The following is a 144,179-nucleotide window of genomic DNA, read 5'->3' on the forward strand; positions in this document are numbered from 1 at the left end:
TCTGTGGTTGATACACAAATAATGAGACCGCAATACAATGGTGTATTTTTCCTATTTTCAGGTAGGCTAAATATCCCCAGTTGTAGACTACTTGTAGTATTGTCTCGGTGTGGGAGGTATTAGATGGGATGGACACTTTTAAAAAATATGTATAATTTTTTTATTTCACCTTTATTTAACCAGGTAGGCTAGTTGAGAGCAAGTTCTCATTTACAACTGCGACCTGGACAAGATAAAGCAAAGCAGTGCGACACAAACAACAACACAGAGTTACACATGGAATAAACAAACGTACAGTCAATAACACAATAGAAAAAATGTATAATAATAAAAAATGATAAAAAGAATGTCTCTGCCCTAACAATGGGATGTGTTGTACACAGTTGGGATAATGTATACTGTGCTAATGGAGATAAGGTAACGAAGAGCAATGTACGATACAGTGAACTTAGCAAACAAGGGATTTGTTTTATGCGCATGGAGGACGCCCTTTTTATGTACCTTCGCTAATTCAAAAAACCTCCAGGGGACCATGACAAATCTTCCTATGTTTTAAACGTCATTCGACACATTAATGTTCTTGCAACTCCACATGAAATGTGTCTAGAACAATAATATGGGATATTCTGAGAACATGGTAACCACGTTCTGGGTTCGTTCTGTTCTCCTAACTCGAACGCCAAAACATGCTAAATAGGTTCTCGGGAGGTTTTTGCTAACGTACATATCATGTTCCTATAACTATAGGAAAACTTGACACTCAAACATCAGGGGAACATCACGGGTAAAATTACAAAAACGTTTTCTCTCCCAAGAATTGTTAACTGGGAAGGTGCATTTTGGATTATTCCAGTGTTAGGGGTTGGGCATTTAACCTGTTCATGTTATTCATTTCAGGAAAGCTTAGGCAGGAGTGACATATTGTCCCAGGGCTCTCTTAACCTCAGCTCGGTGAGGAATTATTGACCCTGTCAAAGTTATTGGCGCTCTGCCTAGTTTGAAGGCAATCTGCCTTAGAAGCAGCTAGGTTCATTGAATTGGCCACTTAGATTACTGTTTATTATTTTGAAAGTTCATGTCAGTGTTCGTCCACTTCTTATATTTAATAGTTCCAATAGTTCCATATTCCAAAGTTTCAGCTTACCTTCTGCACCTGTAAGTAAATACCACATTTATCACCTGATTCCATATTACTTTTGATGCTTTACACCCCTTGATAAGACCACGTAGGGTCCACTATCCTGTATGTGCTGATAAATCAACGTGATAGTAATCATGTTGATTATCTCCCTTATTCTGATTTCACTGTCCATAGCCTGTAAATCCCAGTTTTATTCTGATTTCACTGTCCATAGCCTGTAAATCCCAGTTTTATTATAAGCAAGATGGTCAATTAGATATTCAGATATTGTCAGGTTGGATGATTTAGAAGCTCAGTGGCCTGGAGGTGGTTTAACAGTCATGTCATATGTTACATTGATTAGGATCCACAGATGACACAATCTCATTCGCAATACACACTGCCCTTTCAAACCTGGACAAAAGGAACACCTATGTGAGAATGCTGTTCATTGACTACAGCTCAGCGTTCAACACCATAGTGCCCACGAAGCTCATCACTAAGCTAAGGACTCCGGGACTAAACACCTCCCTCTGCAACTGGATCCTGGACTTCCTGATGGGCCACGCCCAGGTGGTAAGAGTAGGCAACAACACATCTGCCACGCTGCTCCTTAACACTGGGGCCCCTCAGGGGTGTGTACTTAGTCCCCTCCTTTATTCCCTGTTCACCCACAACTGCGTGGCCAAACACGACTCCAACACCATCATTAAGTTTGCTGACGACATGACAGTGGTAGGCCTGATCACCGACAAAGATGAGATGGCCTATAGGGCTCAGAGAACTGGCAGTATGGTGCCAGGACAACAACCTCTCCCTCAATGTGAGCAAGACAAAGGAGCTGATCGTGGACTACAGGAAAAGGCGGGCCGAACAGGCCCCCATTAACATTGACGGGGCTGTAGAGGAGCTGGTTGAGAGCTTCAAGATCCTTGGTGTCCACATCACCAATGAACTATCATGGTCCAAACATATCAAGACAGTCGTGAAGAGGGCACAACAAAACCTTTTCCCCCTTTTCCCCCTGAAAAGATTTGGCATGGGTCCCCAGATCCTCAAAAGGTTCTACAGCTGCACCATCGAGAGCATCCTGACCAGTTGCATCACCGCCTGGTATGGCAACTGCTCGGCATCTGACCATAAGGCACTACAGAGGGTAGTGCGAACGGCCCAGTACATCACTGGGGTCAAGTTTCCTGCCACCCAGGACCTATACAATAGGCGGTGTCAGAGCAAAGCCAATAAAATTGTCAAAGACTCCGGTCACCCAAGTTATAGACTGTTTTCTCTGCTACCGCACAGCAAGCGGTACCGGAGCGCCAAGTCTGGGATCAAAAGGCTCCTCAACAGCTTCTACCCCCAAGCCTTAAGACTGCTGAACAATTAATAAAATCGCCACCGGACAATTTACATTCGATGTTTATTATCTATGCATAGTCATTTCACCCCCACCCACACATACAAATTACCTCAACTAACCTGTACCCCTGCACACTGACTCGGTACTGGTGCTTCCTGTATATAGCCTCATTATTGTTATTCTTGCTGTGTTACTTTTTATTACTACTTTTTATTTTAGTCTACTTGGTAAATATGTTCTTAACTCTTCTTGAACTGCACTGTTGGTTAAGGGCTTGTAAGTAAGCATTTCACATTTAAAGTCTACACTTGTTGTATTTGGAGCATGTGACAAATAAAGTTTGATTTGATTTGATTAGATCCTATAGCCTCTTACAGGAGGTTGGTGTGCACTCAACATGGTAATTGCCAGGCTAACCTAACCATCAGTGTCCCCAAGACAAGAAGCAGGACAAAAGGTTGGTAGGGCTGTCATTAGGTGGGAACCGCCAAACCAAACAACCCCTGAAACAGCCTCATTGGATCCCTTGGAGCCTTTTGAGGTGTTCTGTGGGGAGTTGGGTGTTTGGGTTGGAAGGTTTTGCACTTTGTGTGGTGTAACCGAGGTGATAGAGTGGCCCTCCCTGCCCCCACAGCCTAAATGTTTCCTCTTGGTGTGACAGGGCAGCTCAGAGACAAACAGGTGAGAGAAGTTGACACAACAGCGCCCATGGTCACAAGAGGAAATTGATCAGCTGATCGTTCAAAGGATTAGATAGATCAGTTAGAGTCATTTTACTGTCAATGGAAAATGTGACACATTAAATCAAATCAAATTGTATTGGTTGTATAAACATATTTAGAAGATGTTATTGCGGGTGTATCGAAATGCTTGTGTTCCTTGCACAAGCATTTTGATTTCAAGGTTTTACTGCTAACCTACAAAGCATTACATGGGCTTGCTCCTACCTATCTTTCCGATTTGGTCCTGCCGTACATACCTACACGTACGCTACGGTCACAAGACGCAGGCCTCCTAATTGTCCCTAGAATTTCTAAGCAAACGGCTGGAGGTAGGGCTTTCTCCTATAGAGCTCCATTTTTATGGAATGGTCTGCCTACCCATGTGAGAGACGCAGACTCAGTCTCAACCTTTAAGTCTTTACTGAAGACTTATCTCTTCAGTAGGTCCTATGATTAAGTATAGTCTGGCCCAGGAGTGTGAAGGTGAACGGAAAGGCTGGAGCAACGAATCGCCCTTGCTGTCTCTGCCTTGTCGGTTCCCCTCTTCCCACTGGGATTCTCTGCCTCTAACCCTTTTACAGGGGCTGAGTCACTGACTTACTGGTGTTCTTCCATGCCGTCCATGGGAGGGGTGCGTCACTTGAGTAGGTTGAGCCACTGACGTGGTCTTCCTGTCTGGGTTGGCGCCCCCCCCTTGGGTTGTGCCGTGGCGGACATCTTTGTGGGCTATACTCGGCCTTGTCTTCGGACGGTAAGTTGGTGGTTGTAGATATCCCTCTAGTGGTGTGGGGGCTGTGCTTTGGCAAAGTGGGTGGGGTTATATCCTGCCTGTTTTGGCCCTGTCCGGGGGTATCATCGGATGGGGCCACAGTGTCTTCTGATCCCTCCTGTCTCAGCCTCCAGTATTTATGCTGCAGTAGTTTATGTGTCGGGGGGGCTAGGGTCAGTCTGTTACATCTGGAGTATTCTCTTGTCTTATCCGGTGTCCTGTGTGAATGTAAATATGCTCTCTCTAATTCTCTCTTTCTCTCTTTCTTTCTTTCTCTCGGAGGACCTGAGCCCTAGGACCATGCCTCAGGACTACCTGGCATGATGACTCCTTGCTGTCCCCAGTCCACCTGGCCATGCTGCTGCTCCAGTTTCAACTGTTCTGCCTGCGGCTACGGAACCCTGACCTGTTCACCGGACGTGCTTGTTGCACCCTCGACAATTACTATGATTATTATTATTTGACCATGCTGGTCATTTACGAACATTTTAACATCTTGACCATGTTCTGTTATAATATCCACCCGGCACAGCCAGAAGAGGACTGGCCACCCCTCATAGCCTGGTTCCTCTCTAGGTTTCTTCCTAGGTTTTTGGCCTTTCTCAGGAGTTTTTCCTAGGGAGTTTTTCCCAGCCACCGTGCTTCTTTCACATGCATTGCTTGCTGTTTGGGGTTTTAGGCTGGGTTTCTGTACAGCACTTTGAGATTTCAGCTGATGTACGAAGGGCTATATAAATAAATTTGATTTGATTTGATTTGTTCACACTTCACTACATTGCTATATAATCCAGTGGAGTGCCATGAGTCAACACTGGAACCAATTACATGTACAGTAAATCATACAGGTAAATGCATTTGATTTCAATCACTTTTTAAAAGCAACCTTTTTGATTTGAACAAAACCTTTGTTAATTGTAGAAATGCTCAGAAAGCTACTTTTTGGACCTGCATGCCAAAACATTCAAGGGATACAGGTGCTCAAAGTTGACCCATATTGCATACCCCACTATACAATAATATTTTGGGGGTTTTGTTTATTGGTCATGTATACAGTTATGCAGATGTTATCACAGGTACAGCGAAATGCTTATGTTTCTAGCTCCAACGGTGCAGCAATATCTAGCAATACAACAAAAATATACACATTATCTAAAATTTAAAAAATAGCAAGAAATTAAGACATGAGACATCCATATCTTCATCACTGGAAAATATAAAGGGTTGAGATTGATATCATTTAAAAGCTTACAAACAGGGTTGTCAAACTATTTGATAATTTATGGGGATCATTTTTTTTTTGTTTTACCTTTTATCGTCAATTATCTAAAAACTCCAATTTGTTTCATATTCGAATATGCTATAGCATAGATTCTATTTTACGTCATCTAAGGTTTTAGTATTGTGCCCACCGTCGGAATACAGGGTGGGTGTCATGTTGTGGCTGACAAATGTTCTAAAATGGGAATTACATTTAAATAAGCTAGAAGTGTTATTAAAAATCTTATTGAAACTTTCAGTGAAAGTTTTAGGGGAGTTAATAAAAAACCTCCAAATAACCTACATTTTCTGTTCTCAGAACGTCAATAAAACCTCCCAGGAGAGCTTTCAGGGAACCATAGTAAAACGTTTTGTTGTGTTGGTTTTAGGAAAAGACGCATTCATCTTAGTAACAAGTAATGAGAGAGAGAGAAAGACTTGAAGCTTTTATAATGGAGAAATTCAAATTATAAAAAATACAAACATTTATTTTATCTTTTATAAAAAGAAAGCATGGATTATTGAGTCATTATTAGTTTTACACTTAAGACAAGACTGTAATTGTGCTGTAGACTTTGGGAATTTTGTCTCTTGTATAATAAATTCTATACATTAGTTTACAGTATACTGGATTAAGTGTACATTTTCGTTCTTTTAAGTCTTGGTTCCAACAGTTTATTTTTTCTAAGAGATTCCAGTTGGATATGTTCTATGCAAGGTTTTGTATATCTTCCCTATCATATGAACAACTTTTTCTGACTCAAATAATATTCCCTCAATATTGCTCTGATGTCCAAAAAATTTCATGTTGAAATGTTGTTATACAGTTGAAGTCGGAAGTTTACATACACCTTAGCTAAATACATTTAAACTCAGTTTTTCACAATTCCTGACGTTTAATCCAAGTAAAAATTCCCTGTCTTAGGTCAGTTAGGATCAGCACTTTATTTTAAGAATGTGAAATGTCAGAATAATAGTAGAGAGAATGATTTATTTGAGCTTTTATTTCTTTCATCACATTCCCAGTGGGTCAGAAGTTTACATACACTCAATTAGTATTTGGTAGCATTAAATTGTTTAACTTGGGTCAACCGTTTCGTGGTAGCCTTCCACAAGCTTCCCACAATAAGTTGGGTGAATTTTGTCCCATTCCTCCTGACAGAGCTGGTGTAACTGAGTCAGGTTTGTAGGCCTCCTTGCTCGCACACGCTTTTTGAGTTCTGCCCACAAATGTTCCATAGGATTGAGGTCAGGACTTTGTGATGGTCACTCCAATACTTTTACTTTGTTGTCCTTAAGCCATTTTGCCACAACTTTGGATGTATGCTTGGGGTCATTGTCCATTTGGGAGACCCATACCAGGCCAACATAGAAATACAACAACTAGAGTACCCACCCTAGTCACACCCTGACCTAACCTAAATAGAGAATAAAAAGGCTCTCTAATGTCAGGGCGTGACACCCCCACAACATGATGCTGCCACCCTGTCACGTCCTGGCCAGTATATAAGGTTAATTGTTTTGTAGTTTGGTCAGGGCGTGACAGAGGGTATTTGTTTTATGTGGTTCAGGGTGGTGTGTTTGGTTAAAGGGTGTTTGATTTAGTATTTCTGGGGTTTTGGTTTATAGTCTGTTTATGTATTTCTATGTCTAATCTGGTGAGTGTGTTTCTATGTTGGTTAATTGGGGTTGGGACTCTCAGTTGAAGGCAGGTGTTGTCTATCTGCCTTTGATTGAGAGTCCCATATATAAGGGTGTGTTTGTGTTTGTGATTTGTGGGTGATTGTTCTGTGTTCAGCCCTAGGCTTTGCCAGACTGTTTGTTGGTTGTTCGTTCATTCTCGTGGTTTGTTATTTTGTATTCATTTTGGAAAGTTAATAAATCTCAAAATGAGCATACACGTACCTGCTGCATTTTGGTCCTCATTCACCGACGACAACCGTGACAGAATCACCCACCACTCAAGGACCAAGCAGCAGAGGAAGGAGCAGACGGCGTTCGAGTTGGACTGGCGGGAGAAGTGGACTTGGGAGGAAATTCTGGACGGGGCCGGACCTTGGCATCAGGCTGGGGAGTATCGCCGCCCGCAGTGGGAAATAGAGGCAGCCAAGGCGGAGAGGCGATGGTACGAGGCCAGAGACGCGCTGAGGGAGAAGCACGAGAGGCACCCCCAATAATTTTTTTTTGGGGGGCACACGGGTAGTTTGGCTAGGCGAAGGAAGAGCCGGAAGCCAGCTACCCGTGGTTATATGGAGGAGCGTATGAGGTGGGGAGCGCCATGTTTTGCTGAGAAGCGCACTATCTCACCCATACGCACGCACAGTCCGGTGCCAGTTATTCCAGCCCCTCGCAGGTGCCGTGCTAGAGCGGGCATCCAGCCTGGTAGGAGGATGCCTGCGCAGCGCATCTGGTCGCCGGTACGCCTCCGAGGACCAGGCTACCCAACTCCCGCTCTACGCACAGCTAGCATCAGGCCCCTGCACAGCCCAGTCTGCCTTGTTCGAGCACTCCGCTCGTACAGGGCTACTAGTTCCATCCAGCCAAGGCGGGTTGTGCAGGAGGTAAGATCTAGACCGGCTGTGCGCCTCCATAGCCCTGGGTTTCCAGCTCCTGTCTCTCGTGCGGACCCGGAAGTACGTCCACCCAGTCCGACTCGTCCTGTTCCCGCTCCCCGCACTAAACTGCAAGTGCGTAAACCCAGCCTCGCCAGTCAACAGTCGTCGGAGCTGCCCGCCAGTCAACAGTCGTCGGAGCTGCCCGCCAGTCAACAGTCGTCGGAGCTGCCCGCCAGTCAACAGTCGTCGGAGCTGCCCGCCAGTCAACAGTCGTCGGAGCTGCCCGCCAGTCAACAGTCGTCGGAGCTGCCCGCCAGTCAACAGTCGTCGGAGCTGCCCGTCAGTCAACAGTCGTCGGAGGTGCCCGTCAGTCAACAGTCGTCGGAGGTGCCCGTCAGTCAACAGTCGTCGGAGGTGCCCGTCAGTCAACAGTCGTCGGAGGTGCCCGTCAGTCAACAGTCGCCGGAGTGGTCAGACTGCGCTGAACTGCCGGAGTGGCCAGACTGCGCTGAACTGCCGGAGTGGCCAGACTGCGCTGAACTGCCGGAGTGGCCAGACTGCGCTGAACTGCCGGAGTGGCCAGACTGCGCTGAACTGCCGGAGTGGCCAGACTGCGCTGAACTGCCGGAGTGGCCAGACTGCGCTGAACTGCCGGAGTGGCCAGACTGCGCTGAACTGCCGGAGTGGCCAGACTGCGCTGAACTGCCGGAGTGGCCAGACTGCCCTGAACTGCCGGAGTGGCCAGACTGCCCTGAACTGCCGGAGTGGCCAGACTGCCCTGAACTGCCGGAGTGGCCAGACTGCCCAGACGGTCCCGAGTTGCCAGACTGCCCAGACGGTCCCGAGTTGCCAGACTGCCCAGACGGTCCCGAGTTGCCAGACTGCCCAGACGGTCCCGAGTTGCCAGACTGCCCAGACGGTCCCGAGTTGCCAGACTGCCCAGACTGTCCCGAGTTGCCAGACTGCCCAGACTGTCCCGAGTTGCCAGACTGTCCCGAGTTGCCAGACTGTCCCGAGTTGCCAGACTGTCCCGAGTTGCCAGACTGCCCAGACTGTCCCGAGTTGCCAGACTACCCAGACTGTCCCGAGCTGCCAGACTGCCCAGACAGCCTGGAACGGCCTGAGCCGGAGCCACCTCCAAAAATAGGTGGGTTGGGGAGGGGGGGTGTAGCACAGTGCCGTCGTTGACGGCAGCCACCCTCCCTTCCCTCCCTTTAGTAAGGGGGTATTTTTCTTTTGGGTATTGTTTGGGGGTATATATTTTTTTTTTAAGGTGCTTCCGGGTTAGCACCTTTAAGGGGGGGGTACTGTCACGTCCTGGCCAGTATATAAGGTTAATTGTTTTGTAGTTTGGTCAGGGCGTGACAGAGGGTATTTGTTTTATGTGGTTCAGGGTGGTGTGTTTGGTTAAAGGGTGTTTGATTTAGTATTTCCGGGGTTTTGGTTTATAGTCTGTTTATGTATTTCTATGTCTAATCTGGTGAGTGTGTTTCTATGTTGGTTAATTGGGGTTGGGACTCTCAGTTGAAGGCAGGTGTTGTCTATCTGCCTTTGATTGAGAGTCCCATATATAAGGGTGTGTTTGTGTTTGTGATTTGTGGGTGATTGTTCTGTGTTCAGCCCTAGGCTTTGCCAGACTGTTTGTTGGTTGTTCGTTCATTCTCGTGGTTTGTTATTTTGTATTCATTTTGGAAAGTTAATAAATCTCAAAATGAGCATACACGTACCTGCTGCATTTTGGTCCTCATTCACCGACGACAACCGTGACACACCCCCGTGCTTCTCGGTTGGGATGGTATTCTTCGGCTTGCAAGACTCTCCCGTTTTCCTCCAAACAAAACAATGGTCATTATTTTCAAACAGTTCTATTTTTGTTTGCAGTTGCAAACCATTGTCTGGCTTTTTTGTGGCGGTTTTGGAGCAGTGGCTTCTTCCTTGCTGAGCGGCCCTTCAGGTTATGTCGATATAGGACTCGATTTACTGTGGATATAGATACTTTTGTACATGTTTCCTCCAGCATCTTCACAAGGTCCTTTGCTGTTGTTCTGGGATTGATTTGCACTTTTCACACCAAAGGACGTTCGTCTCTAGGAGACAGAACGCGTCTCCTTCCTGAGCGGAATGACGGCAGCGTGGTCCCATGGTGTTTATACTTGGGTACTATTGTTTGTACAGATGAACGTGGTACCTTCAGGTGTTTGGAAATTGCTCGCAAGGATGAACCAGACTTGTGGAGGTCTACAATTTTTTTCTGAGGTCTTGGCTGAATTATTTTGATTTTCCCATGATATCAAGCAAAGAGGCACTGAGTTTGAAGGTAGGCCTTGAAATACAGCCACAGGTACACCTCCAATTGACTCAAATGATGTAAATTAGCCTATCAGAAGCTTCTAAAGCATGACATCATTTTCTGGAATTTTACATTTACATTTAAGTCATTTAGCAGACGCTCTTATCCAGAGCGACTTACAAATTGGTGCATTCACCTTATGATATCCAGTGGAACAACCACTTTACAATAGTGCATCTAAATCTTTTAAGGGGGGGGGGTTAGAAGGATTACTTTATCCTATCCTAGGTATTCCTTAAAGAGGTGGGGTTTCAGGTGTCTCCGGAAGGTGGTGATTGACTCCGCTGTCCTGGTGTCGTGAGGGGGCTTGTTCCACCATTGGGGGGCCAGAGCAGCGAACAGTTTTGACTGGGTTGAGCGGGAACTGTGCTTCCTCAGAGGTAGGGAGGCGAGCAGGCCAGAGGTGGATGAACGCAGTGCCCTTGTTTGGGTGTAGGGCCTGATCAGAGCCTGAAGGTACGGAGGTGCCGTTCCCCTCACAGCTCCGTAGGCAAGCACCATGGTCTTGTAGCGGATGCGAGCTTCAATTGGAAGCCAGTGGAGAGAGCGGAGGAGCGGGGTGACGTGAGAGAACTTGGGAAGGTTGAACACCAGACGGGCTGCGGCGTTCTGGATGAGTTGTAGGGGTTTAATGGCACAGGCAGGGAGCCCAGCCAACAGCGAGTTGCAGTAATCCAGATGGGAGATGACAAGTGCCTGGATTAGGACCTGCGCCGCTTCCTGTGTGAGGCAGGGTCGTACTCTGCGAATGTTGTAGAGCATGAACCTACAGGATCGGGTCACCGCCTTGATGTTAGTGGAGAACGACAAGCTGTTTAAAGGTACAGTCAACTTAGTGTATGTAAACTTCTGACCACTGGAATTTTGAAACAGTGAATTATAAGTGAAATAATCTGTCTGTAAACAATTGTTGGAAAAATGTTTTAATGACTCCAACCTAAGTGTAGGTAAACTTCTGACTTCAACTGTAGATTGCGTATATTGTGTATATTGTGTATATGCTTGTCTCCCATATGAATCTTCTCATTGTGCCAAAATGCGTTCAAATGACTTCTGTTTCTTTTTTTTCTGTATTTATTTATCTGTATATGTTATGTATGTATGTATGTATGTATATATGTATGTGTATATATAAAGTGTGTATGTCTGTATGTATATTATTTTTATATTATTATGCAGAGAACACCAGAAGAATAATGATAATTTAATTATCATACTGAATTGTTGTAATATTTTTTTATGTGTCAATTAATCCCATAAGGGATGGGTTTCCAATTGGCAATTTGACACAAAATAAAATGTCATTAATTTTCATTGATTCATTTCATTCATATGGTTTATATGTCTTTAATTTTCCAAGTGGATCAGTTTATCTCTGAATTCTGAAAAGCTATCCAAGGATTCTTCCATAACGTTGTGTTTTTAGGAAGTGATGTTGGTGTCACATCCTGACCAGTAAAGAGGTTATTTGTTATTGTAGTTTGGTCAGGACGTGGCAGGGGGTGTTTGTTTTATGTGTTTCGGTTTTTTTTGGTTAATGTTCTATGTTAGTCTATTTCTATGTCTGTGTCAAGTTATTCTATTTCTATGTTTAGTTTATTGGGTTGACCTTCAATTGGAGGCAGCTGTTCCTCGTTGCCTCTAATTGAAGGTCCTATTTAGTAGGGGTGTTTTTTCATGGGTTTTTGTGGGTAGTTGTTCCGTAAGTGTAGCTGTGTGCCTCACAGGACTGTTTTCTTGTCGTTGTTTTGTTTAAATGTTTGTTTTGGTTTTTCATCTTAATAAAGAAGATGAGCATACACATTCCCGCTACGCCTTTGTCCCATCTTTACAACGAACATGACAGTTGGTCCTTGAAGAATATGTTTCATTTTCTTCCAGATGTTATAATGTTCTTAACTATGAAGTGTTCATGTTCTTTGCTTTATCCTTTGAAAATAGACACGTAAAAAGATTCTGAGGATGAGCATGCGCATCTTCAATATGTACCCGTTGTCCCTCTTTAGTGCATTTAACTATACGTCGCAAGTAAAAGCCCTGGGTAGCGAGTTGATACAATTCCAAGTCTGGAAGATTAAAACCCCCCTCAAACTTAGGAAGATGTAAGATGTTCCTTTTTATTCTAATAATTTTATTTGTTATGACCGAGTGTACTTTTTTAAAGATTGTCTTTGGTGGGGTAATTGATATTACCAAAAATAAATCCAAAAACTTGGCCGCCATGACATTCTAAAGAGGTTTATTCTACCTGTTAGAGTTATGGGAAGATTATTCATTCGGTGTCCCGTCAACGGGACAGTTGTAAATCATGCAGCGCGTTATGTCAAGATTGCAGATTTTAGAGAAACAACAAATGTCGGTACATATAAGTGTCTTATATCGGCTGAAAGCTTAAATTCTTGTTAATATAACTGCACTGTCCAATTTACAGTAGCTATTACTGCAAAAAAATGCCATGCTTTTGTTTGAGGAGAGCTCCTAACAAAACACTTTTTTCACCGCCATTGGTTTGATAAATTCATCGCTGAAGGTGAAATGTGTACTTACATTCTGAAATCTTGCTCTGATTTATCATCCAAAGGGTCCCAGAGATAAAATCCCTTTTCATATCCTGAAATGGTCCATATAGCATGCACGATCGATTTTGTATTTCCACTCGTTCAATTTGCAAAGAAAATCTCACCCTAAATGTTGTTTCAACGAGCCAAATCACGTTCGTATGTATTCCTCAGAGATCATAGAAAGTAACAAGACTTCACTATATCATTAGGGGTGTAGTATATCCTATAAGACACCCTATTTGGTCAGAGAGTGACGCCTTCATGGCATGCCGATGACGCGGGCGGTCATCTCCTGAATGACTGTATCTTTGTCAAATAAGCACCAATCGGGTTCAAACAAAGATAGCTAGATAGCAAATGAGCTGGGCTTTACGGGAATATCTGGAAACCATGTATATGTCATAAAATGTAGCTACTAACCTTGTACGACAGCATTCCTTTTCATTTTGGAAAAAAATTATGAGGATATTCAGAGTTATGAAGTTATGAAAACTGGTTGTTTTGCAAATGTTGAACTTATAACATGGCTACTAATACTTGGAATGCTAAATCAAAGTCCAAGTATACAGATTTGGTGATATTCTTGCAGAAAAATGTAATATGAAAGCGAAAGGCTCCTTCATGAATTGCCCAAATGTACCTGGTGACTTCACACTAAAAGTCTTGTAGTTCACTCATACTTCAAGTTATCCATCTGAAACTTTGCACATACATTTCCACAAACTTCAAAGCGTTTCCTTTCAAATGGTACCAAGAATATGCATATCCTTGCTTCAGGGCCTGAGCTACAGGCAGTTAAATTTGGGTATGTAATTTAGGCGACAATTTTAAAAAAGGTGGCTATCCCTAAAAAGTTTTCATTAGATCTGCTTTCAAATGGTTGAGTAATGGAATAAAGTTATCTTCATATATTTCTTGTTTGTTGTCACTTATTAAGTATCCTAAGTATTTAAAAACATTTGTGATCATGAGTTCTTTTTTGTCTTTTTCCTATTGCCATTGTTTTTCCTATTGCAACGCCTGGGTTGTGGGTTCGATTCCCACTGGGGGCCAGTACGGAAAAGAACAACAACAACAAAAATGTATGAAATGTATGCATTCACTACTGTAAGTCGCTCTGGATAAGAGCGTCTGCTAAATGACTAAAATGTAAATGTAAATTATTTTTTTTCCCATGTTAATATTATATCCTGAGATTTTTGATTATTCAAAAAATATTTTTTTGCAAAGGGGGAATAATAGAGTTTTCAATATTCGTCAGCTATATCAGGAGATCATTTGCAAATAAGTTTAGTTAATATTTATGTTTACCATAACTGATACCTGTTACGTTTGGGATCTGTCTAATTCTTTCTGCAAGCGGTTCAATTGCCAGTGCAAACAGGAGGGGGAGAGAGGAAATCCCTGTCTTGTGCCCCAATTCCTTCAGATAACGTATTGTGTGTGTATATTTGTGCTTTAGGACATTTATATACATTTTTTATAACATTTATTATTTCAGCTGGACAGTTGAAAGCTTCCAAAGTGTTTTTATAGAAAAGGCCATTTAAGATGGTCGAAAGCCTTTTTGGCATCAACAGCCATTATCGTTAAATCTCTCTGTATTTGTTTCATATTGTATTATATTAACCTGAAACATGTTCTTGTATTTCTTTGTAAGTGTCTGTTTTTAATAAACTCTGTTTGATTGATATCTATCAAGTCTGGTAAGACTTTTCTCATTCTGTTGCTTATAAGCTTTGTTATTATTTTATTGTCACAATTTCTTAAACCTATGGGGGTCTATAATCAGCAGGGACTCTCCAGATTTTCCTGGTTTTAATATAACTGAAATAACTGTTTGATACATGGAACTAGGAAGTACTGAATTTAGTGACATGCGTGTCGTGATTGGTTTAAATAGGGGGGCTACTTTGTCCCAAAAGGTTGAATAAAATTCTATTGGAAAGCCATCCATTCCTGGTACTTTTCTCCATGTGAATGTTTTAACAGTATCTAATATTTATTTTTGGGTGATCTATGTTTTTCGTGATTATTTTCTGTCTGCTGATAATGATAGAATCCGTCCAACTGTTGTTTATTCTGATTTATATACATTTTTATTTAAGTTTTTAAAATGGTTATTAATCGCATTGTTGTTTCTAATTATTGCTTTTGTATCTTTTCTTTTAAAATTATTACTGGTTCAGTATGTATTTGTTTTGTGAGAGTTGCGAGATTTTTACCAAATTTATTTGCCATTGAGTAGTATGTTTTATATGAGTTTAACCTGTAGTTGTAGCCTCTCTTCAATCACAAAATATCGTATTCTTGCTTAAGTTCCAAAATGTTATTTTTTATGGTCTTTTTCAAAGATAGTGATTTATTTTTATTTTTATTAAACATTTTCATCCCCCTAATGTACACCTTAAAAAAATCCCAAATTATATCGGGGGTCGGCTTTTCTCTGTCCTCTATGTCTACATTTGTAATGCTAAAGGTTTTAATTTTTTGGTTGACATATTTAATACATTTTGGGTGCAGAAGATATGCTCCATTCATTCTCCGAACTCTGTCACTAAGTGTATTTTATATTGGTGTAATTAAGAAAGAAACCGGAGAATGATCCGATATCACTATATCATGAATTTTTGAATCCAGTAAAATGTTGAGTGCATGTCACGACTCCCACCGAAGGTGGCGCCCCCTCCTGCTCGGGTGGCGCTCGGCGGTCGTTGTCACCGGCCTACTAGCTGCCACTGATTCCTTTTTGTTTCCCCCTTTCTGTTATTGTTTGCACCTGTCCTTAGTTGGGTTGATTAGCAGGGCTATATTAGCTACTTGGCCCGCCTGCTCTTTGTGCGGGATTGTTTATCTGTTAGTTGCTTTGTTACGCGCTGTGTTGTATTTAGCGCTAATGCGTGGGTTGTCGCTCACTGTGTTTTGTCCCCTGTGTTTGGGGCACTTTGATTTTTGTGTGCGCTGAGTTCGCTATTTGGGGTGGCAGGTGTTTTGCTGTGTCGCACATTAAAAAGCCATCCCCCGTATCGCTGCTTCCTGCGTCTGATTCCTCCTCCACTAAGCCTAAGCATTACAGAATCCCGAACCACCTATGGAGTCAGCAGGAGCAGCTCGATGGAGGTAACGCGTGCTCCATCATACATCAGTCCTCCACCGAATCGGATCCGCGATGGATCAAATGATGGAGAGGATGGACCGATGGGAGAGGAGTGGTCTCCTCTCTCCACCTCCGGCTCCTCCGATGCAGCCACCTCCGCCTCCCACTGCATCTGGCTTTGGCGCGCTTCGTCTGGCGCTCCCAAGGGAGTATGATGGAGCGGCGGCTGGGTGCCAGGGATTTCTGCTCCAGCTCGAGCTGTACCTGGCCACCGTCAGACCTGCTTCCTCGGGAGAGGAGAGCGTGAGTGCCCTCGTTTCCTGCCTGACGGGCCGAGCTCTGGAGTGGGCCAATGCAGTCTGGAATGGTCCGGACTCGGCGAGGGACCACTATCCAGAGTTCACCCGCCACTTTCGGGCCGTGTTCGACCACCCTCCGGAAGGAAGAGCAGCGGGTGAGCGGCTGTTCCACCTCAGGCAGGAGACAAGGAGCGCACAGGACTTCGCGTTGGAGTTCAGGACCTTGGCTGCTGGGGCGGGGTGGAACGACAGGGCCCTGATAGACCATTACCGGTGTAGTCTCCGGGCGGACGTCCGCGGGGAGCTAGCCTGTCGGGACACCGCTCTTTCTCTCGATGAGCTCATCGATATGTCTATCCGACTGGACAATCTGCTGGCTGCCAGCGGGCGTTCGGAAAGGGTCCTGTCCGTTCCACCTCGTTGCACCTCCGCCCCTACTCCTATGGAGTTAGGGGGGGCTGTGCCAAGGGGCACCGGAGGAGCTGGCTCCTCCTGCACCAGCTGTGGTTGGAGAGGACACACGGTGCTGGAGGAGTCGAGAGGGCAGGCAGAACACTTCTCGGTCACCCCAGGTGAGTCAGCACCAAACTCACCCAGAACCCCCTGTTGGTCACATGTTCTTATTAATTTTGTTTTCTGATTTTTCTCCCTCTTCCCAGCATAGGGCGCTAGTCGATTCAGGCGCAGCTGGGAACTTTATGGATCGCGGACTCGCCATTAAGCTGGGCATTCCGTGAGTGCCGATAGATTCCCCCTTCCCCGTGCACTCCCTAGATAGCCGGCCATGTGGGTCAGGGCTAGTCAGGGAGTCTACGGTTCCACTGGACATGGTAACGCAGGGGAATCATAAGGAACGGATTAGTTTCTTTCTTATCGATTCGCCTGCATTTCCAGTGGTGCTGGGGGTCCCCTGGCTGGCTGATCACAATCCCCGGATTTCGTGGAAACAGGGGGTTCTCCAGGGGTGGTCCGAGGAGTGTTCAGGGAGGTGTCTATGAGTTCCATAGGTGCCACGTCGGTGGAGAGTCCAGACCAGGTGTCCACCGTGCGCATTCCCCCTGAATACGCCGATTTGGCGATCGCTTTTTGTAAAAAGAGGGCGACCAAATTACCACCTCATCGACAGGGGGATTGTGCGATAGATCTCCAGGTTAACGCTGCGCTTCCCAGGAGTCACGTGTACCCCTTGTCACAGGAGGAGACGGTGGCTATGGAGACATATGTCACGGAATCTCTGGGACAGGGGTACATTCGGCCCTCCATCTCACCCGTCTCCTCGAGTTTCTTTTTTGTGAAGAAAAATGAGGGAAGTCTGCATCCGTGCATTGATTACAGAGGTCTAAATGCTATCACGGTGGGGTTTAGTTACCAGCTACCTCTCATCGCTACGGCAGTGGAATCATTTCACGGAGCTAAATTCTTCACAAAACTGGATCTCAGGAGCGCGTATAACCTGGTGCGTATTAAGGATGGAGACGAGTGGAAAACCGCATTTAGTACCACATCGGGCCATTATGAGTACCTCGTCATGCCGTATGGGTTAAAGAACGCTCCAGCCGTCTTTCAATCCTTTGTAGACGAGATTCTCAGGGACCTGCACGGGCAGGACGTGATTGTTTATATCGATGATATTCTGATATATTCCGCCACCCGCGCCGCGCATGTGTCCCTGGTACGCAAGGTGCTTGGGAGACTGCTGGAGCATGACCTATACGTCAAGGCTGAGAAGTGTGTGTTCTCCAAACGAGCCGTCTCCTTCCTGGGTTATCGCATTTCCACCACAGGAGTGGTGATGGAGTGTGACCGCGTTAAGGCCGTGCGTAATTGGCCAACTCCAACCACGGTGAAGGAGGTGCAGCGGTTCTTAGGGTTTGCCAATTACTACCGGAGATTTATCCGGGGTTTTGGCCAGGTAGCGGCTCCCATTACCTCACTGCTGAAGGGGGGGCCGGTGCGTTTACGGTGGTCGACTGAGGCGGACGGAGCCTTCAAGAGGTTGAAGGTGCTGTTCACCGAAGCACCCGTGTTGGCGCACCCGGACCCGTCTCTAGCATTCATAGTGGAGGTGGACGCATCCGAGGCTGGGGTGGGTGCCGTGCTATCACAGCGCTCGGGTACGCCACTGAAACTCCGCCCCTTCACTTTCTTTTCGAAGAAGCTCAGTTCGGCGGAGCGTAACTATGATGTGGGGGACAGGGAGTTGCTAGCAGTGGTAAAAGCCTTGAGGGTGTGGCGACACTGGCTTGAGGGGGCTAACCACCCCTTTCTCATCTGGACCGACCATCGGAATCTGGAGTATATCCGGGCAGCTAGGAGACTGAATCCGCGTCAGGCAAGGTGGGCCATGTTCTTCGTCCGGTTTAGGTTCACGATTTCCTATAGACCAGGCTCCCTGAACACGAGGGCCAACCCGCTGTCCCGTCTTTATGACACTGAGGACCGGCCCATCGATCCGACTCCCATCATTCCAGCGTCTAGGCTGGTGGCACCGGTGGTATGGGAGGTGGACTCGGACATCGAGCGGGCGTTAGTATTGGAACCTGCGCCTTCACAGTGTCCTGTGGGTCGCATGTACGTGCCGCTCGGTGTCCGTGATCAATTGATTCGGTGAGCGCACACTCTACCCTCTTCGGGTCATCCTGGTGTGGCGAGGACAGTGCGGAGTCTCAGGGGGAAGTACTGGTGGCCCACCTTGGCTAAGGACGTGAGGTTCTATGTCTCTTCCTGTTCAGTATGCGCCCAGAGTAAGGCTCCTAGGCATCTCCCGAGAGGGAAGTTACAGCCCCTCCCCGTTCCACAACGACCATGGTCGCACCTGTCTGTAGACTTCCTGACAGATCTCCTCCCGTCTCCGGGGAGCATTATGATCCTGGTGGTTGTGGATCGGTTTTCAAAGTCCTGCCGTCTCCTCCCGTTGCCCGGTCTCCCTACGGCCCTGCAGACTGCGGAGTCCCTATTTACCCACGTCTTCCGGCACTACAGGGTACCCGGAGGACATTGTCTCTGATCGAGGTTCCCAGTTCACATCCAGGATCTGGAAGGCATTTATGGAGCAGCTGGGGGTCTCGGTCAGTTTGACCTCTGGTTATCACCCCGAGAGTAATGGGCAAGCAGAGAGGGTGAAGCAGGAGGTGGGCAGGTTTCTGAGGTCGTATTGCCAGGACCAGCCCGGGGAGTGGGCGAGGTACATTCCTTGGGCGGAGTTAGCCTAGAACTCACTTCGTCACTCCTCTACTAACCTGTCACCCTTTCAGTGTGTTTTGGGTTACCAGCCGGTCCTGGCACCATGGCACCAGAGCCAGACCGAGGTCCTGCGGTGGAGGACTGGGTACAGACATTTTACATTTTACATTTTAGTCACTTAGCAGACGCTCTTATCCAGAGCGACTTACAGTAGTGAATGCATACATTTCATTTCATACATTTTTTTTCTGTGCTGGCCCCCCGTGGGAATCGAACCCACAACCCTGGCATTGCAAACACCATGCTCTACCAACTGAGCTACAGGGAAGGCCAAGGCTCTCCAAGCTCCAAGGAGACCTGGAGAGCCGTCCAGGAATCCCTGAAGGAAGCCAGTGGACGAAGAGGAGTGCTGACCGCCACCGCAGTGAGGCACTCGTGTTCGTACCGGGGGACAGGGTCTGGCTCTCGACCTGGAACCTGCCCCTCCGCTTGCCCTGCCGGAAGCTGGGGCCGCAGTGTGTGGGGCCCTTCAAAGTCCTGAGGAGGATAAACGAGGTGTGTTATCGGTTACAACTCCCTTCCTATTACCGTATTAACCCCTCGTTTCATGTGTCTCTCCTCAGGCCGGTGGTAGCTGGTCCCCTACAGGAAGGTGAGGTGCCGGAGGTCCCTCCGCCCTCATGATGGACATCGGGGGTCGCCGGCGTACAGCATACAGGCCATTCTGGACTCGAGATGCCGGGTGAGGGGCCTGCAGTACCTCGTGGACTGGGAGGGGTACGGTCCGGAGGAGAGGTGCTGGGTGCCAGTGGAGGACGTTTTGGACCCATCCATGTAGAAGGATTTCCATCGCCTCCGCCAGGATCGCCCTGCGCCTCGCCCTCCGGGTCGCCCTCGAGGCCGGTGTCGGTGTGCTGCAGGAGCCGCGCGTCGGGGGGGGGGGGGGGGGTACTGTCACGACTCCCACCGAAGGTGGCGCCCCCTACTGCTCGGGTGGCGCTCAGCGGTCGTCGTCACCCGCCTACTAGCTGCCACTGATTCCTTTTTGTTACCCCCTTTCTGTTATTGTTTGCACCTGCCCTTAGTTGGGTTGATTAGCGGGGGCTATATTAGCTAGTTGGCCCGCCTGCTCTTTGTGCGGGATTGTTTATCTGTTAGTTGCTTTGTTATGCGCTGTGTTGTATTTAGCGCTAGTGCGTGGGTTGTCGCTCACTGTGTTTTGTCCCCTGTGTTTGGGGGACTTAGATTTTTTTTTTTTTGCGCTGAGTTCGCTATTTGGGGTGGCAGGTGTTTTGCTGTGTCGCACATTAAAAAGCCATCACCCGTATCGCTGCTTCCTGCATCTGATTCCTCCTCCACTACGCCTAAGCATTACAGTGCATTATTTGGGAATAAACATTTAGTAAATTCTTGAAAAGTGTTCTTACTTTGACAAAAACTGAATAGTCTTTTGTAGTTGGGAATGATAATCTCCAGCTGTCCTTTAAATCAATTGTACATGACATTTTTCAGCCTCTTTGGAGGCTCCTTAAATGTGCCTTTTTTATTACTACGTATATTACATTTTTTTATTACACCCTGCTAAAATAATAGCTCCTGTCTGGATTTGAGCTAATAAAGCTTGAAGTCAATCTAAAAACAATCCTGGTGGGATTAAACAATGAAATCAATTACAGTACAATTCAACATTCGAAAATGGCCTTCTTGGTCCATGTGCTGAGGTAAATGGGAAAATAGTGTATTCTTATTTATCAGGATCTGCTGTTACTACAGTAGATGGCAACATAGGTCTCTCCAAACCAGTTACTCTTTAAATGTTCAATTTTAAATGTAGAATATAGTAAAAATAAAGAAAAACCCTTGAAAGGAGTAGGTGTGTCCAAACCTTTGACTGGTATTGTACATTGTACAAACACTACATGTCCGAAAGTATGTGGACACCTGCTCACCTGAGCTTTACACAACTCCAGCCATCACTTGGCACTGTGTATGGTGATATTAGGCTTGTGTGCGGCTGCTTGGCCATGGAAACCCATGCCATGAAGCTCCCGACGAAGAGTTCTTGTGCTGATGTTGCTTCAAGTGGCAGTTTGGAACTCGATAGTGAGTGTTGCAACCTCAGACAGACAATTTTTAAACATTATGCGCTTCAGCACTCGGCGGTCATGTTCTGTGAGGCAAACATTGGCAATAGAATGGCCTTACTGAAGCTCAGTGACTTTCAACGTGGCACCGGCATAGGATGCCACCTTTCCAACAAGTAAGTTCATCAAATTTCTACACTGGTAGAGCTGCCCAGGTCAACTGTAAGTGCTGTTAATGTGAAGTGGAAACGTCTAGGAGCAACAACAGCTCAACGAAGTTGTAGGCCACACAAGCTCACAGAACTGAATCGCTGAGTGCTGAAGCGCATAGTGTGTGAAATTAATCTGTCCTTGGTTGCAACACTCACTACTGCGTTCCAAACTGCCTCTGGAAGCAACGTCAGCACAAGAATTGTTCGTCGGGAGGTTTATGAAAGGGGTTTCCATGGCCGAGCAACCGCACACACTAAGACCACCATGTGTAATGCCAAGCGTCGTCTGGAGTGGTGTAACGCTTGCTGCCATTGGACTCTGGAGCAGTGGAAACACGTTCTCTGGAGTGATGAATCTTGATTCACCATCTGGCAGTCCGACGGTCAAATCTGGGTTTGGTGGATACCAGGAGAACCCTACCTGCCTGAATGTGTAGTGCCAAATGTGAAGTTTCTTGGAGGATGAATAATGGTCTGGGCTGTTTTTCATGGTTTGGGCTAGGCGCCTTAATTCCAGTGAAGGGAAATCTTAACGCTACAGCATACAATCACATTCTAAGCAATTCTGTGCTTTGTGGCAACAGTTTGGGGAATGACAATGCAACTGTGCATATTTATTTTTTATTTAACCAGCTAAGTCAGTTAAGAACAAATTCTTATTTATATTGATGGCCTACCCTGGCCGTCAAAAAACCCTCCCCTAACGACGCTGGGCCAATTGTGCGTTGCCCTATGAGACTACCGACTCTGTTGGTTGTGATACAGCCCAGGATCGAACCCGGGTCTGTAGTGACGCCTCTAACACTGCGACGCAGTGCGCCACTCAGGATCCCAAAGCACAACGCGAGGTCCATTCAGAAATGGTTTGTTGAGATCGGAGGCTGTTATAGCAGCAAAGGGGGGACCAACTCCATAATAATGCCCATGATTTTGGAATGAGATGTTCGACAAAAAGGTGTCCACATACCTTTGGTCATGTAGTGTATTTCTCAGCACCTCCAAGATGTATGATACCTACTAATGATCTAGTTACTTTTGACAGAAAGAAAGGTAAGGAGGTTGGTGGGCGTGATACGGATGGGGGGTGTAATCCGTGATTGTCTGGCAATCCAAAGGTTGCATGTTCGAGTCAGGTCTGGTGACAACTGTAGCATTTTAGCTAACCCTTCCCCTTATTCTAAACGTAACCCAATTCACCTAACCTGCTATGTAAATTCACCTACCCTTTGTCATTTTAGTTCTCCTAACGTTCTATGTAAATGATCCGCCAACGTAAATTCTCCCCATAATTCTCCTTTGTTGTTATGGTGCAGCAAACAACCTGGTCTCAGAGAAATATGTAGAATAATATATGTCCTCCAAGATGTTACCCAGCAGATCCGACACCTTAGGCTTGCTTACAGCTGTACTACTGGGTCGGAGAGGATGTTTGCTTAAAGTAAGACACCACAGAGCCGCCGTGAGATAAGGCACTGACAACATACCTCAATCCAGGGATGAGAAGTGCTGTCTCTGCCTGGCCAGTTTCCCCTCTTTCCACTGGGATGCTCTGCCTCTACCCCTATTATGGGGGCTGAGTCACTGGCTTACTGGTGTTCTTCCATGCCGTCCCTGGGAGGGGTGCGTCACTTGAGTGGGTTGAGTCACTGACGTGGTCTTCCTGTCTGGGTTGGTGCCCCCCCTTGGGCTGTGCCGTGGCGGAGATCTTTGTGGGCTATACTCGGCCTTGTCCCGGGATGGTATGTTGGTAGTTGGAGATATCCCTCCAGTGGTGTGGAGGCTGTGCTTTGGCAAAGTGGGTGGGGTTATATCCTACCTGTTTGGCCCTGTCCGGGGGTTTCATTGGATGGGGCCACAGTGTCTCCTGACCCCTCCTGTCTCAGCCTCCAGTATTTATGCTGCAGTAGTTTATGTGTCGGGGGGCTAGGGTCAGTCTGTCACATCTGGAGTATTTCTCTTGTCTTTTCCGGTGTCCTGTGTGAATTTAAATATGCTCTCCCTAATTCTCTCTTTCTCTTTCTTTCTTTCTCTCTCTCGGAGGACCTGAGCCCTAGGACCATGCCTCAGGACTACCTGGCTTGATGACTCCTTGCTGTCCCCAGTTCACCTGGCCGTGCTGCTGCTCCAGTTCCAACTGTTCTGCCTGCAGCTATGGAACCCTGACCTGTTCACCGGATGTGCTACCTGTCCCAGACCTGTTGTCCCAGACCTGCTCGAACCCTGACCTATTCACCGGACGTGCTACCTGTCCCAGACCTGCTGTTTTCAACTCTCTAGAGACAGCAGGAGCGGTAGAGATACTCTCAAAGATTGGCTATGAAAAAGCCAACTGACACTTACTCTTGTGTTACTGACTTGTTGCACCCTCGACAACTACTGTGATTATTATTATTTGACAATGCTGGTCATTTATGAACATTTGAACATCTAGGCCATGTGCTGTTATAAGCTCCACCCGGCACAGCCAGAAGAGGACTGGCCACCCCTCATAGCCTGGTTACTCTCTAGGTTTCTTCCTAGGTTTTGGCCTTTCTAGGGAGTTTTTCCTAGCCACCGTGCTTCTACACCTGCATTGCTTGCTGTTTGGGGTTTTAGGCTGGGTTTCTGTACAGCACTTTGAGATATCAGCTGATGTAAGAAGGGCTATATAAATAAATTTGATTTGATTTGATTTGTACTCCGAATTGTCCCATTATCCCAACTGTTACACTGAGAAGATTGAATGACTGCTATTGCCCTGAGACCACGTTGTTTAGATATGTTTAGATTAACCATGTCAATGTTTAGTCAAGCAGTGATTGCTATGAGATTAACTCAGAAATAGTCAATCTCAACCTAAAACAAACTGAAACTCAATTTGGAGTGCTAACAAAGCCAACTTTTATATATATATATTTTTTTTTATTTAACCTTTCTTTAACTAGGCAAGTCAAGACAGGACAGGCACAAAGAGGTAGAAAAACACAATTAATTTCATGGGAGTGATTAAAATAGTGAGATTCTACACTGTACAAGTAGCCTGTTTTCAGTGGCTTGAGTTGATAGTTGGTAAGAGTATGGCTCTAGAAAGCTCAAGGTAGTGGTTTCAATCCCCGTAGGGATCACATATACTTAAAGATGGAATCCATACTTGGTGAAACTGCCACGTCCGTTTGGGATATTATAACAACAAAGAAGTTACAACAAACACAGTTTTATTCACCTCGGACATCATTACACACGCGATAGCAAAGCAGAATATGTATTGCGATTTGTTTGTTTTTTATGCTGCCGGTCACTCCTCTCCTCCGTTTCATCAACAAAACAAACCGTGGCGCTGTTTCCCCATTTACGGATTTCAAATTTAAATAAAAATATGTGTACTCACTGCACTGTAAATTACTTTGGATAAAACCATTTTCTAAGTGAAATATTATGGTCCTGCATCTGTAATAGCTACTGGAATGGAGGCCATTGAAATGGCCCAGGTCAACACAATGAGAAGGAAGGCAACACAAATTCTGTTAACACTCAGCCTTGGAATGTGACACAATACAAATGTAAATTTGTATCACATTGGAGATAAAGCCATAGCCGATTATATAATTTGCATTGCTTTTATCTAGGTTTTTCTGTAAAAGTTATAAAAACAGGTTGTTATTTCTATTTTTTTGTCACCATCGCCACCTCCTCAACCACTTTACCTTCTCTCCATCATATTCTCCCACAACCCTTCACTCCTTTACCATTCTCTCCATTATCCATGCCACACTCCAGGTTGATGTTCTACCTGGAGGTCCTGTTGCGTATGCAGCTCCTTTAAATGTCATACAGAAATATGGATTCACCACTGAACAAATTATGCCCTGCAGGCATAAAAAAACACCCGTTGCAAATATTTTCCCTTCTTTTTGGTTATGATTAGTTCCAAATTAATTATTGCTAAATGTTGAAATTAATGAATGTTGTTTGTGAGTGGAAGTTGACATTTGTGCTGACGATCTGATTGTGATCTGACCCATTTAGGATACACGTACCAGCCTAAGAAACCAAAGTCACCATAAAACTACTAAAACATTCTCATTAAGGGCCTTCTTGATTTTTACCCATGATATTTAGGCATTGCAAAGCCCATATCCGTTACAAAGGATTTAAACATATATATATATATAAATCATTTTTATAGAGGACAACGTGCCATTGGATGGAATCAATTTGAAATCTGTGTTTTCTGATTAAGCACAACCAGAATGTATTTATCTGTTTCAGGCCTACTGTCAGCGTTTATTTACCAGCTATGGAGGATTAGATCTGTTATCATGGCTCACATGCTAGATAACATATTTAATCATGCATACTTCTGTGAAAAACAAAAACAAACACACAGAATGATTTTGTCTGTATGTTGAGTATGTGAAAATGATAGTAACCAGAGAACACCTCCACTTGGACTGCTTAAAGATAAGATCGCTTCTACATTTGTATTTTAGTGATGTGAAAGCCACACTGTAAAATGAGCATACAATCAAAGCGTGGGCCACCAACACAAATATAAACAATGTAGAAATATGTCCTTAATTTGGTTATAAATTGGTTATGACATAAGACATACATAACATAAACTATATATTCTTCCAAACTAAGGGTTAACTGTTTTAACCTGGTTTAATTGAGGATTCATTCTGTTATATTTATGTTTTTATTAATTGAAATTAGCCTAGATTTACTGGAAATTCGACATACTGTCGCTTTAAAGTATCTGTTTTGTCAGTGTTTGCTAAATCTACCAACAGGAAACGCCTGGGATATATATATATTTTTAAAGGTGCTACTTCGATAGTTTTACAGGGTGGGCGTATTTTCCCACTGCTCCTCAGAACATTTCTAGATGAAATAAAATAATGAATAGCTGTCGTGGGCGAAGTAGACCTAGTGGCGCGGAACCATAACGCCCCTAGATGTGGTCACGGGAATTGAGTCATTTACAACTCCGAAGCTGGAGTGAAAACATCGCATGTACGAAGTTCAGAGACACGCCGCAAACGTTTACTTTTTTGGATCTATGAAATGATGAATTGGAAGTTTTTTTAACTGTCGAAGAGGAAAATTAACAGGATCTATGATAACTCCAATTGGAATTATACATCAATTTTAAATCAGAAAAGAAGGAATGCATAATTTCTTTGTGAAACTAACTTTCCTGTTGTCGCTTATTGCTCTAACACGAGGTAAGTGCAACAATAATATTCAACCGTGTTTTGTTCGATACACAGTGGATAAAAAAAATCATAAAATAAGTGAAACTTTACATTTATTATGTAGATGTTTTCCATGAATTCACTCATATAAAATCGTATTAGTGCACAGTAAATGCTGATGTGCAGGGAAGAACAAATGGGAAGTGACATTGATTGTAGAACGATCTCAGAATGTTGCACTTGTTGCATTCGAACTTCAAAAGCCTTTTTTCAAAGGCAGCTTATTTTTGAGAGTATTTTCTTAAAATTGCGTTTTAAGATGTGACAGTTCAGAACTTTTTTATTCCAGCATCAGTTTTCTTTCTTTGCAATATGCTCCTTAGACCTGATTTTATATATATATATATATATATATACAGTTGAAGTTGGAAGTTTACATACACCTTAGCCAAAAACATTGAAACTCCGTTTTTCACAATTCCTGACATATAATCCTAGTGAAAATTCCCTGTCTTAGGTCAGTTAGGATCACCACTTTATTTTAATAATGTGAAATGTCAGAATGATAGAAGAGGGAATTATTTATTTCAGCTTTAATTTATTTCATCACATTCCCAGTGGGTCAGAAGTTTACATACACTCAATTAGTATTTGGTAGCATTGCCTTTAATTGTTTAACTTGGGTCAAACGTTTCGGGTAGCCTTCCACAAGCTTCCCACAATAAATTGGGTGAATTTTGTCCGATTCCTCCTGACAGAGCTGGTGCAACTGAGTCAGGTTTGTAGGCCTCCTTGCTTACACGCACTTTTTGAGTTCTGCCCACACATTTTCTATAGGATTGAGGTCAGGACTTTGTGATGGCCACTCCAATACCTTGACTTTGTTGTCCTTAAGCCATTTTGCCACAACTTTGGAAGTATGCTTGGGGTCATTGTCCATTTGGAAGACCCATTTGCGACCAAGCTTTAACTTCCTGACTGATGTCTTGAGATGTTGCTTCAATATATCCACATAATTTCCCCCCCTCATGATGCCATCTATTTTGTGAAGTGCACCAGTCCCTCCTGCAGCAAAGCACCCCCACAACATGATTCTGCCACCCTCGTGCTTTACGGTTGGGATGGTGTTCTTCGGCTTGCAAGCTTCCCCCTTTTTCCTCCAAACATAACAATGATCATTATGGCCAAACAGTTCTATTTTTGTTTCATCAGACCAGAGGACATTTCTCCAAAAAGTACGATCTTTGTCCCCATGTGCAGTTGCAAACCGTAGTCTGGCTTTTTTATGGCGGTTTTGGAGCAGTGGCTTCTTCCTTGCTGAGCGGCCTTTCAGGTTATGTCGATATAGGACTCGTTTTACTGTGGATATAGATACTTTTGTACCTGTTTCCTCCAGCATCTTCACAAGGTCCTTTGCTGTTGTTCTGGGATTGATTTGCACTTTTCACACCAAAGTACGTTAATCTCTGTTTAAAGGCACAGTCAACTTAGTGTATGTAAACTTCTGACCCACTGGAATTGTGATTAAGTGAAATAATCTGTTTGTAAACAATTGTTGGAAAAATTACTTGTCATGCACAAAGTAGATGTCCTAACCAACTTGCAATATCTATAGTTTATTAACAAGAAATTTGTGGAGTGGTTGAAAAACGAGTTTTAATGACTCCAACCTAAGTGTATGTAAACTTTCGACTTCAACTGTATGTATATATATATATCAGTACCAGTCAAAAGTTTGGACACGCCTACTCATTCAAGGGTTTTTATTAATTTGTACTATTTTCTACATTGTAGAATAATAGTGAAGACATCAAAACTAAACTATGAAATAACACATATGGAATCATGTAGTAACTAGAAAAGTGTTAAACAAATCAAAATATATTTTATATTTGAGATTCTTCTAAGTAGCCACCCTTTGCCTTGATGACAGCTTTGCACACTCTTGGCATTCTCTCAACTAGCTTCATGAGGTAGTCACCTGGAATGCATTTCAATTGACAATTGTGCCTTGTTAAAAGTTAATTTGTGGAATTTCTTTCCTTCTTAATGCGTTTGAGCTAATCAGTTGTGTTGTGACAAGGGAGGGGTGGTATACAGATGATAGCCCTATTTGGTAAAAGACCAAGGCCATATTATGGCAAGAACAGCTGAAATAAGCAAAGAGAAATTACAGTCCGTCATTACTTTAAGACATGGTCAGTCAATCCTGAAAATTTCGAGAACTTTGAAAGTTTCTTCAAGTGCATTCGCAAAAACCATCAAGTGCTATGATGAAACTGGCTCTCATGAGGACCGCCACAAGAAAGGAAGACCCAGAGTTACCTCTGCTGCAGGGAATACGTTCATTAGAGTTAACTGCACCTCAGATTGCAGCCCTGATAAATGCTTAAAGTTCAAGTAACAGACACATCTCAACATCAGCTGTTCAGAGAAGACTGCATGAATCAGACCTTTATGGTTGAATTGCTGCAAAAAAAACACTACTAAAGGACACCAATAAGAAGAAGAGACTTGCTTGGGCTAAGAAACATGAGCAATGGACATTAGACCCGTGGAAATCTGTCCTTTGGTCTGATGAGTCCAAATTTGAGATTTTTGGTTCCAACCGCCGTGTCTTGTGAACGCAGAGTAGGTGAATGATGATCTCCGCATGTGTGGTTCCCACCGTGAAGCATGGAGGAGGAGGTGTGATGGTATAGGGGTGCTTTTGCTGGTGACACTGTCAGTGATTTATTTAGAATTCAAGGCAAGGATGTCCTCTCAAGGGGACAACAGGATGCAATAAAGTGGCTTGTATGGCTTAGGTTCGGACCAAGATCTGATGTCCACTAGAGGACAAAAATGATGGATCTCAGGAGGATATGTAACTTTGTGGGTGACCCCACCAAATTGACATAGAAATGTAAGTTATAGATCTGCCATTCTCATTGAAAGCAAGTCTAAGAAGCGGTAGATCTATGTGCGCTATTTCTATGCTTACAGTTCTTAAGTTTCGTTTTTGCGTTATACTTTCGGTTTTGTACACCGGCTTCAAACAGCTGAAAATAAAATATTTTTGGTTATTGAAAATATATTTCACAGCGCTTTAGATGGTACAATGATTTTCTACACTATATATTCTTGTTTTGTCACATAAACTGAAATTAGGCAAACAATTAGAATTTTTGCAACCAGGAAATGGTGGAGCGATTTCTGCATATTGCACCTTCACATTTATTTAGTATTTACAGATAACCAGGCAGGACATTGTATTGTCATCATAGGATCCTGGATAGCACTAACCGTTGTGCTCCCGGCTCACAGATGTGGCTTGCGCCATTCGCTGTGCGTTTGCAAGAAAGTTCACTGTTCAGCCTATAACTTCACAGGAATATGAAAACTCAAGTCTTAACCATTGAGGCAGGTTTGAGTCGAGTTACACAGAACCATTTTGCAGCGCTATGTTACTCCCCAAATATTGTACATTCTTTGGGACAGCTGCAAAGGGAAGAATGCGCCTACCAGTGAGTCAAGTCCCATTCACCACAAACTGCACTTCAAGGTGGCAGTAGTCACACCTAGTCCATACAATCATCATCATGAAGGATATTTCTGTTGTTTAATACTCAAGCATTTGGATGTTATTTAGTTCACGTCTTGTTGCTTTTCCAAAACCATCCATTGATGACTGTATATCAAAATCTTCTCCTCAGTTGTGAAAAGAATCAAGAGGTTGTGTGTGTGTGTGTGTGGTGTGTGTGTTGTATTGACTCATTCTGTTTGCAGGTCTAAGATGCTCTATGTCCACCGAGTCGTGTTTGAACCTGGGGAGGTGTGAGGCCACGGCTGATGGAAATGGAGAGTGCAAGTAAGTTTCAAATCCCTTTTATTTTACATGAGGTAAATATGCACAGCAAACACCTGCATGAAACACATATTATACATTCCAGAGAGCATTTAGTAAATGACATATCCAAGAACATGAAGTTGTTTAATTTTTATCATGTTGAGTTGAGGCCTAGCTTGGGCCTCTGAAGGCATTTTCAGTTGTCTAAGAGAGTAGCACATGTCTATTCTTGGAAGACAAATACAACCTAGGCCTGGGCCAGCGAATGAATGAGCTGTGTGGGTTTTGAAGAGGACTGTACCAGGGGGGTCGCTGTGTCTGTGTGTCTCGCAGCCTGCTCAGCCCAGCCCACTGCTACTGAATGCAGGCTCCCTCTCCCCTCTCTCCAGCAGAACTCTCTGTTGGAGACACTCACTCTTAGTCCTAAATCTTGTTTCTCTTTTCTTTCACGGAGCGACAGCTGGGCTTTGCCAGAAGCTCGGCGGCCATTGTTCTCCAGTCAGATTAATTCTGTGTGACTAATCTGGGTGATGCTTCCCAGTGAGTTCTGGCTGCAGCCCCTGTCCTACCCTACTCCCCCCTGTCCTTCCCCCCGCTCCCCCTGCTCAAGGGTTTTGTCCCCCTGTTGATTGTTGAATGGGCTTTCTCTCTCTGAGAGATTTTCATCTGAAGGACAGATGGAAGTGGAGGGTAATTAGACTGGATGGTTTCAGAATTGTGAACAGATACATAAAGAGACTGTAAATTAGTAAACAAGTTGTAACGCATATCTGAGGTTGTTGTTGTTCTCCATTTTTAAAGTGAAATGAGCAGGTCAATACAAAGTGTTCAGTAGATCTTCTACATAAACGACACGTAGAACTTCTATTGTCCCCTGACCCCTCTTACCCCCTGTTGCACAAAGGCTACCTGAACATTGGCTCTGTTTCCAGCCTGTTATCGGAGTGCCAGTGTTGCCTTACTGAGCTGCAGTGGAGTGGGATGAAACTGGGCTGGCGCAGAGGCTCAATCAGGGCAGGTCGGCTCTTGGCTCCTGCAGGCCCAGGCAGCCATTTTGGCTCTGGGCCACATCTTAATTGTGTCTGGCAGTGTTTCGCCCCCCTTGTTGGGCCACAAAGCCATCATTGTGCCTGCCACTGTCCTCAGACTCTCCTAATTAAACATGGAGATTGTGATTAGTGGCCTGCTAGACTGGAGCACCACATTTTTTGGAGAGGGCTGATATTTTTTTTTACTACGCCTTCCTTCCTTTTGTGTATCTTTTACTATGCCTTCATTTTTTGTATTATCCCACGGTAACAAGAGTTGACAATCCCACGTGTCTACAATGTACAGGCAGAGGTCAGAGGTTGTGTTGTGTCTTCTCTAGTGTTCAACGCTGGAAATGTTTGTTTATGTTTGGACAAACTTTAAACACTGCTGTGATGTGAAAAATGATGTCTAAAATGGGAACATTCAGCAGAGCAAGCTAAGTGCACCCTATCAGATTAATCCAATTCTAATACCGTGGCCTAATGTCAACAACGCTGCTAGTTTCTTTCCTCAATCTTCCACTGAATCTTCAAGCGTTTCTCACCATGTAGGCTAAACTGGCTTGCTTTGTCTTTTCAAAATGAAAGAATTGTGTGGCAGGTCGTACTGAATTGTTGACAACGTAAGTTAATGCCTGGAGAACTAACCACATCCAGGTGGGTTAATTGACATGGTCCCTTCAGTCTTTTCAGGTTATAAGTTAGGCCTAATGAAGACCCATGAACCCATAAGATACAGTAGACCCAAGGCCTCATATTGGAGGTTTGATGAGAGAGAGAGAGAGAGAGAGAGAGAGAGATACAGAGTCCGTAGGCAGACCTAACTCTCAAGAGAAGACAGGCTATGTGCACACCGCCACAAAATGAGGTGGAAACTGAGCTGCACTTCCTAACCTCCTACCAAATGTATGACCATATTAGAGTCTCTATTCCTTTGGAACGTTTGTGAGTGTAATGTTTACTGTTTATTTTTGATTGATTATTTCACTTTTGTTTAATATCTATTTCACGTGCTTTGGCAATGTAAAAACATGTTTCCCTTGCCAATAAATCCCTTTGAATTGAGAGAGAGAAAGAGAGAGAACGGAAGAGAGCAGGTTGGTGAGGTCTGGTGGCATCTGTCTGTGTTGCAGCCTGTCTGAATAATATAGGCTACGTTATTTGTTTGATGGTCTCCATGAAATTCCTTCCCTGAGCATACAGGAAGTGTATTTCCACGGCCATGTTCCCATTTCTGACAGGATTTCGACCTTCCTTCACCTCAATTAAAACAATGCCGCTCTGAAGTCAAGACAAGTGGTATTCCCAGGTAATGTGCCATCCAATGTTTCCGTTTTATATACACTGAACAAAAATATAAACACAACATGTAAAGTGTTGGTCCCATGTTTCATGAGCTGAAATTAAAGATCCCAGAAATGTTCCATACGCACAAAAAGCTTATTTCTCTGAACTTTTGTGCACATATTTGTTTATAACAAATATGTGAGCATTTCTCATTTGCCAAGATCATCCATCTACCTGACAGGTGTGGCATATCAAGAAGCTGATTAAACATGATCATTACACAGGAGTGGGACAACATTCCACAGGGCACAATCAACAGCCTGCTCAACTCTATGTGAAGGACATGGTCGTCACACCAGATACTGACTGGTTTTCTGATCCATGCCCCTACCTTTTTTTTAAGGTATCTGTGACCAACAGATGCATATCTGTATTCCCAGTAATGTGAAATGCATAGATTAGTGCCTAATTCCTTTATTTCAATTGACAGATTTTCTTATATGAACTGTAACTCAGTAAAATCGTTGAAATTGTTGCATATTGCGGTTATATTTTTGTTCAGTGTAGTACTGTAGGATGCCTACTTTACATTCCATGCCATGAATACCGAGGTCTTCCCTCATATCTGAACTGGTGAATGAGAGCCACTAGGATCAGGTCAGGCCAGGGTAGTTTATCTGAAGGAGGCCTCTCATCTAGTAAGCTGACATGACAGTAACAGAAAGCAGTGCAGTGTAGGACCAATAAGAACCCAAGAGAGAGATATGATCCACACTCTAGGATGGCTAGAATCAAGGGGCTTAGCTTCAGAGCCTCAGCCAGGGAGATGAGAGATGCGCTGTCTGGAGAGGGCTGCCGTGCCCAGGGTTCACATACTGTGCCTCAGTCGGCAGGAAAACAGAAGAGACTCCTCAAAATATCTGTCTTTTTTTGGGGACCGGCAATTGATACGGTGAGTCACGTGACCTCTTCTGCTTCAGAGGAGGGCTTGGTCCCCCACTGGAGAAGGGAGATTTGGAGGTGATATGGTATGGATGAGACTGAGCCATGGTATTCTGAGCAATATTGCTCTGTCTGTCACTCATCAACCTGTCCTGTACTTAGATTGTGTCCAAAATGTGGTCCTATTCCCTATGTAGTGCATACATTTTGCCTGATGAGAAGTCTTTGACGTGATGATGCATGCTGGGTTGAGGCCTCAGTATTTGGAGAGTCACACCTTAGCATAGATGTCCCCCGTGCTGCCTGTCTGTGAGCCTGCTTGCCTGGAGAAATAAGTCTTCTGCAGTAACAGCCAGTCTCCCCTCCTTCAGAAAGACATAAATAGCCCAGTTAGCGCCTGAGGCGAAGGTTTCCATGACAGGTTCTAATCTGCAGGCACTGTATTCAAAGAGCTGGAACTGATATAACCTCGGATAATCATTCTCTCAAGTGTTTGTCCAGGCTTTAATGAATTCCCCTTTGGATAGCTAGCTAGATGGCCTAGCTACGTGTGTGTTAAAACTCTCTGACTGAAGTCAAATAAGAAGCAGGCCCATTCATTCCCTGGCATGTGTGGTGTGGTGGTGACTGACTACAGTGTAAATCAAATTTGATTTGTCACATGCGCCGGATACAATGGCAATGGGGGGGTAGTCCGGCTGGCCATTTGAATACTTGTTCAGCAGTCTTATGGCTTGGGGGTAGAAGATGTTAAGGAGCCTTCTGGTCCTAGACTTGGCGCTACGATACCGCTTGCCATGCGGTAACAGAGAAGACAGTCTGGAGTCTTTGACAGTTTTTTGGGCCTTCCTTTGACACCGCTTATTATATAGGTACTGGATGGCAGGAAGCTTGGCCCCAGTGATGTACTGAGCTGTACACGCTACCCTCCGTAGAGCCTTACGGTCAGATGCCGAGCAGTTGCCATACCAGGCGGTGATGCAACCGGTCAGAATGCTCTCGATGGTGCAGATGTAGAACTTTTTGAGGATCTGGGGATCCATGCAAAATCTTTTCAGCCTCCTGAGGGGGAAAAGGTGTTGTTGTGCCCTCTTCACAACTGTCTTGGTCTGTTTGGACCATAATAGTTCGTTGGTGATGTGGACACCAAGGAACTTGAAACTCATGAATGAAAGCCAGCCCTTGTCCTGGCCAGAGATGCTTCAATGCAACCTCTGTTTGCTACGAGGCAGATGAATCCCTGCGTTTTAGTCCACCACTCCACCCCCCACTCCCATCCTTTCATTCAGACGCAGGAAACAGCCTCGAAGGACCGGGGGAAGAAAAGGTGCTGTATTGTATGTGATCATATCATCACACAGGGCCCTGGGCTTTCATGGGCCGCCGGGCCCGGGTCGGCTTCCCTTTGGCACAAACCTCAGTGGAGAGAAGGAGGGGCTGAACTGAGCCGCTGACTGTTCTGTTCTGACTTCTGACTGATTGAAGCAACTTGACGTTGGGGAACTTCAACGCTGGATTAGAGATATTTGAGTCTGAGGGGTGACACATAACAAAGAAAAATCACATACATTTTGATCACCGGCTAATATAACTGACATCGAGGCCATCTGTGTGTGTGCACGTGTGCGTGTGTGCAGGAGGCAGGAGAGAAAACAATAATAGAGGAGTATTTCCTCATTTGATGAATTTGAGCCCGACCACCTGTCTGTCTGTGGATCATAACCGAACAACTGAAAGGGACTTGCATTACCCACAAGGCAGCACACTCCATAATACCCGTGATTACTTGTGGTTTTCCCATTCAACTCTAAACAGAAGACTGCCTCACAGCGGCAGGTGTTCTATGAACTTTCACACACACAAATTCACACAGGATACTCTTCACAAAGAAAACACAAAAGATAAGTTAATGGCTTTCTTCTGGATGGAGTGATAAGGAGGTCCTTTAAAAACATTTTTTTAAATGGTCTGAAATGATGTCTAAACTAAAGCCAATATCATCTGTTTAAATCACCTAAACTTCATAAAATGTTCTCATAGGTAGACCTCAACCAAACACGACACTGAGCTCTGTACAGTAACTCCTTCGTCAGGGTCTGCTTCCGTGTCACACACCTTGAGCCACATTTAATCACTTAGGAGGTTCCCAGTCTCTTAAAGCAGCAGGCTAGGCAGTAGCAACACCACCACCAGTCATTAGGAGAAGGCAGCATGAGTCAGAAATCCCCCAGGCAGCCTCCTTCCCTGTCCCTGTTCCTGTCTCGCCTTAACTCCCTTGCACCTCCTATCTCCCTTCTGCCTCTCCCTGCATCCCGTGCCTCTCCTCCTGCCCCTCGCTCTCTCTGTGTTGTGTCCCTGGGGGAGCAGTTCCTTTCCCATGGGCTCTGTCAGTAATAGGGCCAAATAAACAGGCCTCTAATGAACATTACCAGATGTGGTCTGGGAAGCTACGATTAGAGAGAGAGAGGGACTGAGGCACATCACCACAGCAAGCCCTGAGGGAGTGCTTTCAAACAGATCAGACAAGACTAAAGGATACTTAGCAGAGGCACAGACACCAAACAGACAGGAAATGAGAGCGGAGAAAAACAAGGCAGGGGAAAAAAGTGTTCCTAGAACAGTTTGACTCCAGGCTGGAGGCAGTTTAGAGAGAGGTGGAGAAGGCATGTAATAGAGAGACGGACTGTGAAAAACCAAAAACGTTTAATTAGCTCCAGGCCCAAAATGGTCAATTTGTCACTTTCTCGATACTGCGTTGAAGAGGTTAAATTCTCAAAATGATTCATGGTATTGTGGTGAACATTTAATTGGAACAGTCAAGTGTTCTTTTTGTCTGAAAGCGCAGACAGACCAACCTGAACATCCCCCGTCTGCAGTTAATCATCTGCTGAGTTGTGCGATTCAACATTCCCCGAATCGTCAGGAAATGAATAGAAAATGACGGCTGATGTTCAGTGGTCAGATGCGATGATAGGACGGCCACCGGGTGCTAATTCCAGTTAGTCAGCGCTGTGTGTTTGACCCTTTTAGAGAAACTACACTACAATACTGTAGGTGAATGGTGAACATAGGCTGCATGGCTCTCGTAGGCTGTATTGGAGAGTGGAGCCTGTACATCTTTGTGTGTGTGTGTGTGTCTATATATGCGTGTGTGTGTTCATGTGTACGCCTGCGTGCCTGTGTGTCTTCAAAGCACAGTGCCTTTCTGTGCATGGTGACCTCCGAGAGTGACAGATGGCAGATTGGTCCAACAGTGGAGAAACCCCCAGAGTGGTGTCTGCTCCCGAGGTCAGGTGTCATGACAACATCTGCTCTCCGCCTGGGCTGATCCTCAGCCGCCCGCTGCACACTGCAGCACAGACGCACACAAACACACACAGACCCTTTGCCATGGGCTACTGGTGGCCAGGAAGAAAAGCAATCTCAGCAGGACAATGGAGGCTACTGGGGCAGGCAGGGAGGGACGACAGTCACAGGATAACAACAACAGTATCAGCCTGATTACAGAGGTTCCCCTGTTATACAACATCACTCCGGGCCTGCCGTACACCTGATATTTGAACAGCTTCTGATTCTTCTCCTCTTTTCAGCTGTTCTTTATTTAACTTTCTAGCAGATAGTTTACCTGCTGCCAAGATTAGCATACTCTGGATGACGTGGTCAGGAGTCTGTTGTAGCAGCTGCCTTTCACTGTTTGTTTTGAACGGTTCAAATGAAAGACTGCATAAGAGTAGTTGTGTGTCTTTTGTTTTTCCCTTTTATAGTCTGTGTGAGCCATTTAAGACGGTTAGCCGTGTGTGTCCTGTAAAACGTATTTTGTGCTGGCGGCCTATTCGTCGACCTCTCGCCAAGTTAAAGAGCAAACGGTTAGCATTCTTGGCTAGCGCGTGCTGAGGTTGACTCTGTTCAAACGCCAGGGCCAGAGTGTGTTTGAGCAGCGGAGCCACGTGGACCGAGGCAGAGGAGTGGGTGCTTTATGTATTTGTCTTTGAGGCCCCAGTGTGAGACATTGGGCTGTTTGTGATGAACAGGCAGGTCTGGGCCTGGTTTAAAAAGCTGGTGTGAGTTTTTGCAGAGCCCTGTAAAGTGAGGCTGCCAAGAGCCTCCATTGAGGACTGTGGTTCAGGGAGAGGGACAGGAGACTGGGGGGGGGGGGTTAGAGTAAACACCAACATTCCTTCCAAACCAGCAACCTCCTCTGTTAACTGGCTTCCCACTAACTCTTCATCCCCACACCCTCCTCCAAAACCAGTTCAATTTCCTTTCTTTCAGACAGCTTAAGTTTGTGTCTCTCTCTGCATCGTTTAAGTGTGTTTGGGTTGACCAGTGAAAAGTAACACCCAGGCCCAGACTTTGAGGTTTTTGGAGCCAAGGCCCAGTCGAGAGAGAGTCATAAATCCTAATATGGTGGCTTACAAAAGCAGACAACCCTATGGACGCCATGAAAAGAGAGAGTGGGGGGTAAACAATTGGCGGGAACGAGAGCGAAAGAAGGTATATTGAGGAGGAGGGAGTAAAAGGATGGTTAGCCGTACGAAGGCTCCATAAGGAGGAAGTGAAAAGAAGACCGAACGAAGGACCAAAGAGAGAGAGAGAGACCAGCGATGAGCCAGATGGAGAGAGAGAGAGAGAGAGAGGCCAGGGATGAGCCCGATGGAGAGAGAGAGAGAGGAGAAGAGAGGAGAAGAGAGGAGAGGAGAGGAGAGGAGAGGAGAGGAGAGGAAAAACTTGTTTGTGGACAGAGGGAAGAAGGAACAGAGAGGAGAAGGTTTACCAGCTGAATGCACTCTCAGCTTGGAGGCTCCCGGCCTGGCCTGCCTGTGGTTAGATCTGAATGGGGAGGAGAAACAATGGAGCCACTCATCCTACCCCCTCCACTGCTCCAGGGCTACAGGGTGGGGGGTGGGGGGCATTCAGACGCCTGAAGCCCAGGCCCCAGCTATTCTCCTGGGGATGGAGGGATGAAGAGGGACATGGAGGGCACAGAAATGGGGGGATGGAGGGAGCGCTGGCCAGGCAGCAGCTGCCGTCCCCTCATTTACATGCGCACCTGCTCTGTCGCTGCAGCCTTTTGGGAACGATGGCTCAACCATGCCCCGCCTCACGACCCCAGCAACCAGGCTCCTGCTATGTCTGCACTGTGCCCCTCTCTGGGAGACCTGGGTTGGCTTATAGACCCCCACTATTTCAGAACTGCATTGCTATGAATGCTAGCTGGCAGAATGCTTCTACATCTCTGTCATAATTAAAAAAGATAGCAAATTATCTGAACAATTAAAGGGCTTGTAGTGAAACTCTGGAGAACAAGGATGAACTGAGCATGTGTTCTTCTCACCACAGGAAAATACATTTGATCATGTTTAGATTTATAATAGTCCTCAAACAGCATATGGCAATGTTAGGACTTTGGTAGATGGCTTTTTCTCCTCCTTCGCACTCTATATCTCTCTAGAAAAAACCATCCTGACAAGCATGCTCCCTGTAACCCAAGACGGATGACTCTAGTATTTCCCAGTGATTGGAAACCAGAGGTAGCCTAGCCTAGCATTAAAGCAGCGTGACATGCCATCAGGCCCTTCATGTTTGTGTAGCTAGTGCCCAGCCTAGCATGTGATGTTTTCTTTCCCTGGCCACCCTAATCCCGTGAGAGAGAGACCCTGTCTAAACACACGTCTGTCCCCACAGGGGGCGTCTGCTTGGCCCCGGGCCCCCAGCCCTGCTCACACAACCAACGGCCCCCTGGGAATGTTTGGGGAGGTGATTTAGTTAGCCCCCTTAGGGCTAATAGTAATAGACTTATCGACAACTATGTGACAGTACTTTGGAGTGACAGAACTTTTAACGGTATTTAAAGGTTGCTGAGACATTGTTCCATTATGGAATCCCCCAGAATGAGACACAGTAGCTATAATCAACAACTATTAACGATGTAAATGAGTATAATACTAGTTGCAACTGGGGAACAAAAAAACAACAGCCTCCAATGGAAAAGAATCAGCTTTTTGGGGACTCTGTATTGCCTTTCATGGGAATTTCCTTCATTTTTCAGCTTCAGACCTTCAGACCAATCCCTACTTCTCACTTAAAACATTGTTTTTTGTGTTCATTTTTCTTTATGTTTTGCCTTGGGGGAATTGACAATGAATTAGCGAAAGTTTCACTGGGAGGATAACTGATACCAAAAGTGTCTGTGTGGCTCTAGAGTTTGCTATCTCTCTATATCCCTTGTCTCTGGCTGTCAGAGAGCGAGAGAGAGAAAGACTATACAGTAGAAGAATACAGGGCATTGAGGTGGAGGAACACTGCTTTGAACTCTCCATAATGTTAGCTCTGAGTTCAAAGACGGGCATAGACACTGCCTTGTCCGTTGAATGAATGAGCGCTGAAAAAAAGGAGTGGACTGGAGCATATTTCTTGCTAAGAGCTGTTGATGGGGGCCATGGGGCTACCTTTGTCAAAAATGAGACCGGATTATGTACAAGAATCCAGTCAGCTCGTCAGAGTCCAGCTCAATGTTGTTGTGTAGTGTTGATGAATGGAGTCAGTCTATCCACAATGACCAACCCTCACCTTCCAACTATGTGGAAAACAGTACAGAAACCCCCCGGATGACAAATGGGAGCATTTGGTAGCAGTGAGGTCCTAGACTGAGAGTGGTGGGTTCTCTTTCCACTGACCCTGACCACCTCACTGATCTCACGAACCTCTGACCACTTCTCTCTGAGAGTGTGTGTGTGTGTGTGTGTGTGTGTGTGTGTGTGTGTGTGTGTGTGGCCCTTTGTTGGGAGTTGACCTTGTGTCGCCTCGGGGGACTCTCCAAGCCCTGTCATTGTAATGGTAAATGTGCGAATCCATCCCCGATGACCCCCGCTCTCTTCCTCCCTCTCTCCTTCTCTCGTTCCCTCTCTCCCTCTCAATTCAATTTCGATTCGAAGGGCTTTATTGGCGTAGGAAACATATGTTTACATTCCCAAAGCAAGTTAAATGGATAACAAACAAAAGTGAAATAAACAAAAGTGAAATAAACAATCAGAAAGGAACAGTAAACATTACACTCACAAAAGTTTGAAAAGAATAGACATTTCAAATGTTATATTATGGCTATGTACAGTGTTGTAACAGTGTGCAAATAGTACAAAATGGGAAATAAATAAACATAAATATGGGTTATATTTACAATGGTGTTTTGTTCTTCACTGGTTGCCTGTTTTCTTGTGGCAACAGGTCACACATCTTGCTGCTGTGATGGCACACTGTGGAATTTCACTTCTCTCATTCTCTCTGGGAACCGTTTGCTGGGGGCCACTTTACAACTCTAAGAGGACCTGTGAGAAACATCACAGGGGTGGATGATGCCCCCTGTCCCACCCCCTTGCCCCCCATATCCTGCAGTCAGGGTTTTATGGCCTAAAACACGTTGTCTGAAAGGACAACAGAGACAAGGCAAATGTGCTGTTTAGCTGCATAGTTTCTCATGGCTGCGTTGGCGTGTAGTAAAAACAGTGGGCAGGACAGAGAGAGAGAACATCCTGACTGAGCCCTCAGGGCATCTTTCACAGAGAGCAGGGACTAGTTAGTTACTTAGTTAGTATCAGGCTGAGCCTGTTTCCCAGGCTGCTGAAGGTTAATATTGATGAGCACACAATGGGAACATCTCAGTGGCTTCCTCTCCTTGTTTGCACTGACCTCTGAAAACAGAGGTAAAAGCAAGAAAGTGGACGCCAACTAGTAGGTATTTGCTTTCACTCTTGCTGTGTATCTTCCATCTATTAAAAACAAGACAAAGACAGGTTGCATTGCACTGGCCACACATGCTTGACTCATGTTAACTTAATAAACAAAATAATGTAGTGCAGTGGCTTTTGTTCAGTCCACACCTGTTGAATACAACTTTTCCTTAACCCTTAGCGCTATTATTATTTTTCTGACTCACCCTGCCTCTCGCTCTCTTTCCAGATGTCTGGATGGATACGTGGGGAACAGGTGTCAGCACCAGGACCCCTGCACCTACTCTTCATGTAAAAATGGCGGCTCGTGTCGCATGGTGCCCCGTGGGAATTCAGTGGAATTCACATGTTTCTGCCGGCCAGGCTTCACGGACCGCCTATGTCTGACGCCCATCGACAACGCCTGTCTCAGTTTACCCTGCCGGAACGGTGGCACTTGCGACCTGGTCAACCTCAAAGAGTACAAGTGTAGATGTCCTCCTGGCTGGTCTGGTAAACACTGTCATATTTACTACTCACACTGTAGTCAGAATACTGGAGGGAAAGCTGCATAGTCTAGTAGTAATAAATAACATTACTAACCGGTCTTATGTTCTTTAAAATATTCAAACTGACCATGATTACAACTAATTGTAGCACATGGAAAGAAACAAGGTGCTATGTATGTAAGTAAAGATCAAAATCCTGATTTCATTTACAAGATGTGTGTCTGTCTCGTTCAGGTAAGCAGTGCCAGCAGGCAGACCCCTGTGCCTCTAACCCCTGTGCCAACGGCGGGCAGTGCACCCCCTTCGAGTCCCACTACATCTGTTCCTGCACCCCCTTCTTCTATGGCCAGACCTGCAAGCAGGACGTCAATGAGTGTGCCCAAAACCCCTCACCCTGCAAGAATGGAGGCGTGTGTGTGAATGAGGTGGGCACCTACCGCTGCCAGTGTCCCCAGGAGTATACGGGCAAGCACTGCGATACCCGCTACCTACCGTGCAACCCCTCCCCCTGCCACAACGGGGCCACCTGCGTCCAGAAGGGAGACACCACCTACGAATGCTCCTGTGTTCCAGGTACTGCTCTGTTAATGTCCCATCTGATCCCCTATGGGCCCAAGCATACATTTACAGTGCCTTCAGAAAGGATTTATACCCCTTTTCAAAATGTTATTTTACAGCTTGAATTTAAAATGGATTAATATGAGATTTTTGGTCACTGGCCTAAACACAATACCCCATAATGTCAAAGTGGAATTACGTTTAATTAAAAATGAAAAGCTGACATTTTGAGTCAATAAGTATTCAATCCCTTTGTTATGGCAAGCCTAAATACGTTCAAGTCACATAATAAGTTGCATGGACTCACTCTGTGTGCAATAATAGTGTTTAACATGATTTTTGAATGGCTACCTCATCTCTGTACCCCACACATACACAGATTGAACCACAAAGACCAGGAAGGTTTTCCAATGCCTCACAAAGAAGGGCACCTATTGGTAGATGGGTACAAATAAAAAAACAGACATTGAATATTACTTTGAGCATGGGGAAGTTATTAATTACACTTTGGATGGTGTATCAATATATCCAGTCACTACAAAGATACAGGCGTCCCTCCTAACACAGTTGCCGGAGAGGAAGGAAACCTCCTAGGGATTTCACCAATGGTGACTTTAAAACAGTTACAGAGTTGAATGGCTGTGATAGGAGAAAACTAAGGATGGATTGACAACATTGTAGTTACTCCACAGTACTAATGTCACGTTCGTCGTAAAGATGGGACCAAGGCGCAGCGGGAATGTGTATGCTCATCTTCTTTATTATGAAGAAAAACCAAAACAAACACTTAATCAAAACAATGACGAGAAAACAGTCCTGTGAGGCACACAGCTACACAACGGAACAACTACCCACAAAAACCCAATGAAAAAACACCCCTACTAAATAGGACCTTCAATTAGAGGCAATGAGGAACAGCTGCCTCCAATTGAAGGTCAACCCAATAAACTAAACATAGAAATAGAAAAACTAGAATGAACATAGAAATATACTAACATAGAACATTAACCAAAAAAAAACCCAAACACATAAAACAAACACGCCCTGACCAAACTACAATAACAAACAACCCCTTTTACTGGTCAGGACGTGACAACTAACCTAAATGACAGCGTTAAAAGAAGGAAGCCTGTACAGAATCAAAAATATTCCAAAACATGCATCCTGTTTGCAACAAGGCACTTAAGCAATACTGCAAAAAATGTGGCAAAACAATTTACTTTTTGTCCTGAATACAGTGTTATGTTTGGGGCAAATCCAATACAACACATTACTGAGTAGCACTCTCCATATTTTCAAGCATAGTGGTGGCTGCATCATGTTATGTGTATGCTTGTAATCGTTAAGTACTGGGGAGTTTTCAGGATAAAAAAGAAACGGAATGGAGCTAAGCAAAATCCTAGAGGGAAACCTGGTTCAGTCTGCTTTCCACCAGACCCTGGGAGATGAATTCACCTTTCAGCAGTACAATAACCTAAAACACAAGGCCAAATCTACACTGGAGTTGCTTACCAAGAAGACAGTGAATGGCTGAGTTACAGTTTTGACTTAAATTTACTTCAAAATTCAAAAGGCACTTGCACATCTGAGCTGTCTTTGTTGCAGGTAAATGGTAACAGTTAAATAAGATGAGAAAAAAGAAGGAACCCACACACTGCTCTTGCTAGTATCACTGTTCTTTAATTAGCTTTACGTATCGACCTCAAGGCCTTCGTCAGAGCTTGACGAAGGCCTTGAGGTCGATACGTAAAGCTAATTGAAGAACAGTCATAGTTGCAAGAGCAGTGTGTGGGTTTCTTCTTTTTTCTCGACTTAAATTTACTTGAAAATCTATGGCAAGACCTGAAACTAGTTGTCTAGCGATGATCAACAACCAATTTGACAGAGCTTGAAGAATATTGAAAAGAATAATGGGCAAATGTTGCACAATCCAGGTGTGGAAAGACTTACCCAGAAAGACTCACAGCTGTAATTGCTGCCTAAGTTGCTTCTACAAAGTATTGACTCAGGGGTGTGAATACTTGTGCAAATGAGATATTTCTGTATTTAATTTTCAACATGTTTTCACATAGTCATTATGGGGTACTGTGTGTAGATGGGTGAGAAAACACATATATTTAATACATTTTGAATTCAGGTTGTAAAACAACAACATTTGGAATAGGTCAAGGATACTTTCTGGCGCTGTATATTACATTTTAGTCACTAAGCAGATGATTGTATCCAGAATTATTAACAATCAGACCATTCAACTATGAGAAATGTTGAGTTATGTGTGATATGTTATATATTAAGTTAGGATTTGACCCTGTATGAACTTTCAAGTTGTGCAATCCATTTCCACTTAGGGGCTGCTTAAGTGTTTTGTCCACCAGTCTATCCATCTTAAGTCAAGCATCTAAAACAGCTGTGAAATTCACTAGCGGTACTGTTGTCTAGTGGCTGGTCAGGATGACTTGTGGAGGGAGCTGTGTGTGTGTGTGTGTGTGTGTGTGTGTGTGTGTGTGTGTGTGTGTGTGTGTGTGTGTGTGTGTGAGTGAGCTGTAGGGCGATATGGCCAAAAAATCATATCTTTATTTTTTTTTTACTTACCATCGATTCACGATATATGTTTTCTCTAAATACGCTTTGTTGTACAACTAGGTCAAGTATTATTTTATCAAGATAGTTTCACCGGCTTTTTTGCAATAATCACCGATCTGGCTTTCAAGTCTGTCTATGAAAATGCCCTTTTTGTTACAAATTTAACCAGAACCATGCTTAATGCACATTCACTAATAATGACCAACTTCTTATAATGGGTATTATAGAAGATGAACACAGGTCTCATAAACTCTCTCTCAAGCACAAGCCCACATGCTAGTGACTAGCCAGCTAATCTTTATATTTCAAGCTTAGCCAACTTGGATCTATTTGCAAAGGTAGAACAGTTGAATTGTTAGGAACACACCCTTCAGTCCATCTCCAACTGTTTGAACAGCATGCTAGCCTGTCCACTTTGTTATGATGTTGAAATCAAGTGGCCTACCTTATTTCTCAGAATAAGAATGGGTTGCAAATTCCTTATGTAATTGTGTTTTAGGCTTATTGCACATTTCTAAAACACAGACTAGACAGCTAGTATAGCAGTCCTTGGCTAAAATGCTGCTAGCGGTACGTGGTACCGCAATGCCGCACGCAACAAACTGAGGATCCATTTCCCAGAATCAATGTTCATTGATTATCCTGTTTTAGTAGTGTCTGCTCTGTGCGCAATTTGAAGAGTTGGAACACTAAAAGGTGTCATTAGAAGGGTTAAAGTCTCTTTTATTACAGTAAAATACTGTCCATATGACCCATTCTGTTGAACCAAACCTCAAATGCGAATAGCGAGTTGAATCCGCTTGCCAGAGAGGAAGAAGTTGTCATCTTTGTTGTTGTGAGTGGCAGGCGCAGGGGCTTGGTGTGCGTGGGTAAATAGGAAGGTGCACACAGCCTACAGTCATTGCACACAGTACAGAAGGAGCGAAGGAGACGAGACCAAAAAGACAACATGAGAACAAGTGGACATAAGCATATTTTTTGGCGATACAGGCATTTGGAATATCGCGCCCCAAAAATATTCAAATTGATTTGTTATATCGCCCAGCCCTAGTGAGCTGTGTGTAGTGGCTCCACAGTGCATTATGTGTGTGTTGTGTGAACAGAGGGGAGCAGGATAGCATTGGGCCTTATCGTGAGGAAATGGCTGAATGATAACATCCTCGGAACAGAGCCTGCTAGTCCTGTAGACTGGGTTACCGTGACTGGACGTCCTCTCCCCACAGGTCACCACTTCCACCCTGCCCTGCTCCAAAGCCAGGCTGAGCTAGACTTCCACTGAGCTCCCAGTAAGCACCACGCCACTTTCTTTGTGCCTCTCACACTGTTTTGGCCGTGAAGCATGGCTCTCACCGAAACGCCACTGCCAAAGACAAATAATTGTGAATCAAGAGAAGTACTAGAATTGTCAAGAATCCAAATGGTGCTCAGATTCTACCTACGTGAAATTGGCAGTATAACCTCCTAAATGTCCCTCTTCTTTTCTTATGCAGCCAGGGTGCCAGACAATACCGTGGTGGTGTGTTGTGTAATGCCAGAGCAGGATGGTTTCTGTTATATGAAGGGAAGCTGTGGTCTGGCTGGCTGTTTGTTCTGACTGACACAGACCAAAGGAGGGTTGCCACCGCTGCCATTCATTCCCCTCTGAAGAAGGAGGCCGTTGACTGCTTCAACTGTAAAAGAGTTTCCCCTTGTTTTGAAAGGAACCAACCAGGCAATTTTGAAACTAGGAAAAACAAAGCAATTTTGGCGGGGCTGTGTGAGAGAGGGATGCAAAGAGACAAATATACTCAAATATACAATACGCTTCCTTTATATCAAATCAAATTGTATTTGTCACATGCGCTGAATACAACAGGTGTAGACCTTACCATGAAATACTTACTAACGAGCCCTTAACCAACAATGCAGTGTTTTTAAAATAAAGTATGAAGAATTTGCTAAATGAACTAAAGGAAAAATAATAACACAATATAATAGCAATAACGAGGCTATATACAAGGGGTACCGGTACCAAGGTACCGAGTCAATGTGCAGGGGGGGTTAGTCGAGGTAATTGAGATACAGTGGCAAGAAAAAGTATGTGAACCCTTTGGAATGACCTGGATTTCTGCATAAATTGGTCATAACATTTGATCTGATCTTCGTCTAGGTCACAACAATAGACAAACACAGTCTGCTTAAACTAATAACACACGGACAATTCTACATTTTCATGTCTATTGAACACACCGTGTAAACATTCACATTGCAGGGTGGGAAAAATATGTGAACTCTTGGATTTAATAACTGGTTGACCCTCCTTTGGCAGCAATAACCTCAACCAAATGTTTTCTGTAGTTGCGGATCAGACCTGCACAATGATCAGGATGAATTTTGGATCATTCCTCTTTACAAAACTGTTATAGTTCAGCAATATTCTTGGGATGTCTGGTGTGAACTGCTCTCTTGAGGTCATGCCACAGCATCTCATTCGGGTTGAGGTCAGGCCACTCCAGAAGGCGTATTTTCTTCTGTTGTTGATTTACTTCTGTGTTTTGGGTCATTGTCCTGTTGCATCACCCAACTTCTGTTGAGCTTCAGTTGGTGGACAGATAGGCTAACATTCTCCTGCAAAATGTCTTGATAAACTTGGGAATTAATTTTTCCGTTGATGATAGCAAGCTGTCCAAGCCCTGAGGCAGCAAAGCAGCCCCAAACCATGATGCTCTCTCCCTCCACCATACTTTACAGTTGGGATGAGGTTTTGATGTTGCTGTGCTGTGCTGTGCCTTTTTTTCTCCACACATAGTGTGGTGTGTTCCTTCCAAACAACTCAACTTTAGTTTCAACTGTCCACAGAATATTTTTCCAGTAGTGCTGTGGAACATCCAGGTGCTCTTTTGCAAACCTCAGAGGTGCAGCAATGTTCTTTTTGGACAGAAGTGGCTTCTTCCATGTGTCCCATGAACACCATTCTTGTTTTACTGTTTTACGTATTGTAGACTCGTCAACAGAGATGTTAGCATGTTCCAGAGATTTCTGTAAGTCTTTAGCTGACACTCTAGGATTCTTCTTAACCTCATTGAGCATTCTGCACTGTGCTTTGCAGTCATCTTTGCAGGACGGCCACTCCAAGGGAGAGTAGCAACAGTGCTGAACTTTCTCCATTTATAGACAAATTGTCTTACCGTGGACCGATGAACATCAAGACTTTTAGAGATACTTGTGTAACCCCTTCCAGCTTTATGCAAGTCAACAATTCTTAATCTTAAATCTTCTGAGATCTCTTTTGTTCGAGGCATGGTTCACAGCAGGCAATGCTTCTTGTGAATATCACACTCAAATTTTGTGAGTGTTTTTTATAGGGCAAGGCAGCTCTAACCAACATCTCCAATCTCGTCTCATTGATTGAAGTCCAGGTTAGCTGACTCCTGACTCCAATTAGCTTTTGGAGAAGTCATTAGCCTAGGGGTTCACATACTTTTTCCAACCTACACTGTGAATGTTTAAATTATGTATTCAATATAGACAAGAAAAATACAATGATTTGTGTGTTATTAGTTTAAGCCTATGTTTGTCTATTGTTGTGACTGTAGCTCAGTTGGTAGAGCATGGTGTTTGCAACACCAGGGTTGTGGGTTCGATACCCACGGGGGGCCAGCACAGAATTTTTTTTTTTAAATAAAAATGTATGAAATTGTATGAAATGTATGCATTCACTACTGTAAGTCGCTCTGGATAAGAGCGTCTGCTAAATGACGTAAATGTAAATGTAAGATCAGATCAAATTTGATGACCAATTTATGCAGAAATCCAGGTAATTCCAAAGGAATGTGTGTGTGTGGTTAGAGTCCAGTGAGTGTACATCGAGCCTGTGCAAAAGAGTTCAAGCAATAAATAATAATAATATGAATAAAATAAGGGGGTCAATGTAAATAATCCGGCTGGCCATTTGATTAACTGTTCTGCTCTCTTATGGCTTGGGGGTAGAAGCTGTTAAGGAGCCTTTTGGTCCCAGACTTGGCGCTCCGGTACTGCTTGCCGTGTGGTAGCAGAGAGAACAGCCTATGACTTGGGTAGCTGGAGTCTTTGACAATTTTTAGGGCTTTCCTCTGACAGTGCCTGGTTAAGAGGACCTGGATGGCAGGAAGCTTTGCCCCAGTGATGTTCTGGGCTGTACGCATTACCCTCTGTAGGGCCTTGCGGTCGGATGCCGAGCAGTTGCCATACCAAGCGGTGATGCACCGATAGAACTTTTGAGGATCTGAGGGCCCATGCCAAATCTTTTCACCCTCATGAGAGGAGTTGTTGTGTCCTCTTCATGACTGCGTTGGTGTGTTTGGACCATGATAGGTCCTTAGTGATGAGGACACCAAGGAACTTGAAGCCAAGGAAACTTGAAGCCAAGAAAATGTAACATGACCCCTTCTGTTGAGATGGGACTTATTTAAAAACTACACTGTCTAATATGTGTGTACTTAGCATTATGTCCTGTGCTCTCTAGGCTTCTCAGGTCAGAACTGTGACGCCAACATTGATGACTGTCCAAGACACGAGTGTCAGAATGGAGGAACCTGTGTGGACGGAGTTAACACCTATAACTGCCAATGCAAACCTGAATTCACAGGTAACTATACAGTACCCCCCTTCCCCCCGCCCACTCATTTCTACACTCACGGTAGAAGTTTGTCATAAATACAGATCTAGGATCAGATTACTAAACCTCAATCCTAACCAAGACTATTGGGCTAATAAAAACATATCTGATCTTGCATCAGTGATTATGGTGTAACTTTTACCCCACTCCGATCTCTATAATGGAAGCCTCCTTTCTTTTGACTCTTATGATTAGTACTCATCTTTGTCTCTCTTTGACTCTTTTGACTTGTGCGTGTGCGCTGTGGCTTGTTGATAAGGGCATTTACCCCATGTTCTCCCCTATAGGCCAGTTCTGTACAGAGGACGTTGACGAGTGCCAACTGATGCCCAACGCATGCCAGAATGGGGGAACGTGCCACAACATCTACGGTGCCTACCAGTGTGTGTGTGTCAACGGGTGGACGGGGGATGACTGTGGAGAGAATATTGACGACTGCGCCAATGCGGCCTGCTATCAGGGGGCCGTCTGCCACGACCGCGTGGCGTCCTTCTTCTGCGAGTGTCCCCATGGTCGCACAGGTGATCCGATGGACTTTGGTCTTCTTCCTTTCTCATAGATTGTCCATGTGTCTGACCCTGAGCTTTGCACACTTGTATATCTACTACTTCATGCTAAATCTCTCGGGGTCACTAGTGATACTAAACGGGTAGCGTTTCCTCGTCCGGTGCCGGCAGCACAGATAGCTATAACGTGGTTGAAAAGCAACAGCTACGTAAATAACTTTAACGAAGGAAATAACTGCAACGACTAAACCTGGTCAACGTCTCCTGTTGTTGTTGTGCTGTGCCAGGTCTGCTGTGTCACCTGGATGACGCCTGCATCAGTAACCCCTGTCAGAAAGGCTCCAACTGTGACACCAACCCCGTCAACGGCAAGGCCATCTGCACCTGTCCCCTGGGCTACTTTGGCGCCGCCTGTGACCAGGATGTTGACGAGTGCTCGCTGGGTAAGTAGACTCAGACCAGTGACGCATGCTTTTCATAAACGGCTTCTATCTCAAGGCCGTCAGACTGTTGAACAGCGATCGCCAACGCAGAGAGGCTGCTGCCTACGTACAGACTCAAATCATTGGCCACGTTAATACATGGATCTATAGTCACTTTAAAAAAATGCCACTTTAATAATGTTTACATATCTTACATCACTCATCTCATATGTATATACTGTATCTTATACCATCTATTTACATTTGTGTGTATTAGGTAGTTGTTGTGAAACTGTTAGATTACTTGTTAGATATTACTGCACGGTCGGAACTAGAAGCACAAGCATTTCGCTACACTCGCATTAACATCTGCTAACCATGTGTATGTGACCAATAAAATGTGATTTGATCTGAACACACATTAGATCACTACAGGAATAGGTTTGGTTAGTTTGAACTAGAAATGTGAATCGCTCAACACCAGAGAGGGCAGAGACACAGACAGGTAGCAACCGCCACACAGCAGCACGAAGGAGCACGCCCTGCAATGTGTTTAAGGTACACTCCATGTCTCTCTCTCTCTCGCTCTGTGTCTAGGTGGCAACCCCTGTGAACACGGAGGGAAGTGCCTGAACACCAAGGGATCGTTCCAGTGTAAGTGTCAGCCCGGCTTCTCTGGGGCTCGCTGTGAACACGACATCAACGAGTGCCTCTCCAACCCCTGCCAGAACGAAGCCACCTGCCTCGACCAGATAGGAGGCTTCCACTGCATCTGTATGCCAGGTAACACACACACACACGGTTAATTACCAACATCAGTATAAGTTCTTCTTGCTAGCAAGTTTAAAGACACCTTTTTAATCAAAGGGTGACCAAATTCTAAACCTAATAGCTGTAAAGTCAGGAAATCTGGCAAAGTTACTGTACACTGACTAACTAACCGGGCCTTGTTTCCCCTGCTAATTGGTTAAAGGCTACGAGGGACTGTTCTGCCAGATCAATACGGACGAGTGCGCCAACAACCCCTGCCTGAACAATGGGAAGTGTATCGACAAGATCAACACCTTCCACTGCCAGTGCCCCACAGGTGAGCCCTGGTGCGTCGCAGCGGGAGGAGGGGGGGGTCGATCACCCCCCCCCCCCCCCCCCCGGACAGGACAGGCGCGGGAGGCGGACTCTAATCCTTGCCTCAGGCAGGCTTTACCAGGCCAGCTCCCGACGAGGAGGAAAATCCATGAGGAAGTTGACACTTTGAACAAGTTTTTACTCTCAACTCTGATTGAGTGTGCAGTTCAACTTAGTTTGGATGTAGCTAGCCACAAGAAAGTTCATTGAGAACTAAGGAAAGAAGGACTAAGAATAGTAGCTGAATAGTGTTGTGTTTCCACGTATTGAATTTCTGTATAGTTGGAGAAGCTGTTGTGAGCTTTCAGTTTTGTGTGTATTAAAGTTTGGAATTTAGATGATTTTATGAGGTATTTCTCCAGGGGTTCCAGTGGGGTTAGACTATGTGACGAGAGATATTGAGGGTTTTGTCAGCAGATGAATGCTCTGATGGATAAACGTGAGGCCGACCGACACGGAGGAAGGTTTCTCACCCTCTAAAATGCGTTTTTGTTTTCATTCTTTCACCAGAGCTACTGGGCTGGAAGTATTTCTGAAGGAAAATAGTGCAGTTCTCAGTCGGTTCGGATCAAAGACCGTTCAGAAAGGCAGGAGGCTCCTTGTGTTGAGAAAGTGCAGTTAGGAAGCTGAGGAATTAATTGTAGGGAGGTACAGCAGAGAACACAAGAGCTTAGCTTCTGAAAAGCCCCCCCATGTATATGGGACAGGGCAGGAGAGAGGCCTGAATGAGACAGTGGTGAAAGTGGAAGGGGTGGGAGGCGGTGTTGGTTATGCTCTAAGGGGGGGGGGGCGAGAGGGGAATTGCCTTCTTGAGATGTAAATTTGTTCCTGTGTAAGCCCAGGCTGGGGTAGGGCAGGGTCCTCTCCTTTCATTTCTGTACACACCATCTCCATGGAAACCCCACTGGGGCGGTTTGAAATGTCTGATTCCAGAAGCCTGGGCTAAATCTCCTCTCTGTGTTGTGTGTGAGGTAACGTTAGCATGGGCAGTCTAAAGCGAAAGGGACTCTGGGTTGTGAATGGGAAAATCCACTGGGAGCGGAGCAAACAGATAGACATGTAGCCACTTCCTATCTGGGTTAGTGACCACTGGGATGTCTGGCTGGCTGCTTGGCTTAGACCCCTGTGTTCCAATGGGGGGGGGTCTCTTAATCTCTTTATCAAACAGAATCCATCTTCTTACCGCTTAGAATGTAAATGTGCTCCAGCAACAGAAGTTGTAAGAAGAAACAAACTAAAACAGATTAGAAAAACTAGAGAAAAAATGGGAGCCTGCTGGTTGATTTTGAATGACGAGGGATTTGAATAGTTGAGTTCAGAGGTCAAGCTGGCCCTTTTGGGCGCGGCGGGCGGGGAGAGGGGCAAGACAGGAGAATGCACATTGTGATGGAAAAGTTTTGGGGGACAAAAGAGGCAACCGGCTCGGCTTCGCGTTGCATTGAGCAGACAGTCCCCCCTTTGTCTCTCACCCCTGGTCATGAGGCCTTGGAAGTTTTTCTCCCCTTCTTTTTATCCCCCCCTTTCTCGGATGCAGTTTTTTTGGGGGAGAAGTGGTGAAAAGGAGTAGAAATAAACAAAAACAGAAAGCTTGTAGTATGGCAGAGATGTTGATTAATATGCAGCCACCTCTGTTGTTGCGGGCTCTCATAATGTATGTTCCAGGGCAAGAGTGGGAGAGCCCCCCCCCCCCACACACACACACACATACACACATACGTGCGCACACACATGCACACAAACTCACCCCCACCCCTTCTTGTTTTTCTAGGCTTTGCTGGGAATCTCTGCCAGATAGATATTGACGAGTGCGCCAGCACGCCTTGCAAGAATGGCGCCAAGTGCACGGACGGCCCCAACAAGTACACCTGTGATTGCACTGAAGGTATACAAAGCAGCAACAAAGCAACAACAAAGATTTTTTTTAAATCAACCAACACTGATTGAATAATTTACTCATCCTGAATAGTATGGGGAGAAATGAGACAAAGTGACCAACTTCTTCTCTTTCCACCAGGTTACACGGGGCAACACTGTGAGACTGACATCAATGAGTGTTTCTCAGCCCCCTGTCACTATGGTACCTGTAAAGACGGCCTGGCGTCCTTCACCTGTTACTGTCGCCCTGGTTACATGGGCCGGTTGTGTGAGACCAACATTAATGAGTGTCTGAGTCAGCCCTGTCGGAACGGAGGCATCTGCCAGGACCGCGAGAACTCCTACATCTGCACCTGCCCCAAGGGCACCACAGGTCAGACACACACACACACGCACACTAAAATACTTCTCCTCTTAACTCAAAATTGGCCTTCACAATAAAATCATCCAGATGTACTTTCATCTGTGAAAATGTAATTATAGAAACTTTGATGCTAATTTCTTTGCCCCTAGGTATAAACTGTGAAGTCAACCTGGACGACTGCAAGAGCAAGCCATGTGACTACGGGACTTGCCTCGACAAGATCAACGGCTACGAGTGTGCCTGTGAGCCCGGCTACAGCGGTAAGTAGATACTGTAGGGGACCAGTTTGTCAGACTGTGGCTACCTAGGTGGAGACTTGAAGGGGGTACTCCTACCGCCGTGCGTGTGCGTCTCCTATTCAGACCTCAGGCGAGGGGAGGACAACAAGGGCGTAGAGGGCAGCATGAAGGGATGGAAGAGAGGGAGGGCTAACAGATGGTGAGCGAACGCACTCCTTTTGAGGCCTTCCGTGGCGGTGTCACTTTCCAGCCCCTCCCTGTCCCCAACCTGCTGCCTAGACACACAAGCTGGCCTCTCTCGCCAGGCCCTGAAAGGACCAACACCCACCGGGGATTTCACAGGAGAAAAGATCCCCTGAAAGATTCCTGAAAGTTGATCTTTTAAAAGGGGAGAAGTTGGTCTATGCTGAATGGCTGCGGTGCTTCAATTGGCCGACAAAAGCAGACTTAAAAACCCCATGTTTCTCGAGATGGATGCATTTACTTTGGGGACATAGAGCCCATTGTGTGGTCCATTGTCTGGTGTAGTATGGGTTGTGCTTTGTATTTAACTTGAAAATTAGATCTTCATAGAAATCTAACCAAAGTCCAAACTCCAAAGACTACAAAATAATATTATGTTAGGTCTAACCATAAAGCATTATTCATTTGTATCATTTTTGTTAAACCAATTTCATGCGTTTTGTAAACCATAAATGTTCCTAGTGGTATAAGGTTGAGACGCTACTATACGAGGGGTCGGAGAAGAAAACATGTTCATGGGTTCTGCTTCACAGGGACCATGTGCAACATCAACATTGATGAGTGTGACCTCAACCCGTGTCACAATGGTGGCACCTGCATCGATGGCATCAACAGCTTCACCTGTTTGTGCCCAGAGGGTTACCATGACACCACCTGCTTCTTCCAGGTCAACGAGTGCCTTAGCAACCCCTGTATCCATGGCCACTGTCAAGACAAAGTCAACGAGTGAGTCTGCCTCTTTCATCTGTCTCCTCTTCCTCCTCCTCCGAAGGAAATGACATCGTTGTGTTTAATTTACATCTAGAAATCGTCCCTACATGAATGGTATGGAACTATGAATATACAGTATCAAAGTGAAAGATAATGTATGTTTCTCTAATACTGAGCTTTTCCATCTTGTCCTTAGTTACAACTGTCTGTGTGACAATGGCTGGAGTGGCAAGAACTGTGACATCAACAACAACGAGTGCGAGTCCAACCCCTGCATGAACGGAGGCACCTGCAAGGATATGACCAGCGGATACGTCTGCTCATGTAGAGTGGGCTTCACTGGTGAGTTAGTGTGTGTGTGTGTGTGTGTCTTTGTGTGTGTGGTCCTCTAGATCGCACTCCCACCATCAGTACATTGTACTGTTTTTATCTATTTGACCCTGACTCAAACTCCCAACGATATGTGCTTCATATCTTCTTGACCTTTTGATTCCAGGTCCAAGTTGTCAGACGAACATCAACGAATGTGCCTCCAATCCCTGTCTGAACCAAGGGACCTGCATCGATGATGTCGCTGGCTACAAGTGCAACTGCCTACTCCCATATACCGGTATGAACATATTTGTCTATTGTGAAATATTTGTCTGAGTGTCTGTCAGTCTAAGTGTGCTGTTTTGTATTCCCTTGCTGTGGGGCTCTACCTTGTTGCTTCTCTATGGCATTGGACATACAGGAAAAACATGCTCTGGAAGACCAAGCTGTCGATGAAAGTTCAGCAGCAATCCTTCCTCTTGGCTAAAAGACTCCAGCGTCTGGTGTGTTGACGTTGGCCCTCCATGACAACTTCGCAAGTGTCCCTGATAACAGCACAATATGTTTCAGCAGTCCTCACGTCCTTTCCTTTCCTCCCTTGTTGTATTATTTGAAAAAACAGATAATGATGGACTGCCTTTGGGCAAGCACATTTGTTATTTATTCCCTGTCTTTTTGGAAAAATTCACAGCGTTGGGACCTGATATAATAGGGGTTGGGAACGAACGACCCGGCTGCTTGACACATTTCCTGTTTGCAGACTTCCTGTCTCACAGAACAGCAAATGCCTTGACAATAGCAGGAAACGTCAGCCTGCTTCCTGTCTGCGCTGGGTGTCGTGAAAACAGAAAGGGAATTGTCTCCGCAGGATCCAAACAGCTCTGCTCTTGAACACTCACAGAGCTTTACACTGTGGGCAAGAAGCCTCCTGATATCCTCCCGAATGAAGTGTTTAATGTCCAATAAAAGCATTATCTACGTAGGGCGGTCTATCCAGACACCCACTACTTCCTGTCATGATACTCTGGTTCCGATAAACAATAGTATTAGACATGATAATAATATGAGAATTTTTATATTGAGCATAGTTAATGTCCATTATCTAAAAGTGTGTGCGTGTGTGTGTGTGTATGTGATAGGTGAGAACTGTGAGACCCTGCTGGCACCCTGCAGCACCAAACCCTGCAAGAACGCAGGTGTTTGTCAGGAGTCTGAGGACTACGAGAACTTCTCCTGTGTGTGTCCAGAGGGCTGGCAAGGTGAGGGACAATATCTGTCATTCTTATGCATTTATATACACATATGAAAATAGACAGAATATCAACAACAAAAAAATGGGCAAATGATTTCAGTGATGTATGTGTAGTAAGCCTCGCCCCTCCCTCCTCTCCCCTACCCTCTATAGGCCAGACCTGTGAGGTGGACATTAACGAGTGTGTGAAGAACCCTTGTCTCAATGGGGCCACCTGCGAGAACACCAAAGGCAACTACCGCTGTGGCTGCAAGGCCGGCTACGCTGGCCGCAACTGCGAGACCAACATTGACGACTGCAAGCCCAGTAAGTCTCCTTTCCTCTCATCTTCATGACTTCCTCATGAAAACAGGTGGATATGAGACAGTGGCCATGTCTCAATACTCTGAACTTGCTCCCTCTCCTTGGCTCTTTTCTTTTATGACTGATAGGTTAAAAACTAGATAGGCCTCTAAAATATCTCTATAACATCTGCCTTGTGATCAGTGGGGGGAGAAAAAAAAAATACAAGAAAGGAAGCTAATCAAGACTATTGAGCCGCAGCCAGTGTGCTAAGCTATCAGCTAACTTTTCTCCCTCCTCGCTCTCGTCCTTAGACCCCTGCAGCAATGGAGGTTTCTGCCGGGACGAAGTGGACAACTTTGCGTGCACCTGCCTGCCTGGTTTCCGTGGCACTAGGTGTGAGGAGGACATCAACGAGTGTGACAGTAACCCATGTAAAAATGGAGCCAGCTGTACAGACTGTGTCAACAGCTACACCTGCACCTGTCCCTCTGGCTTCAGTGGGATACACTGTGAGAACAACACACCTGACTGCACTGAGAGGTGAAGAGAGCTCGGACTCCTATTTCTTTCTGTTCTATCTTCCTCACATGGCCTGTTGCGTCTCTGTCACAAACGATGAATATAGCTCTGACCTAACTCTTTTTTTTTCTCCTGTCCACTTCTGCCCCCTGTGGCAGAAAGTTTAATAACACTAAATGACTATGCTGTTATAGCCCAATATGTTCACACTCATTAAGTCACTTTTACTAATTGGACTAATAAAAACGTTGAATCTGGCTTTAACGTGATACTTCTGGTATTGCTTTATTGATGTTTTGATGGTCTTTTATCCCCAGCTCTTGTTTCAACGGTGGGACTTGTCTGGACGGCATCAACACCTACACCTGCTTGTGCCCACCTGGCTTCACTGGCAGCTACTGCCAACACGACATCAACGAGTGTGACTCCAGACCCTGCCTGAACGGAGGCACCTGCCAGGACAGCTATGGAACCTACAAGTGTACTTGTCCCCAGGGCTACATTGGACTCAACTGCCAGGTACAGTGTAGGCCCAGTAAAATGTGACTTTATACTGGCTGTAGGCAATATACCATGTTGCTATTGTCAAATAAAATGTGCTTTAAGGAATCAAATACTTGGCTAAACAAAGGTGGTATGAATACATTTAAGTTAAGGCGCACTACAAGCGTTAGCTATAGTGATGTTTGTAGCTGTGAAACAACCATGTACATTTCCAGTCACTTTCACCTGTCTACTCACCTAGTGCCTAACTGTGTCTATGGTGTGTCTGTTTCTCCTCAGAATCTGGTACGCTGGTGTGACTCGTCTCCCTGTAAGAACGGGGGCACCTGTTGGCAGACTGGCACCACTTACAGCTGTGAGTGCCAGACGGGCTGGACAGGGCTCTACTGCGACGTGCCAAGCGTCTCCTGCGAGGTGGCAGCCAAACAAAGAGGTAACACTGGGAGTGTGAAGGAGGGTGTGTGTTGTGTGTGTGTGTGTGAACGCCTGCATGTATGAGGTTGGATGTGTTTTTCCGTTGTGTTAGTATCAACCTCACACCTGTAACATAAACACTTGACCACATGTTCTTCCTCTCTCTGCCCTCCCGCCTCCAGGTGTGGAGGTAGTTGCTCTGTGTCGTAACTCAGGCCAGTGTCTGGACGCTGGGAACACCCACTACTGCCACTGCCAGGCGGGCTACACTGGCAGCTACTGTGAGGAGCAGGTGGATGAGTGCACCCCCAACCCCTGTCAGAACGGAGCCACCTGCACTGACTTCCTAGGAGGGTACTCCTGCAAGGTAGGCTGCTCACTAGGAACACAGCGCTCTCTACTTATTTCTCAGGCCCTGGGTAAAACGCATAACAAATGTGACCTAATGGTGAAACTAGGCTGAACAGTGATTCTACGCACCCAGAAATGTTCATTTTAAAGTGTTTCCTTGTCTTGGTCTGGTCGAAACATTGTCAGACGTTCTCACTTTGAAATGATCGTCACGTTTTTGGGTCGTGTAAATAAGTGTGTTGGTGTCCTTTCTAAGTGATTCTCCCTATTAAACCCCCACTTTCTAGACTGGTGAAGGCTGTTTATAAACAGACCCGCACTCTGCGCATTTGTGGAGATCTCTGATGAAGGAGAATTTGCTGACCTGTGTGGAAAACTGGCAAAAACAGCCAGGTAAACAGAAACTGCCTTGTTTCATGTCAGTCGTTGATTTGGCTTTTTCTCTCCTCTCTCAGTGCGTGGCAGGATACGTCGGGACGAATTGCTCCAACGAGATCAATGAGTGTTTCTCCCAGCCGTGCCAGAACGGGGGCACCTGCATTGACCTGATCAATACCTACAAATGCTCCTGTCCCAGGGGAACCCAAGGTCAGAGCCCCGCCACCCACCTCCACACACACCATCTCCCTCCTTCTATCCCTCCATCCTCTCCTCTGCTCTTCTCCACCCTCCCACTCTCTCTTACTCTCTATCACTCACTCCTCTGGTCTCCTCTGTTCCTCTCCATACTCCCACTCTTTGTCTCTCTCTCTCTCTTTCTACCTACCTCTCTCAATCCACCACACTTCATTAATTAGGGCTCAACAGCGTCCAGCACATGTCTGAAACTCTCCTCCCCGTCAAATGCAGGATTGATTTATCTCCTGGACATAAAGGGTGTGTTTCTTGTAGGTCAGCTGAAGTACTGTTGAAATGAACGTTGCCCCCAAAAAAGTGTGGTTATATAGGGAGCAAACAAGAGATAACGTCACAAAACGGTAAATTAAAATGTGTGTTGAACCATTGCAGGTCGTAGGATCCTCCTATGCTCCCTTGACGGTGTCCCATCTGAGTGTTTAGGCTGACTGTTCCTCCCCTCTTCCTCCCTCCCTCCTGATCTCTACCTCTCAGGCGTTCACTGTGAGATCAACATTGACGACTGCAACCCCGTCACAGACCAAGTCCCCAACGAGCCCAAGTGCTTCAACAAGGGGAAGTGTGTTGACAGGGTGGGAGGTTACCACTGTATCTGTCCCGCCGGCTACGTAGGGGAGCGCTGTGAGGGGGACGTCAACGAGTGCCTGTCCAACCCATGTGACCCCCGCGGGACACACAACTGCGTCCAGCTCACCAACAACTACCGCTGCGATTGCCGTACTGGATACACAGGTAACATTTAACGTGCAGGAGGGGGATGTGATGGATCTGGCTTGAGAGTGACTGCAGCGCAGGGTTGGGTTTAGTTTCATGTTATAATTACAGTTGTTTCATGGGGTTGAGTATGGGAAAGCAAAGACTAGTGGACAATAATGTAGACTTTTTCTTTTATATAGTCTTTTTCGAGACGAATCACCTTGGTCTTGCAGGAGAAATGTCAAGAAAAAAATGACCTTATATTTTTTTCTATAGTATATAGTCCCAAATGATAAGTATTTACCCTATATGGCAGGACTCTCTAACGCTGTTCCTGGAGAGCGACCTTCCTGTAGGTTTTCGCTCCAACCCTACTCTAGCAGACCTGATTCCAATAATGAATTGGTCGATAAGCTGAATCGGCTTAGTTACACCTGGGGTTGGAGTGAAAACCTACAGGAGGGTAACTCTCCAGGAACAGGGTTGGAGACTCCTGCTCCGTGGCATTAAACATTAACCTGTGATTGGCTTATTGATAAGGGAACGTTTCAGTCCTCGATGTAACCATCTCTCTCTGTGACCCTACAGGAGAGCGTTGTGACACGGTGTTTGACGGCTGTAAGGGCAAACCCTGTCGTAACGGAGGGACATGTGCCGTAGCCAGCAACACTCCTCACGGCTTCATCTGCAAGTGTCCACCTGTAAGTTCACACACAACCACGGCCGCTGCCGTAGTTCTGCCAAAGACACCGTATAAGAGACATTCGGCAGATGTGTTGCACTGTGTTTTCATTCATTCAACATGCTGTAATACATTTAATAGTATTGCTACATTGACACATTTCCTCTCCTTCCCCTCTACAGGGCTACACTGGCTCCACCTGTGAGTACGATGCCCACTCCTGTGGGAGTCTTCACTGTCGTAACGGTGGCACCTGCATCTCCGGACACAAGAACCCAAAGTGTCTCTGTACCTCCTCGTTCACGGGGCCAGAGTGTGAATACCCCACAGACAACCCTTGTAACACCAACCCTTGCTACAACGGGGGAACCTGTGAGTACAGCTCAGAGGCTCCGTACTACCACTGCGTCTGCCCCACCAACTTCAACGGCCTGCTATGTCACATCCTGGACTACAGCTTCCTGGGCGGGTTCGGTCGGGACATCACCCCCCCGCCGGAGGTGGAGGTGAGCTGTGAGATCCCCCAGTGTGAGGAAACGAAGGGGAACAAGTTCTGTGATATGTTGTGTAACAACCACGCGTGTGGCTGGGACGGGGGCGACTGCTCGCTCAACTTCGACGACCCGTGGAAGAACTGCACGTCGTCCCTGCAGTGCTGGCGCTACTTCAACGACGGGAAGTGTGACGAGCAGTGCAACAACGCCGGGTGTCTCTACGATGGCTTTGACTGTCAGAACCTGGAGGGCCAGTGCAAGTGAGTGAATCGCTTGCCATCAGGGGCTGAATACAATACTCGATAAGGGGAGGCCAATCCACCTTGAGACCTACTTGGCTATGCAGGGTTCTGCTCCAGACCTACTATAACTCACCAGATTCAGCTAATGCTGTAGATAATACATCAAGTCTGAGTAGGAGTTCAAGGCCTGAACAACAGTCTGAGCTTTCTTGTTAAACACTATACATCCCATTAAATGCCATACTGAATAATACTATTTCCTCTTGTCCCTCCAGTCCTCTGTACGACCAGTACTGTAAAGACCACTATGCGGACGGCCACTGTGACCAGGGCTGCAACAACGCAGAGTGTGAGTGGGACGGTCTGGACTGTGCCAACAACATGCCAGAGAAGCTGGCGGTGGGCCGCCTGGTCATCGTGGTCCACATCATGCCCGACCAGCTCCGGAACAACTCGCTTGGCTTCCTGCGCGAGCTGAGCCGCGTGATCCACACCAACGTGGTGTTCCAGCAGGACGCTAAGGGACAGACGATGATCTACCCGTACTACGGCAGTGAGCAGGAGCTGAAGAAACACAACATGAAGCGCTCGGTGGGCTGGACAGAGATCCCTGACACCGTTCTCAGCTCCATGAAGAACAGCATGTATACTATAGCCAATGGAAGCAGACGCAGACGCAGGGAGCTGGACCCCATGCAGATCAAAGGGTGAGACAAATGTTCGGGAACAATCGTCATTTGGAATCTGGATTTCAATGGAATTTTCACGCAAACCTCCCATTTACGTGGAAGTCGAGCTAGTTTCTGTGTGAACTGCCCTTCCACGTATTTGGTAGCGATGTATAATCATCCATTGTGATGGGAAACTGGTGTCTGTCTTTTGAAGAACTGCTGCTAGTTCCCTGAACAGAAACCACTGAGCTGTCCTTTCGTCTCGCTGAGGTTTTTGTAGATCAGGTCTAACGTGTGTCACATGACTCTGTCCTCCACAGCTCCATAGTGTACCTGGAGATTGACAACCGCCAGTGCGTCCAGCAGTCCACAGAGTGCTTCCAGAGTGCCACGGACGTAGCAGCCTTCCTGGGGGCCCTGGCCTCCAGCGGGAACCTCAACGTTCCCTACATCATAGAGGCTGTTCACAGTGAGTTTCTATCTTCTTCCATTCTAACAGTCACCAAGCCAAGAGTACTGCTGAAACAGCCCGGGACTGTACCCATAATGCCACCTTACTCATACCCCTACATACACACACACACACACACACGAACACAGACAAACACGGTGAAGGTTTTCTTCCCCTAGGTCTTAACCTTCCAACACCACACTGTGATGATGGGGTGTTCTTTGATTGTGTATTTGGTATTCAACAATGAAACAAATGTACTTTTGAATCACATGTACTAAACAATCAATGCAGCAGTCTGTGTTTAAATCCAATGGCTTCAGGCTCCAAAATGGTTAATTGCCGTAAATCAACTCATCCACCCCCCTACCCCATCCACATACCATTCTAGCGCGCGCGCACACACACACACACACACACACACACACACTTCATCCCACAGTGTGAGGCTGCTGCAACCTTCACCTCGCTGAATGTAATACCAGGACTTAATGCATCTCTAAGGGTTTGGGTTGGGAGAGTTTATCATTTCAAAATCGTTAGTGGAAAAAAAGCGAAGGGGAAAAATTGATCGGGAGTGTGCTAGAAGTTGGGAGTCTTTGTTATCTTGAAAATCCTAATAAATCCTTCGTCTTTACAGCTTAAAGCGCGTGCAGTAATTTGAAGTTCATTAATCCCTCCCTTTTTTTCCCCTTAAAGAAGAAATGGTAGAGTTGTCTCCTGGTACCCTGGGCTGAGAGGGGAGAGGAGGTGGTGTTTTTTTTGTATATTTTATTTTATCTCTAGCTCTATTTGATGAGAAGTGGTTAGCAATTCTGATGATTACAGAACAGGACCGACCTTGTTTTACAAACGGCGCTCCTCATTCCCGTTGTAGCTCTGGCCATGGACAACTAGGACCAGGCTCCAGGAGGGGGTTTCACTAGACTAGAGGAGCTGGACTAGCAGTCCTGCGACCAACCCAACGCCTGCCTGCCTACCTGGGTTCTCAGGCTCCGCTGCTGTCCGCCTTACCATGTTGTCCCTTTTCCCTCCAGGTGAGGTTGACCCCCAGCTTCCGTCGGAGCTCTATCCCATCTACGTGGTCCTAGCCGGGCTGGCTCTCCTGGCCTTCGTGGGCGTGGGGATGGTCGCCTCACGGAAGCGTCGTCGCGAGCACGGCCAATTGTGGTTGCCGGAGGGCTTCAAGACCAGTGAGCCCAACAAGAAGAAGAGGAGGGAGCCCGTCGGGGAGGATTCGGTGGGATTGAAGTAAGTTTCCCGGGTTTCCATGCGGCACCACATTGTTTTCCCACCATGGGTCACAGTTAGTTTTTCGTGGATTTGGTCGTAGCAGGGTGTGGAGCGGTAACGAGAGTTTTTGGGGCTGAGGGGTGTAGTTGGCGATTAGAAAGAGGGGGGAACGGTGTTCGTTCAGATCATTAATGATAATGTTGCAGCAGGTTTAGGTAACGGGCGCATTAATTGACTTGTCTGGGCGATAGTGGTGGGACGGGACAGGATGGGGGGGCTCAATCAATGCTTTTGTTTCGGTGTTGGTGCACTGCCACTGAGGAAGAGGGCTCAGCTGGGATAGTTGGCTAGCTCACGTGCTGCATCCGGATTTTCAATGGGATTTCTGTCTGACCACAGGCCACTGAAAAATTCCTTGGACATATCACTGATGGACAACAACCAGAATGAATGGGGAGAAGAGGAGCCTTCAGACGCCAAGCGCTTTAGGGTAAGGAGTCTAAGGACACCACATACTGGCATTGGGACCTACTGTTGGAGAAAGACAGGAATAAGAGTAGAACATGGACATCTTAAGAAATACCTAAAGAAATATATGAAGAAAATATCTTCAGTCAGGGATTTTCTCTTTTTCATCATTGATAATAGCCTTCAAATATCACTTGATTCCAGTTTCGTTTCAAGATGTATACATTTGCATAGGCTATTGAATTTAATTAGCTTTAATTTAATATTAAGATATTGAAAATGTAGAGTCTCTTTTGTGTTGGTTTTTGGTTTTATTGTCCAGAATGTCAGCATTTTAATACATAAAAGTCGGTTAATTAAACCTCAGTTTTCAAATAGGTTTGAGATGAAATGCTTTGGATGCGGTGTGAGCTAATTGATTGTCCGTCCACCCCCTGGTCTGGTTCCAGCAGTTTGAGGAGCAGGTGATGCTGGACCTGGATGACCAGACGGACCACCGCCAGTGGACCCAGCAGCACCTGGACGCGGCTGATCTCCGTATCCCCTCCATCGCCCCCACACCCCCTCAGGGGGAGATTGAGAACGACTGCATGGACGTCAACGTACGGGGACCAGGTGTGTTCACAGCCACTCGTTTCGTTCTTAGGGAAATGAAGACAGATTTTAGCTGTGAAGTTGACTGATGGTTGGGGGGTCTTTTTTTACCTCCATGTCTACTGACAAGGGTTGAATTGATTATTACATTTCATGAAATTGTATTATTCTTTGTGAATATAGAATGTATGTATTTAATTTGGTGTGTATCAGGTGTGTAGGACTTCAGTAATACTGTTGTATGGAATTGTTGTATTTTGCCCCAGCTACTCTTATATTTACGGTGCAGAGGTCATGTACCAAGTATTTTTTAGAGTCACATTTCAGTTGTCAGTACTGGTGTAGAGTTAGAAAAGGAGAGATGAGAGGTCTTCATAATTATGTCATCAGAAGTGGCAGGAAAAATGTGGATACAAATATATATATATATATATATATATATATATATATATATATATATATATATAAAGTATTTAAATATGATCATTCTAATAATTTGTATTACTCACAAAATACATATTCCTATTCAGTTGAATTATATTACCTTAAAATCTTGCTTTGTGTAGACGTCAAACTAAACTTATGGTCATGTTTTAAGGTATCTTTCTGCCTCAGATATTAGCTGATTGAGTGTGTGTGTGTGTGTGTGTGTGTAGGAGTAGCTAAAGCCCTGTGTCCTCAGGGTAAGGGGATCCAGATCAAAGCATGCGGCTAGAAGCCCTGAGCCCAGGGGAAAACTCCCTTCCTGATTCCTGCTTACATTCATCATTGGACCACTAATAGGCCTTTCTCTTCATATGCTTTATTAATAAAACCAATAACTGGCCAAAATACAACACCCTTTTATTAAGTGTCAAACCCCCTGAAGAGTGTTTTAAGAAAATCAACAGTAACATGCTCCTGGAACTAAAGCACAGCACACACACACGTTTTCTCTCCCTAACCGATCAATGAGCCTGAATTGAATCTGTGAGATCTGGGGCTCGCTATTCTTTTGAAGAGGAGAAACCCATCCAGGTCGACTGGCTGAGCCTCCCCTCAGAGATGATGATGCTCAGTTTTCCAGCTGCCTAGGTTTCACATAGCCTGGCCCGTTTCCCCAAGCTCCTCAACGCCGGGCTTGATCAGAATCCGTTATCGAAAAGAGAGCTGTGATGATTCACCCAGGCAAACGCATCAAATCCACATTCGATTTGTTTGTTGCTTTGTTTTGATCTTCCCCGTGCTTTGAAGTTCTGACTCTTACTGTTTGTACCAGGAACTGGGCTCTGTCTCATGCTGACCCTGCACTAGTGCACTGACTGCCAATGCTGAGGTATAGTTAACTCCCCTGGTCCTAAAGTATGGTCTCTCCCTCCCTCCCTCCCTCTGCCCAGATGGCTTCACCCCCCTGATGATTGCCTCCTGCAGTGGAGGAGGTCTGGAAACAGGCAACAGCGAGGAGGAGGAAGATGCCTCTGCCAACGTGATCAATGATTTCATCTACCAGGGTGCCAAACTCCACAGTCAGACGGACCGCACGGGGGAGACCGCCCTCCATCTCGCTGCCCGCTACGCCCGCTCTGACGCTGCCAAGCGTCTGCTGGAGGCCAGTGCGGATGCCAACATCCAGGACAACATGGGCAAGACCCCGCTACATGCTGCCGTGGCTGCCGACGCTCAGGGCGTCTTCCAGGTTGGGGTCAAATGCAGTCTCATGTGTGGTTTTGAGTAGCAAAGAGATCTACTGTATTGGATTGGCAATGTGACCTTTCTTCCTTAGTATCTCTATAGATAATCTCATAACCAGCTCGTGTCTTCCTGTAGATTTTGATCAGGAATCGTGCCACAGACCTGGATGCCCGGATGCACGATGGCACCACCCCTCTGATCCTGGCAGCCCGCCTGGCAGTGGAGGGCATGGTGGAGGAGCTCATCAACTGCCACGCGGACGTCAACGCTATCGATGACTTCGGTAGGGCTCTTATGTCAATGTTGTATCTCTATCGGCTCCTTGGCCTCGTCGTACTCTCTCAACCAGAGCTATAGTGGAGCACTTTTTAATCCATGAATTTAATCAAACGTTACATTTGTCATTAGAAATGGGTAGAATTAAATAAAAAATGCCTTTTTACAAAAGTTGAAATAATGTGGGGTTTGGAAAGAAATGATAGTCAGGTTTCTTTAGGTCAGTTTAGACAGGCATGGCTTGATGTCTCTCCCGCTCTCCTTCACCAGGCAAATCTGCTCTGCACTGGGCAGCAGCAGTGAACAACGTGGAAGCAGCTATCATACTACTGAAGAACGGCGCCAACAAGGACATGCAGAACAACAAGGTAAGGCATCTCTGCCGGCTGATAAAACACCATAGAATAAGCTGCCTCCATAAGCTATGTTGCTTTTTCATTGAACCTTTATTTATACCGGTTATTCTCAGTAGCTAGGTTTCCATCCAATTGGCGATATTCTGAAATATAAAAAAATTTGCTTTAAATAAAAAAGATGCGCATTTTCCCACTGTTGGTGTGTTTCCAAATCTGTGCGTGATGATGTAGTGCACGCAAATGTACAGTACTTTTTCGCCTAAGTTTTCATCTACCGAATAAAAATCTGAAGTTCAGTGTGTTTCCATCGCATTTTCAACTCTACCGATAGTTCTGTCACAAAAACTGTTGCGTTAAATAGCAAGTGCGCCTAATCTGGTTTTGGCACACGCGCTCCAGCCAACAGCTCTCAGATACAGTGCGGGTAGGCTAGTCTACATGATGAGAATATTTGTATTTATCAAACGGCAGTCAAGCATCAATAATCATGTCACTAAAATAAGATCCTCTATATTTATTGGAAAGGAGCATCAAGCTCATCACCGTGCACTTTCACCACCCTGTGAAGTTCATCAGAACTTATTTCATCTGTAGCCTAATAAACTGCAGGCTTTTCTGGGTCGTAGTGGGAGGACCGTAAAACATATCATCGCGTGACTCCGAGTTTACTTCTATATGATGGTTATTATGGCGTTTCCACCGCCATTTCTCGCATAATTACTTTTACCGACACAAAAAACATCCCACCATATCGAACGAATAAATTATTTGTCAGCGTTTATCAAATTGTACCGAAACTTCCATGACAGCTGTCGTGATTTCTTAAAAATATGGTATGACTTTACTCGCATAAAAACTAAGGATATAAACGTGGTTACTGAGATACAATCAATTTTGTGAGAGAGCTGTCTGTCTGTGGCCCACTGTAAACATGTTTCTCACTGTGTGTCTTCCTCAGGAGGAGACCCCTCTGTTCCTTGCCGCCAGGGAAGGAAGCTACGAGACCGCCAAGGTCCTGCTGGAGCACTTCGCTAACCGCGAGATAACTGATCACATGGACCGGCTGCCCCGAGACATTGCGCAAGAGAGGATGCACCACGACATTGTCCGTCTCATGGATGAGTACAACCTGGTCCGCAGTGCACCCGTACACAGCCATGGCCATGGAGGCTCCATGGGCACGACCTTGTCCCCCCCCATCTGCTCCCCCAATGGCTACCTGGGCAGCATGAAGGTCCAGGGCAAGAAGGCCCGCAAGCCCAGCGCCAAGGGCATCGGCTGCAAGGACGGCAAGGACATGAAGAACAAGAAGAAAACCTCCCAGGATGGGAAGGGAGGAAGTGTGATGGATAGCTCAGCTGTTCTGTCCCCAGTGGACTCCCTGGAGTCTCCACACGGGTATATCTCTGACGTGGCGTCCCCTCCCATGATGACGTCCCCCTTCCAGCAGTCCCCGTCCATGTCGCTCAACCACCTCCAGGGGATGTCCGACCCCCACATGGGGGTCAACCACATGGGCATGCCCAACAAGCAGGAGCTGGCACACATGCAGTTCGACGCACTCCCGCCCCGTCTCACCCACCTTCCAGTGTCAGGCTCCAATGGCTCGGGGGGCATGAATGGCCAGTGTGATTGGCTCTCCAGGATGCACGCCAGCATGGGCCAGCCCAGCCAGTTCAATCCCATGAGGGTTGGTCCTGTCGGTGGGCAGGGTGGTCTGCACAAGGGGGGCGGGCAGCAAGGCATGATGACCTCTCTCCACAACGGGCTCCCCACCGCCAGCCTGTCCCAGATGATGAGCTACCAGGGCCTGCAGAACACCCGGCTGGCCTCACAGCCCCATCTTCTGCAGCAGGCCCAGCAGCAGATGCAGCAGCAGATGCAGCACCAACAGAACCTGCAGCAGCAGCTCCAGCAGCAGCAACAGAGCATCCAGCTGCAGCACCAGAACTCTAACACTGGCACTAGTGGCCATTCCATCAGCCAGAACTTCATCAGCAGCGAGCTGAGTGGCTCAGAGCTCCAGCAGGGCACAGGGAACCAGGGCTCCATGCCCATCCATACCATCCTACCCCAGGAGACCCAGATCATGAGCCAGAACCTGCCCAGCACCCAGTACCTCACCCCTCCCTCCCAGCACAGCTATTCCGGCCCCATGGACAACACCCCCAACCACCAGCTACAAGTCCCCGACCACCCCTTTTTAACCCCCTCCCCCGGGTCTCCCGACCAATGGTCTAGCTCCTCCCCGCATTCTAACATGTCCGACTGGTCAGAGGGCATCTCGAGTCCACCAACCAGCAGCATGCCGTCTCAGATCGGACATATCCACGACCAGTTCAAGTAGAGAGTTATGACAAGATGGACCGATTTTGATATTTTTGTATGAAAAGGCACTCTTGAGAAAACAGAACAAAAAGACAGAGCTATGAACTGATTTGACTGAAGGATCTTTTTAAATGCTTTTATACTAACAGTAAGAATTACCTATGTTTTATTCATTCTGTTTTTATTTATTAATGTCTTATTTATACCTTTTTTTTTTCATGTGCTTACAGAAATGTTGGATCCAAGGTGTGAGGCCATAGTCAGGGGACAGTGAAACTTATAGGCATACAGTAGCTTTGCTTATTTTTTTTTGTAGTGCTTTTGTCTGCAGTATACCAAGTTATTCTGATGTACACTGGGTATTTATTTTTGTAGAAATTTTGCCTTTTTCATTTTCCTAATATCTTTCATCAAAATCTTGTTTATAGTTGAATTTGTTTTTATTGTATAATCTTGTAAAAACAACCGTGATTCTATAGAGCACATTCTTAAATCCAGTGTTATTTCAATGTGTTTGAGTTTTGTTAAATACTCTAGCGAATTCAAGAACTGCATTTATTTGTCGACATTCATAAAAGTCAGTCTTATTTTTCCCATCTGTGGTCAGGGATGCTGTATGTATGAATATTATATATACTACATTAGCTGGTTTCCATGTTAACATTTCAAACAGGTCATCTAACCAAAACCAAGAATCAGCTAAATTAGGTGCTAGTAGGTGTAGGTAGTTCTTGGATCAATGGAGCATAAGCATCTTGATTTGATTGTTTTGTATGTGTGTGGAGCGTGTATGTGTTGGGGGTAGGGAGTAGGGTGGGGTAATGTACAGCATAACCCAAGCTTTGAGATTGGCAGTTAATGGACTGGGCTCGGGTCTCTGTAAGTCTGTGTCCCTTGTTACTTTTAGTCGTTCAAGAAATGGCCGGGTTGTCAAAACGTTTCAGATGTTATTCTGAGGGATCATTTGGAAATGAACTTACCCTCGCCCTCCAACTGTTTGAGCCTGTGGCTGGTGTTTCAATGTAAATATGAATATGCATTTCCCTTACAAGCAGGATTTTGTTTCAAAAATCTTAAGCATGCCATTCGGATAAGAGGTTTCACAATGATCCACAGTAATTAAAATATATATATACATACAGAACATATATTTTACTCAGTATCACTGAGGAAAAGAGGTCTGAAAGATGTATGTAAACAACATAAATAGAGATATTTTAAGCCCTTACAGATAAAGAATAACAGAAATATTGAGGACTTATTTATTGACTGTTTCTGTGATACAAAATTATTCACAGATTACTATTTGGACGAATGTTGGATGAATTTTTACTCTATGTAAAAAGGAAGACTGAGGTGTCCTGTTTCTATAGCGTGTCCTTCCCTGATAATTTGTGAGACACTCTGAATGGTAAATGTTCTCAATTTTATTCATTAAAATCCTAGGCTGTAGTATCTGCAATAAAATGTTACCTTCCTGCAAAGTTGTAATTTGCATAAAAAGTATTTTTCTTCCTCTACCTGACTGAAAAAAAAATGAAATACAAAAAAATCGTATAATAACAGACATTATTACGTCTTTGATCTTTGCGTTTTGAAAATCAATTGACTGGAGGTAATAACTCCTCCTTGTAAAGTATACCAAGTCTTTCAGTTCATCTCAATATAGAAACGTTGGTCTACGGCAACTCGGCAACCATGCAAGCACAATCAAACTCAATTGATAATACTGATACAGAAAAACAGAAAGTGACAGTGAGCGATAGTGTGTTTGTGAAGGAGAGAGACATGCCTCTCCAAATTGATACTTCATGTTATTAGTAGAGTTTTCACACTCAACAGTAATCTCTAATGAATTACGTTTTTTATTAATTGACAGAGATTTTCACATTGTCTTCAGAGACTATACTTTTTTCCCACCAACATTCACATCTTATTGATATCTATTGACAGTATCTGGACAAATTAGTCAAGTATTGAAAAGTAATTTATTCCCGCATGAGGCGGATGCTGTAGCTGCCATAATGGGATACCTTAGTGGGGCAATATTTAGTAGTGCCTTTTAGGACTTCACAGCTGAGTCGATTGAAAGAACTATAACTCCCACTATGCATAGGGCCCAATATGTTGCCTGGATTCAGAGGTCAATAAACAAACCTACGTTATATGATTCAGACAATGAACAATTCATAAAAACAGTTATTTGCTGAGGCTTTCACCAACAGGCCTTTCAAGATTCCAACTCTGTTTTATTAGCATTATTGTTTTGCTCTCCCTCTACTCCATGATGCAAGGGGCATTTTCAGGTACAGGCGTTTTCAGGTAAGACATCAGGTTTGTTCCTCTGAACATCTCATGCTTATTAGGACAAGAATCATGAGCACAGCACTGACCCAAATCCCCAATTTAAAGATAAATACTTTCCCCAAATACTGGACCACATCCGCCTGTGGTCCCATGTGGCTCAGTTGGTAGAGCATGGTGTTTGCAACGCCAGGGTTGTGGTTTTGATTCCCACGGGGGACCAGTACGGAGAAAAAATATATGAAATGTTTGCATTCACTACTGTAAGTCGCTCTGGATAAGAGTGTCTGCTAAATGACTAAAATGTAAAAAAATTAAATAAAAAAAAAACAGCATGGGCAATGGCACCTACGAGCAGCGGTACCTACTCACAGGTGAGCAAGGAGCATCCACCAATTGACATTTTGCACACTTTGTACTGGCCTATCTTATTCTGTCCAACCTGCATGCCCACTTTTGACTATTGTCATGCTCTATGTCCTTCTAGATGAGTACCGGAAGAGAAGCTATGGACACATCTTCCTCTACACTGGCAACGAGGGAGACATCTGGGCCCATTCTGCACTAACTGTCATTTTTATTTAGACATTTGGAACAACAAAAATAAATAATCATAACATTTAAAACTATATAAATATAAAAATACGTACAAAAATAAGACTCATCAATATAAAAAAGTAACAAAGATACATTTGTATTGATTTGGCACTCGAGCATCAATACATTACCCATCCCCCAACAATGTCAACCAAGAGTCAAGACTAAACCAATTCACCTTGGTGGTGTTTTCAACCAAGATCTCAGCGATCACTGCCTCATTGCCTGCATCCGTAATGGGTCTGCGGTCAAACGACCGCCCCTCATCACTGTCAAACACTCCCTAAAACACTTCAGCGAGCAGGCCTTTCTAATTGACCTGGCCCGGGTATCCTTGAAGGATTTTGACCTCATCCCATCAGTAGCGGATGCCTGGTTATTCTTCAAAAGGGCCTTCCTCACCATCTTAAATAAGCATTCCCCATTCCAAAAAAATTGAACCAGGAACAGATATAGCCCTTGGTTCTCTCCAGACCTGACTGCCCTTGACCAGCACAAAAACATCCTGTGGCGTTCTGCATTAGCATCGAATAGCCCCCGTGATATGCAACTTTTCAGGGAAGTTAGGAACCAATATACACAGGCAGTTAGGAAAGCAAAGGCTAGTTTTTCAAGCAGAAATTTGCATCCTGTAGCACAAACTCAAAAAGGTTATGGGACACTGTAAAGTCCATGGAGAATAATAGCACCTCCTCCCAGCTGCCCACTACACTGAGGCTAGGAAACACTGTCACCACAGATAAATCCACTATAATTGAGAATTTCAATAAGGATTTTTCTACGGCTGGCCATGCTTTCCAGTTGGCTACACCTACCCTGATCAACAGCCCTGCACCCCCCACAGCAACTCGTCCAAGCCTCCCCCATTTCTCCTTCACCCAAATCCAGATAGCTGATGTTCTGAAAGAGCTGCAAAATTTGGACCCCTACAAATCAGCCGGGCTAGACAATCTGGACCCTCTCTTTCTAAAATGATCTGCCGAAATTGTTGCAACCCCTATTACTAGCCTGTTCAACCTCTCTTTCGTATCGTCTGAGATTCCCAAAGATTGGAAATCAGCCGCGGTCTTCCCCCTCTTCAAAGGGGGAGACACTCTAGACCCAAACTGCTACAGACCTACAGTTGAAGTCAGAAGTTTACATACACCTAATCAAAATACATTTAAACGCCGTTTTTCACAATTCCTGACATTTAATCCTAGTAAAAATTCCCCAGGTCAGTTAGGATCACCACTTTATTTTAAGAATGTGAAATGTCAAAATAATAGTAGAGAGAATTATTTATTTCAGATTTTATTTCTTTCATCACATTCCCAGTGGGTCAGAAGTTTACATACACTCAATTAGTATTTGGTAGGATAACCTTGGAATTGTTTAACTTGGGTGAAATGTTTCAGGTAGCCTTCCACAAGCTTCCCACAATAAGTTGGGTGAATTTTGGCCCATTCCTCCTGACACAGCTGGTTTAACTGAGTCAGGTTTGTAGGCCTCCTTGCTCCCACATGCTTTTTCAGTTCTGCCCACAAAGTGTCTCTTTTGGTCCATGGATATTCCTGACTAAATCCTCATTTGTGATAGCATTCTATAAGGGGAAATCGCTGACTGTAAGGCACGTTCAGGTGCCGTCAATTTTAAGTTAATTTGAGATTTATATGATCACAGGTGCGTAAGTTCCAAATGGGCTTCTTAGAACCTGCGTAAGCAAGGTTTTTTATGCTCAGTATCTTTTATAAATCGAACGTAAGCACATCGTCGGAAATTATCTCACAACTAAGTTCAAGTATAAATCTAAGATTTTTTAAATAAATGAGGCCCCTGGCCTCCACAATCACCCAACCTCAACCCAATTGAGATGGTTTGGGATGAGTTTGACCGCAGAGTGAAGGAAAAGGAGCCAACAAGCATTCAGCATATGTGCGAACTCCTTCAAGACTGTTGGAAAAGCATTCCAGGTGAAGCTGGTTGAAAGAATTCCAAGAGTGTGCAAAGCTGTTATCAAGGCAAAAGGTGGCTACTTTAAAGAATCTCAAATATGAAATATATTTTGATTTGTTTAACACTTTTTAGAATCCATATGTGTTATTTCATAGTTGTGATGTGTTCACTATTATTCTACAATGTAGAAAATAGTAAAAAAAAAATAAAAAAAACGTGAATGAGTAGGTGTGTCCAAACTTTTGACTGGTACTGTATGTATGTATGTATGTATGTATGTATGTATGTATGTATATATATATATATTCTGCATTTTGACCTCTCTCTAAGCATCCTCTGTGACTTCTAGGAAGATTTTAACCCACAAAACTCCAACAATTCTCAAAATTTTCACCATCATTTTAAAGCTCTGGTTATTTTGTTGCTTTGACAAGGTCATTTCTGAAGATCATTATTTATTTGATGAGATTAGTAATCAATTTAAGGTCCAAAAACCCTGTCCCTTGTTTTAAAGGGGCAGTGCAGTCAAAAATGGGATGTTAGTTCTTAAAAAATATATATATTTCCACACACTGAGGTTGAATTAACACTCTGAAATTTTGAAAATGATAACACCCTTTTTGAAGAAAAAGAACCCACCTGGAATTTCAGCCTGTTCAGGTGGGATGGATATTTTGGCCCACAGCATGACATCACAATCTGATTATTCTGACCAATGACCAGTTATCTTTATTTGCATATGTAACCTCCTACTTTAAATGGGTAAGCAGGGTAGGCTATAGAGTTTAGAAGATCCTATCCGCTAATCAGGGCTGTGTATGTAAATCTATTTCAATTTGTATCAGCATGCCCACACGATCAGACTGAGCATTTTAATGGCAAAAGTACCCTAATTTAAGATATCAACCATGTTGCTTTATTTGGCACTTAATAGGCACTTACTGTAGTCTTTTTTAAATTCTTGAGATGGCAACTGTTTGGTGGAATGACCCTGTAGCCTTGCTCATTTCAACATCATTTGAAATGCCCATGCAGTACACATGGCTTGCTTCTAGAACACTTCGCTGTAATTTTTACATTTACATTTTAGTCATTTAGCAGACGCTCTTATCCAGAGCGACTTACAGTAGTGAATGCATACATTTAATTTCACACATTTTTTTTTGTACTGGCCTCCCGTGGGAATCAAACCCACAACCCTGGTGTTGCACACACCATGCTGGCGTTGCAAACACCATGCTCTACCAACTGAGCCACCCTAGTACGCTTGATTTTTCCATAGTATGGTTTCCTCAGTGATGTTTTGTTCTTTATGTTTCTGTTCTTTGTTGCCTTGATCAGCCCTCTCCACAGCCAGCAACATTTTCTCCAATGGAGATCTGGACCCATGGGCAAATGGAAGGGTAAGATATGAATAAAATGTGTATGACTTTTGTTCTGTAGGTGAGAAACTCATCACTGATTGCATCTCAGAGGGGGCTCACCATTTGGATTTGAGGTGAGAGGACTTATGTCATTCAAAAATCGCACTTGACCTTCTTCCACAATCAACTACTGTAAATTCAAAGAGTATACAATTATTTACTCTAGAATATTATTTAGTATCTTATACGGTACCATCACAGGCATGGTTTCAATTCAATGCTAATATTATCCCATGCGATCTTACTTCCCAGAGAGACCAATGATGCTGATCGGGCATCTGTTATAAAGGCCTATATGATGGAGTCAGATACCATCGCCCAGTGGGCGAAAATGGAGAGGGAGAGATACTGATGAAATGCCTTTGACATGGATTGTAATGATCGAGTGACAGAGTTGTAAAATGTTCAATAAAGTGTTTTAATGTTGACATTTATACAAAATTAAAGCTGGCCCGTGGTTTAATAAAACATGATTCAGAACACATTTTGAAAGGTCAAGAGTTTAAAACAGTTCACAGACCCAGACACACTGATCCCATTAGCTCCCAGCCCTTGGTTTAGCATGTTCATGCCCAAGTTGAAAGAGATTTAAATCAAGACATGGGTGTAGTACTTTCCATCTGAGTCACTGGTGTTGCAGTTTCATCACACAGGCTGTTCCAAAATACAGTGTTGCAAATGTCATAGGCGCATAGTTGAATTGAAATGGAGAGATTCTGACCAATGTGTATAATTGACTGCAAATGTTTACAATATGCAAGAAAAATACAATAACTTATATTTCTTATTTTGCCTTGAGGTCCCAGGTGGGTGCCACGGTTGGGTATATGGCGTTAGCAGTTTGAAATAAAATGGTCCTCCACAGCTTGAGGGAATCAGAACAACACCAGACGTGATTAACCAAGACAGTATTAACACGCTGTTGACCTTGGTTAGCTAACAGCTGTCAGCAGGCAGCAGCTGACTTCAAAAACGCCAATATTCTTTAGTTTACATTGTTATAAAACATGGCTTAGGGAAATGGCTTATTTCGTCATTCCTCACAGAATGACGTGTAGATTCATTCCAGATTCCAGTTATTGTAATAATCAGGATATCTTTGGTTTATAAAAGTTTAGAATCCATTTTGAGAAACAAAGTTCTAAAAAAGGAATCTGAAATCCAACCAGCAGTATACTAACTGATCAGAAATGTGAAAGAGGGATAGATAGCAAGCAGAGAGCCCTTATTCATGACATGTACTATAAGTGCATGCGCAGTTTGAAGGTTACGGAAGTACATCCAGCAAATGGTTGAAAGACTGTTGGAAAATGACATTCCTTATTCCACACCATGAATATGTAAAACAAAAATCTGTGCAAAACTACCCACTATACACATTTCCATAACAAAACAGTAATTTTTGGATGTCAAAATAGTTTCATAAGGTTATCCAGAGCAACGTTGAAGGCACAAGTGAAAACAATGAAGGAGGAGAGCGCTGAACATTCAAATTGGGAAGAAAACTAAAATCTCACACTATACACCTAGGATGTTGAATTGGGTCTCAAAAACATTTAAATAAAATACCACTACAAATAGAATCAAAAGAGTGAAAATGTACATATTACATTCCCAATAGATATTTACAGGAATGATGGTGAAGTATGGGAGTTACAGCCTATCCAGATATACAGTGCCTTCAGAAAGTATTCACACTACGACTTTTTCCACATTTTGTTGTTTTACAGCCTGAGTTTAAAATGTCGAGTCAAGTATTCAACCCTTTTGTTATGGCAAGCCTGAATAAGTTCAGGAGTAAAAATTTGCTTAACAAGTCACATAAGTTGCATGGACTCACTTTGTGTGCAATAATTGTTTAACATGATTACCTCATCTCTGTACCCCACACATGCAATTATCTGTAATGTCCCTCAGTCGAAAAGTGAATTTCAAACAGATTCAACCACAAAGACTACAGGTTTTCCAATGCGGCGCAAAGAAGGGCACCTATTGATAGATGGGTAAAACTAAAAAAAGCAGACATTGAATATCCCTTTGAGCATGGTGAAGTGATTACACTATAAATGGTGTACCAAAACACCCAGTCAATACAAAGATACACTTCATATTTTCAAGCATGGTTGTGGATGCATCATGTTATGGGTATGCTTGTCATCGGCAAGAACTAGGGAGTTAATGATAAAAAGAAACGGAATTGAGCTGACACAGGCAAAATCCTAGTGGAAAACCTGGTTCTGTCTGCTTTCCAACAGACACTGGAAGACAAATTCACCTTTAAGCAGGACAATAACCTAAAACAAGGCCAAATAAATCAAATCCAATTTTATTGGTCACATACATGTGTTTAGCAGATGTTATTGCGAGTGTAGCTAAATACACACTGGAGTTGCTTAGCTAGATTAAATTGAATGTTCCTGAGTGGCCAGGTTACAGTTTTGACTTAAGTCAGTTTGAAAGTCTATGGCAATACTTGAAAATTGCTAGACATCCATGTTCAACAACCAACTTGACAGAGCTTGAAGAATTTTGAAAAGAATAATGTGCAAATATTGTACAATCCAAGTGTGTAAAGCTCTTAGAGACTTAACCAGAAAGACTCACAGCTGTAATCACTGCCAAAGGTGATTCTAACATGTATTGACAGGGGTGTGAATACTTATGTATTACATTTCTTTATACACTTGCTAAAAACATGGTTTTCACTTTTTCATTATGAGGTATTGTGTGTAGATTGGTGAGAGAATACATTTATTTAATCAATTTTGAATTCAGACTGCAACAACAAATTGTGGAATAAGTCAAGCGGTATAAATACTTTCTGAAGGCACTGTAGTATACCACAATACACTACAAATGAATTAAAATGATACTAAATTCAGCTTAAATCGCAAACATTTGTAGAACTAAAACTACCCAAATGTCCACTCCAACTTACACTAGTTTGACCCCACAACAAAGGAAAGCATGACAAATAAGAAAAATTTAACATTCATTAAATATAATAGCAGCTGAGTCAGTCAAATTCAAAACACAAGGAAATTAAACAATAAGTGCTTGCAGTCCCCATACACAAAAAGGTTCACAGTATGCAATTAAAATCAGACTATTCTATGCCTGATATGACTGATTCTCTTTTCAAAATCTGTATAAAACCATTTCTTAAGAATGCGATCAAGAGACCGGAGAGTGAGAGGATCCAGGGACACAATGTTTTATCACAATACTTGGTCATTTACTGTAAACCCACATCTTTTTTTAATTTTTTTATAAATACTACAGTACGTACTATAGAATTCCATAGTAAACTGTAGTATACTATACACTGTAGTATCCCTCAATTATGTGTAGTACTTACTATAGAATGTTCTAGTAAATACTACAGTAATGTCCACAAAAACACTACACTTTTATAACTATAGTAAATACTACAGTATTTAATTAGCATATACCCTGCCCATTCCCCTCCCCCATATCCCAATTTGCACCACCCATAACTGAGAAACCTACATGCCAAGTATAAGTATAGATCATAGATTGTGTTCCCTACAGTTTATTTAAAAAGAGCAGAAGCTCTGAACTCTCCATTCAGACCCCAGTCCTACCTTCCTACCTACAGGTTATGGAAAATGTGCTTCATTAGTGATTCTCCAGTAGGTTTCCGGAAGGAGAAAGCCTCCCCGTCTATGTCAAAGACAATAAAACAAAAACACTATAATAAATACTACAGTATACTACTGTTTTCCTTTACTGCAGTATTTATAATATAGTTAACTGTAAATACTACAGTATACACTACAGTGATCTATACCATAGTATACTATAGAATTTCTTCATGTGGGAAGTCCATGATAGGGGGTGTCACTTGTCACTCAGTGCTGTATTCTGTCAAACTAGCACTTTCTCTCAGGCTGCTGCTGCTGCCTCCAATTTAGGCACAGCTTGGAGTCCAGTCATGCTCATATCTTTCTCTAGTGTTGGTGTACAAAATAACCATGATGAGGCCAAGGACATAGCTTGGCTGCCTCATGTTTTCCACTCTTCCTTCAGAGTAAACAACTGTCATGATCTGAGGATAGACAGGCCCCCTCAGCAGCAACGTGGCGAGAACAGACAAAGATAACAAAATATATATCAAAGCTACTATGCTTCAATCTCACCCCAACACTGCTGCTATCCCCCGCCTTTTAAACAAACAATGAATTCCGGCTTTTAAAAATAGCCATTTTTCCAGAGTTTTCAATTTAGGAGAGGGTAAACCAACCCAAATTTGAGTCACTGAGATACACAATAAGGAATAACAAAATATATTGGTGTTAGCCAAGCCCTGAGCTGTGATGTATTACTGTATGTGTGCTTCATGTTGACTTGCCCTGTGTATCTCTCACTGTGCGGTGGGCCAGATGGGCAGGGGGTGAGCCTCTGTGTTGAACACATACTTGTCCAGACTGAGCAGCTCCGGGTCATCTGAGAACAGCAGGTACAAGTATTTGAGAGTCTCCCCCAGGAAGAAACTCTCCATCTTGTCCCGGGGGCTGGGGTACTCTGGGTCCCGGACGTTGTTGATGGACGTGTAACCACCAGTAGAAACCTGGTGAGACAGGTTATTATGTTATCACATGTTGTTATCACACGTTATTATAAGGACGCGGAACGTCTGAGGAATACTAACTCAATTAACACATACGGATTCATCACTCACTTTAATAATGCATTTCTCAGTAGCCTGGTTCCAGATGACTCCTATTGTCATGCCAAACAGATCTGGGACCAATCGGGTTCATTTACTTACAGTAGTCTAGGCTGGTTAGTGACTGTGCTCGCTCACCTTGGTATACTTGTTGAAGTTCTGGAGGATCTCCCAGCCCCAGTCCCTGTACTTCCTGTCTTTAGTGAACCTGTACAGATAGAACAAGCTCTCCACCGTCTCAGGGCGCAGGAGGTTGTGTCTGTCTGCAAGCTGAAGAAATGACACACACACGAGAAACAATCATATTGCATCAACAACAAAAAACATAACACTTCACAACAGTGAAATAAATAGTTAGGAACCAAACAGCACTTCAGTTGGGTATTGATCACAACCATATCTCTGCTGTGAGTGTTGTTCAGAGCACACCCCTACCTTCACGTCTACATCGCCGATGCTGCCCTCGTGCATGTTAAAGTGGACAATCTCAGGGCTCAGGCCAGTCTCCATCTGGGCATACATCTGGTAGCAGGTCTCCATCAGCTGCTTGGCCAGCTCCATGTGGTCCGCTGGCAGGCCGTGGTGGGCCCCTAGAGCCAGGGTCCCAGGGAGGAAACACACCAGGTGGTCCTGACATGGGGGGGGGGGGGGGGGGCAGTGGAGGGGGGTCAGTGGAGGACTACCACGTCCATGTTACACATTCTAGAGAAAACATCAGCTTTTTCAACACACACTCATCTGGTGTGCATTGTCAGTATCCTAACCATTTTGGGGCTGAACCTGCCATGGGAAAGCTCCCCTACGAAGGTCAGCCTGTTCGGAGAGGACTTCTTCAGCAGGTTCTTCTTCACTCCCTCCAGGGCCTGCAGGTAATCCTCCAGCAACCTGAGGAACACACAGTCACAACTTTACAGCCAAGCACTCTGGAGCACAACCCGAGGAACAGCCAATACAGCCACAGCTTTACAGCCAAGCACTCTGGAGCACAACCCGAGGAACAGCCAATACAGCCACAGCTTTACAGCCAAGCACTCTGGAGCACAACCCGAGGAACAGCCAATACAGCCACAGCTTTACAGCCAAGCACATCCATTTATTTGTACTGCTCTGTACAACACAACACTGCTTTGACTGAAAGGAATATGGTCTATAACTACACAAATACTGAGAAGCATAGTCAGCTTAATGGTACTTGCGTAGTTTTCTGTTGTTACTTTGTTCGTATCAGTTAGAATCCACAACACCAACTGATACAGCACTGAGCCAAGAAAAAACTAAGAACTACTTTAAAAACATAGTACAATAACTAAATCTGTCCTCAAGCTGTGCTGGGTCTGAGAGAGCTGTTCCAACTGAGGATACATGGTTTATAAAGCAGCTCTGAAGACCTAGTTATGCATGAAGTTCAGCAAATATCCCCAGACAGAGTCATGAATATTTTAGTCTTATGCACAGCCTGATACGACATACAGCTGTTCCTCCGCATCCACACAGCTTGTCCAGCACTGCAGGTAACAGAGAGACTTGGGCTGTTTAAGTCATCTCAGTTACATCAGGGGAGGGACAGCTCTGAGGAGATCAAGCTATGGGACTGTCAAAACATGACAGCAAGCTAGAGCAGGGACAACTCTGCTGCCTGGCCCCAGTACTTAGCAGGGAGCCTAGACAAGATCAGTAGGACCTGAGTGGTTAGACCTGACTCAGAGAATTAGCGTCAGCCTAAACCTCATATACAGCCTTGAGAAAAGTAGACCGGAAAGTGTTTAGAAAAGAGTTTGACTCACGCCGTCTCCTTCTTGCCTCCCTGGATCCACTGTTTGAGGAGGTATTCGTAGTAGCTGTCTGCCCGTGCACCCAGCGTGAACATCCCCAAATGGGTGAACTGGCCGCTGTTGGTGTTGATGAACATGGGGACGAGGCCATCCTGCTTCCCCTCCAGCTTGTGGACTTTCTGCATGACCTCATCCACTGCAGCCTATATAAGAAGGGGATGGAGAAAGTCAGTTAAATGTTGTCAGAGATGATTGATAGAGTGCTGTATAAATCAAGCCTGATGTCAAATCGAGTCCTGCCATTGGAACATTGCTTTTGAGCGTTGGTATGAATATTACCAACAGATCCTGATACGGTGCTGTGGCTGGGTTTACCTGGTAGCGTGTGTCCTGAGTGAGGCGACTCAGCTCCCTAAATTCCAGCTGGATGCTGGTGACCTCCGCAACAGTGCTGTCCGACGTCCATCGAGGGGGGTGGGCCGTACCCTTCCCAATGTTCACATCTGAGTAGGGGATCTTGGACGGGGTGTTGAAGGCAGGCATTAACCTCCTTCCTAAATCTTTCTGCAAGGTCATAAAAAATAAATAAAAAAAACAGAATGGCCCATCAATACTGGTTTTCTTAACCAGAAACCCTTCTCCCACAGATTTGTTTCTTAATTTCAGGAATTAATTCATATGACCAGTAGCAGCATTAGCAGCAGTCCATGAAAGGGTCTTTGAGAGGCAGAGGGACTGGAGGAGGAAGTGCCAGAGGCCCAGCAGCAAAAACAGTAAGGGCCAGCTCTCTATAGGTCTCCCTGTACGAGACTCACAGCCTTGTCCAGGAACAGAGTGTCTCCAGTCAGATGGTAAGTGCTCAGCAAGCCGCCCAGGATACGGATGGTGCTCTCAAACAGGTTCACGTCCACGTTTTTATTAAAGGACAGCTCTGTGGACACCCAGGTCTTAGCCTCCTCAAACTCTGTCCAAAAGAGGGCAAGCAACTTTAGTGGTCTAAGTCCATGAAAACTCTGATACAGAAGGTATATAGAAAAGCTGGATCATGAATGTACTGTAGGTACCTTTTTTGAGGTTGAGGATCCACATTGTGTCCAGTGCATCAATTAGGGTCAAGCCTAGGCCAAACCACTCTCCATAGGACTTAGACATAGGCCTCAGCTCATCTTTCCCCCAGGCAAACTCTTTGTAGCCCTTCCACGCATGTCTGAAAGCATCACGTACTGCCTCAAGCCTATCGACTTCTGAAACACACGCACGCCAAGATAATAGGCTACCATCCAAGTCCGTTCCAGAATTATGAATTCATTACTTCTATTTAAGTCTCTTTCAGGCCATGCACACATCAAACTCAACGTGTGGTTAATAAACTCAGCTGTTGTTCATGGTCATGAAGGGGGCTATGGAAGGTTTGAGCAGAGAGAGACAGAGAGAGACAGAGAGAGACAGACAGTAGAGGCAGAAACATGGCAAAGACCTGGCTCCTTGTGTGAATGGCCCTCTTGCTCAACCTCTGGGACATCCACCTTGTTCGCTGCTTCCTTGGCAGTTCCTCTTTCAGTGGCTTGGTCAATCATGGCCACATGCCAGCTAAATACACATAGGGGTCAGTCAAGATGAGAAGACCAGAAAACATGTTTACATTTGCTTGGAATCGAGTTGTATATTTTATTCAGATTACGCATCGCAATCCACTTCTCTAACCCATGCAATAAAGGTGCATCAGTATGTTGTTATCAATCAGTCCATCAGTTCTATCCACTGATTAGAGACCAGTCTTACTTAACAAGTGGCTTCTCTCCCTCCACTTTCTCCACCTGGGTATCTGACACGTTCCCTTTCTTTTGCAGTCGGTTCTGCAGGCCGGGTGGCCCCCGCTTGTGGGCTGCCCTCTTCTGCTTCTGAAGGAAGAGACATGGTAAAGGGAGGGAAGAGCTTTACTTCAGAAACCCAGCTTACTGGATGTGTCAATCCACATATTTTGTCATAGTCAAAGGTTGGCTTTAGTAGTAAAGCAGAGGAGTGGAATGTACCAACCTCTGAAGGTGACTCTGGTACTAACGGTCGGTTCAGTTTGTCCAACTCAGGTTGGACCTCATGGACGACAGGTTTCAGAGCATGGTCCCCTTCCTCCTTCGCGACAACAGTAAGGCCTGGGGAGGAAGCAGAGGGGAGAATGCTCAGTCTCTGGTGCCTCAGGAACAGTCACCACCATACATTATAACAATTCAATTTTTCTGCTGACCTTACCTCGGAAATGTTCTGTGACACTGGGGTAAGTAGCAATCCCACAAAGTAACATGAGAGCCACGGTGAAGAGGATTAGGTTGCGCTGCAATCTGGATAACCGTTTCCATTTCTGTGGATATATGGGTGCAATTTGGGTGAGAGAGAAAATGACAAAGCCGTAAGCACAGAGTGAATTAGACAAAAACTCAGTTATGATTGACTGCGATGGCTTGTCCGTCAGGAGAGACAAGCACACGATCAACAAGAAATACAGAAGAATCACTGAATGTCACACACAGTGTCACACGTCTGATCAACTGCGCCACTATAGTAACATGCTGCTACTATACAGAAGCACTGCAGTGTCGTATTCTTCGGATAAACAACAACCATGGTGTCATACCTCTACTGACTAACAGTGACAGGTCTCAGCTACAGTCATATCCTTTCTGAGTGTCTATCACATGATATTATGGTTATGATCACAATTATGTCTTGAGACATTTTTTCATTCACGTCAGTAAACCATTAAAATGGCATGCTACATTTGAGGTATACAACATTCAGTGCGATATGTCTTACAGCAAATAAATAAGCTGTAAATAGTACATAAGTCATCGGATCAGTGTGTGAGATAAGTTAGTTGGTTGACTTCCTTCAGATACCACTCACCCTCCAGCAGGACTGTCTTCTCCACTGTTTACTGTTATTATAGTTGCCACTTCCTTGTCCAGTGAGGGTTAAAGACACAAAGTCCTTCCTTGATGGTGGATGCATGTCTCCAGCCCACCCCGCGGTGAAGTCATAGGCACAGTGCTAGAGGGGGAAAGTGGGCTGCCAATTAGAAATGACAGCAGAAGCAATATAGGCGACACATTACCTTCTCTGATACAAACTCAACTGTAGAGAGATGTGCTTTATTAGATCAAAACAGATTAAGCTACTTTTAATATTGAGGACACATGCATACATACACACATGGATCACCGTTTTAACAGAGAAATAAAACAATCTGAAAACAAAGCACTCTAGTTTCGTTTACATTTTGCTGCTGTCACTTATTGCAGCCTGTCAGCCACTTGTCCTCACTATTGAAAATAGTTCTAACATTTTTTTCCTAAACAGGTAAAAATGAGTTTCGAAAGGAAATACATGACTTTAGTTGTATAATAGTGTATGCCATCTGACGAGGAAGCCTGGAGGCTACGCATGAGTCCTGGCGCAACAGCTGTTAATAACGATGTAAAACATCCGCGCCAACCTACATAATCATCTGCTGGCTGCCAATAAAACGCAGGCTAAAACTACAGACGTTGAATTTAGAAATACATTTCCTTTACATTTTAAACTACAATGTATCGTCTCTTGTGCTCTTCGGAGCTCCCAATTTCAATGTCCTGGATCTTGAGCGAGGCTTGGTCGATTCACAGAGCGACTAGAGACCGAGGCATTACAAGGCCTACAGCCTAAAAACAAGCGGTTACACGAGTAGTCAATTTACTATAAACGAGGAGCATGTCTTACAGGATAAACGCAAGTGTTTGTTTAAAATGATTGCATACCTTGAAGAGAATGATCCTCTACTCAACAGCAGCAGAAATGTCTATGCTCAGTGTCAGGAAAAAGACATCTGAGCGAACAGAGCAGAAGCAACAACGTCTGAGGACGATCTCTCATGTCAACACTTCGCCCGATTATTTCCATGAAACATCATCGCTTCATCGGTAGTTCATTTTCATTAATCTAATGTAGTCAAATCACAACGCCTTTCTCTCATGTCAACACTTCGCCCGATTATTTCCATGAAACATCATAGCTTCACCGGTAGTTCATTTTCATTAATCTAATGTAGTCAAATCACATCGCTTTTTAATTGCTTTAAGTTTTAATTAAAATAAAATGGCTTATATTTTCCACTTGTTTGGGTGCTTTTTGTGGAGGGGCACTACCAATGAATTATGAATAAATTAGTACAATACTTTAATTTATTCATATATTTCAGTTGAACCCCAAACAATTACTGGTATATCGTGTGTATATTACAAAACATGAGAGAATATGAATGATATATCAATGAATACTTAAAACAATTGAAGAAAAATGGCCAGCAAATAAATTAAGTAAATCACACAATTTACAAACACACATCTTTAAGCAAAGATGAAACTGAGCAAAACTTTAAAGATACATTTGTCTCTGTCATTTAAGTTCCATACCATGTTCAAAGCCTGCTGCATGCAATCCAGTATCAATTGTAAGCACATTATCAAGAGCAGCCACCACATAAAGTCCCTCCTGGAGTATTTCCATTAGAATCAGAACTGTTTTTCACAGAACTGGGGAGTCATTTTTCCCTTGTGAAAGCTTCTCAGGTTGGGGTTCATGGTAGAATAAAGCCAGGTCAGGGTGTAAAATCATGTGGTAAATTGAGGAGGGACAAAGATAAGCCTCTAGCTGGGACATCATAATAAGGTGCAGTGAGGTAAACACACAGGAGACACAAAGAAGCTACAGAAAATGTCAACTTTGGTCTTATTGAATGACCTATATACATCAACTTTGAGAACATGTTTTATAGTACCGCATTGTTCCTCTGTATCAACAGACATCACAAATGGTAGTTAGGCTACTGCATCTCTCAGGTGCTGCAAGAATGCATAAAATGTTATCACCAAATAAAATGTCATAGCTCCTAATAATCATCATATTAGTCTTCCTACTTTTTGACCAAGGGATCAATATGTTTCTTAGTTTCTAACTTGGGATGTAAGGGTAGCGTGAGCACAGATTTGGAACATATTGTTAAGTTGCAGCAGTGAAGGTTGTGTAAACCACAGTGCTCTTGGTCAAGAACATACCTGAATTAAGTATGGGAATGTTTGTAAAAAACGGAATTATAGCAACTTAAACATTTAAGGAAACCGCCGTCATTTAAACCAATTACATAAATAAGCATGTTTCAATATCACAAATGAAATCAGTGTACACAAAATACAAAGATACTTTCTCCCAAGAATATCCCTGGCCACAGACCAACCAGTTCATGTTTGTTAACTGGTTAACCTTTGGAGAGAGAAAGCACACTTTGTCCTGTTGGTTGGTACTTCTACTTTGTCAATAAACAATTCTGTCATGAGAAGTGGAGAGGTGCTGATGCCTTTCTCTGTCTCTTTCCAGTTTGTCTGAGTCATTTCCCCACTAGCTGGAGGTTGTCTGGTGGTTGTCTCATTGTTGTCTCTGCTCTTGCCAGTCCTTAGAGAGTGTCTCTCTTCCTTTAGCTGAAGCACACAGGGGTGACAGTGAATCCAAACTCCTGTGTGAGGTCACTGCTTCCAAACACTGCCAGATCTCTCAGGGGAAGTAGATTGAGGTCCTCGCTCTCAAACTGGAACCCTGACTCACGACGTTCTCCGGAATCCAGCTCCTCAGAGGACTGCCAAGAAGGAAACACAAAGTACATTACAAGCACTGAAGTGACTCTCTTCACTATCCCTCAACAGCCCCCTCCGCCTCCTCTTCATCATTTTGCTACACCCGCAATAACATCTGCTAGATGTACTTGTGACCAATACAATTTGATTGATTGATCATCATCATCACCATCTAATAGAGTACATGGTAGTCATTATAGTCTGAAAACATACCACACCATCTCATGTCCCCAGGTAACTTTGTCTTCTTGTGTCTGCCAGGAACTTCACCTCTCTTTCCCCTGGTCCCTGTTTGTTCCCAGGCTGGCAGGAGTAGGTCATGTTCTGACTGCACTACATCCGGTCCTGGATACTCAAACTGGGAGAGGGAATGGAAGGAAGATGTGGTGTCAAAGCATAAAATCAAACTAAGGACATGAGAGCAAGACAGAATAAAGGTTGGATTTGAGCCTCACTTGAAAGCCTTTTTCCATTGAACTCAACCAATGAAATGAGCTATTTGTCCCAGAATCCTTCAGCCATGCCGTCATTGGCACCTGAAGTTTGAATGAATTTCAAACACACATAGCATAATGTTATTACCACATGATATAAGATCTATAGTTCAGAGGGTCCCAGAGCCAGAGGTGTGTGTGGAAGTACCTGAGGACGGATTGGAGACAGACAAGTTTTTGGTGCTGCAGTGAAGTCACAGTAGACCAGAATGGCATCAGCTGGGCTGCCCTGGTTAGGATCAATGTAACACATCCCTGGAACATGGAACAACGTTTACGTCAAAAACTGAGCCGGGTTCAATCTCTCTGCTGCAGTAGAGTACAACTGCTCCTACACAAATTTAATAAACATATTGTACATTTAAAATGCTGTTAGTATATAATGGAGAAGGTGTCATATTGTGATGAAAATAATCAAATCAATGTAGTTCCTGTCAATGTTTCCTCTCATTTTTTTTTGTCACCAAGCAAATTTCAGGTCTGCTGAGCACACGTTGTGAAAATCAACTTCCTGGGCGCATTCACTGTGAACACTGAGGCTGTAGCCGCTTTAAGTTACAGTTTGAACAGTGGCCAAGTTGGCTACTGTGGCTATTTGATCATAATGTAGGCTTACCATTAAAAACTATGGATAAAATGCATTCCATAACATTTTAACATGGACATACAGTTGAAGTCGGAACTTTACATACACTTATGTTGGAGTCATTAAAACTCGTTTTTCAACCACTCCACAAATGTATTGTTAACAAACTATAGTTTTGGCAAGTCGTTTAGGACATCTACTTTGTGCATGACACAAGTCATTTTTCCAACAATTGTTTACAGACAGATTATTTCACTTATAAATCACTGTATCACAATTCCAGTGGGTCAGAGGTTAACAAACACTAAGTTGACTGTGCCTTTAAATAGCTTGGAAAATTCCAGAAAATGATGTCATGGCTTTAGAAGCTTCTGATAGGCTAATTGACATCATTTGAGTCAATTGGAGGTGTATCTGTGGATGTATTTCAAGGCCTACCTTCAAACACAGTGCCTCTTTGCTTGACATCATGGGAAAATCAAAATAAATCAGCCCCCAAAAAATTGTATCCCTCCACAAGTCTGGTTCATCCTTGTTAGCAATTTACAAATGCCTGAAGGTACCACGTTCATCTGTACAAACAATAGTACGCAAGTATAAACACCATGGGACCATGCAGCCGTCATACCGCTTAGGAAGGAGACGTGTTCTGTCTCCTAGAGATGAACGTACTTTGGTGAGAAAAGTGCAAATCAATCCCAGAACAACAGCAAAGGACCTTGTGAAGATGATGGAGGAAACAGGTACAAAAGTATCTATATCCACAGAAAAACAAGTCCTATATCGACATAACCTGAAAGGCCGCTCAGCAAGGAAGAATCCACTGCTCCAAAACCGCCATTAAAAAGCCAGACTACGGTTTGCAGCTGCACATGGGGACAAAGATTGTACTTTTTGGAGAAATGCCCTCTGGTCTGATGAAACAAAAATAGAACTGTTTGGCCATAATGACCATCGATATGTTAGAAGAAAAAAAGGGGGAGGCTTGCAAGCCGAAGAACACCATCCCAATCGGGAAGCATGGGGGTGTCACGCCCTGACCTGAGAGAGCCTTTTTAGGTCTTTATTTAGGTTTGGTCAGGGTGTGATTTGGGTGGGCATTCTATGTCCTTTTTTCTATGTTTTTGTATTTCTTTGTTTTGGCCTGGTATGACTCTCAATCAGGGACAGCTGTACATCGTTGTCGCTGATTGGGAGTCATACTTAGGCAGCCTGTTTTTCCTTTGGGTTTTGTGGGTAGATATTTTCTGTTTAGTGTTTTGCACCTGACGGAACTGTTCGGTTGTTCTTTTGTTTTGCTTGTTGCTTTAGTGTTCAGTTGTACATTAAAATGACGAACACTTACCACGCTGCATTTTGGTCTGATTTCTCTTCCCCTTCATCCGAGGACGACGAAGACCGTTACAAGGGGTGGCAGCATCATGTTGTGGGGGTGCTTGGCTGCAGGAGGGACTGGTGCACTTCACAAAATAGATGGCATCATGAGGAAAGAAAATTATGTTGATATATTGAAGCAACATCTCAAGACATCAGTCAGGAAGTTAAAGCTTGGTCGCAAATGGGTCTTCCAAATGGACAATGACCCCAAGCATACTTCCAAAGTTGTGGCAACATGGCTTAAGGACAACAAAGTCAAGGTATTGGAGTGGCCATCACAAAGCCCTGACCTCAATCTTATAGAAAATTTGTGGGCAGAACTGAAAAAGCGTGTGTGAGTAAGGAGGTCTACAAACCTGACTCAGTTACACCAGCTCTGTCAGGAGGAATGGGACAAAATTCACCCAACTTATTGTGGGGAGCTTGTGGAAGGCTACCTGAAATGTTTGACCCAAGTTAAACAATTTAAAGGCAATGCTACCAAATACTACTTGAGTGTATGTAAACTTCTGACCCACTGGGAATGTGATGAAAGAAATAAAAGCTGAAATAAATCATTTTCTCTATTGTTATGACATTTCACATTCTTAAAATAAAGTGGTGATCCTAACTGACCTAAGACAGGGATTTTTTTACTAAGATTAAATGTCAGGAATTGTGAAAAACTGCGTTTAAATGTATTTGGCTAAGGTGTATGTAAACTTCCGACTTCGACTGTAGCCGTTCTATCATTCAGGCTACAGTAGCAACCAATGTGTGGTGTTCAATGTACAGTAGGCCTACATTCCATGAGACTTTTGAAAAAACATGCAGGGCTTGACATTAACCTGTTTATCCACTTATCCTTCAGACACAGAAGTGACTGAACTTGTTGTGTTGTTTGATGTAAGAAACCACTTTACAAAATAAAATGCATTATTATTCCCATACCATTACTACAGAGAATCATACAAATTATGCTACCCTCTGTCTATTGGCTACTTTTGCGTATTCAAGCCTGTCTTAAAATACAACACTGCCCCTTTAAGACAAAATAAAATTTCTTTACCTGACTTGCTTTTAAATGTACCTGTTTTGTCCTCTTGTAGGAAGCAATCACTCCCCTATTACTGACTACAAATTATCTATAACTGGGACTAATACTTTACTAACTAGCAAAGGATATGAACAAAATGTGGACAGATATGAACAACATGTGGTTACATGCAACTCTTGCTTTGATCTCAAAACAAGCTCATCTACTCACGACCAGAGTTTTAAACACAGTCCAGTTCAAAGTAAATGGCACATATCCATATATGGCAATGGTCAATTTGCGTATAGGCCTACTGCAGCTCTGACTGTTAATGCTGCACGAGTCTGTGTAGAGTACGGGCTGATTCGTGCGCGATAGAATTCTACTCCAATGTGTTGTGCCTACAACAAAATCTCTTGTATGGTTAGTTACATTTACATTTTACATTTTAGTCATTTAGCAGACGCTCTTATCCAGAGCGACTTACAGTAGTGAATGCATACATTTCATACAATTTCATACATTTTTTTTTCTGTGCTGGCCCCCCGTGGGAATCGAACCCACAACCCTGGTGTTGCAAACACCATGCTCTACCAACTGAGCTACAGGGAAGGCCTGTAGTTGCATTGAAAGTGTTGCATTGAAAGTGGCTAATATTGCATTGATTTTATCACAATTCCCACAGTAAAGGGAAACGTTGATAGTGTTAGCTAAGGGGGAAAACTCTAGAAAGTTGAGGGAAGTTCAATCTCCTGCCTCTCTCCCTGGGCTGATATTTCTTCTCGCAGCAGTCCTGGGGGAGCTGCGCGGCAGTCTCGGGGTACTGCGAGCCCCCGCACAGCATGCAGCTGAGAGGGAACATTGCTTCCTGTGGAAGAAGCCCATACCGGGTAGACGGGCCACTCGGGCTGGGCCGGAGGACAGTCGGGCCACTCTGGCAGACCCGGAAGACAGTCGGGCCACTCGGCCACTCTGGCAGACCCGGAAGACAGTCGGGCCACTCTGGCAGACCCGGAAGACAGTCGGGCCACTCTGGCAGACCCGGAAGACAGTCGGGCCACTCTGGCAGACCCGGAAGACAGTCGGGCCACTCTGGCAGACCCGGAAGACAGTCGGGCCACTCTGGCAGACCCGGAAGACAGTCTGGCCACTCTGGCAGCTCCGGGCAGTCTGGCCACTCTGGCAGCTCCGGGCAGTCTGGCCACTCTGGCAGCTCCGGGCAGTCTGGCCACTCTGGCAGCTGCTCGACCCTGGCAGCTCCGGGCAGTCTGGCCACTCTGGCAGCTCCGGGCAGTCTGGCCACTCTGGCAGCTCCGGGCAGTCTGGCCACTCTGGCAGCTCCGGGCAGTCTGGCCACCCTGGCAGCTCCGGGCAGTCTGGCCACCCTGGCAGCTCCGGGCAGTCTGGCCACCCTGGCAGCTCCGGGCAGTCTGGCCACTCTGGCAGCTCCTGACTAGTGGGTGGCTCTGGCGACTCTTCACTGACGGGCGGCTCTGGCGATTCCTCACTGACGGGCGGCTCGGGCGACTCTTGACTGACGGGCAGTTCGGGCGACTCTTGACTGACGGGCAGTTCGGGCGACTCTTGACTGACGGGCAGTTCGGGCGACTCTTGACTGACGGGCAGTTCTGGCGACTCTTGACTGACGGGCAGTTCTGGCGACTCTTGACTGACGGGCAGTTCTGGCGACTCTTGACTGACGGGCAGTTCTGGCGACTCTTGACTGACGGGCAGTTCTGGCGACTCTTGACTGACGGGCAGTTCTGGCGACTCTTGACTGACGGGCAGTTCTGGCGACTCTTGACTGACGGGCAGTTCTGGCGACTCTTGACTGACGGGCAGTTCTGGCGACTCTTGACTGACGGGCAGCTCTAGCGACGTCGGACTGAGAGGACGCACTTGAAGCCTGGTGCGTGGTGCTGGTACTGGACGTACCAGATTGGGAACACGCACCTCCAGGCTAGTGCGGGAAGCGGGAACAGGACGAGTCGGACGGGGCTGATGCACTTCCGGGTCCGCACGAGAGACAGGAGCTGGAAACCCAGGGCTATGGAGGCGCACAGGCGGTCTTGATCTTACCTCCTGCACAACCCGTCCTGGCTGGATGGAACTAGTAGCCCTGTACGAGCGGGGTGCTTGTACAGGGCGGACTGGGCTGTGCAGGGGCCTGATGGTAGCCGTGTGTAGAGTGGGAGTTGGGTAGCCTGGTCCTCGGAGGCGTACCGGCGACCAGATGCGCTGCGCAGGCATCCTCCTACCAGGCTGGATGCCCGCTCTAGCACGGCACCTGCGAGGGGCTGGAATAACGTGCACCGGACTGTGCGTGCGTATGGGTGAGATAGTGCGCTTCACAGCGAAACATGGCGCTCTCCACCTCATACGCTCCTCCATATAACCACGGGTAGCTGGCTTCTGGCTCTTCCTTGGCCTAGCCAAACTACCCGTGTGCCCCCCCCCAAAAAAATTCTTGGGGGTGCCTCTCGTGCTTCAACGCCAGTCGTGTCCCTCGGAAACGTTCCCGGTCCATACCAGCCTTTCGCCTTTCCTCCCTCTCTCTTAACACCTGTCCCCATGGAAGGCGATCCTTTCCTGCTTGGATCTGCTCCCAAGTGTAGGAGCCTTCTCCCCCCAAGATCTCCTCCCCAGTCCATCTCTCACCATACTCCAACTCAACATCCCTTTGCTCCTTCCTCTGCTGCTTGGTCCTTTGGTGGTGGGAGATTCTGTCAGGGATTTCTTCGTCGTCAGACGATATGGCGAAATCATCGTCGGAAAATGAAGACCAATATGCAGCAGAGTTGAGATAGTTCATTTTTAACATTTAATAAACTCAAAATGAATATACAAAATAACAAAACGCACTCACGATATACTGGACAGTCCTGTTAGGCTCACTCACGCTAAACAAGAAACAGTGCCCAAAAACCCCGGAATACTTAAATCAAATGCCCTTTTAGGAAAAACACCACCCCGAACCACATAAACCAAATACCCTCTGCCACATCCTGACCAAACTACAATAACAATTAACCCTTATACTGGCCAGGACGTGATAATAGCATATCACTGAAAAAGGACAACTTACAGGAAGTCTCGTTAGACGTGGGGTCCCCCACCCCCCATGAGGACCAATGTCTCCCTACAAAGACAAAAGACAAATCACAGTCAATACAACTCAACAGCAATGCCACGATTAATGTTGCATACTTAACAGAAAACACTGAGTCAAGCTTTCAGAGTAAGACCAAATAGACAGACAGATACTAGATAGTATATCTCACCTGTTCTCCTTTTAGGCCATCGCTCCCTGGCTCTCCCAAAGGGCCTTGTGTCCCCTGAAACAGACACTCAACTGACTCAATACATCATGGAGCTGTGTCCATCATTGAATACAGGAAATGAATAGGGATATGAACATGGGAATGATGGAGGCAAAATGTATCTGAAGTGACTCTAAATAGATCAATTCATGCACAGTACATCTGACTCATGAGTAATACGCTTCTTGGGATAAATGAGAGTACCTTCAGCCCCTGACCTCCAGGAGGGCCTGTCCGTCCCATCTCCCCTTTCTCTTCCTGCAAGTTCAAGGGAAAGACATTAGTCTCACATAGAATGAGCTTCTAGGAACATATGGTTCAAAGTGCTGTACTTCTTGAATCATATGGTCACCCTGTTGATGCTTCATATTTACCTCTACTCTTGGTTCACCCATTTCACCCTTCTCTCCTTCTATGCCAGGTGTCCTTAGAGAAACAGAGAAAGACAAATATATAGAAACAAGGGTAGTTATTTCTTGAGTTTTGGGGACACAGTGATTGAGTTGTACAGCTAACCACCTGGCATTGAAAAGAGCGCACAGCATTTCCAAAACGAATCAAATTGTATGGTTACTAAAAATAACTTACGTAAGGCCCTTGTCTTCCATCATTCCTACATCATACCTTCTGCCCTTGTGGTCCATAAGCGCCAGCCAATCCAAAAGGACCTGGAACACCCTGTAACAATAATAGGTTGACAGAGTATTCTACAAAGCCATTACAGACATTGCGAGTACTGAGTAATAAACGTTTTCCAAACCAATGTGGGTTTTGTCTTTAATGCAACCCAGTCTACTTCAAACCTACTTCCAATCCAGACAAGCCTGACGGTCCAGCTTCACAGATAAACCCCACCTGGCCCTGACAAACAGAAACCGAACACTACTGTAGTTCCAAATCTACATATCACATAGATCATCTACAATATATCAGTAAATCAGTAATTATTAGGATAAAATACACTTTATTAGTCACTCACTCGTAGTCCTACGTGGCCCTTCCCTCCTTTCACTCCTCTTTTCCCATTGTCCCCAAGAGCTCCTGAGGGCCCCTCCAACCCAGGGAATCCACAAGGTCCTATTGCCCCCTGTAGAGGAAAAACAACTTAAAGATATTCATTGGGATTTGAAGAGCGATTAAATGTTTTTGAAGGCTTCAGAAAATCTTACCAGGCATTACATATGGGACCGCACATTAAGCATACATGTAGATTCTGTTCATTCCATTACCTTAAGTCATTTAGGACCAGGGTCTCCTCTGTTGCTGAAACCTCCCATCTCTCCCCGCAACAGACAATCACAGAACACCATGAAACCACATTCCAACCTGATCATGGCAGCCTGTGCGTGTAGATGAGCTTGGTAGAGAGGGTAATACAGCTGACCTCTTTGCCCCTTGGCCCAGGCTCCCCCTGCAGCCCCTGGGAGCCCTGTGGCCCTGGCTCTCCCTGGAGTCCCTTGGGCCCTGGCTTTCCAAAGGGACCTGGAGCACCCTGCCTCACAGCAACATATATACAGGTATATCTCTCTGGTCACCCCTAAAGCCAACTCCTCCTTTGGTCGTCTCTCCTTCCAGTTCTCTGCTGCCAATGACTGGAACGAACTACAAAAATCTCTGAAACTCGAAACACTTATCTCCCTCACTAGCTTTAAGCACCAGCTATCAGAGCAGCTCCCAGATCACTGCACCTGTACATAGCCCATCTATAATTTAGCCCAAACTACTACCTCTTCCCCTACTGTATTTATTTATTTTATTTATTATTTTGCTCCTTTGCACCATATTATTTATATTTTAACTTTGAACTTTCTTCAAATTATAATTCTACCATTCCAGTGTTTTACTTGCTATACTTTATTTACTTTGCCACCATGGCCTTTTTTTGCCTTTACCTCCCTTATCTCACATCATTTGCTCACATTGTATATAGTCTTATTTTTGTCTACTGTATCATTGATTGTATGTTGTTTTACTCCATGTGTAACTCTGTGTTTTTGTATGTTGTCGAACTGCTTTGCTTTATCTTGGCCAGGTCGCAATTGTAAATGAGAACTTGTTCTCAACTTGCCTACCTGGTTAAATAAAGGTGAAATAAAAAATAAAAAAACAGAGATGGAGTCAGAGAGGTGGGGACAGAGTAGGAAGAGATCTTATTAACACATTTTAACTGAACTAGTGTAAAAGGGATGAAACCCAGTTATTGACCTGTTCCCCCTTTTTCCCCAGACAGCCCCTCCTCACCAACTGTTCCCAGGGGACCCTGGGGGGCAGGATAATATAAAACATGGTCATCAATGTCAGCCATAATAGTACAATTGCTATTGCAAGATATGCCACACTTACCACCTTGGAAAGTGGCATATCATACAACACCAGTCATATTGAAGGTGGATGGTACATCTAAGAACAGACACCCAGATCCACTGCTGCCCACCTGCTGTCAGTCCAGACATCCCACTGTCCCCAACAGGCCCTGCTGCTCCCTAAACAGACAACAGTGTATCACTCAATGCAATAGTGACTGTCATGATTCATGCTCTATTCCTTCCAATCTATCGTTGAAAAACCAAAAAAAGACACGAGCTAGGGCTGACATTGCACTCACCTGTTCTCCTTTTTCTCCAACCTGCCCCATCACACCATCCATCCCAGGAGTTCCCTGGATACAGTAAATAAAATACATTACCAGACTCAAAAGTGACTGTACATTGATAATACCGTTTCATCTCTGTGATGTTTATTAAAAAATATATCATCAACGTTGAAAAAAAAATTGTTTCTACTTGGTACAAGAATACTATACAGAAAGGCTGTATAGTATTACAGAAATACAGAACATTTGAGACAGACTAAACCAACTCCCTACCAGGTGCCATCAACAAGTGTGTAAGGGAATAGAGGTAGCGGTTGATTTATGGCTGGGCCTATGTGACTTTTGACAAGAGATTCATTGAATTAAACTAACGTGGCTGAACATACCCTGTCACCTTTTTGACCCGGAAGACCATCCATCCCTGGATGTCCCTGAGAACAAAATACATGACAACATTCAATACTGTTTCAGCAACAACAACAAAAAGTTGACTTATGATGTCTGCATACACATTGTGTATGTCAGAGCCTGTTATAAATAGATAATACAGTACATCTAAATCATACAACATGATCGCATGATTGCAATACTGAACAATTTTCTCCCACATTTTTATTTTTAATCCCGTCCCCGCAGGAGGATTTTTGGTAGGCCGTCATTGTCAATAAGAATTTGTTCTTAACTGACTTGCCTAGTTAAATAAAGGTTAAATAAAATATGACCCAAAAAAATATGATTATAAAGCCTGTCCCAGGACCTGAATCATGTGGTTCTGTTTTTTCATTAGGCCAACTGGATATGGCTAATGTTTCGCTAGACTGAGACTAGCCAGGAGATGGATATTTAAAATGGATTTTCACCTCTACACCCCGTCTTACTCTGCTTGCCAGAAGCCAGCGGTGGGTGTGCAAGAACAGTCATTGGGACTAGACCATGCCAAATACTAAACAGGCAGCCCCAGACTTAACTGGACAATTACTAAGAAAATACCAGGAAAACACAACAAGTAACCTCCAATGTCTGATGCAGCTGGCGAGAACATTGAGATTTCCACCAGTGCTATTATTGTATCAACTGAAAATGACTATCTATAACAACATCATTTCACCTATTTGCTTGACTCAGTATATCGAAACTCATAATGACTAAGTGAAAATGAAAGACACAGAGCCTGTGTATTTGCTGTGCAAGTTAGCTGGCCTGTCCTACTTGGATTCCTCGAAGTCCAGGAGAGCCTCTCTTTCCTGACAATCCTATGGGACCCTATGAGAAGAACAATACGTGAAGAATGACCGGTTGGCATTGATAACTCACTTTAATGAAATGTCTAAAAGAAAAAAGGAAGAATCAAATGACAGAAATAAAACAGACACATACCGGGGCCCCCTTTACAGCCAAGTGGTCCAGCTGGCCCTGCTTCTCTCTGTGAGGAACACAGCAGAGAAACAGTCAAACCCTTATACAGGATGTTATTCAGCTCTTGTCTAATAAAATTCAATATAATGCACTGTCCACTGTGCATTGGTAAATACAAAATACTGACCCTTGAGCCGTTTGACCCCTGTGCTCCTATCATGCCAGTCACACCTAGAGCCCCCTGTTCGGGTACATACAGTACATGTGTGAATATGCAAACATTAAAAAACAACAACCATCATCCATTGTCTTCCTTTGGAAGTGGTACGTCTGCACATATTTGCCAAATCAAGTGTGTGCTGACTGCGGAGGTAAGGTAGGTAGATGAGATAGTGAACAGTCAGTGCTTGCATGGCACCCCTACACTCACCATTGGCCCGAGTGGACCTTGAGCACCATCATACCCAGAATCGCCCTGAAATACATTGTTAATGAGAAGAGAGTCATGGAGAGGACGATCTAGAAGACTACACCATCAAATAGTGTGTCTGCATAGATTGTAACACAGCTATGTGCTGTAAGGATTATGGATTGTTATGCAAAGTCTTACCTGGGGCCCAGGTGACACTGAAAACCCTTGGGTTCCTCTTTTACCAACCGGCCCCTGAAATTAAAACAGTTATCATCCAAAAGCTTAATAAACCACACCATCTTTATTGCCAACAGCACAGTCAATACAGCAGCACTTGTCAGCACTTGTGAGCCAGAGGATGGAAGTGTCCTACTCACAATTAGGCCAACAGAACCCAGTTCCCCCTGCTCCCCTTTAGTACCCTGGAAAACATAGCAAGAAATACTCTTGAAATACAGTCTTGGCATTCTCCCAACCAGGCTCATGAGGTAGTCACCTGGAATGCATTTCAATTAACATGTGTGCCTTGTTAAAAGTTAATTAGTTGAAATTCTTTCCTTCTTAATGCGTTTGAACCAATCAGTTGTGTTGTGATAAGGTAGGGGTGGTATACAGAAAATATCCCTATTTGGTAAAAGACCAAGTCCATACTATGGCAAGAACATCTCAAATAAGCAAAGAGAAATGACAGACTTGAAGGTCTGTAAGACATGAAGGTCAGTCAAAACAGAATATTTCAAGAACTTTTCTTCAAATGCAGTCGCAAAAACCATCAAGCGCTATGATGAAACCGGCTCTCATGAGGACCGCCACAGTAAAGGAAGACCCAGAGTTACCTCTGCTGCAGAGGATACATTTATTAGAGTTAACTGCACCTAAGATTGCAGCCCAAATAAATGCTTCACAAGAGTTCAAGTAACAGACACGTCTCAACATCAACTGTTCAGAGGAGACTGCATGAGTCAGGCCTTCATGGTTGAATTGCTGCAAAGAAAACCACTACTAAAGGACACCAATAAGAAGAAGAGACTTGCTTGGGCCAAGAATCATGAGCAATGGACATTAGACCAGTGTAAATCTTTCCTTTGGTCAGACGAGTCCAAATTTGAGATTTTTGGTTCCAACCGCCGTGTCTTTTTGAGACGCAGAGTAGGTGAACAGATGATCTCCGCATGTGGGGTTCCCACCGTGAAGCATGGAGGAGGAGGTATGATGGTGTGGGGGTGCTTTGCTGGTGACAATGTCAGTGATCTATTTAGAATTCAAGGCACACTTAACCAGCATGGCTACCACAGAATTCTGAAGCAATACGCCATCTCATCTGGTTTTTACTTAGTGGGACATTTCTTTATTTTTCAACAGGACAATGACTCAAAACACACCTCCAGGCTGTGTAAGGGCATTTTGACCAAGTAGGAGAGTGATGGAGTGCTGCATTAGATGACCTGGCCTCGACAATCACCCGTCCTCAACCCAATTGAGATGGTTTGGGATGAGTTGGACCATAGAGTGAAGGAAAAGCAGCCAACAAGTGCTCAGCATATGTGGGAACTCCTTCAAGACTGTTGTAAAAGCATTCCAGGTGAAGCTGGTTGAGAGAATGCCAAGGGTGGTCACTTTGAAGAATCTAACATTTATTTTGATTTGTTTAATGCTTTTGTTGGTTATTACATGATTCCATATGTGTTATTTCATAATTTTAATGTCTTCACTATTATTCTACAACGTAGAAAATAGTAAAAATAAAGAAAAACCCTTTATTGAGTAGGTGTGTCCAAACTTTTGACTGGTACTGTACAGTTGTGGCCAAAAGTTTTGAGAATGACACAAATATTAATTTTCACAAAGTCTGCTGCCTCAGTTTGTATGATGGCAATTTGCATATACTCCAGAATGTTATGAAGAGTGATCAGATGAATTGCAATTAATTGCAAAGTCCCCCTTTGCCATGCAAATGAACGGAATCCCCAAAAAACATTTCCACTGCATTTCAACCCTGCCACAAAAGTACCAGCTGACATGTCAGTGATTCTCTAGTTAACACAGGTGTGAGTGTTGACGAGGACAAGGCTGGAGATCACTGTCATGCTGATTGAATTCGAATAACAGACTGGAGGCTTCAAAAGGAGGGTGGTGCTTGGAATCATTGTTCTTCCTCTGTCAATCATGGTTACCTGCAAGGAAATATGTGCCGTCATCATTGCTTTGCACAAAAATGGCATCACAGGCAAGAATATTGCTGCCAGTAAGATTGCACCTAAATCAACCATTTATCGGATCATCAACAACTTCAAGGAGAGAGGTTCAATTGCTGTGAAGCAGGCTTCAGGGCGCCCAAGAAAGTCCAGCAAGCACCAGGACCGTCTTCTAAAGTTGATTCAGCTGCGGGATCGGGGTACCACCAGTAAAGAGCTTGCTCAGGAATGGCAGCAGTAAGGTGTGAGTGCATCTGCACTCACAGTGAGGCGAAGACTTTTGGAGGATGGCCTGGTGTCAAGAAGGGCAGCAAAGAGGCCACTTCTCTCCAGGATAAACATCAGGGACAGACTGATATTCTGCAAAAGGTACAGGGATTGGACGACTGAGGACTGGGGTAAAGTCATTTTCTCTGATATATCCCCTTTCCGATTGTTTGGGGCATCCGGAAAAAGCTTGTCAGGAGAAGACAAGGTGAGCGCTACCATCAGTCCTGTGTCATACCAACAGTAAAGCATCCTGAGACCATTCATGTGTGGGGTTGCTTCTCAGCCAAGGGAGTGGGCTCACTCACAATTTTGCCTAAGAACAGAGCCATGAATAAAGAATGGCAACAACACATCCTCCGAGAGCAACTTCCCGACCATCCAGGAACAGTTTGGTGATAAACAATGCCTTTTCCAGCATGATGGAGCACCTTGCCATAAGGCAAAAGTGATAACTAAGGGGCTCGGGAAACAAAACATTTATATTTTTGGTCCATGGACAGGAAACTCCCCAGACCTTAATCCCATTGAGAACTTGTGGTCAATCCTCAAGAGGCGGCCGAACAAACAAAAACCCACAAATTCTGACAAACTCTGAGCATTGATTATGCAATAGTGGGCTGCCATCAGTCAGGATGTGGCCCAGAAGTTAATTGACAGCATGCCAGGGCGGATTGCAGAGGTCTTGAAAAAGAAGGGTCAACACTGCAAACATTGACTCTTTGCATCAACTTCATGTAATTCTCAATAAAAGCCTTTGACAGTTATGAAATGCTTGTGTAACAGTACTCTTCTTGCATTGTGTACAATCAATCATCGACAAGAACTCCAACTTGTACCACCAGTCATGGAGCTTTATTCTGATAGGAACAGCACAAAATTGCACGTCATGCAATGCACGGCTCACCATCCAACTCTGCACTCAGGCACTGTACAAAATATACAACCCCCCCACCAGACACAGTAAGTTGCTAGCTAGAATTAGCTGAAATTCTCTACAACAAAATGCACAACCAATATTCACCAAAAAACGCTGCATCTTATGTGTGATGTTCGAATAACATTTACAAACAAATTGATATAAATTGTACATTTAAATCATCACTTGGGAGTATAAAAATCACTTTTGACGTACAGTGCTTTGCAACCAACAACTTACCGCTGGTTTGGTGCTTGTTCACTGGGACGATTCTAACTGAAACATCCTCCCTCGTAAGCAAGCCACTCAAACCAGCCAATAAGATGCCATGTTGAGTAGGTGAAGGCAAGACAAAAATAAAACCAAAACCCCATTGGCTTAACAATAAAGTGGCAAGGGGAATCACCAATATAACCCTGTTACACTTGTAATTATATTTCAGTATTGCATAGTAACATCTGACAACAATATCTAAAGACACTGAAGCAGCAAACTTTGTGGAAATTAATATTTGTGTCAATCTCAAAACTTTTGGCCACAACTGTATGTCTACACTTAGGGAAAACTACAGTACTACACATACGCTACAGATGATCATGAAAAGTGAATCAATATAATCAGTATGATTTAGACAATTATTCTAAGTATGCCTTTGAAAGTTAAAGCACAAAATACAAGCATGCTCCTAACAGGCTATACACTCTGATGGTGAGCAAAGCATCCATCCACTAGAGGGCAGTGCAATAACACTTGTATGTACATGTGCAGCACAACGTAAGCCTACTTCCACTTTGAGTATAACAAACTTGGATACTGGATATTTAAAAAGTGACCTTCTCTCCAGTCTTTCCTCTGTCTCCCCATGGACCACTAGTAAAACCCTGTAGTTCAGTGAGGAGAGACACAGGAGATGCCAGTGATGTTACTACAAACTTGCGGTTCCCAAACTGTGGGACGAGGGGTCGGCAGAGGAGGCACGGAGAGGTAGGGGGAGATGAACAATTACAGAACAAGACGATAAACCCTAACCTGCTGTTTGGAAAGCAGGCAGCGTTTGCGTGGAATTGGTCATTATCATCATAGGGGAATAGAATACAGTAGCTAACAAAATGTTATAGACTCTAGATGACGGCTTATTACTAGGGCCTGATGGTTTTCCAGGTCATCTGGTCAGGAAAAACTCCTGACACTAAAGTCATAGTGGTTGTTTCCACTGACTGGGTATACTCTATGACATATGAGATCTGACAGTAGGCACATTTTTGGATAAGTGTGCTTGTTTGACAGCCACTTCCCTGTATTCATTTGACCTTTTGCTACTGAGTAGAACTTCCAGACATGTAGTGTACATTCAACTGGTGTTCTCACCTCATCTCCTATCCCCCCCGGAGGAGAATTCTCCCTTATAGCCTCTAGGACCCTGAAATAGAAACCACCACCATTACAGCAAAACACATTTTTCTCTTCTTTCAATCGAATCAAATCTTGTCTTATATCAAATCAAATGTATTTATATAGCCCTTCTTACATCAGCTGATATCTCAAAGTGCTGTACAGAAACCCAGCCTAAAACCCCAAACAGCAAGCAATGCAGGTGTAGAAGCACGGTGGCTAGGAAAAACTCCCTAAAAAGGCCAAAACCTAGGAAGAAACCTAGAGAGGAACCAGGCTATGAGGGGTGGCCAGTCCTCTTCTGGCTGTGCCGGGTGGAGATTATAACAGCACAAGGCCTAGATGTTCAAATGTTCATAAATGACCAGCATTGTCAAATAATAATAATCATAGTAGTTGTCGAGGGTGCAACAAGTCAGCAACACAAGAGTAAGTGTCAGTTGGCTTTTTCATGACCGATCTTTGAGAGTATCTCTACCGCTCCTGCTGTCTCTAGAGAGTTGAAAACAGCAGGTCTGGGACAGGTAGCATGTCCGGTGAATAGGTCAGGGTTCCAACAGGTCTGGGACAACAGGTCTGGGACAGGTAGCACGTCCGGTGAACAGGTCAGGGTTCCATAGCTGCAGGCAGAACAGTTGGAACTGGAGCAGCAGCACGGCCAGGTGAACTGGGGACAGCAAGGAGTCATCAAGCCAGGTAGTCCTGAGGCATGGTCCTAGGGCTCAGGTCCTCCGTGAGAGAGAAAGAAAGAAGGAGAAAGAGAGAATTAGAGAGAGCATATTTAAATTCACACAGGACACCGGAAAAGACAAGAGAAATACTTCAGATGTGACAGACTGACCCTAGCCCCCCGACACAAACTACTGCAGCATAAATACTGGAGGCTGAGACAGGAGGGGTCAGGAGACACTGTGGCCCCATCGAATGAAACCCCCAGCAGGGCCAAACAGGTAGGATATAACCCCACCAACTTTGCCAAAGCACAGCCTCCACACCACTGGAGGGATATCTCCAACCACCAACATACCATCCTGGGACAAGGCCGAGTATAGCCCACGAAGATCTCCGCCACGGCATATGAGTTGTCAACACAGTAATGCCTTTGATTTTACTCAGTTCAAATGTTTTACTGGTGGTAAATTTGTAACATACAGTGCATTCGGAAAGTATTCAGACCCCTTGACCTTTTCCACATTTTGTTACATTACAGCCTTATTCTAAAATTGTATTGTTTTTTCCCCCCTCATCAATCTACACACAATATCCCATAATGACAAAGCAAAAAATGTTTTTAGAAATGTTCGCAAACATTTTTTTTTAAATATACTGCTCAAAAAAATAAAGGGAACACTTAAACACATCCTAGATCTGAATGAAAGAAATAATCTTATTAAATACTTTTATCTTTACATAGTTGAATGTGCTGACAACAAAATCACACAAAAATAATCAATGGAAATCCAATTTATCAACCCATGGAGGTCTGGTTTTGGAGTCACACTAAAAATTAAAGTGGAAAACCACACTACAGGCTGATCCAACTTTGATGTAATGTCCTTAAAACAAGTCAAAATGAGGCTCAGTAGTGTGTGTGGCCTCCACGTGCCTGTATGACCTCCCTACAACGCCTGGGCATGCTCCTGATGAGGTGGCGGATGGTCTTCTGAGGGATCTCCTCCCAGACCTGGACTAAAGCATCCGCCAACTCCTGGACAGTCTGTGGTGCAACGTGGCGTTGGTGGATGGAGCGAGACATGATGTCCCAGATCTGCTCAATTGGATTCAGGTCTGGGGAACGGGCGGGCCAGTCCATAGCATCAATGCCTTCCTCTTGCAGGAACTGCTGACACACTCCAGCCACATGAGGTCTAGCATTGTCTTGCATTAGGAGGAACCCAGGGCCAACCGCACCAGCATATGGTCTCACAAGGGGTCTGAGGATCTCATCTCGGTACCTAATGGCAGTCAGGCTACCTCTGGCGAGCACATGGAGGGCTGTGCGGCCCCCCAAAGAAATGCCACCCCACACCATGACTGACCCACCGCCAAACCGGTCATGCTGGAGGATTTTGCAGGCAGCAGAACGTTCTCCACGGCGTCTCCAGACTCTGTCACGTCTGTCACATGTGCTCAGTGTGAACCTGCTTTCATCTGTGAAGAACACAGGGCGCCAGTGGCGAATTTGCCAATCTTGGTGTTCTCTGGCAAATGCCAAACGTCCTGCACGGTGTTGGGCTGTAAGAACAACCCCCACCTGTGGACGTCGGGCCCTCATACCACCCTCATGGAGTCTGTTTCTGACCGTTTGAGCAGACACATGCACATTTGTGGCCTGCTGGAGGTCATTTTGAGGGGCTCTGGCAGTGCTTCTCCTGCTCCTCCTTGCACAAAGGCGGAGGTAGCAGTCCTGCTGCTGGGTTGTTGCCCTCCTACGGCCTCCTCCACGTCTCCTGATGTACTGGCCTGTCTCCTGGTAGTGCCTCCATGCTCTGGACACTACACTGACAGACACAGCAAACCTTCTTGCCACAGCTCGCATTGATGTGCCATCCTGGATGAGCTGCACTACCTGAGCCACTTGTGTGGGTTGTAGACTCCGTCTCATGCTACCACTAGAGTGAAAGCACCGCCAGCATTCAAAAGTGACCAAAACATCAGCCAGGAAGCATAGGAACTGAGAAGTGGTCTGTGGTCCCCACCTGCAGAACCACTCCTTTATTGGGGGTGTCTTGCTAATTGCCTATCATTTCCACCTGTTGTCTATTCCATTTGCACAACAGCATGTGAAATTTATTGTCAATCAGTGTTGCTTCCTAAGTGGACAGTTTGATTTCACAGAAGTGTGATTGACTTGGAGTTACATTGTGTTGTTTAAGTGTTCCCTTTATTTTTTGAGCAGTGTATAACATTTGCCTAAGTATTCAGACTCTTTGCTCAGTACTTTGTTGAAGCACCGTTAGCAGCGATTTCAGCCTTGAATCTTCTTGGGATTGACGCTACAAGCGTGGCACACCTGTATTTAGGGAGTTTCTCCTATTCCTCTATGCAGATCCTCTCAAGCTCTGTCAGGTTGGATGGGGAGTGTTGCTGCACAGCTAATTTCAGGTCTCTCCATAGATGTTCGATCGGGTTCAAGTCCAGGCTCTGGCTGGGCCACTCAAAGAAATTCAGACTTGTCCCGAAGCCACTCCTGCGTTGTATTGGCTGTGTGCTTAGGGTCGTTGTCCTGTTGGAAGGTGAAACTTCACCCCGGTCTGAAGTCCTGAGCGCTCTGGGGTAGGTTTTCATCAAGGATCTCTCTATACTTTACTCTGTTCATCGTTGCCTCGATCCTGACTAGTCTCCCAGTCCCTGCCACTAAATAACATCTCCATAGCATGATGCTGCCAACACCATGCTTCACCGTAGGGATGATGCCAGGTTTCCTCCAGATGTGACGCTTGGCATTCAGGCCAAAGAGTTAAATCTTGGTTTTATCAGACAAGAGAATGTTGTTTCTCATGGTCTGAGAGTCTTTAGGTGCCATTTGGCAAACTCCAAGCGGGCTGTCATGTGCCTTTTTCTGAGGAGTGGCTTCCGTCTGGCCACTCTACCATAAAGGCATGATTGGTGGATTGCTGCAGAGATGGTTGTCCTTCTGGAGGGTTCTCCCATCTCCACAGAGGAAATATAGAGCCCTGACCAAGGCCCTTTTCCCCCGATTGCTCTGTTTGGCCGGGCGACCAGCTCTAGGAAGAGTCTTGGTGCTTCCAAACTTCATCCATTTAAGAATGATGGAGGGCATTGTGTTTTTGGGGATCTTCAATGCTGCAGAAATATTTTGCTACCCTTCCCCAGATCTGTGCTTTGACACAATCCTGTCTCAGAGCTCTACGGACAATTCCTTCGACCTCATGGCTTGGTTTTTGTTCTGACATGCACTGTCAACTGTGGGACCTTATATAGACAGGTGTGTGCCTTTCCAAATCATGTCCAATCAATTCAATTTCACGCAGGTGGACTCATGAAGTTGTAGAAACATCTCAAGGATGATCAATGGAAACAGCATGCACCTGAGCTCAAGTTTGAGTCTCATAGCAAAGGGTCTGAATACTTAAAGTAAATAAGGTATCTGTTTTTACTCTTAATACATTTGCAAATAAATCTAAAAAGCTGTTTTCGCTTTGTCATTATGAGGTATTGTGAGGAGATTGCTGAGAAAAAAATTACATTTAATATTTTTTAGAATAAGGCTTTAACGTAACAAAATGTGGAAAAAGTGTACATGGCACTGTACGTGCCATCTGAATGTTTTTTGTGTTACCTGAAGGCCTGGGAATTCCAGTGGCCCTGGCCGTCCATCCAGACCATACCCGCCATTATTCCCCCAGGTTCCTGCTTGGCCTTGAACGCCCTTCGGCCCAGGGTAACCCTGGCACATAGAAATAACACCAGGCTTGATTCATGTATTTAACTTCTTTTAGAACAAGGCCACAAAGTCTAGCAGATTTCAGATGGTAGAGAATACTGAGTCTTGAAAACACAACTACAATTAGAACTAGATATTCAACTAGAAGAACATCTGTATAACAAGTTGCTAATTGCATTGTTAATATTACCATGTCTCCCCTGTGTCCTGCCATTCCTCTGTGGCCAGGATCTCCAGGAATTCCCTGCACAAAGACAGCATCTATCAGTAATTTACACTTACAGTACATCAAAGGCTTTGCATGAATAGGTCCAAGGGCATATGACCATAGTTCATTAGTTAATAGTGTACTGTAAATGGATATACCACTCACTGGTAGGCCAGGTTTGCCCGTTTCCCCTATCAGTCCAGTAGGATCCTGTTCTGTCTGAGGATTTAACAGGAAGAGGTCAATCAGTAACACACTCAGACACACACAGCATCTCTGACTCACTGTAGTACATTGCACATAGCTGAGCTGTGATACTTACAGGCCTGCCTGCCCGCAGCAAATGATAGAGGGATCATCGCTGGAAAAAACAAGCAGAGGTCATTGGAATGATATGGGACAGAGAGGTTACATCATGTGAACGATATCGGCATTAAGACAATAACACTAACAACAGAGTGTTAAAACTACACTGTAATGCACATGCTGCTGTATGAAACATTAATAAGACACTAATGCTGTTTAGATGTTATAAGAGGTCCTAGGTACAGTAGATTTGGGCTCATACAGGCTCAACTACTACACTGTTACAGTATATGGAATACAAGTCACCAACTTCACCAATACTATTGAGAGGGAAACACACAAGTGTTTAGAATGGTGGTAGAGTGTATTGCCATCCCTATTTGATATATCTTTAACCAAATCTAATTAAATGTTATTTGTCACATGGTCAAATACAACAGATGTAGTAGACCTTACAGTGAAATGCTTACTTACAAGCCCTTAAATAACAATGCCGTTTTAAGAAAAAAGAAGTGTTAAGAAAGTATTTTCTAAATAAACTGAAGTAAAAAATAGAAAACCTAAAAATAACAAATAATTGAAGAGCAACAATAAAATAACAGTAAGGAGGCTATATACAGTACAGGGAGTACCGGTAGAGAGTCAATGTGAGGGGGCACAGGTTAGTCGAGGTAATTGAGGTAATATGTACATGTAGGTCGAGGGGGGTTAATGTAAATAGCCAGGGAAGCCATTTGGTTAGCTGTTCAGGAGCCTTATGGCTTGGGGATAGAAGCTGTGAAGAAACCTTTTGAACCTAGACTTGGTGCTCCAGTACCGTCGGAGCCGGTGTAGTAGGATTCAATCTTAGTCCTGTATTGATGCTTTGCCTGTTTGATGGTTCATCGGAGGGCATAGGGGGATTTCTTATAAGCGTCCGGGTTAGAGTCCCGCTCCTTGAAAGTGGCAATGTCCGGATGTTGCCTGTAATCCATGGCTTCTGGTTGCGGTATGTACGTACGGTCACTGTGGGGATGACGTCATCGATGTATTTACTGATGAAGCCAAGGACTGATGTGGTGTACTCCTTCGGAAGAATCTCGGAACATATTCCAGTCTGTGCTAGCAAAATAGTCCTGTAGCTTAGCATCTGTGTCATCTGACCACTTCGTATTGAGCGAGTCACTAGTACTTCCTGCTTGAGTTTTAGCTTGTAAGCAGGAATCAGGAGGATAGAGCTATGGTCAGATTTTCCAAATGGAGGGCGAGGGAGAGCTTTGTACGCGTCTCTGTGCGTGGATTAAAGATGTTCCAGAGGTTTTTCCCTCTGGTTGCACATGTAACATGCTGCTATAAATAAGGTAAAACAGATTTAAATGTTCCTGCATTAAAGTCCCCGGCCACTGGGGGCGCTACCTCTGTATGTCTGTTATAAAGAATTTACACAAAAATCAACTAGTTGTTCAGGGAGCTGGCTCAAAATAGAGCAGCACGCCTTGCCCTCACTGCACATTCAGAACTAACATCAACAACATACATGCCAGTCTTTTCTGGTTGACAGTTGACAAGAGACTAGTTGCTTCTCTTCTAGTTTTATGAGATCTATTACTGTGATAAAATTCAGGATTATCTGCATAATTAAATAACATTCAGCTCAGACATCCATACATACCCCACAAGACATGCCACCAGTGGTCTCTTCACAGTCCCCAAGTCCAAAACAAATTCACAGCAACACACAGTATTTTACAGAGCCAGGAGTTTGGTGGCACCTTAATTGGGGCGGACAGGCTTGTGGTAATGGCCGGAGCAGAATAAGTGGAATGGTACCAAGTACATGCCATTCCATTGGCTTCGTTCCAGCCATTATTATGAGCCATCCTCCCCTCAGCAGCCTCCACTGATACAGAGGCATGATCGCATGGAACTCCCTTCCATCTCCAATAACTCAAGCAAACAGCAAAATTACATTAAAAAAACTGAATAAACAACATCTCATGGAACAGAGGGGACTGTGAGGACACACACACAGACATACTGAACCCCAATTTTTATGTATTTTTATTGTTTGTATATTGTTGCATTTTAAATGTGTGTACCAGTGCTTAGTTACTTATCAAGTTTTGTGATTTTTTGTGGACCCCAGGAAGAGTAGCTGCTGCTTCTGCAAAAGCTAATGGGTATCCAAATAAACAAATAAACTGTTTGCTCAAAGTAAAATCTAAATCTTTCACCGGCCCCAGTGTGCTCCCAGCAACACTGTGGAACATTCCCACAGCTCTGGGCCTGTAGTCACTGGAGAGAGAGGGGGAAACCAAAGCACAGGGGATAAACCGTGGTGTCATACTGGTGGTTACAATGCACCATCCGCTGACACATCAAGCCTCATTACTGTAGCTAGCTACATCAGTGTTGCTGACGGAGCTGGGACATGCTTTAGTCTCATTCACATTTGCCTATCTAATCACATTGCAATGTATTTCTTTCACGATGAGGTTGGGGAAACATTCCAGCATTAAGATGTGGGAAATAAACACGACTCGAGAAAGTACCGTGTGAATACAACGGATCCGTTTCAAAATTAGATACAGGCGGCTCCTGTGTATGAAATCCATATCAGTACTTAATGTCTTTGTGTCACAAATTATTTTTCCTGTTGATCCCTAAAATATACTTCCAGTAACTTATCTGCCACGTCGACGCACTTACACAATTGCAGCAATCAACTTTAATCATCATAAGATAATATATACAACTGCCTTCAATTACAGCAACCTGGGTGGAGTTGAGGACTGTGGTATTAAGGCAGGCTGACGTTTCCAGTCCAAAATAGCCGGACTGGGGAGTCTGGTGAGAACACTGCCATGGCTGGGTCGGTGTCAGGGCCAGGGCTGCTGCTCTGCTGTGACGCACATCCAACAACATGTCCTGGTGAACTGGGAGATCAAGCTATTTTTTGACAGCACATGCGGCAAAACTGGACGTTACATTAAGTTTCATAACACTCCCAGGCAGGATGCTGTAAGATGGGTGGACAGTGGACACTGGAAATACAGAAAGAATCTTACCCTGAAGGAAGTCCTGTCCTCCTGGGAGTTCCTCCAAAGGTAGAGGGTGGGGAGTCCTGGAGGACCTGGGAAGCCTGTATCACCTCTCCTGACCTCCTGCCCTCTGACCCCCTGAGAACCCCAGAGAATCACAGGTAACAGAGCAGTCTATGACAATGAGTGACGATGCTCAACCAACTGCAAGTCACAACGCAGACTTTAAAAACACGTTCACATACATACCATAAAATCCATAGGTCATTTGGGTTTTACTCATCATTCATCATCCTTATTCATCATTACTCAAACTTTTTTCCAAACAATTATTTCACCAGAGATCTATTCCCTTACCTTGTCTCCTTTAAACCCAAGAGGACCTTTTCTGCCTGCACATACCTGCAGGAACGACAATGTGGTGAACGTAGGGACAGATATTTACAGGAAGTTATAATAATACTGGAACAACCTGAAAAGGTCACGGTTTGGCAATAGAACTAGAGGATGATGCAACAGAGTGGCAAAGTGTACATTTTGGTCTGCAGTACCATATTAATGCCACATCTTTTTAAAATGATTATTTCCTCTCCTGTCATTTTGTAGAGTGCATGAATCAGTCTATGTCCATGTCCTATGGGTAGATTCAACCACAGCATTTGTACAGTATTTCCATAACCTGTACTTGTAGCAATAAAAAAATGTCAAGATTAAAGGGAGTTGTTTTTTTGGCATTACATGAGCTGCAGTGGGAGATTTTTTAATTAAAATTAGAGGCAGTTACAAACCACTGATGTTTTCATTTTCCGATAGAGACAAAGATATCAGTGTCTTACAAGAAAACCATAGCTGAATAAACCCCTGAAGACATACAGTACTTCTCATGAGGAAGAAATAGATGACTGTTCCATATTCTAAGATCCCCACTCAAATGTCAGTTTCTTCTGCTTCCTGTCTCCATAAAATCAGATGTTCAGTAAACATAACTTTGCTTGTGTGAAATCACTGACTTTGATTCTATGTGGTGATGTTCTCATCCAAGGCTGTGACTGTAAAGGAGTACTTGCTGTCATGGCCAGCTATACCAGTGTGGGGTAAGGTAAGGATAGAGGGATTCGCATCATCAACTACCACAAGCCCATTCCCTTGTTGTGGGGTGGCTGAGCTCTCGGAGATAGGAGAGTTGCCTTCTTGGAGGGAGGGATCCTACGAAGAGAGAGAGATAACTGTGGTTAATGGTTGCAGCCACATAACCAGATCCCCCTGGTACACAGTACCTAGAATGGTCACTCACCCACAACAGATACATCTCCATCAAACAGTTTCATCAAATGAACAACAACAAATGACTGAGACAGCATTAAATAGATCAACATTTCCCCAATTCCATGTATACCAAACATTAGGAACACCTTCCTAATATTAAGTTGCACCCCACCTTTTCCCCTCAGAACAGCCTCAATTTGTTGGGGCATGGACTCCACAAGGTGTTGAAAGCATTCCACAGGGACGCTGGCCCATGTTGACTCCAATGCTTTCCACAGTTGTGTCAAGTTGGCTGGATGTCCTTTGGGTGGTGGACCATTCTTGATACAAACGGGAAACTGTAGAGTTGACATTCTTGACACAAACTGGTGCGCCTGGCACTACCATACCCAGCTCAAAGGCACTTACATGTTTTTGTCTTGCCCATTTACTCTCTGAATGGCACACATATAGTTGAAGTCGGAAGTTTACATACACTTAGGTTGGAGTCATTAAAACTCGTTTTTCAACCACTCCCCAAATGTCTTGTTAACAAACTATGGTTTTGACAAGTCGGTTAGGACATCTACTTTGTGCATGACACAAGTAATTTTTCCAACAATTGTTTACAGACAGATTATTTCACTTATAATTCACTGTATCACAATTCCAGTGGGTCAGAAGTTTACATATACTAAGTTGACTGTGCCTTTAACACAGCTTGGAAAATTCCAGAAAATGATGCCATGGCTTTAGAAGCTTCTGATAGGCTAATTGACATCCTTTGAGTCAATTGGAGGTGTACCTGTGGATGTATTTCAAGGCCTACCTTCAAACAGTGTCTCTTTGCTTGACATCATGGGAAGATCAAAAGAAATCAGCCAAGACCTCAGAAAAAAATTGTTGACCTCCACAAGTCTGGTTCATCCTTGGGAGCAATTTCCAAATGCCTGAAGGTACCACATTCATCTGTACAAACAATAGTACGCACGTATAAACACCATGGGACCATGCAGCCGTCATACCGCTCAGGAAGGTGACGCCTTCTGTCTCCTAGAGATGAACGTACTTTGCTGCGAAAAGTGCAAATCAATCCCAGAACAACAGCAAAGGACCTTGTCATGATGCTGGGGGAAACAGGTACAAAGTATCTATATCCACAGTAAAACGAGACCTATATTGACATAACCTGAAAGTCCGCTCAGCAAGGAAGAAGCCACTGCTCCAAAACTGCCATAAAAAAGCCACACTACGTTTTGCAACTGGACATGGGGACAAAGATCATACTTTTTGGAGAAATGTCCTCTGGTCTGATGAAACAAAAATAGAATGGTTTGGCCATAATGACCATCATTATGTTTGGAGGAAAAAGGGGGTCGCTTGTAAGCCAAAGAACACCATCCTAACCGTCAAGCACAGGGGTGGCAGCATCATGTTATGGGGGTGCTTTGCTGCAGGAGGGACTGCTGCACTTCACAAAATAGATGGCATCATGAAGACAGAAAATTCTATGGATATATTGAAACATCTCAAGACATCAGTCAGGAAGTTAAAGCTTGGTCGCAAATGGGTCTTCCAAATGGACAATGACCCCAAGCATACTTCCAAAGTTGTGGCAAAATGGCTTAAGGACAACAAAGTCTAGGTATTGGAGTGGCCATTGGAGTGACCTCAATCCTATAGAACATTTGTGGGCAGAACTGAAAAAGCATGTGTGTGCAAGGAGGTCTACAAACCTGACTCATTTACACCAGCTCTGTCATGAGGAACGGGCAAAAATTTACTCTACTTATTGTGCGAAGCTTGTGGAAGGCTACTTGAAACGTTTGACCCAAGTTAAACAATTTAAAGGCAATGCTACCAAATACTAATTGAGTGTATGTAAACTTCTGACCCACTGGGATTGTGATGAAAGAAATAAAAGCTGAAATAAATCGCTATTATTCTGGCATTTCACATTCTTAAAATAAAGTGGTGATCCTAACTGACCTCATACAGGGAATTTTTACTAGGATTAAATGTCAGGAATTGTGAAAAACTGTGTTTAAATCTATTTGGCTAAGGCGTATGTAAACTTCCGACTTCAACTGTACACAATCCATGTCTCAATTGTCTTAAGGCTTAAAAATCCTTCTTTAACCGGTCTCCTCCCCTTCATCTACACTGATTGAAGTGGATTTAACAAGTGACATCAATAAGGGATCATAGCTTTCACCTGGATTCACCTGGTCAGTCTATGTCATGGAAAGAGCAGGTGTTCTTAATGTTTGTATACTCAGTGTAGGTGCTTATTAACATAGAAACGGTACTATTCGTTTTTGACTATAGACAATGCTCAGCGTCACTTACATAAGTTTAAAAATGGGTTAACAAGTCTGGGCCTGATGACCATCAACTTCAAAGAGAAGCTGGGATGACATTAGAGAGATAGCTGTGTCCAGGTGAGTGGCAGAGCTTCAGTCTACCTCACACGGGCCTCTACTAGAGCAGACAATGGGCCTTTATCTGTGATAAGATAGTATTAATGTGCTCTCGCTATCTCAGCGACCTCTCTCAGATGAGCGGATACTTTATCTCCCTGGGCCTGAAACTATTTGTCCAACTAAGCTCCTTAACCTCCCTATAGCTCTGCCTCTCATCCCCGGGCTGAGCCCCGGAATGGAAGCACTGGATTAGAGGAAAAGGCAGAGCAGTAACAGAATGATAGTGCAAGGGAGAGCATTGTGCTATACAAGTTATGCACAAACCTACTATAGGAGGTTTGATGTTCGAAGGGAAACACTAAGGGAAATTACACTGTTAGCACCTGTAATAGAGAGGCAAAATACTTGGCCAACTGCCAGTGGCTGCAGCAGAACAGAATAGACTAGTGCAATGAGGGAGTGAGTCAGTGGTTTGTGGGAACAATTGATCCGGGGGTCTGGGTCTGGGGGTTTGAGCTGGAACTCTGCTCAAAAGTGTGAACTGAAGATGAGCATGTGGCCAAGGAACACAGTACTCCAGACTCTTTGATCTCTGTGGTGGATCAATAATGAGTCTGTCGTATTCATCTCGGCATAATACAGGACATACAGTACAAACTCAAATTGATTATGAAGTAATAAACCATGCATCTATTTCTAACCACGTCTTGCCTGATAGACACACAAAGCATTAGAAGAATATAAAGGATAATTCGCTTTTAGTGCAAACAAACACAAAACCCTGGTGAGAGATCCTTTGTGTAATGTCTAAACCTAAACCATGTATACAGTTGAAGTCAGAAGTTTACATACAATTTAGCCAAATACATTTAAACACAGTTTTTCACAATTTCTGGCATTTAATCCTAGTAAAAATTCCCTGTCTTAGGTCAGTTAGGATCACCACTTTATTTTAAGAATGTGAAACGTCAGAATAATAGTAGAGAGAATGATTTATTTCAGCTTTTATTTCTTTCATCACATTCCCAGTGGGACAGAAGTTTACATACACTCAATTAGTATTTGATAGCATTGCCTTTAATTCTTAAACTTGGGTCAAACGTTTCGGGTAGCCTTCCACAAGCTTCCCACAATAAGTTGGGTGAATTTTGGCCCATTCCTCATGACAGAGCTGGTGTAACTGAGTCAGGTTTGTAGGCCTCCTTGCATGCTTTTTCAGTTACATTTACATTTACATTTATGTCATTTAGCAGACGCTCTTATCCAGAGCGACTTACAAATTGGTGCATTCACCTTATGATATCCAGTGGAACAACCACTTTACAATAGTACATCTATATCTTTTTTTTGGGGGGGGGGGGTTAGAAGGATTACTATATCCTATTCCAGGTATTCCTTAAAGAGGTGGGGTTTCAGGTGTCTACGGAAGGTGGTGACTGACTCCGATGTCCTGGCGTCGTGAGGGAGCTTGTTCCACCATTGGGGTGCCAGGGCAGTGAACAGTTCTATAGGATTGAGGTCAGGGCTTTGTGATGGCCACTCCAATACCTTGACTTTGTTGCCCTTAAGCCATTTTGACACAACTTTGGAAGTATGCTTGAGGTCATTGTCCATTTTGAAGACCCATTTGCGACCAAGCTTTAACTTCCTGACTGATGTCTTGAGATGTTGCTTCAATATATCCACATAATTTTAATTACTCATGATGCCATCTATTTTGTGAAGAGCACCAGTCCCTCCTGCAGCAAAGCACCCCCATAACATGATGCTGCCACCCCCGTGCTTCACGGTTGTGATGGTGTTCTTTGGCTTGCAAGCCTCCCCTTTTTCCTCAAAACATAATGATGGTCATTATGGCCAAACCGTTCTATTTTTGTTTCATCAGACCAGAGGACATTTTTCCAAAAAGTACAATCTTTGTCCCCATATGCAGCTGCAAACCGTAGTCTGGCTTTTTTATGGCAGTTTTGGAACAGTGGCTTCTTCCTTGCTGAGCGGCCTTTCAGGTTATGTTGATATAGGACTCGTTTTACTGTGGATATAGATACTTTTGTACCTGTTTCCTCCAGCATCTTCACAAGGTCCTTTGCTGTTGTTCTGGGATTGATTTGCAATTTTCGCACCAAGGTACATTCATCTCTAGGAGACAGAACACGTCTCTTTCCTGAGCGGTATGACGGCTGCGTGGTCCAATTGTGTTTATACTTGCGTACTATTGTTTGTACAGATGAACGTGGTGCCTTCAGGCATTTGGAAATTGTTCCCTAGGATGAACCAGACTTGCGGCGGTCTACAATTCTTTTTCTGAGGTCTTGGCTGATTTCTTTAGATTTTCCCATGATGTCAAGCAAAGAGGCACTGAGTTTGAAGGTAGGCCTTGAAATACAGTGTCACGGTTGTCGTAGGGTTGAGACCAAGACGCAGCGGGAAAATGTACCCTCATCTTCTTTTATTTATGTGAAGAAGGAAAAAAAAAAAACGTATACAAAACACAAAACGAACTTGACAGTCTTGTCAGGCACACATAGCTAAACAAGAACAATCTCCCACAAAATACTAACACACACACATACCTATTTATAGAACCCTCAATCAAAGGCAACTAGAAAACACCTGCCTCCAATTGAGAGTCCAACCCCCAATTAACTAAACATAGAAATACAAATGACTAGACTAAACATAGAAATACATTAACATAGAACAGTGCCCAAAACCCGGAATAATAAATCAAACACCCAACTACTAACACAACCAGCCCGAACCACATAAAACAAATACCCCCTGCCACGTCCTGACCAAACTACAATAACAAATAACCCCTTTTACTGGTCAGGACGTGACATACAGCCACAGGTACACCTCCAGTTGACTCAAATGATGTCAATTAGCCTATCAGAAGCTTCTAAAGCATGACAAGATTTTCTGGAATTGTTCAAGCTGTTTAAAGGCACAGCCAACTTAGTGTATGTAAACTTCTGACCCACTGGAATTGTGATACAGTGAATTATAAGTGAAATAATCTGTCTGTAAACAATTGTTGGAAAAATTACTTGTGTCATGCACAAAGTAGATGTCCTAACCGACTTGCCAAAACTATAGTTTGTTAACAATACATTTGTGGAGTGGTTGAAAAACGAGTTTTAATGACTCCAACCTAAGTGTATGTAAACTTCTGACTTTAGCTATATGTGTATAAGCCGTTACAGTCTAAGGCCTGTCTAAGCCTGGAGAGGGAGGGTGTTCTACTAAGCTATATGGAATTATTTTAAGAAGGTCATACCAAGGATCATTTTGCAATTTGTTTTTGAAATGTAAGACCCATTGAAGTATCCCTCAAAAATCAAAAAGACATATTTAATGAAAAATTGTATTTCGGTTTACGTTCAAGATCCGTTCAAGATAAGCCCATACAAGTGCATTGAATAACAAATTCACTACATGGAACAACATATAGTCCCCATAAACAAATCAAAGGGAAGTTTGTTCTGAAGTGTCTGTCCTATATCTGAGAGATATAATAACTATTTTGGGGTGGGCATTAAACAGTCTCCATATATATACACTGCGTGCACAATTATTAGGCAAATTGTATTCCTCGGGATTAATTTTATTGTTGAACAAACACAATGCTCTCAGTCAATCTAAAATGTTATTGATCCTCAAACCTGAATGTTGCACAATTGTGTGCACAATTATTAGTGTGCACAATTATTAGGCAACTAAATTACAAAAATCATTTCTCTCAAATCACTTGTTTATTCTCAATTTTTAGAGTAAGTGTAACAGATAAGTAACACAAAATGACAATTATATAACATTTTTGGCCTTTCAAAAATATTCAGTTACCAATATAGCCACCCTTATTTTCAATTACTGCCATGAGCCTTCCATCCATGGAGTCTGTCAGTTTCTTGATCTGTTCACGATCAATTTTTGCTGAAGCAACAACCACAGCCTCCCAAATGTTGTTCAAAAAGGTGTATTGTCTTCCATCACTGTAAATCTCATATTTGAGAAGGGCCTTCAAGTTCTCAATAGGATTTAAGTCAGGTGAGGAAGGGGGCCAGGTCATTACTCAGGCATCTTTGAGGCCCTTGCTGGCTAGCCAAGCAGTGGAGTACTTGGATGCATGTGATGGAGCATTGTCCTGCATAAAGATCATGGCCTTCTAGAATGCTGAGGACTTCTTCCTGTACCACTGTTTGACGAAAGAATCTTCCAGAAACTGGCAGTAGGTTTGGGAGTTGAGTTTCAGTCCATCTTCAACCCGAAAAGGTCCAACTACCTCATCCTCAATGATAGCAGCCCATACCAGTACCCCTCCTTCACCTTGCTGGCACCTGACTCAAAGTGGTGCCCTGTGTCCATTACTGATCCAGCCACGGGCCCATCCATTTGGTCCATCAACAGTCACTTTCATTTCATCTGTCCATAAAACCTTTGAAAAATCTGTCTTCAGGTATTTCTTTGCCCAATCTTGACGCTTCAACTTGTGAATCTTATTCAGTGGTGGTCTTGTTTCAGTCTTCTTCACCTTGCCATGTCTCTGAGCACTTGACACCTTGTACTTCTGAACACTCCAGGTAGGTTGCAGTTTTGGAATACGGTGGCACTGGAGGATAATGGGTTCCTGGTAGTTTGACGTTTAATTCTTCTCAAGTCTTTTGCAGTTAATTTGCTCCTTTTCTTCCCCATGCGTTTTTTGCGCCCCAGTTGACTATTTGCAACAAAACGTTTGAATGTCCGGTGGTCACACCTCAATAGTTTAGCTATTTAAAGAGTGTCGCATCCGTCTGAAAGGCATTTTACATTTTTGGCTTTTTTTTTTGGCTCATTTTACCTGAGGTAATGAGGCTGCCTAATAATTATGCACACCTTGATATAAGGTGTTATTCACTTTCGCCACACCCTCCCTCATTACACAAATACATATCACCTGAAAATGATTAAATCCAATAAGCATTCAAGTTTATATGGTTTGGAGTTTGAAAATGTGAATAGAAACAATGATAAGATCAGAATACTCACTTGCCTAATAATTGTGCACGCAGTATTTTGTATATATATATATTTTTTAATTTAACTAGGCAAGTCAGTTAAGAACAAATTCTTATTTACAATAACGGTCTACCTCAGCCAAACCCGGACAACGCTGGGCAAATTGAGCCCCGCCCTATGGGACTCCCAATCACGGCCGGTTGTGATACAGCCTGGATAGTATAGTTCATTCATTTGTTCAACTGGTACTGGGGGACCTTCAGACGAGTCTTGTGAGGCCTGTGGATGTCCTAGAGCAAAACGACATGTACATGTTCCTGAGTCTCAGAGGGGTCATATTAGGGGTCATATTAGCCCAAACTGTTCGGACGCTACAGACAGAAGTTGGCAGATCGGCTGTACCAACTTTAAACACGTCCCAAAATGCTCATCTTTTCATAGAGGGGTCATAATAGTTTTTAGGCCAAACTGTTCGGACGCTACAGACAATTTTGTGAGAAGACTGAATTTTGTGATGTCCCATGGTCTGACAAACACCGCTCTAGCTCTGTCACCTTCCACCGCAGATGCAGCAGTGCGACATCGAGGGATGAGGTGGATTGAGACACATCCAATGCAACAACAAAAATATATCTCTAGCTTAAACTGACAGATTTTTGTCGGGATTTTGTTTATTATGCTAACTTGATTTCCGCGGGGGCACGGACATCAACTTTGGGGGGATAAACGAGCTCTAATATTTGCATCCATTCTGAACAGTGCTTGACTGATGAGACGAGTGCATTGTGCCTGTATCATGTAGCAGGGAGGTTTGAATAGGGACCGGTGCATTCTGCAGCCAGGAAATCTTTTCATTAGAGGGAAGACATTCAGCTAACAAGGTTATCTCTACTGGTCAGACTGGAAGATATATGTCAACAAAGACCATTTCACCCAGAGACTCTAGTGTGGTTGCGCATCATGTGAGAGATTCCTGAAGAAAAGGCAGGGGATAAATCTGTATGGGCTGACCTAACAATAAATGATGAGGAGGACCATTTCTCAAAGGCTTAGACACAGGTATGAGGGTGCTGAAAGTGTCTGAAAGTGCAGCTGGGCAAGTACACTCCATCATCCCAAGCTATATATAATAATCAGAGATGTTATGAGGAAGTGTATTACTAGAGGGGGAAATTGGATATTTGTAGAAGAGTAAAAAGGGGGATGAGTCATGATGTAATACAGAGATGAAGTACAACAGTTGGTTAAAAATATTTCACAGGCCCCTAGAATAATGTGTATTAGTTATAATATATTTGACATTTTCCTTTGTTCTGTAAGTATAATTTCCATACCACATCTTGCGTTGGAGTCACATTCTATTTTAGGATAGATCACAAAAGATGGCAGAATTTCACATTTTCTACAACAAGGCCATAAGAAAACCTTTTTTTGACAATGACGTACCCACGTGTGCTGGCAAAGAAACAATTGCGTCATATGAATCTGTTTAGTGGGGTCTCTGTTTAGTGGAGTCTCTGTTTAGTGGAGTCTGTGTTTAGTGGAGTTTCTGTTTAGTGGAGTCTCTGTTTAGTGGAGTCTCTGTTTAGTGGAGTCTGTGTTTAGTGGAGTCTGTGTTTAGTGGAGTCTCTGTTTAGTGGAGTCTCTGTTTAGTGGAGTCTGTGTTTAGTGGAGTCTGTGTTTAGTGGAGTCTCTGTTTAGTGGAGTCTCTATTTAGTGGAGTCTCTGTTTAGTGGAGTCTCTGTTTAGTGGAGTCTCTGTTTAGTAGAGTCTCTGTTTAGTGGAGTCTCTGTTTAGTGGAGTCTCTGTTTAGTGGAGTCTCTGTTTAGTGGAGTCTCTGTTTAGTGGAGTCTCTGTTTAGTGGAGTCTGTGTTTAGTGGAGTCTCTGTTTAGTGGAGTCTCTGTTTAGTGGAGTCTCTGTTTAGGTGTGTCTCTGTTTAGTGGAGTCTCTGTTTAGTGGAGTCTCTGTTTAGTGGAGTCTCTATCTTCAGGCTAAAGTACAATACCCCAACGGCCAACTAAACAACAGCAAAGAAAATGTTGACAAGGCAAAAGCATCTCAATGTCTGAAACATAGGGGAAGCAAAACATGTCCTAATAACCATGATGAAAATACACTGCACTTAATCAACACAATCACAACAGTGAATGTCACATCTGGGATATCTAAGCAGTTCTGAATACAATAGTGTCACTGTAGTCAGCACAGCAGCAAATGTATTTGACATTCACATCTACAACCTGATCATCACTACTATGAACTATAGTTAGTGAATTCTCCCTAAAGTATCCACAGTCAATTTCCTTTGGGTTCCCTACCATGTGAGATGCTCTCCATCGACCCTCCACGCATAGTCCATGCAGGAAAGAATCCAGCATTAAGCAGCCCAGTATCCAGATAAAAAACTGCATGGCTACAGTACAAGAGAAGAGCAACCACTCCTTCTACACCACTCCTAGTCCACAGGAGTCCTCCCAGGCAGAGTACGCTGTGCTTTCTCCCAGTGCTCTCCTTGTGAGCAGGAACACACAGACACACGCTGGGCTCAGGTCCCACTCACTTTATCACTGTATCACAGCTGCCCAGGGCACAGGTGGATCTTAGGACATCCAAGTACTACGTGATATGAATGTGCTAATGTTTGTAATGAAACCCTGTGTACGATTTAATATACCAAGTAGTGAATGAGAGAACTTGATGGGAAAATAGAAAGGATCACACACATACTGTAACTGGAGTCCAATTACTAATAGCAAAGGGACTTCAGAGCCGTTGAAATGGCACAGTGAGGCTACAGAGACAGAGATGTCATATGAAACTTAGTAGAGAACCGTAGCTGTGATCGGCTAATGATCTGACAGAGGCTAATTTGATTTAAATAAAAGGATTACGCTGGAGACCTAAAACATTCAGAATCAAATCAGCAGTGACCACAAGGTCATTAAAACAGGAGGGATTATGGGGATTAATGAGAAACCATGGCAACAGCATCAACCAAGGGGAAGCCACTACAGAATATGCTTTACTTGAGAGTGGGAAAAATCCCTTGAGGTTCTCCCCATTTTCATTAGACTGGAAACTTAAGAGGAAAAGCACTTAGCATCAGTCCCATCACATAATCTACAGAGGCTCGATAACTGCTTCCAGAACCGCTGTCTGTGGAATAAGCTACTCTCTACACATACAACATTGAGGCCAAACCACAGAACTGTATTAGACATGTGGCTTCCATTATGGAGACTTTAGCAAGGGCGTGAATAGTGATGGGAGACAATGGGCTAGTAATAAAGCAACACTTTTTTCAGCACCTTCTCATATACTGTTTGTATTTGTCTGTAGTGGGTTGAACTAAATTATAAACTGGGTGGTTCAAGTCCTGAATGCTGATTGGCTGACAGCCGTGGTATATCAGACCGTATACCACGGGTATGACAAAACATACATTTTTTACTGCTCTACTTACATTGGTAACCAATTTATAAAAGCATTAAGGCACTGCAGGGTTTTTGGTATGTGGCCAATATACCACAGCTAAGGGCTGTATCCAGGCACTCCACGTTGCATCGGGGATAAGAACAGCCCTTAGCCGTGATTTATTGGCCATATACCACACCCCCCCAGGCCTTATTGCTTAATTATAGCCCAGTGAACATGGTCTGAGGTCAAAGTCGCAGATGATAGACAAGGACTGCCAATGTGGACGAGAACAAAGAGAGCTGTGTGGTACAGAAACACAGAGCAGAACTACCACAAGCAAGGGCCAAAATGACTTGTCATTGCAACCATGAGCCATGACTGTTTATTTCTTGTTCCTCCCCTTTGCCATTTCAATGATGTCACTTATAAGCTACCAAAGGTGGATGCACGAATGAGGGACACTGTATAATAATTTGCCCTGCACCAATTGAAATCTAGGTTGCAGCCAATAAGTGGCAGAACAGTTAATACATGTTATTTTGAACCTGCTGCTTGGGATAGAATGTAATGAAACACCACATAAGGTTGTCACGAGGTTGTGCTTTGAGTGAAGTAGTTGGCAACTGGCAATCAGTTCTAGGGCTGATCTAGATTTGCCTTGACTTGCAGGAAATTACCCCTGACCTGCAAGCTCACTTTTATTCATATTGCCCTTTGTAAAGTAATCCCCTAAAAATCAAATCAAATCAAATTGTATTGGTCACATACACATGGTTAGCAAATGTTAATGCGAGTGTTGCGAAATGCTTGTGCTTCTAGTTCCGACAGTACAGTAATATCTAACAAGTAATCCCCAACAACTAATTCCCCAAACAACTACCTAATACACACAAATCTAAAGGAATGGAATAAGAATATGTACATATACATTTTTATTTTTTTATTTTTATTTCACCTTTATTTGACCAGGTAGGCTAGTTGAGAACAAGTTCTCATGTACAACTGCGACCTGGCCAAGTTAAAGCAAAGCAGTTTGACACACACAACAACACAGAGTTACACATGGAATAAACAAACATACAATCAGTAATACAGTACAAAAAATATATATATATACAGTGTGTGCAAATGAGGTAAGATAAGGGAGGTAAGGCAATAAAATAGTCCATAGTGGCGAGGTAATTACGATATAGCAATTAAACACCGGAGTGATAGATGTGTAAAAGATGAATGTGCAAGTAGAGACACTGGGGTGCAGAGGAGCAAAATAAATAAATATAGTATGGGGATGAGGTAGTTGGATGGGCTATTTACAGATGGCCTATGTACAGGTGCAATGAATGAGCGATGGCCGAGCATCATATGCAAGATGCAATAGATGGTATAAGATAAAGTATATACATATGAGATGAGTAATGTAAGATATGTAAACATTATTAAAGTGGCATTGTTTCAAGTGACTAGTGAGTCTCTATGTAGGCAGCAGCCTCTCTGAGTTAGTGATTGCTGTTTAGCAGTCTGATGGCCTTGAGACAGAAGCTGTTTTTCAGTCTCTCAGTCCCAGCTTTGATGCACCTGTACTGACCTTGCCTTCTGGATGGTAGCGGGGTGAACAGGCAGTGGCTTGGGTGGTTAATGTCCTTGATGATCTTGGCCTTCCTGTGACATCGGGTGCTGTAGGTGTCCTGGAGGTCAGGTAGTTTGCCCCGGTGATGTGTTGTGCAGACCGCACCACCCTCTGGAGAGCCGTGCGGTTGAGGGCGGTGCAGTTGCTGTACAAGGTGGTGATACAGCACGACAGGATGCTCTCAATTGTGCATCTGTAAAGGTTTGTCAGGGTTTTAGGTGACAAGCCAAATTTGTTCAGCCTCCTGAGGTTGAAGAGGCGCTGTTGCGCCTTCTTCACCACACTGTCTTTGTGGGTGGACCATTTCAGTTTGTCTGTGATGTGTACACAGAGGAACTTAAAACGTTCCACCTTCTCCACTACTGTCCCTTCGATGTGGATAGGGGGGTGCTCCCTCTGCTGTTTCTGGGTGATTCTCATGAAACCAGTTTTAAACATATCTGTAGCAAATTGAGTTACAAAACCATGATGCATCTGCAAAAATCAACTATCATTTTTACCAGAATTTTTTCACCCCAAATTCTCAGTACCGAAATGTGCCCAGATTAAAGTCATTAATGAAAGTAATTTTGGACTGACCAATGCAGATAGTTTCAAATGCATGCAACTTAAAAGTTACGTATCCAGAAATTTCGATTTTAAATCTTTTGGGCATCAGATCAGGGCAACCTTGAGGGAATCTTATTTGAGTCAGAAAAGGATGTTCATACGATAGGGAAGATACACAAAACCCTGCAAAGAGCATATACAACTGCCAATCTCTTAGAAAAAAGATTAACTGTTGGAACCAAAACTTAAAAAGAACTGATGGTGGCACAACATGGAGGGAAAGTTGGAGCATAACTAACAAAATTACAGTCAGCAAAAATGTACACTCAATCCAGTATGAACTAATGTATAGAATTTATTATACAAGAGACAAAATTCAAATATTCTACAGCACAACGGCAGAGTCTTAAGAGTACAACGAATAAAGTCGTGGGTGGAGCTAGAAAGTTGGCTGTCAGAAGTATTACAATGTAAACTTACTTTTAATCCGTCTGTCTGGACATTTCAAGACATGGCATATGAGGGTGTAGTGAGATACCCAATGGGCTGGACGATTCTCTTCTCATCACTCAACTTGAAAAAACGTATACTAAAAACGTTGAAATCAATCAATCCGTCATCATTAACCCAAAGAAAAAATCAAATGGTTTATTATTGAAATTTCGGAATTGCATGGGTTCGGCCGAGAAAAACAAATTGGTAAAATTTAACCCCCCAAAAATAATATCCGGTAATTTTAGACAATTTTACTTTAGAAAAACCGAACATATTTTAATAAAACACAATGTTGCTGTAGCTTGTCCATAAATCATAACAATGGTATACTAGCTGAAGTTAACATTAAACCATAATATTTATTACGTACAAACACAGTGTCTGTGGACATGTGTGTCATTACTGTAACACTTTTTCAAGTTGCTGCAAAAACTCCAATCGATTTTTTAAAAGTTTTATTCACCCATGATGCATCATCTAGAGGAATAGTAGAAGTTATGTTCATTTATTTGCTTATAAGCCTTCAGAATGAGGTTCTTATTGTCAAACACCCCATTTACCATGCATTCTCATTACCGAAATGTAAAAAAAACTCTAATTGGGAAAAAGTCTGATTTCATTTTATAATAATGACATATTTTATATGTTTAACTCAGGCATTTCTTGGTTGTAACTTTTCTGGACTGTTGCGGTAATGAGAATTTTGTGGAAAATGTGGTAAAATGCATAATATCTGATCAAAAAACAGTACAGATCCTAATATCAGTGATCCAAGAGGACATTTCATGAAAAATGACATTTGAGAACCCAATTGTGGTTCATTAGTAGGTTAACCTAGTATGTGTCAGATGAGCAGTCCCCTCACTTTCACTGCAAGACTCAGCAGTTTTGGGTAAATGGATAAGTGATGTAGACCTTATCTGATCCTGAGTTTAAGTTCTTCTGTATAACAATCCAAAGGCTCTTCGGCACCTTCTGTGGCCCATATCTCTCATCTAAACAGGAGAGAGTGAGTGTATCAGGACGGTCAGACAAGATAAATGTTATGTCACACTCAGTTTGACCTTTCAACAAGTGAAGTGGAGCCCATAAGGCCATCTGCAAGTCTCAACACCTTGAGTTCAAGATACAAATCAGTACTTACCCTCATTTAGTGGTCGACTGATGATCTATACAGCAAGACAGGCTAGACAGGTATGGACTGGTGGAACTATCATTGTTGTACTAAAGGTCTGATGTTCTGGGGCATTTGAGGACTCTCAGCAAGCAAGGCCAGTTCAAGAAAACAGTGAAAACCCTTAACGCAATTCTCAAACATCCTATGTACGTAACACAGATCAACGAAGGCAGTACATCTTTTTATGTATAGTACAGCCACAGACTGTTTAAACAGAATTTCACCAAGTCTATTACAGCCATGGACAACCATATTGCAATTAGGCCCAGATCCCCAATTACATTCAGCAGTGGGACGATTTTTCCTTCAGCGGCTAGTCAGGTGGCAGGAACATATTTCCTAAATTAAAATCACTTTGAGACGAATTCCTGGCGATTTTACAGTCTTTTATGTCCAACAATGAAATTTATAATGATTTATTTATTTTTGCTCAGAAAACTTGAGGAACCCTGCAATAAAGCCACAAAATGGCAACTTCAACACTCCTAATCAATTGTTCAAAATAACAAGTATACACAGCTAATACTGAAGTATGCACTTGGCCTTTTTAAGCCTATAGTAGAGCCTGCGAGGTAGGTAATGAGTTTTCAGGCTAGCTGGTAACAGTACTGTGGATGTATCTGGAAGCTGCAACGCAGTGTGAGAGACCCAGGGCAAGGGCAGCCCCATATCCCTCCCTGATGGGGCGTTTGTCAAAGCCCGTGCTGTTTTCAGCACACACACTGCTCTGAAGTGGCCGGCTCTGAACCCGGCCTGTTCCCAGGATTCTAATGAATCACAGCCTTCCCCATTAGGAAAATAAAACTAGGCCTTTATGGGGACAAATGGGAAATCTGTGGAATTCCCTAACCTCACTTCCCTCAATGATACACTTTCCAGATTGTTTAGGCAATACATCTAAACACCCATTCCATCTGTCACTTATTTGCCTTTCATTGAGTTCCATAAGTGTAGGTTACTATAACTGTTACCACTCGTACACTGGAATTCTGTACGAGGCACATGTGAGGGAACCATTATCCTGTAATGCATTCAAAAGAGATTAAAGAATTCAAACCCAGACAAATCAGTGGCTTTACATCTGACTCCCATGGCTTTACATCAACCACATGACAACAGAACTTACAGTAAAGTCTCCTTGTCATAGATACTCACCATGACAGCATCAGCTTTATCTGTTGAACTCTGAAACTCCCTGTACTGTTATTCAAGTCATCACCAGAGAACAACTCAACATCCTGAAATATCTTGAGAGGAAAATAAAAAGGCAGTAGATGTAAAACAGTTTTTAATCCAGTATAAAATTAATACATATTTTCTTCATTTTTCATTAAATATGATCAGAAACAAAAATATCCCAGAGAGGACTGCAAAGTGCTGTAGTTAGTTAGTACTTGGTGTGTGTGGGGTGTCCTGGGGGAGCATGGAGGTTTGGGGGCCGGTTCGTCACACACAAGGAGGTGGAGGTTACAGTAGTCTCTGGCTGCGTCAGGGTCACCCATCACAAATGCCATCTGTCTCAGAGCACCCTGAGGAGCCAGACAGATAAAACCCTGAAACACACTGCTGCTGAAAGATGAGGAGATCCCTCAGACACACAGGAAGGAAACCTTCACATTCCACCTTATAGATAGATTTATTTGATCATTTAAAACACAATACAACCGCACGTGTATTACGCATTTAAAATCATTGAGGATGACACAAAGTTTGAAAACGTTTTTCCATTGTGGTCCTCTTAAATAAATGGCTTCTTTTCTTTCTTTTTTTTACAAACATAACATAGTAGACCTAGCCTACCAGACATACTTGGGTTACAGAGCTAATAATAATAATACATACTTTTTGGAACTTATCAAAGAGTCTCAAAGAAAGTAAAACGACAAATAAAAATGTTGAAATGATGGAGATTGAAAGTCAGTGGGCTTGGGATGAAGCTGAGGCAGTTTGGGCGGGAAAGGCAGTGGAGGTTTAATGTAGGTTCAGCGGAGAGGGCATCGATTGGACAGCCAAGGAGAAACAAAAACAGTCCAGAAAAAGTCCGGAGCTCTTCAACAGCGCACCACACCCGCTTCTCTGAATGGTCACTCACTCCATTGGAGCTGCTCCTCTGGTACTGGTCCACCATTGCCAGGAATGTAGCACTAGCACCCACCTGGGTGATGCCACAAATACCTAAGCCACCACGTCTTGGCAGTGGTTAAGAGCATTCCCTGAACAGTCCCTGAACTTCCTCTGCTACCTCTGGACACAGCGTGCAGTCCTTGGTGGAGTACTTCCAAACTGATTAAACAAAAAGCCTCACCATTAATTGAATCCAAATAGTCAGCTAGCTACCTATCAAGTCAAAAGACAGACTTTTTATCATGAGCATGCAACTCAGAGTCAAGACCACAGGATATAGTAATCAAACCCTTGAGCAGTCAAAACCCCCCATAATAAATTAAGAAATGCAACAAAAAACACTTAGGGTGTGTTCGTAAATTCAATCTGGAGTGCCAGAGTGAGCTCAGAGTGAGCTCTGGCCGTTCGTAAATTCATCAATTATTCTGCGCTCTGGCACACTCAGACGAGAGTGCTCTGAAATCGGAGTAAACAGCCAGAGCAAATTTACAAACGCACCCTTAGAAACAATAAATACGTATACAATATTTACAGAGTTCTCTGCCTAGGTTACATCACCGTGCCATGGAAACCAAGGAACCTTCCACCCAGCCTCATTACTTACCACAGTCAGAGCCTAAAATACTGGATTAACTCACTGCTCAATGTGAGGTTTCTTTAGGACAGAGCCATTGGAGAGACAGTCAGGTATAAATAGTAAATACCCATGGAAATTCCTACCCTGACCATGACATTCCCATGCCTTCCAACCAGCCCAGCTGTTCTGACCCTAACCTTGAGTCTTTGCAATACAGTAGGCTGAGATCATCTAGATACTTACTTGGGCAGTACAGTGATAGTAATATAGGAACTGACTAGAGCCAATATGATATGGCAACCAGACCCTGCCTGTGTCCGTCCTGTGATGAATTGGCACCAAGAGCAACGGCTCTGGATTGAATTAAAGTGAAGAGGAGCTGGTTTTTAGGAGAATCAGAAATCCCTCAGAGGATTAATGAGCAGGCAGAGAGAATGACAAGATTCCCTATAACTATGTCTGTTTAATTTTGTTACATCACTCAAGATAAAGTAATTGCATTATTAAAGCTAAATCCAGAATGTAGACATATACTGTAGTATTACAACTGCAGAAAAACATAAAATAAATGAAGTGAAATCCTTCAATACGTAAATCAAGTTGACAACAGCCTAGAAATTGGTCAAATGGGATATTAACTGCTCTCTACTGCCACTGAGTGGCAGACACCTCTCAAATCATAATGAGGAACATATAAATGTTTAGATGATTTGATATACTGTGACTGTACTAGTAAACACTGTAGATAAAAGTGAGAGTAACATTTGAGCATCCAATAAGACCTTACTTCGAATGGTGTCTCAAAGCCCTCAATGATGCCTCCCAGCATCAGCAGACCATCAGTGGTAATGTCCTGTCCAGGGAAAGTCCAGTTCACCCTCTCCACCAGCTCACAGTCCACATAAAGAGCCAGCCAGCTGGAGGACACATCTATAGAGACATGGTGCCGCTGGCCATCAGGCAGCATACCTACAGTACGGGGAACCTACATTTACATTTACATTTTAGTCATTTAGCAGACGCTCTTATCCAGAGCGACTTACAGTAGTGAATGCATACATTTCATACATTTCTTTTCATTTCATGCATTTTTTATTTTTTGTACTAGAGAGACATGAGGGGGATGGGAGGTTACTGGACTCACAAACTTCTATTAGTTGACTTATATTGCATGACTTACTATTTTTTAGCTCTCAGAGCAAAGGATCTCAGCTTTATTTACAAGATATACTCTACAAAAAAATTAGCTAGGACTTGAAACAAACATACTCATAGTGTCTGTGGTGAGTGGAGACGAAGGGGAGAGTGTGTGGGCCGAGACAGAGCTGCAGCTGGATGTGGCTGTACGGACTGAGCACGATGACCAGGCTACTCTCCTGCTGAACACTACGCAGATCCATCAGCACACTGAACTCATTGGCAAACCTGGGAGGGAACACAATATACAGTAACGGTCCAAATTATTGGCTCACTTGATAAAGATTGTGGAAAAGAAATAATATAAATACTGAGATATAGTGTATGCTATTTAATTGCATTTTTATGATATTATTTTACACTAATACAATTGCTCAAAAAATAGATCTTGTTTAACAAGTAATCTTTGGCCGCAAGTGGATCTTCCAGCAAGACAATAACCCCAAGCACACATTAAATTCCACATAGAAATGGTTAATTGAGCACAAAATAAAGATTTTGCAATGGCCAGCTCAGTCTCCGGACTTGAACCCCTTTGAAAACGTTTGGTTTTAATTGAAGAGGGCAGTCCATAAGCGCAGACAAAGGATATTCAAGATGTGGAAAGATTCTTTATGAAGGAATGGTCTAAGATCCCTCCCAATGTGTTCTCCAATCTCATAAAACATTTTAGAAAAAGCCTCCTTGCAAGGGGAGGGTACCGGAGTATTAAAAACAGGGGTGCCAATAATTTTGACTTCTATCTTTTTGAGAGAAAAAAGGTTTATTGTTAAACAAAATATCTTTCTCTGAGAAATTGTATTAGTATAAAATTATATTAAATCTTTTTTTGTTGCATTCAATATACAGTACCTTCGGAAAGTATTTTTCCCCATTTTGTTACGTTACAGTCTAAATAAAATCTAAAATAAATAAAAATACTCAGCAATCTACACACAATACCATCACAATGACAAAGCAAAAACAGTTTCTGCAAATTTCTTAAAAATAAAAAACAGAAATACCTTATTTACGTAAGTATTCAGACCCTTTGCTATGAGACTCGAAATTGAGCTCAGGTGCATCCTGTTTACATTGATCATCCTTGAGATGTTTCTACAACTTCACTAGAGTCCACCTGTGGTAAATTCAATTGATTGGGCATGATTTGGAAAGGCACACACCTGTCTATATAAGGTCCCCAAGTTGACAGTGCATGTCAGAGCAAAAACCAAGCCATGAGGTTGAAGGAATTGTCCGTAGAGCTCAGAGACAGGATTGTGTTGAGGCACAGATCTGGGGAAGAGTACCAAAACATTTCTGCAGCATTGAAGGTCCCCAAGAACACAGCGGCCTCCATCACTCTTAAATGGAAGAAGTTTGAAACCATCAAGACTCTTCCTAGAGTAATCGGAGGAGAGGTTTCTTGCTCAGGGAGGTGACCAAGATCCCGATGGTTCCTCCGTGGATATGGGAGAACCTTCCAGAAGGACAACCATCTCTGCAGCACTCCACCAATCAAGCCTTTATGGTAGAGTGGCCAGACGGAAGCCACTCCTCAGTAAAAGGCACACGACAGCACACTTGGAGTTTGCCAAAAGTCACCTAAAGACACTCAGACCATGAGAAAGAACATTCTCTGGTAAGATTGAACTCTTTGGCCTGAAAGCCAAGCATCATGTCTGGAGGAAACCTGGCACCATCCCTACGGTGAAGTATGATGGTGGCAGCATCATGCTGTGGGGATGTTTTTCAGCAGCAGGTACTGGGAGACTAATCAGGGTCAAGGCAAAGATGAACAGAGCAAAGTACAGAGAGATCCTTGATAAAATACCTGCTCCACTGAGCAGGAACTCTGACTGGGGCAAGGTTTCACCTTCCAACAGGACAATGACTCTAAGCACACAGCCAAGACAACGCAGGAGTGGATTCGGGACAGGTCTCTGAATGTTCTTGAGTGGCCCAGCCAGAGCCCGGACTTGAACCCGATCAAACATCTCTGGAGAGAGGTGAAAATAGCTGTTCAGCAACACTCCCCATCAAACCTGACAGAGTTTGAAAGCATCTGCAGAGAAGATTGGGGGAACTCCCCAAATGCAGGTGTGCCAAGCTTGTAGCGTCATACCCAAGAAGACTCCAGGCTGTAATCACTCCTAAAGGTGCTTTAACCAAGTAGTGAGTAAAGGGTCTGAATACATACGTAAATTTGATATCAGTTTTTATTTTTTATGAATTAGCCTAAATGTAAAAAAATTATGGGGTATTGTGTGTAGATTGGTGAGGGAAAAAATCAATTGAATCAATTCTAGAGCAAGGCTATAACCTAACAAAATGTGTAGTCTCTGAAAGGAACTGTAGCTCAGTATTTGTATTATTTTATCCAATCTTTTTTGCTCATCTTTATGAAGGTTGCCAATCATTTCGGTCATGACTGTATGTGAAGTAACACAATACAAATAACTTAAACAAAATGATCAATTATGTCAATATAAGATGATAGTATGTTATATAAAATAGTACCTTGGTCCAAATGCCTGGTGTGTGGGCATTGTCAGTGTGGCGTACAGGCCAATGTGAAGAGTCGGACACCTCTGGGTCCCCACAGATAGGGATATATTAGTGGTGTTGACGGCCAGCTGGGACAGGTACTGTACTGCAACACGTTCACCTTCTCTGTAGGAAGGACACGGCAGCAGCCATTCTCTACACCTCTTACAGTACGGAGTACTCCCCTGGCTAACATGACAGATTGAACAGAGTTTCCATCCGGTCTCATTCTCAGTTCTGCTCCATTGACATCTCACCTGAAGCCTGCACTTCTCCACTGTCACGGCTGTCTAGGACCAGTGGAGATGTGGAATCAGGAGCAGGAGACAGAGGGCCAGAGTAACTGTGTTTTAATAATAATAATTGCAAACGCAATAGCCGTAGGGCACAGGGCGCGTGGCGAAGTCCGCCAGGGGAAAACACATTCACAAAATAAGCACACTGAAAAAAAACGCACAGGGCGCAGCCCGGCAATATAATGGACAATAATAGCGAAAGAACAGCTTACACTCGCAACTGTCCTGAGTGGACAATAAACAATCCCGCACGAGAACCCCAACTGAAAATACACACTAAATAACCCCCCACTAATGACCAACACAAAACAGGTGCGGGATAGACAGACAAAATCAAAAGACACAGAAACAACGATCGGTGGCAGCTAATAGGCCGGCGACGACGACCACCGAGCGCCGCCCGACCGAGGAGGGGCGCCACCTTCGTTAGATACTGTGACAGTACCCCTCCCCTGACGCCGGCCTCGGGGACGGCCCGGAGGGCGAGGCGCCGGCCGATCCGGACGGCGACGGTGGAATTCTTGTAGCATAGGTGGATCTAGAATGTCCGCCGCCGGAACCCAGCACCTCTCCTCCGGACCGTACCCCTCCCAGTCCACGAGGTACTGCAGGCCCCCTACCCGACGTCGGGAGTCCAGGATGGCTCGGACTGTGTACGCCGGGGCCCCCCCGATGTCCAGGGGGGGCGGGGGGACCTCCAGCACCTCATCGTCCTGCAGTGGACCAGCTACCACCGGCCTGAGGAGAGACACATGAAACGAGGGGTTAATGCGGTAATATGAAGGGAGTTGTAACCTGTAACACACCTCGTTTATCCTCCTCAGGACTTTGAACGGCCCCACAAACCGCGGACCCAGCTTCCGGCAGGGCAGGCGGAGAGGCAGGTTCCGGGTCGAGAGCCAGACTCTGTCCCCCGGATTATACACGGGGGCGTCACTGCGGTGGGGGTCAGCGCTCTCCTTGTGTCGTTCACCAGCCCTCCTTAGGCACTCCTGGACACCATTCCAGGTCTCCTGAGAGCGCTTCACCCATGCCTCCACCGCAGGAGCCTCCGTCTGGCTCTGTTGCCATGGCACCAGGACCGGCTGATACCCCAATACCACCTGGAAGGGTGACAGGTTGGTAGAGGAGTGGCGCTGAGAATTCTGGGCCATCTCGGCCCATGGCACGAACTGCGCCCACTCCCCTGGCCGGTCCCGGCAATACGACCGCAGGAACCTGCCCACATCCTGGTTAATGCGCTCTACCTGCCCATTACTCTCGGGGTGGAACACCGAGGTCAAGCTGACCGAGACCCCCAGCCTCTCCATAAATGATCTCCACACCCTGGACGTGAACTGGGGACCCCGATCAGATACGATGTCCTCGGGCACCCCATAGTGCCGGAAGACATGGGTGAACAGGGCCTCCGCGGTCTGCAGGGCCATAGGAAGACCGGGCAAAGGGAGCAGACGGCAGGACTTAGAGAACCTGTCCACAATGACCAGGATCGCCGTATTCCCCTGGGACGGCGGGAGTACCGTGAGGAAATCCACCGAGAGGTGAGACCAAGGCCGCTGTGGAACGGGGAGGGTCTGTAATTTCCCTCGAGGCAGGTGCCTAGGAACCTTGCACTGAGCGCATACCGAACAGGAAGAGACATAACGCCGAACATCCTCAGCCAAGGTGGGCCACCAGTACCTTCCCTTCAGGCCCCGCACTGTCCGTTCCACCCCAGAATGACCCGAGGAGGGTAGAGTGTGGGACTTTCGGATCAGGCGATCGTAAACACCAAGCGGAACGTATTTCAGGCCCACGGGACACTGCGGTGGAGTGGGTTCTGACCGACCCGCCCGCTCGATGTCCGCATCCACCTCCCGTACCACCGGTGCCACCAGACAGGAGGCGGGAAGTATGGGAGTAGGATCGATGGTCCGCTCCTCGGTTTTCGTAGAGACGCAACAGTGCGTCAGCCTTCTGGTTCCGGGAACCTGGAATGTACGAGAGGGTAAAGTGAAACCTCGTAAAAAACATGGCCCACCTTGCCTGACGGGGATTAAGCCTCCTCGCTGCCCGAATATACTCCAGGTTACGGTGGTCGGTCCAGATTAGAAAAGGGTGACGTGCCCCCTCAAGCCAATGTCTCCACACCGTCAAAGCCCTGACCACAGCTAACAGCTCCCGGTCCCCCACATCATAGTTGCGCTCCTCCGGGCTCAGCTTCTTAGAAAATAAGGCACATGGGCGGAGCTTCGGAGGAACGCCCGAGCGCTGCGATAGCACAGCTCCTACCCCAGCTTCGGACGCGTCCACCTCCACTATGAATGGCAAAGAGGGGTCCGGATGTGCCAGGACAGGTGCGTTGGTAAACAGAACCTTCAGACGATGGAAGGCTCTGTCCGCCTCTGCTGACCATCGTAGCCGCACCGGCCCCCCCTTCATCAGTGAGGTAATGGGAGCCGCCACCTGGCCAAAACCCCAGATAAACCTCCGATAATAATTAGCGAACGCCAAGAACCGCTGCACCTCCTTCACAGTGGTTGGGGTTGGCCAATTACGCACAGCCGTCACGCGGTCACACTCCACCTCCACCCCCGAGGTGGAAATGCGATATCCTAGAAATGAGACGGCTCGTGTGGAGAACTCACATTTCTCAGCCTTGACGTATAGGTTATGCTCCAGCAGCCGCCCAAGCACTTTACGCACCAGGGACACATGCTCGGCGCGTGTGGCGGAGCAAATCAGGATGTCATCGATGTACACCACCACACCCTGCCCGAGCATGTCCCGAAGGACCTCGTCCACAAAGGATTGGAAGACAGCGGGAGAGTTCTTTAACCCATACGGCATGACGAGGTACTCATAATGGCCCGATGTGGTACTAAATGCGGTTTTCCACTCGTCTCCATCTCGGATACGCACCAGGTTATACGCGCTCCTGAGATCTAATTTCGTGAAGAAGCGCGCCCCGTGAAATGACTCCACTGCCGTAGCAATGAGAGGTAGCGGGTAACTGAAACCCACTGTGATAGCATTTAGACCTCTATAGTCAATGCACGGGCGCAGACCTCCCTCCTTCTTCACGAAAAAAAGCTTGAGGAGACGGGGGACTTAGATGGCCGAATGTATCCCTGTCTCAAGGACTCAGTGACGTATGTATCCATAGCCACTGTCTCCTCCTGAGACAGAGGATACACGTGACTCCTAGGAAGAACCGCGTCGGCCTGGAGGTTTATCGCACAATCCCCTCGTCGATGGGGGGGTAATAGAGTCGCCTTCGTCTTACTGAAGGTGATAGCCAAATCGGCATACTCTGAGGGAATGTGCACGGTGGAGACTTGGTCTGGACTCTCCACCGTAGTCGCACCGATGGAAACTCCTATGCACCTACCTGAGCACTCCCTCGACCACCCCGTAAGAGCCCTCTGCCTCCACGAAATCTGAGGGTTGTGCGTGGCTAGCCAGGGGATTCCCAGTACCACCGGAAACGCTGGGGAGTCAATGAGGAACAGGCTGATACGCTCCTCATGACCCCCCCACGTCTGCATAACCAGTGGCACTGTGACCTCCCCTACTTGGCCTGACCCTAGCGGTCGACTATCTAGGGCGTGCACGGGGAAGGGGTGGTCCAGCTGAACCAGGGGAATCCCTAACCTCTTCGCTAACCCACGGTCCATAAAACTCCCAGCTGCACCTGAATCGACTAGTGCCTTATACTGGAAGTGAGGGGAAAAATCAGGAAAACAAACGGAGGTGTACATGTGGTCGACAGGGGGCTCTGGGTGTGGCTGGTGCGGACTCACCTGGGGGGTCGAAGTAGTGCTCTGCCTGCCCTCCGAAATCCCGGGGGGACCTCTCCAGCACCGGTCCACAGTGTGTCCTCTGCGCCCACAGCGGGTGCAGGAGAGACCCCCCCATCCGGTCTTCCTCGACGCAGCCCCCCCTATCTCCATGGGTTGTGGAGCGGGAGGACTGGGAGGCGGAATGAACAGGCCCCGACTGGAACGTCCCCGGGAAGCCAGCAGGTTGTCCAGTCTAATGGACAAATCCACCAGTTGGTCTAGGGTGGAGGCATTGTCCCTACAGGCCAGCTCCCGGGGGACGTCCTCGCGAAGGCTACACCTATAGTGGTCTATCAAGGCCCGCTCGTTCCACCCCGATCCAGCGGCGAGAGTCCGGAATTCCAGGGCGAAATCCTGAGCGCTCCTCGTCTCCTGTCTCAAATGGAATAGCCACTCACCCGCCGCCCTGCCCTCCGGGGGATGATCGAAAACCGCCCGGAAGCGGCGGGTGAACGCAGGGTAGTCGCCTCGAGCCGAGTCTGGGCCATCCCAGACCGCATCCCAGAACCCCTTGCACCCAGCGGCCGTCCCATCGAACTCCCGGGGAGGAGTAATCCGGATACCGCCGGCGCCCGCTTCAGGGGGTGTGTTTAGGGGCGCAGGGTGAGGGACCAGAGCTGGTCCAGCTGGGAAAGCACCTCTCTCCCAGTTCTCCAACCGGGCCAACACCTGGTCCATGGCCGAGCCTAGGCGGTGGAGGAGGCTGGCGTGTTGAGAGACCTGCTCAGCCATGGACGGCGCTTCTGCTCCTGCTGACTCCATAGTGGTGCGGGATTCTCTCACGGCTGTCTAGGACCAGTGGAGATGTGGAATCAGGAGCAGGAGACAGAGGGCCGGAGCAACTGTGTTTTAATAATAATAATTGCAAACGCAATAGCCGTAGGGCACAGGGTGCGTGGCGAAGTCCGCCAGGGGAAAACACATTCCCAAAATAAGCGCACTGAAAAGAAACGGCGGTTAGTGGACCTGGTGGTTAGTGGACCTGGTGGTTAGTGGACAGGTGGTTAGTGGACCTGGTGGTTAGTGGACCTGGTGGTTAGTGGACAGGTGGTTAGTGGACCGGCGGTTAGTGGACAGGTGGTTAGTGGACCTGGTGGTTAGTGGACAGGTGGTTAGTGGACCTGGTGGTTAGTGGACCTGGTGGTTAGTGGACAGGTGGTTAGTGGACCGGCGGTTAGTGGACCGGTGGTTAGTGGACAGGTGGTTAGTGGACCTGGTGCTTAGTGGACCTGGTGGTTAGTGGACAGGTGGTTAGTGGACCTGGTGGCTAGTGGACCGGTGGTTAGTGGACCTGCTGGTTAGTGGACCTGCTGGTTAGTGGACCGGTGGTTAGTGGACCGGCGGTTAGTGGACCTGGTGGTTAGTGGACCTGGTGGTTAGTGGACCGGTGGTTAGTGGACCTGGTGGTTAGTGGACCTGGTGGTTAGTGGACCGGTGGTTAGTGGACCTGGGGGTTAGTGGACAGGTGGTTAATGGACCTGGTGGTTAGTGGACCGGTGGTTAGTGGAACGGCGGTTAGTGGACCTGGTGGTTAGTGGACAGGTGGTTAGTGGACCTGGTGGTTAGTGGACCTGGTGGTTAGTGGACCGGTGGTTAGTGGACCGGCGGTTAGTGGACAGGTGGTTAGTGGACCGGTGGTTAGTGGACCTGGTGGTTAGTGGACCTGGTGGTTAGTGGACCGGTGGTTAGTGGACCTGGTGGTTAGTGGACTGGTGGTTAGTGGGCCGGCGGATAGTGGAATTGGTGGTTAGTGGACAGGTGGTTAGTGGACCTGGTGGTTAGTGGACCGGTGGTTAGTGGACAGGTGGTTAGTGGACCTGGTGGTTAGTGGACAGGTGGTTAGTGGACCTGGTGGTTAGTGGACCTGGTGGTTAGTGGACCGGTGGTTAGTGGACCTGGTGGTTAGTGGACCTGGTGGTTAGTGGACCTGCTGGTTAGTGGACCTGGTGGTTAGTGGACAGGTGGTTAGTGGACCTGGTGGTTAGTGGACCTGGTGGTTAGTGGACCGGTGGTTAGGGGACCGGTGGTTAGTGGACCGGCGGTTAGTGGACCGGCGGTTAGTGGACAGGTGGTTAGTGGACCTGGTGGTTAGTGGACCTGGTGGTTAGTGGACAGGTGGTTAGTGGACCTGGTGGCTAGTGGACCGGTGGTTAGTGGACCTGCTGGTTAGTGGACCTGCTGGTTAGTGGACCGGTGGTTAGTGGACCGGCGGTTAGTGGACCTGGTGGTTAGTGGACAGGCGGTTAGTGGACCTGGTGGTTAGTGGACCTGGTGGTTAGTGGACCGGTGGTTAGTGGACCTGGTGGTTAGTGGACCTGGTGGTTAGTGGACCGGTGGTTAGTGGACCTGGGGGTTAGTGGACAGGTGGTTAGTGGACCTGGTGGTTAGTGGACCGGTGGTTAGTGGACCGGCGGTTAGTGGACCTGGTGGTTAGTGGACAGGTGGTTAGTGGACCTGGTGGTTAGTGGACCGGTGGTTAGTGGACCTGGTGGTTAGTGGACCTGGTGGTTAGTGGACCGGTGGTTAGTGGACCGGCGGTTAGTGGACCGCCGGTTAGTGGACCTGGTGGTTAGTGGACAGGTGGTTAGTGGACCTGGTGGTTAGTGGACCTGGTGGTTTGTGGACCGGTGGTTAGTGGACCTGGTGGTTAGTGGACAGGCGGTTAGTGGACCTGGTGGTTAGTGGTTAGTGGACCTGGTGGTTAGTGGACCTGGTGGTTAGTGGACTGGTGGTTAGTGGACCGGTGGTTAGTGGACCGGCGGTGTTGAGCACCAGAGGGAGGGAGGGAGTAGGAGTAGGCATGACATGACATGACAAGACATGTTATTAGGATGTTGTGTCATGTTCCCTTGGAGGTTTGTGTCACTTGATGGTCCCAGGTGTTCCAAACCATTATAAGTAAAGTAATTCAATTGTACGGGGGTTTTAAGGTAAGTGAGATGCTGTTCAGCTAAATTTTCGTGAAAATCTTTAATTAATTACAATATGATTACATTTGCATGATCACTTAGTACTGGCTTTTCAATATGATCCCACCTGGGAGTGGACCTCACAAAATCTGGATTTGGGGTATGCTTATATTTCTGCTGCGCCAGAAAGTCTGTAGAATTTCTGATGTCCCGTTCGCATTCATTACCTATGAAGGAAAAGGGATACCTAGTCAGTTGCACAACTGAATGCATTCAACTGAAATGTGTCTTCCGCATTTAACCCCACCCCTCTGAACCAGAATTATTCTGTTTTAATGTTACTTCTGAATCACTAAGATAAATATATTAGTTTTTCTTCAGTATTTTTAACAGAGCTGAGATTGCTTTGAAGTGCAAAGTGTAGGAATAGGCCTACAGGTGAAATCAGTCATTGATACAGACATAGTGGTGTAGCAGGATGATCAGAATGCCATAAACCAAGAAGTTGTGGGTTCAAATCCTAGGGGAGGAAATGTAAAATAAAAATCACTGTACAAAATAAACATACTCAGTGTGTCAAATACACTATATATAGAAAAGTATGTGGACACCCCTTAAAATTATTGGATTTGGCTATTTCAGCCACACCTGTTGCTGACAGGTGTATAAAATAGAGAAAACAGCCATGCAATCTCCATAGACAAACATTGGCAGTAGAATGGCCTTACTGAAGTGACATTTGACGTGGCACCGTCATAGGATGCCACCTTTCCAACAAGTCAATTTGTAAACTTTCTGCCCTGCTAGAGCTTCCCCAGTCAAGGGTAAGTGCTGTTATTGTGAAGTGGAAATGTCTAGGAACAACAACGGCTCAGCTGTGAAGTGGTAGGCCATGCAAACCCACATAACGGGACTGCTGAAGCGCGTAGCGCGTAAAAATCGTCTGTCCTTGGTTGTAACACTCACTACCGAGTTCCAAACTGACTCTAGAAGCAACGTCAGCACAATAGCTGTTCGTCGGGAGCTTCATGAAATGGGTTTCCATGGCCAAGCAGCAGCACACAAGCCTAAGATCCCCATGCTCAATGCCAAGCGTCGGCAGGAGTAGTGTAAAGCTTGCCGCCATTGGACTCTGGAGCAGTGGAAACGCGTTCTTTGGAGTGATGAATTATGCTTCACCATCTGGCAGTTTGACGGACTAATCTGTGTTTGCCGGATGCCAGGAGAACGCTACCTGCCCCAATGCATAGCACCAACTGCACATTTTGGTGGAGGAGGAATAATGGTCCAGGGCTGTTTGTCATGGTTTGGGCTAGGGAAGGGAAATCTTAACACTACAGCATTCAATGACATTCTAGACGATTCTGTGCTTCCGACCTTTTAGGCAACAGTTTGCGGAAGGCCCTTTCCTGTTTCAGCATGACAATGCCCCCGTGCACAAAGCAAGGTCCATACAGAAATTGTTTGCCGAGACTGGTGTGGAAGAATTTGACTGGCCTGCACAGAGCCCTTACCTCAACCCCATCAAACACTGTGGGGTTGAATTGGAATGCCGACTGAGAGCCAGGTCTAATCGGCCAACATCAGTGCCTTGACATCACTAATGGTCTTGTGGCTGAATGGAAGCAAGTCCCTGCAGCAATATTTCAACATCTAGTGGAAAGCCTTCCCAGAAGAGTGGAGTCTGTTATAGCATCAACTCCATATTAATGGCCATGATTTTGAAATGAGATGTTCGACGAGCTGGTGTCCACATACTTTTGGTCATGTAGTGCATGTATGTTGAAAACACTATGTTAAAAGAAATGTGTGTGGGTGTCCCTAGCATTGACAAATGACAAAGAGCTGTGACTGGATCAGTGGTTCACCAATCAGGGGCTTGGTGATGTGTAATGAATCTAGGGTGTGTGTGCCCTGGGTAAAACATATTATGCTGTTTTTTGGGAGAATGTTTTTTGTGACAAAAACCTCCAAGGGACCATGACACCATCCCAAGAACATCCTAAAAACGTCCTAGGTGACGTCGCCGGGACCAACTGAGAACTAGACAAAACCTTTAGGGGACCATGACACAACGTCCTGACAACTTTAGGAAACTATTTTGTGACGTCCTAACAACTCATTGTTGTTTGCAGGGTATCTATCTCAGTTATCCTACAGGTCAGTTTTACACCACAGTCTGGGTGTTATGTGGAGTTGGTACATCATCCATTCCATGATAATCTATGTAGGAGAAGCCTGGCAGAGGCTCCCCCAGTATTTTGTCCTTCTGACCACCCAGCCCAGTCCAGCGTGCCCAAGCACAGCCCCGCCTCCCTTCCTGCAGCTCCCACAGGGGCCCTAATGGATGATTTGGAGGTACCCCTGGAAATACCCATGACAGAATACATTTTCTCCTGCTAAGCACCCTGGGAAGAAGAGATCAAGAGGAGCACTCCCCACTAACTTTCCATGACTACTAATCATTGTGATGACCGAGCCTGTGAGCTCCTCCTCATGTTCTCTCATGCTTAATTTTGGCATGGTTTTCTAAGTGTGTGTGTGTGTGTGTGTGTGTGTGTGTGTGTGTGTGTGTGTGTGTGTGTGTGTGTGTGTGTGTGTGTGTGTGTGTGTGTGTGTGCGCGTTTTGGTTTTACTATCCTTGTGGGGACCAGAAGTCCTGGGCACATTTCGCTGGTCCCCACAAGGTGAAGGGCTATTTTAGGTTCAGGGTTAAAATTAGGATTAGGGTTTGAATTAGGGTTAGGGGGTTAGGGTTAGGTTTAGGGGTTTAGGTTAGATTAAGGGTTGGGTTTAGGGG

At 44.7% G+C, this 144,179-nt stretch overlaps 3 protein-coding genes and 3 long non-coding RNA genes across 8 annotated transcripts; 1 reads left to right on the top strand and 5 right to left on the bottom strand.

Annotated features, from left to right (window-relative positions):
* Positions 1-26,484: 26,484 nt before the first annotated feature.
* LOC115199909 (neurogenic locus notch homolog protein 1) lies at positions 26,485-71,238 on the top strand. 2 transcript variants are annotated; one of them, XM_029762449.1, is made up of 34 exons: positions 26,485-26,776; positions 30,515-30,596; positions 41,792-42,054; positions 42,285-42,623; positions 49,675-49,797; positions 50,115-50,348; positions 50,621-50,776; positions 51,353-51,538; positions 51,729-51,842; positions 53,649-53,762; positions 53,895-54,128; positions 54,269-54,379; positions 55,135-55,327; positions 55,509-55,654; positions 55,809-55,922; positions 56,764-56,883; positions 57,030-57,182; positions 57,473-57,701; positions 57,998-58,199; positions 58,464-58,617; positions 58,781-58,965; positions 59,405-59,537; positions 60,060-60,317; positions 60,870-60,982; positions 61,146-61,717; positions 61,975-62,406; positions 62,691-62,839; positions 63,859-64,072; positions 64,454-64,544; positions 64,975-65,137; positions 66,493-66,791; positions 66,923-67,070; positions 67,334-67,431; positions 68,378-71,238. In XM_029762449.1, the coding sequence occupies exons 1-34, from the start codon at positions 26,719-26,721 to the stop codon at positions 69,764-69,766; spliced, it is 7,569 nt and encodes a 2,522-aa protein (XP_029618309.1). In that variant the 5' UTR covers positions 26,485-26,718; the 3' UTR covers positions 69,767-71,238. The 2 variants fall into 2 exon arrangements, with proteins under 2 accessions (XP_029618309.1, XP_029618308.1); XM_029762448.1 differs by having other exon boundaries at positions 26,486-26,776; positions 64,972-65,137.
* An 8,669-nt stretch (positions 71,239-79,907) lies between these two features.
* On the bottom strand, positions 79,908-88,487 carry LOC115199910 (endoplasmic reticulum mannosyl-oligosaccharide 1,2-alpha-mannosidase). 2 transcript variants are annotated; one of them, XM_029762451.1, is made up of 15 exons: positions 88,343-88,487; positions 86,915-88,131; positions 85,371-85,514; positions 84,720-84,828; positions 84,507-84,622; positions 84,252-84,370; positions 83,947-84,059; positions 83,534-83,713; positions 83,285-83,433; positions 82,845-83,033; positions 82,482-82,672; positions 81,462-81,582; positions 81,133-81,327; positions 80,836-80,967; positions 79,908-80,598 (listed from the first exon to the last, which is right to left on the bottom strand). In XM_029762451.1, the coding sequence occupies exons 2-15, from the start codon at positions 86,981-86,983 to the stop codon at positions 80,392-80,394; spliced, it is 2,034 nt and encodes a 677-aa protein (XP_029618311.1). In that variant the 5' UTR covers positions 86,984-88,131; positions 88,343-88,487; the 3' UTR covers positions 79,908-80,391. The 2 variants fall into 2 exon arrangements, with proteins under 2 accessions (XP_029618311.1, XP_029618312.1); XM_029762452.1 differs by lacking the exons at positions 86,915-88,131; positions 88,343-88,487 and adding an exon at positions 86,261-86,864 and having other exon boundaries at positions 80,392-80,598.
* Positions 87,973-96,032, bottom strand: LOC115199585 (otolin-1-A-like). The gene is made up of 8 exons (XM_029761916.1): positions 95,901-96,032; positions 95,729-95,782; positions 95,510-95,599; positions 95,296-95,347; positions 95,126-95,179; positions 94,883-94,936; positions 94,633-94,740; positions 87,973-88,131 (listed from the first exon to the last, which is right to left on the bottom strand). Exons 3-8 carry the CDS (start codon positions 95,563-95,565, stop codon positions 87,973-87,975), a joined length of 483 nt encoding a protein of 160 aa, XP_029617776.1. The 5' UTR covers positions 95,566-95,599; positions 95,729-95,782; positions 95,901-96,032.
* A 1,016-nt stretch (positions 96,033-97,048) lies between these two features.
* LOC115199911 (uncharacterized) lies at positions 97,049-99,707 on the bottom strand. The gene is made up of 9 exons (XR_003879442.1): positions 99,660-99,707; positions 99,481-99,534; positions 99,301-99,345; positions 99,058-99,111; positions 98,892-98,937; positions 98,724-98,777; positions 97,901-97,945; positions 97,527-97,580; positions 97,049-97,404 (listed from the first exon to the last, which is right to left on the bottom strand). It is a non-coding gene; the product is annotated as an uncharacterized LOC115199911 (long non-coding RNA).
* Positions 99,708-108,408: 8,701 nt separating this feature from the next.
* On the bottom strand, positions 108,409-123,054 carry LOC115199619 (uncharacterized). The gene is made up of 8 exons (XR_003879389.1): positions 122,983-123,054; positions 113,008-113,203; positions 112,355-112,399; positions 112,025-112,135; positions 108,994-109,032; positions 108,837-108,890; positions 108,654-108,707; positions 108,409-108,466 (listed from the first exon to the last, which is right to left on the bottom strand). It is a non-coding gene; the product is annotated as an uncharacterized LOC115199619 (long non-coding RNA).
* An 8,473-nt stretch (positions 123,055-131,527) lies between these two features.
* Positions 131,528-134,625, bottom strand: LOC115199620 (uncharacterized). The gene is made up of 3 exons (XR_003879390.1): positions 134,327-134,625; positions 131,900-132,055; positions 131,528-131,615 (listed from the first exon to the last, which is right to left on the bottom strand). It is a non-coding gene; the product is annotated as an uncharacterized LOC115199620 (long non-coding RNA).
* Between the last annotated feature and the right edge of the window lie 9,554 nt (positions 134,626-144,179).

This window comes from Salmo trutta, chromosome 9, assembly GCF_901001165.1.
Source record: "Salmo trutta chromosome 9, fSalTru1.1, whole genome shotgun sequence".
NCBI classification, from domain to species: Eukaryota; Metazoa; Chordata; class Actinopteri; order Salmoniformes; family Salmonidae; genus Salmo; species Salmo trutta.

Coding starts and splice junctions, on each gene's coding strand:
- LOC115199585 (XM_029761916.1), bottom strand. CDS start 95,565: ATGGACCACAAGGGCAGAAGGTATGATGTAGGAATGATGGAAGACAAG. Junction 95,180..95,295: donor TGGGTGAACCAAGAGTAGAG/GTAAATATGAAG, acceptor TTGAACTTGCAG/GAAGAGAAAGGGGAGATGGG. Junction 94,937..95,125: donor CTGGAGGTCAGGGGCTGAAG/GTACTCTCATTT, acceptor TGTCTGTTTCAG/GGGACACAAGGCCCTTTGGG.
- LOC115199910 (XM_029762451.1), bottom strand. CDS start 86,983: ATGTGGTGGCTGCTCTTGATAATGTGCTTACAATTGATACTGGATTGC. Junction 84,371..84,506: donor TACCAGAGTCACCTTCAGAG/GTTGGTACATTC, acceptor CTCTTCCTTCAG/AAGCAGAAGAGGGCAGCCCA. Junction 84,060..84,251: donor GGAGAGAAGCCACTTGTTAA/GTAAGACTGGTC, acceptor ATGTGTATTTAG/CTGGCATGTGGCCATGATTG.
- LOC115199909 (XM_029762448.1), top strand. CDS start 26,719: ATGCATAATTTCTTTGTGAAACTAACTTTCCTGTTGTCGCTTATTGCT. Junction 58,618..58,780: donor GGTGGCAGCCAAACAAAGAG/GTAACACTGGGA, acceptor TCCCGCCTCCAG/GTGTGGAGGTAGTTGCTCTG. Junction 60,983..61,145: donor TCATCTGCAAGTGTCCACCT/GTAAGTTCACAC, acceptor TCCCCTCTACAG/GGCTACACTGGCTCCACCTG.